The sequence below is a fragment of the Perognathus longimembris genome, chromosome 2, assembly GCF_023159225.1.
Source record: "Perognathus longimembris pacificus isolate PPM17 chromosome 2, ASM2315922v1, whole genome shotgun sequence".
In the NCBI taxonomy this organism is placed as follows: Eukaryota; Metazoa; Chordata; class Mammalia; order Rodentia; family Heteromyidae; genus Perognathus; species Perognathus longimembris.
In genome coordinates, this window is record NC_063162.1 from 135,966,044 (window position 1) to 136,110,222 (window position 144,179).

The 144,179-nt window shown below is 44.7% G+C and overlaps 1 protein-coding gene, 1 non-coding gene and 1 pseudogene across 12 annotated transcripts; all 3 read left to right on the forward strand.

The window, feature by feature from the left end:
• The first annotated feature begins 383 nt into the window (after nt 1-383).
• Nucleotides 384-109,960, forward strand: Nrf1 (nuclear respiratory factor 1). 11 transcript variants are annotated; one of them, XM_048340215.1, is made up of 13 exons: nt 386-569; nt 34,078-34,234; nt 34,824-35,058; nt 41,014-41,128; nt 44,227-44,353; nt 48,055-48,195; nt 60,464-60,622; nt 61,793-61,990; nt 63,149-63,250; nt 65,948-66,105; nt 79,168-79,292; nt 93,954-94,013; nt 108,089-109,960. In XM_048340215.1, the coding sequence occupies exons 3-13, from the start codon at nt 34,836-34,838 to the stop codon at nt 108,250-108,252; spliced, it is 1,572 nt and encodes a 523-aa protein (XP_048196172.1). In that variant the 5' UTR covers nt 386-569; nt 34,078-34,234; nt 34,824-34,835; the 3' UTR covers nt 108,253-109,960. The 11 variants fall into 11 exon arrangements, 10 of the variants coding, with proteins under 10 accessions (XP_048196167.1, XP_048196172.1, XP_048196163.1 ...); XR_007210109.1 differs by lacking the exon at nt 93,954-94,013 and adding an exon at nt 101,703-103,260 and having other exon boundaries at nt 387-569; nt 108,089-108,158; XM_048340211.1 differs by lacking the exon at nt 108,089-109,960 and adding an exon at nt 94,934-95,268 and having other exon boundaries at nt 388-569; nt 93,954-94,009.
• On the forward strand, nt 72,491-73,014 carry LOC125347127 (annotated as a pseudogene).
• Nucleotides 94,959-95,065, forward strand: LOC125347407. Its single transcript, XR_007210194.1, has one exon. It is a non-coding gene; the product is annotated as a U6 spliceosomal RNA (small nuclear RNA).
• Nucleotides 109,961-144,179: the final 34,219 nt, after the last annotated feature.

Here is a 144,179-nt window from a genome sequence, read left to right on the forward strand (position 1 = left end):
TCAGTATCATAGGGCTGTGAAACGTGGAGGCAAGGGACGCCGCGAAGGTCGGCGAGGCTGTGACGGGCCGGGCGGCGCCGAGGCACCGGCGGGGAGCCCCTCTTGGCTCTCCGGGGCACACTCGGGAGGTCCCCATTCCCCGGCTGGCGGGCCCAAGACGGCACACTTTTTACCGGATCAGCAACCATTTTGGGCCGCGGACGCCTCTTCTCGGCGGCGTCTACGGGTGGCTAATGTAGCTCCTTTCGTAGTTCTGATTCGAGTCGAGGCGGGTGAAGCCGTAGAACTCGGGAAGGCGGCCGGGGGGGGGGGCTTACGGGGGTCCCGCCGAAAACCCCCCGCCTCAGCCAGCGGAGCCGAAACGACCACGGCATCATGGCGGCCGTCGGGCGGGGAGGCCGAGCCGTGCGTCGCGTGCGTGCCTCCTACCCCTCCCCCCCCTCCTCGGCGGCGGCGGCGGCGGCAGAGGCGGCAGCGCTCGCCATTGCCGCTGGTGGCAGGAGGCTGCGAGGAGCCGGCGCGGTCGCAGTCTCCACGGCGCAGGCCCACGGTAGCGCAGCCGCTCTGAGGTGAGTGCCCTACCGCGCAATCTCCAGCTATTTCAGCCCCGGCGCAGCCGCAACACGCCGCCCGCCCGCCGGCCGGCCGGCCCGCCCCGCAGCCGGCACCCTGCCGCCCCCGGCTCCGGGCCTGGGCCCCTGCTGGATTCGGCCCGCCTGGGGCTGGGGGCCCCGGCCCGGCCCAGTCAAACCGCCACCCCGAGGATGAGCAGGCCGCACTAGGCCCCAGGCGTCCCGACGGGCCCGAGAGGGAGGCGCTGCCCTCCCGAGAGCCCCAGGGTTCCGGCTTCTCCTGCCGCCTTTGGCTCTCGGGGCCGCGGCCTCCTCCCGCCGTGGAACCCCGGACCCGGCCTTCCCGCGGGCTTCAGAGCGGGCGGCCCAGGAGAGCGCGCCGGGCCCGGGAGTGGGAGGTGGGCGGGCAGCGCGGGACCAGAGCGGCGGCTGGGCGCTCGCCCCCTTGGCCCTTCCCGGGTCTGGTCGGCGGGCGGGCGGGCGGGCGGGCGGGAGGCGCGCTGGGGTCGGGCGGGGCGCGGGAGCCGCTGTCTTCCTGAGGGAGTGAAGGCTGCCGGTTCGGGCGACCTTCGAAGCTTCCCTCCTGCCGGGGTGGCGTGGGCTTGTTACCCAGGTAGACTGGGGGACGCTGAAATATGGCGCGTTGCCCACCTTGCAAGTTGTTAGGCGGCGACCCGGGCGGCAGTTGGAGGAGGACGGCGCTGAGTCCTTTTGTACGCAGAAATAAGGAGCGACATTGTGTTTTCTTCAGCAGCGGAGATGTGCCCGCCGAGGGGGCCTGGGTTCTTCCCGTGCCTGGGGTGGCGGTCCCCCCGGGTAGGCAGTGCGGGGTGACGCGCCCCTCCGACGGACCCGAACCTTTTCTACGGGAAAGACTGGGGGTCTGAGGGGGGGTGTCTGGTGAATGTCCGCGGCCTTTCGGGGGAGGGGGCGGGGTGACGGGACTGAAAGCTTTGCGGTCGCGTGTGATGCACTTTACTGTGCAGTGATGTGCACTGCCTCTCACCTGTTGTGTGGTGGTAACTGGTCCCAAAGTTTGTACGGTGCGTCTGACTGTAATCCACCAGGACTCGAAGTTGCTTGAAAAAAATGTTTTTAGGATCTTTATTGATATATGCTTCAACCAGCTGGAGGAGCTGTTGCCTGTTTTCCAACCTTTTCTTCACACCATTAAATTTAAAATTCTATGTATTGTTTACTTTAGAGCTAGTGTCAGTTGTGCTGAATTGTTTATGCTTTCCGCGCAAACTTCACTTATTCTCTTATAAGGGCTTAAGAAAGGTCATAAGGAAGAAGGTCGCAGGGGAGCCTGTCAGCTTGGACAGGTGCTGGGTAAGAGACTAGGGACAGCTTTTGGGCCAGAGCATCTTCTAGTCTGACAGTGGTCCTTTCCCCATTCCACTGCAGTCCTGTCTCTTAAGAATTTTTTTTTTCCCCTCTAATTGAACTGGAATAGTAAGTTACTGGATTGTTTCTCCACTCAAGGGAAGGGAGGCTCATGGAGATGAAGGGTGTGTGTGTGTGTGTGTGTGTGTGTGTGTGTGTGTGTGTGTGTGTGTGTGTTTTAATTGAATAGTATTCTGATTCGGTAGAATTTGAGAGTTCTTGACAAGTTACCCTATAAGGCAGTAAAAACGTGGCCATTTGTACCTTCATCTAGGTGTAATTTCCTTATGAGTGCAAAAAGAAACATAGTTATCACATATAGTGTATTTGCTCTTGAGTCTTGAATTGTGTGCATATTTTTTCCTGTGTCTAGGGCTTGTCCTCTCACCTCTTTATGTCTTTCCTTTCCTTTCCTTTCCTTTTCTTTCTTTCTTTTTTTTTTTCTTTCTGTGTGCTAGGAATGGAACCTAGGACCTTGTGTATGCAGACTATCCACCACTGAACTCAGGAGCTACTTTTCTTTTGATGGGAATTAGACTGTTGCTTTAAATGGCTTTGGACCCAAACAAAAACAAAGCTATCTGATTAAGAATAACTGTTTACTTAATCTTTTGGCTCACCTTATTTGAAGTCTTTTGTTTTTATCACAATCTCAGAACCAGCTTAGAGGAGGGAAATTTACTTTTTGCTTAGTAGTGAGTGGCTCATATTAGCAAAAAAACCCAAAACTTACCTCAAGTCAGTTTTCATGCAAATAGTTTTATTATGTTTTAAGGAAATTTTAATTTCTGGAGTTAGAAGGAGCTGTAACTGTAGGAGATAATGCAGGCAGGCCATTGTTTAGATATAGAAGGAGTTAAGAGAGAAAGGATTTCAGTTTTTTTCTATCTTCATGTTTATTCTGGAGTACTCAAAATAGTAGGGTTTTGTTTTATTAAAGCATAAGCATCCACTGGTAATTAGGGAACTGAAGGTGAACTTCCAGTGATTTAATAATAAATGATATACCTCAGTTGGCATTGCCTCTTTTTTGTAAATCCATCCACACTTCTAGCTTGTACGTTTTAGATGAAATAAGGATAATGGGTGATCATCTTAAGAGATATTTCTTGTTGTCTAGAATTAAATTCTTATACCTTATTTATAAGTGCTTCAGTAGATGTTGCAGAATGATAGTGATGATGAACAGTACTTACTGAAAATGAAAAATTTTTTCTTGAGTTTTTGAAAGGCCTGATTTTTTTTTGGTGGGGAGCGGTAGGGACTAGTATGAACTCTCAGTCTTAAATACACTCTCCAGGAAGTTGTATGTATGTCAGTTTCTGTTAGATGTCTTTAGACATGTCCAGCTCTTTAATAAAGCCAAAGCTGGCTTATTCATTCACTCAGAGTTGGAGAGTGAGAGGGAACTCTGTGAACTGTTGAGTTTTATAAATGTCTACTCTAACCTGGAAAGTTTAAGATGCAATCTTGCTAGGCTTGCCATCATTCTAGAACATGTTTATGTGTGGCTATGTGAGAAGCTACAGATAAATCACGTAGGGAAAACCAGTGTTACAAATAAGGACCGATCTTCTCTAAAAAGCATTTCACAAAGGGTTTTATGCTAAAGGATATTTTCTTTAATGTTTTCATATTGAGAGATAAAGCTAGTATTTTTTTCAACTCAAGCTTAACTATATATATCTTCCATTAGTGCTTAGTAAAACATGAAAAAGAAACCTATGAAGTTTCTTGTTTATTTGTTTTGTTTTTGTTGCCAATTCTGGGGCGTGGACTCAGGGTCTGAGCACTGTCCCTGGCTTCTTTTTGTTCAAGGCTAGCACTCTACCTCTTGAGCCACAGCGCCACTTCCGGCTTTTTTCTATGTATGTGTGTTGAGGAGTTGAACCCAGGGCTTCATGTGTACAAGGCGAGCACTTTTTCCACTAGGCCATAGTCCCAGCCCCCTATGAAGTTTCTTTAGAAATATATTGTCAAATCCAAAGTTTTTTGAATCTGTGGATAAATGTTAAATTTTGTTAATGTGTTGTGTATCATATTGTTCCTATTTAACCATGGTGAATTTGTGTTTTTTTTTTTTTTTGCCAGTCCTGGGCCTTGGACTCAGGGCCTGAGCACTGTCCCTGGCTTCTTTTTGCTCAAGGCTAGCACTCTGCCACTTGAGTCACAGCGCCACTTCTGGCCATTTTCTGTATATGTGGTGCTGGGGAATCGAACCCAGGGCTTCATGTATACGAGGCAAGCGCTCTTGCCACTAGGCTATATCCCCAGCCCGAATTTGTTTTTTAAGTTAGTACTTTCAGCCATAAGTTTTTGTTTTTGTTTTTCTTCCTTCAGTACTGGGGTTTGAACTCACAGCTTCTTGCTTGCTAGGCAGGTGCTCTTTTGACATCTCCAGCCCACTCATCAGCATTTTAAGATGAACAGACTGAAGAGAAATAGTAAAAGCAAGTAAAATCAATTTCAAATGTTTTTAGATTACAACATGGAGCTTTTGAAAATTTAATCCTAGAGCAACAAGAATGCTCTATTTGAAATTACAACATAATGTAGACAAATTTGGAAAATGAGTTTTTGGCAGATCAATAAAAATACATTATGTATTATATACCTTAGTGGGGAAATATATATAGGTAGATATTATTTATCAATGTATTTTTTTCTGAAGTGCAAAATTTAGAATTAGACATATGTTTTCAATCTCAGTGCTATTTAGTTATGGAAACATCACAGAGGCTTCATCATGTGGTTTTTATGCCTGAAATGTCAAAAAATATGAGCATTTATATGATACCAAGTTATAAACTTTGAACTGAAGAGCCAGACTTGTAGATTTTTTGGAGATGTCTAAGTATATTAAAAAAAAAAAGAAAACCAGTTGCAGTTGTAGCAAGTGTATCCCATTCATTATCCCTTGAGACAAATCTATTGTATCACTAATGGTATACTTTTTGAAGATAACTAAGCAGAAATGATCTTCTTTATCTCAGACTGGTAGTTTTGTTTGTCTGGTCAAAAAATGGTCATGGCACTCTATACCTGCTACCAAATGATCTTGAGGAAACCCAGAAATTACCATCCTAGTAAGGGAGGCTGTGTGTGTGTGTATTTAAATTTTATTATCAAGGTGATGTACAGAGGGGTTACAGTTACATATGTAAGGTAGTACATTTCGTCAAACTTGTTACCTCCTTATTTTTCTCCCACCTTCCTTTCCAGTCTCCCCCCCCCCACCAGTTGTACAGTTAATTTTCAACATATCATATCTTCTTGTAAGACTGTGTATATTGAAGGAGGTTGGTGGGAGAAGAAATGATGAGATCATAGGGGCAGAAAAATATTGGTATGATCACTGGGAAGTAATTTGTTTTTGTTTTCAGAGGAGCTATGAGAACTACTCTGAGTGGTCACTTTGGTGATTTAGATGTGTTTATGGTAATTGTATATATAGTTTTTTGTTTTTGTTGTTGTTTTTGTTTTTTTTTTCCAGTCCTGGGTTTGGACTCAGGGCCTGAACACCATCTCTGGCTTCTTTTTGCTCAAGGCTAGCACTCTGCCACTTGAGCCACAGCGCCACTTCTGGCCATTTTCTATATGTGTGGTGTTGGGGAATCAAACCCAGGGCTTCATGTATACTAGGCAAGCACTCTTGCCACTAGGCCATATTCCCAGCCCCATGGTAATTGTATAGTATTTAAGCTTGCTGATATTTTTTGTTACAAATGTGCAAAGTTTCCTGATAATTTAAATGGATATTAAGTTCTCTTTCAGTGGTACCTGTTAGATAAACCGTGTTGGTCCTTTTTCCCCCCTCTGGAATCTTTGTGAAGAATTAGTTTTGTATATGTACATGTTAAGATCATTAAAAAAAAAAACCCACTGTGTTTTACTGTTGGCAAGGCAGTCTTTGCTTTTTAGAACTTAAGAGTCTGTGTTGCTGCGGCTGTTGAATGCTAATGCGGTTGGGCTGGCAGCTAAACCTACAAAGAACCAGGGGAAGTGAGGAAATGTTCCCATGAAACATTGCTTAAAGCTATTTAAGAAGTGGGCTAGAAATGGGGAGCTAGGAAGCAGAGTTCCTTTGAGAAATAACATCCTTAAGTGTATTTTCTCTTTGGAGCCTGCTATTCATCGATTAGATATTGATTAAAGATATAAGATATTCTAGTATGTGTCAGGTACTAGTGTCACAGAGGCCTTGTCTGAAGGGGAGAAATATAGATGGGTCCAACTAACTGAATACTGCTTGTTGAAAGCAAAATAACATTGTATGGAACTAAGGAGGGAGGGAAAAATTTCTTCTGAGCAGGGATATGATGAAGTTGTGTGATTAGGGAAAACTTCATGAAGGAGAGATTTGAGGACCCTAATGAGTTAGTGCATGTTTTACTGGTGGGGAAAAACAGAGTAAAGGAAGATCAAAACTAGTGCAATTTGAAAAATAGCAAGTAAAATTTACTTGGAGAATAGTAGAAATTAAAGATCATAAAATTTGTAATCCATGTGCACAAGTATTAACTTTATTCTGTGGGCATTTGGAGGCCATACAGATTTGAGTTGGAAATCTACTTTGGTTTTTATTTATTATTATTATTTTGGTTTTAACTTGGGCTAGGTAGGTGCTTTACCACTTGAGCCATGTCCCTATTGTTTTTACCCTCCCCCCCCCCTTTTTTTTTGGCCAGTCCTGGGGCTTGGACTCAGGGCCTGAGCACTGTCCCTGGCTTCTTTTTGCTCAAGGCTAGCCACTTGAGCCACAGCGCCACTTCTGGCGGTTTTCTGTATATGTGGTTCTGGGGAATTGAATCCAGGGCTTCATGTATACGAGTCAAGCACTCTTGCCACTAGGCCATATCCTCAGCTATTACCCTTACTCCTTTACCCCCTTTCTCCCTCTGTCCTTTTTTCTCTTTCTCCCTCCATCTCATTCCTTGGTATTTGGTATGGGGGTTTGAGCTCAAGGCTTGCATCAACTAGTCAGACATTATACTACTGAGCAAAAACTCCTTCATTTACTATACTCTGGTTTTGAAATAGATCATATAAGAAAATTGAATTGGAGACCTTTGAGACTATTGAATTGTGATGTCAAAGGAGATGAACTCTTATGTGTGTCAGTCGTGGAGCTTGAACTGTGGGCTTAGGCGCTGTCCCTGAGCTCTTCAGCTCAAGGCTAGTACTCTACCACTTGAGCCACAGCGCCACTTCCAGAGAGTGTGTGTATGTGTAGATTATTGGAGATAAGAGTCTCACTGACTTTCCTGCCCAGGCTGGCTTCAAACTGATATCCTCAGATCTTAGCCTCCTGAGTAGCTAGGATTACAGGCGTGAGCCGCAGGTGCCCAACAAGGAGATAAATTCGTGGTTTGTTTTTTTGCTAGTCCTGGGGCTTGGGATTCAGGGCCTGAGCACTGTCCCTGGCTTCTTTTTGCTCAGGGCTAGCACTCTACCACTTGAGCCACAGCGTCACCTCTGGCCTTTTCTATATATGTGGTGCTGAGGAATCAAACCCAGGGCCTCATGTATGCGAGGCAAGCACTCTACCACTAGGCCATATTCCCAGCCCCCTAAATTCCTGAGATTACTTTCTTGGGGGCCAGTACTGGGGCTTGAACTCAGGGCCTAGGCACTGTCCCTGAGCTGCTTTTGCTCAAAGCTAGTGCTTTACCACTTAAATCACAGTGACACTTCGGCTTTTTCAGTTTATGTGATACTGAGGAATGGAACCCAGGGCTTCATGAATGCCAGGCAAGCACTCTACTACTAAGCCACATTCCCAGCCCCTTGAGAATATTTTTACTTTACAATAGTCAGATTTGAGTGACAATTGAGTACAGGTTGTTGACGATTATAATGTGGTAAATAGATGATACATCTAAGAGGGAATGCATAGGAAGAATAGAATTTGAGGAAGATAACAGGCTATAGTATAATGATCTAGGAATAGATTGGAGATCAAGGGGATATGGGATTAAGAGATTTACATTTTTCAGCACTGTCACAGGCTCATGCCTGTAATTCTAGCTACTTAAGAGGCTAAGAACTGAGGATGGAAGTTCCAACCAAGTCAGCTTGGACCGAAAATTCCCTGAGACTCTTATTAGCCTCAAAAAGCTGGAAGTGGAACTGTGGCTCCAGTGGTAAAATGCTAGCCTTGAGCACAAAAGCTCAGGGACGGTGCCCAGGTCCTGAGTTCAGGCCCCATCCCTCCCACCCCAAAAATGTCATAAAAACTGCGAAAATAACTAGGCACTGGTAGCTCATATGTCTAATCCTAGCTACTCCAGGAGGTTGGGACCTGGAGGACTGAGGTTTGAAGCCATCCCATCTCCAACCAGGAAAAAGCTGGACTAGAAGTGTGGCCAGTCCTGGGGCTTGGACTCAGGGCCTGAGCACTGTCCCTGGCTTCTTTTTGCTCAAGGCTAGCACTCTGTCACTTGAGCCACAGCACCACTTCTGGCCATTTTCTGTATATGTGGTGCTGGGGAATCGAACCCAGGGCCTCATGTATACAAGGCAAGCACTCTTGCCACTAGGCCATATCTCCAGCCCTAGTTCAGACATTTCTAGAGCATTGCTGTATACTCAGGACCTATAAACCCAGTTCAGTTGGTGACTCAAGATTAGAGCTAAGTCTAATTCTTCTCTTTCCTTCATGAGGAAGCATACACTTCAAGTGACAGGGCTGCATAAAAATTAATTGTTGGGCTTCTTTCATTTCCTTTTTTCTTAATTTTAATTTTTGTTGGTTATGGGCTTGAACCCAGGACCTGAGTTCAGCGTTGTCCCTGAGCCTCTTTGTGCTCCAGGCTAGTGCTCTACCAATTGAGCTACACTTCCACTTCTGGTTTTTTGAATGGTTAATTGGAGATAAGAGTATCATTGGGACTTTTTTGCCCTGGCCAGCTTCAAGCCTCGATCTGAGGATCTCAGCCTCCTGAGTAGCTAGGAAGGGTTACTTACGGGCATGAGCCCCTAGCACCCAGTGTCTTTAATTTCTTTTAAACTAAGGGTCTTAAAATTTAAGACTCAGATAATTCACTGTCCAATCTCTTAAAATACAAATTCCTAAAAGAATTTTCAAGTTTTATGATAGTCATGTTACATGTAAGAGTTTTTAACCCAGGATTTATAGTCTTTGGTTCAGAGATACATTTTGACTCTGTGACCTTGAATCTCTTGAAATTGTAAGAAAATTTTGTATGAATGCCTATGTGAGTTCATGGGGAAGAGTGTCAAATACCACTCTAAAGATTCTCAAGGACCTCTTGACACAGAAAAGTCAAGGGCTTTTTCAGAAATGTTAATGATTAAATCAAGTGTTGGTTGTGTTAGTTGGCTGAAGTCAGTTATCTTGAGTGGGTATCTCAGGTGAGGAATTTGGGGATTTCTTAGAGATAGAAGTAGGAGCTTCAGAGGAAGATAGATGCTCAAATAACAACTTGGGAATTTGCCAAGTTTTAGGATTATTTGTTTTCTTAATACTCCCAGAATCATACTAGGATGTGACTATTGATACAATAATACAATACAGAGACAGTAGATTTGGGGAAAGGATCACATAACTCTATAATGGTCTCCCCAGTATGGGTGTGTACCTATGTACAAATGTGAATGTGTGTATATACTTATATACACAAATGTACACACATATATACATATAATTTTGAGGGGGCAGTACGGGATTCAAACTCAGAGCTTTGTGCTTTCCTGAAAGGCAGACAATCTACCTCTTGAGCCATAGTCCCAACTCAGATCACTATTTTCTTAAAAGTAAAATAGGCTTTGAAAGAAACAAATTGGCTTATAGGTTGTGCTCATTTTAAGAATTCACTTTTAACTGGGCACTGGTGGCTCATGCCTATAATCCTAGCTGCTTAGATTGAGATCTGGAGATCACAATTCGAATCCAGCCTGGGCAATAAAGTCTGAGACTCTTATTTCCAATTAACCATCCAAAAAGCTGGAAGTGGAACAGTGAAAAAGGTAAGGGATACTGCCCAGCTCAGAATTCAAGCCCCAGTATCAGGGGAAAGAAAGTTGGGAGTTATATATATAGTTTAGAAGACTTAATTCTAAAGGGTACAAATGGTTCAGTCTACTTATGAGGGACAAATCATGATGAAACCGAAGGGTAATTTAATCCTTCTATTAAAACGATTTTTGTAACTGGGTGCTGGTTTCTTAGGTCAGTAATCCTAGCTACTCAGGAGTCTTAAGATCTGAATATTAGTTCAGAGCTAGCCCAGAAAGCTAACAGGAAAATGCATGAGACTTACCTCTAATTAACCATTAAAAGGCCAGAAGTGGAGCTGTGGCTCAAGTGGTAGAGCACTGGCTTTGAGCCAAAAAACTCAGGGTCAGCACCCATGCCTCAAGTTCGAGGACCAGCATAAAAGCCAAAACAATAACAAAGGTAAAACACTACTATTTTTGTACCTTTTAGCTAACCCATGTTTATCCCTTTGTTGCTACTACCTATGGCCACCTCTGTTAACCATATTACGTTTTATTTAATCTTGTTTTGTAGGTCTTTCTGAAACAGGATAAGTTTACACTTAGTAGAGGGTTTTTTTTATTTTTTTTTAATTGGAGCAGGGAGTACTGGGGCTTGAACTCAAGGCCTTGAACTCTTTAAAAAAATTTTTTAAGTGATCCTGGGGCGTGAACTCAGGACCTAGGCACTGTTTCTGAGCTCATTTGCTCAAAGCTTGATTGCCTACAACCTGACTTTTTGTTGGTTAATTGGAACTCTTCCTCTTCCCTCCTCCCCTTCAGTTCTGTTCTGTCCTTCAATTCAGTTCTGTCACTGAACTTTTTTCCTCAAAGCTAGTCCTTTACCATTTGAACCACAGCCCTACTTATAGCTTTTTTATTGTTTTAAAGTTAATTGGAGGTAAGAGTCTCACAGACTTTCTTGTCCAGGCTGGCTTTGAACCTAGATCCTCAGATCTCAAGAGTCTTCAGTAGCTAGAATTACAGGCATGAGCCATTGGAACCTAGTTCATCCTCCAAAGTTTAAAGATAATTTAATGTTAACACATTGCTAAGGTTCACATTTTTGAAGTCATAAGTAAAATTTAGACATTCAAACATATTACTCAGAAATATTCCATACTATAATGTACTTGATTCCCCAAATACTTTATTCTTTGAAATTTTTGACATTTTTATTTGACATTTTTATTAGCCTGTCCCTAATTTATTTTTGATTTTTTTTAAATTTTTATTTTTTGCCAGTCCTGTGGTTTGAACTCAGGGCCTGGGCACTGTCCATGAACTTCTTTTGCTCAAGACTATCACTCTACCACTTGAGCCACAGTGCCATTTCCGGCCTCTTCTGTTTATTTATGTGGTTCTGAGGAATTGAACCCAGGGCTTCATGCATGCTAGGCAAGCACTCTACCACTAAGCCACATTTCCAGCTCCTTGTCCCTAATTGTGTGTGTTGTATTTGTGTGTGTCTTGAGGATGATAGGACCCAAATTGTTACATGCTAGGCAAGTACCCTGCCTGAGTTACATCCCTAGCCTACCCACTTTTGATTGCCATGCTCTAAATGAAATCGCTAGTGCCAGTTGGCATTGCTTGTAAAGGTACTGTTGTACAAAGAATGATACAAATAAACATATACAAGAACAAAGAATAAATACATATATAGTTTGTAATTGCTTTTGTTATGGATTATCTCTTTAAAATTGACACATTGTATACAGTAGGCTACAGTGTAATATTTTGGTATACAATGTGCACTGTTCAAATAATTAGCATATCCATAAAACATTTATAATTTGTTCATGTAAGCATTAAAAACCCTCTCATAGTTATTTGGGTACCCTACTATGCTATGGAAAATAGTTTAATCCTCTTATTGACCTCTTTTTTTTTTTTTTTTTTTTTTTTTTTTTTTGGCCAGTCCTGGGCCTTGGACTCAGGGCCTGAGCACTGTCCCTGGCTTCTTCCTGCTCAAGGCTAGCACTCTGCCACTTGAGCCACAGCGCCGCTTCTGGCCGTTTTCTGTATATGTGGTGCTGGGGAATCGAACCTAGGGCCTCGTGTATCCGAGGCAGGCACTCTTGCCACTAGGCTATATCCCCAGCCCCTTATTGACCTCTTTTTTGTACCCATTGCCAACCTTGCTCTACCCCTTTTTTGCGACTACCTTTCCCAGCCTCTGGTAACCACTGTTCTGCTATACTTCTAAGAGATAAAATATTTTGGCTTCTACATAAGAGAAAATATTTTATTTAACATAATGTTCTCCAGATTATCCATGTTGCTGCAAAATAGATTATATTTGTTAAATATACATAGAAGGTTCAAAAGAACTCGTACCTTTTGTCTTTCATTTGGGAACTATTTCTTTCTTGTTTCTCTTTCGCTCTTCTCTGTCTCTCTCCTTTGTCTTTTGCTAAAAAAAAATTCTGAAATAAAAGTTTCAGTAACACATTCTCTAGATAAAAATAGTCCCTAGAGCTGGAGTTGTACCTCAAATGGTACTCAAGTGATAGCGGGCTCAAGAACAGGGAGTAGGGGTCATTCTCAGCATAGCACAAATAAACAACTAAGTAGGCTCCAAATTGAATCAGGGGGACAATGGTGCTTAGATCTGTCATCCTAGCTATTTGGGAAGCTGAGATCTGAGGATTTCGGTTTGAAAACAGCTAGGGCATGAAAGCCTGTGAGATTGTTATCTATAGTTAACTACCAAAAAGCCAGAACTGGAGTTAGGGCTCTAGCTCCAGCCTTGAGCACAAAAGCTCTAGGACAGTGCCGAGGCTCTGAGTTCAAGCTCCAGGATTGGCACAAAACAACAACAAAAAAGAATCAGCCAATGTTTGCTAAGGAGGAACATGAGTAATCTTACCTTAATATTTAATAAAAATTTAACCTGCCAGTGCTGGTGGTTCTTGCCTATATAATCCTAGCTACTCCTCTGGAGGCTGCGGTCTGAGGAGGAAAGTCTGTGAGGCTCTCATCTCCTATTATCACCAGCAAACTGGAAATGGCGCTGTGGCTCAAAGTGGTAGAACGCTAGTCTTGAGCTAAAGACCTAAGGTACAGTGCCCTGGCTGTGAGTTCAAGCCCCAATGACCAACGAAAAAAAAAGATTGCGCCCCCCGCCCAACCCAAAAAAGTATTACTGGTCCTTTATCTTGAGACCTGAGTTGTTACTGCAAATTAATTATCAGTAACAGCAATAATATAATACCACATGTTAAAATGCCTTTAAAAATCTTTAAAGAGTTTGAAAGACTTTAAATATATAAACTAAAATTTATTTTGAAAAAGTGTGTAGTCTTAATTCATCCTCAATGAAATATAGGGGTAGGAAGGAGTGTGGAACTTTGTTTTTGTTTTTGTTTTTGTTCCAGTCCTGGGGCTTGAACTCAGCCTGTATACTGTCCTTGAGCTTTTATACTCAAGTCTAGAGATCTACCAGTTGTACCTCAGTTCCCTTTTCAGCTTTTTGGAGGTTAATTGGAGATAAGAGTCTCATAGACTTTCCTGCGAGGCTGCCCTTTGAACCTGTGATCCTCAGATCTAAGTCTCCTGAATAGCTAGTATTATAGATATGAGCCACCAATTCCTGGTTTGGAACTCTTTAATTCTCAAAGTTAAGCTTCCTTAAAGTCTTATTAGATAAGCCTTGAGATGATGACTTGTTACATGGGAATAAGAACACCAGTTCAAAATGAACTTGGCCAGGCAAAGTTTACTTCTGAAGGAGGATGTACCATCAGCCAAAAATTTGGCAAGCAAGCACACAGAGCAGGCAGGCTGATCCTTTTTATCCTTAACCCAGCAGGCCCTGCCCCTCTGCTCAGATTGGCTGAGTTCAAGTTCATAGTCTGCAAAAATAAGTAATCAACACAATTACAACTAAAATGTAATCAACAAGAACCAAGCCACCTGGCCAAAGCAGGGACTTTTCAGAAAAACAGTTCTCACAAGATTGACAGAAAGGAAGCAACCCACTTTGATAGAAAAAAACCGCTTTTCTCAGTTTTTACACAGTGAAGTCTCTTAGCAGGTAGTAAGGTAGCCCAGTTCTCCTAGCTATTCATTTAACTTTTTTTCTTTTTAATTTGTTTTGTAGCCTAGGGGAGTTTGTATAAAATAGGAAGTCAGTGTAGGGTAACTAGCTCCTTACTTCCTTCAGTTTGTACCTAATGTTTTTTTTAAATCTAAGTATGTCATACATCACTAAATGAGAGACAATCTGAGAATGAGTTTTGTTTGGGCCACATAGGAATATACTTACATAAATCTTGACATAGTCTACTCATTGAGGCTATATGGTATGGTTACTGTACATACAAACCTGTGTAACATTACTGTATGAATTACTGTAAGCTGCTATATCAGTGAATAATGGCTTGCGAGTATATGTATACGTATATATATTTTAGTTGGTCATGAGGCTTGAAGTCTGGGCCTGGTGTGCTGTCTCTGAGCGTTTGTGCTCAAGGGTAGTGCTTTGCCACTTTTCTGGTGGTTAATTGGTAAAGAGTCTCACAGACTTTCCTTCCTGCCTGGGCTGGCTTCGAACTGGGATCCTCAGATCTCAGCCTCCTGAGTAGCTTGGATTACAAGCATGAATCACTGGGGCTCAGCTATACAAAATTTTAATGGTACATCTGTGGAAAGACTTTGCCATGAATGGAGCTTGCTCTAGAAGTTGTTTTGGGAGCATCATTTTTTTTTTTTTTTTTGGCCAGTCCTGGGCCTTGGACTCAGGGCCTGAGCACTGTCCCTGGCTTCTTCCTGCTCAAGGCTTGCACTCTGCCACTTGAGCCACAGCGCCGCTTCTGGCCGTTTTCTGTATATGTGGTGCTGGGGAATCGAACCCAGGGCCTCGTGTATCCGAGGCAGGCACTCTTGCCACTAGGCCATATCCCCAGCCCTGGGAGCATCATTTTAAGCTTAGTTAATGTGATAGCCTGGGACATTGCTAAACCCATGTAGACTACCTTATAAAGACAACATACACTTCAGCTACATGTAATTTTGAAAATAATTCTTCAACAAATTAATCATACCTTTCTGTAAGTTTTTAAACTTTTTTGTTTGTTGTTTTGTTTTTGCCAGTCCTGGGGCTTGGGACTCAGGGCCTGAGCACTGTCCCTGGCTTCTTTTTGCTCAAGGCTAGCACTCTGCCACTTGAGCCACAGCGCCATTTCCAGCTTTTTCTATATATGTGGTGCTGGGGAATCGAACCCAGGGCTTCATGTATATGAGGCGAACACTTTACCACTAGGTCATATTCCCAGCCCAAGTTTTTAAACTTATAGACTCTTAAAATTTTGTTTTGAGGGGCTGGGAATATGGCCTAGTGGCAAGAGTGCTTGCCTCACATACATGAAGCCATGGGTTCAATTCCCAAGCACCACATATATAGAAAACGGCCAGAAGTGGTGCTGTGGCTCAAGTGGTAGAGTGCTAGCCTTGAGCAAAGAAGCCAGGACAGTGCTCAGGCCCTGAGTTCAAGGCCCAGGACTGGCCAAAAAAGCACTTTTTTTTCTTGGTTTGAGGGGCCAGGGTACTTGTGACTCCCAACTGTAACCCTAGCTACTCAGGAGACTGAGATTCATCTTTAAGCCAGGCAGGGCAAGAAAGTCCATGAGACTTATTTCCAGTTAACCACTAAGAAGCCTGAAGTAGAGAAATGGCTCAAGTGAGTAGAGCATCGACCTTGAGCAAAAGCCAAGCATATGCCACAGGCCCTGAGTTCAATTCAAGCCCAGTTCTCTCTCTCTCTCTCTCTCTCTCTCTCTTTCTCTCTTTCTCTCTCTGACACACACACATACACACACCTAAAACTTTTTGAGTACTTACATGATAGCACAGTGGAAATTTCCACATCTGACCTTGTGATCAATCATAGTCAAAACAGCTATGCTGGGCACCACTGGCTCTTAGCTACTTGGGAGGCTGAGATCTAAGGATCATGGCTGGAAACCAGCTGGGCAGGAAGGACTATGAGACTCATCTCCAATTAATCACCCAAAAGCCAGAAATGGAGCTGTGGCTCAAGTAGTAGAGCACTAGCCTTGAGCAGGAAAGCTCAGGGGTGGCGCCCAGGCCCAGAGTTCCAACCCAGAACTGGCCAAAAACAAAAAGCGAAACCCCCCAAAACCAGGCACCCAGATTCTTCAGGAGCAGAAAGAGTACTACCAAGGAGGGAGTAGTGGAAAGCCCACCAACAACCTGGCCTCCACTGGATAAAGTTGACTCACCTGCCCAGTCCCCATTATGCCTTTATACTTGTATGTATTCAGCATGCTAGAGGTACAAACTGTGTATATATGGAGTACTTTAAGAATATGCATTACATGTATTTATACTTACATGTAAACTATCATATAATCTGTAGCACTATACAATTAGAAAACATTTAATTTGGAAAAGCTCCTGACCAGTTGAAAAATTCCTGTTAACCACCTTTGCTATTTCTTTTTCTTTTTTCTGGTGGGTTGTGGAGCTTAAACTCTGGGCCTTGGCACTGTCCCTGAGCTCTTCAGCTGAAGGCTAGAGCTCTCCCACTTGAGACACGTCGCCACTTGTGGTTTTCTGATGGTTAATTGGAGATTAATTGGAGTCTCACGGACTTTCCTGCTCGGGATGGCTTTGAACCTCGATCCTCCCGTCTCAACCTCCTGAGTAGCTGGGATTACAGGCATGAGCTACTGGTGCCTGACAGGTGAATGCTTTTAAAAAGCACATTACTTGCCAGATGTGAAGGGAGACTAATACATCAGGATTATGAGGCTAGCTTGGGCTATATAATGAGATCTGGACTTAAAAAAATTTGTATCACTCAGGTAATGTAAAGAAATGCTTGTTTGTCCTGTGGTAAGAATGCTGTCCTTACAAGCAAGTAAAGTTGACAGAGTTGGTAGTTCTTATATAAATAACGCCAGCTGTTTGTACTTTGCTTGTTGTCTGCTTTCTATTTTGTTTCTCTCTCTCTTGGTTATTCTTATATACTTCTTACTGATTTGGGTTGGGTGTACAAATTTAAAAGGCAAGACGTTGATCTAAAGTCCCTTCACAAGGTCTCTTGGCCATGTTACTACTACTACTGAGACTGCAACATTGGGTACAGTGTTGTTGGATGATTTGTTTCACTCTGTATATAAGCCTCAGAGATAGAAATAGTGGAATACTCAATGAAACATGCCTTATAACTTGTTAATAATAGGAAAATGACAACATTTTAAGACTATGATAGTACAAGAGTTTATCTTTTCCTACATTTCTCTTGGTTACACTTTTCAAAAAGGATCAAGTTTTTATTTAAGGCTAGTTTTGTACTATTTTGTACTTCAGTGTGTATACATTTGTGTATACCTCTAATTCCAGCAGCATTATGTATTAACAGATTATATTTTCCTAGTAGGTGAAGGGCAAGGATTGTATAAAGTCCTAATCTGGTTTAAGTACCAGATGTTCTGAACTAGTCTTTCAGTTATATACCTGTATAACCCATGGTCCATAGTATCCTGGGGCACAGTAGGTGGGTTTTGTTGTTGTTGTTTTTGGCTAGTCCTAGGGCTTGAACTCTGGGCCTGGGCACTGTTTTTGAGCTTCTTTTGCTCAAGGCTAGCACTCTACCACTTGAACCCCACCACTTCCCACCTTTTCTGTTTATATGGTACTGAGGAATGGAACCCAGGGCTTAATGCATGCTAGGCAACACTGCCACTAAGCCACATTCCCAGCTGGGTGGTTGGTTTTTGTTGTTTGTTATTTTGCTTTCTTTGTGCAGGCTACTTGGAGCCAGGACAAATACAAGATTCAAATCACCAGTGCCCCCTAGAGGTTGTCTAAGGCTTTCCATGAATACATCTAGCCATAGCTCTCTTCACACTTAACAGGATGATCTTCTTGCCAGGATCCTGCTCTACTTACCTGTGTGTGTGCGCTCTCTCTCTCTCTCTTTCTCTTTCTCATCAGTCGTGGGCTTTGAAGCCTGGGCGCTCTTCTTGAGCTTTTCAGTTTGAGGATAGAGCTCTACCACTTGAGCCATGCCACTTCCAGTTTTCTGGTTGTTAATTGGAGATAGGAGTCTCAGGGACTTTCCTGCCTAGGCTGGCTTTGAACCATGATCCTCAGATCTCAGCCTCAGCCTCCTGAGTAGCTAGGAGTACAGGTGTGACCCACTGGCACCTGGCTTGCTTCTCTCTCTCTCTCTCTCTCTCTCTCTCTCTCTCTCTCTCTCTCTCTCTCTCTCTCTCTCTCTCTCTCTCTCTCAATGTTGGTTATGGGGCTTGAACTCAGGGCCTATGTGCTGTCCCTGAGTTCTTTTGCTCAAAGCTAGTGCTCCACTTCTGGTTTTTGAGTGGTTAGTTGGAGATAAAAAGTCATCTCATGGGGACTTTTCTGCCCAGGCTGGTTTCAAATGTGATCCTAAGATCTTAGCCTACTGAGTAGCTAGGATTACCTCACTGTTGGTTCACTCACTTTTTTTCAATAGTATACTCTTGAGGGGTATGTGATAGATGTTATTTTTTCTGATTGCTTCTGCTTCCTTTCCTTTACTACACATCATTCCTGCAGTAAGTGTCAAGCCACAGATGTACACAACCCTTTTCTTTTAGGCAATAGCTCTAATTTAATGTCCCCTTTAATAGCTGAAATTATTTTCTTAAGAATTAAATCTTGGCAGCCAGAATTAGACGTGACACTTTTATTCCAGCATGTTACTGCTGGTGAAATAGACAGTTGACTTGTTTTGACCCAAGTGAGCTTAGTTTTGAGAGACTAGGAAGGTGGGTGACGAGCAGCTTTTGGTGGCTTGACAGGCAGCTGCAGGATGCTCATTGTGGCCAGGACCAAGTGGCTGTGGGAAAGTGTATATGGCAAATTACATTTGATGGCCTCTTTTCCCTTCTGTTTTTGAGAATTTTATCAGAGATTACATTAAGAAAATGGTAATTGAAAAGAATATTTTATAGGATTTTTTTAATAGAAAAAATTTCTTGGTGGGGGGAAGGTAGGAGAAAATGAGGGAGGAGGTAACAAGTTTGATAAGAAATGTACTTACTGTCTTATGTATGAAACTATAACCCCTCTGTACATCACTTTAACAATAAATTAATTAATTAAAACAATTCTCTCCCTTGTTCAGTGAACTGTACTTTTAGAAAACAAGTGTTTATTCTAAATGGATGCAACATTAGTAATCATGGAAAAATTGTCTTTTTTTTATTAACAGGAAACATTGTATACATGCTAACCCATCAGAAACCTGTACCTTTTTAAGTTTAGGGATACCTATTATAGGTTAAACAGATTTTTAAGGTGAAGTCATTTTAGTTTTAAATGTAATCACTTTCTAATTTTATTTCTTTCAGTCTTTTACTTTGTACTCCTAGATAAGGATTTTTCTAACTGGCTTATTTTAGTGAATTACAAAGTAAGCATGGAGATTTGGATTTTTGATAGACTCAGTTCAAACGGATCTGTGATACTTTTTAAAATTTATTTTTTGCCAGGCCTGGGGCTTGAACTCAGGGCCTGAGCACTGTCCCTGGCTCAAGGTTAGCACTCTACCATTTGAGCCCCATGCCACTTCTGTTTTTTTCTATATATGTGGTACTGAGGAATCGAACCCAGGGCTGCATGTATATGAGGCAAGCACTCTACCACTAAGCCATATTTCCAGCCCCTTGTGATACTTTTTGAAGTGTTTATGTGCAGGGGCCATTTTAATTTTATGTCATTTAGAAAGGCATTTTTTGTTACTATTTTTATATAACAAAGTATTTTGTTAATATTGTCTTAAGATACATTTCATATATGTATGTTGTCTAGGTAATTTAGTAAATTCTAATCTCTTTATTCAGTAAATCATTTTGTGGGATTATTTTGAGCCTTGAGCAGTTCTGAGTGTTGAGGATAAAGGACTAAGTAAAACAAAATCTTTGCTCTCTTGCTTTATTCCTGTTAGAAAGAACATAAATAAATGAACAGATATACAGGGTATCATGAGTGCCACAGGGTAATAGATGTCAGCTAAGATTGTTTTTACACTTAAGATTAAGTACTTAGGTTGCAAGTAGAAACGTGGGCTGAATGTATTAATGGACTTTTGATTGACTACTGTTGTTTAGTGTGTAATTTGAATGATTTTTTTATGTTCATTGTCTGCTTTCATACTACTTGGATTTATAACTTTAGTGGTTTCATTTATTACTATATAAAGTAATACTACATTTTTACATGTACATTTTTACATCTAGGCATTTTTACTTTGTGTGTGTTGATATTGTGGTTTGAACTTGGTGTTACATGATAGACAAGCACGCTACCACTTGAGCCACACATTTTTCACTTAAGTAGAATAGCATTATAACCAAGATTGGGCCATATGAAATTGCTGACACTTTTTTTAGATCTACAAAACAATTTAATATTGTTTATTCTAATACTGTGTTTTACCAGCTTATAAAAAAATAAAATAAAGGGGCTAGGGAATATGGCCTAGTGGCAAGAGTGCTTGCCTCGTATACATGAGGCCCTGGGTTCAATTCCCCAGCACCACATATACAGAAAATGGCCAGAAGTGGTGCTGTGGCTCAAGTGACAGAGTGCTAGCCTTGAGCAAAAAGAAGCCAGGGACAGTGCTCAGGCCCTGAGTCCAAGCCCCAGGACTGGCCAAAATAAATAAATAAAATAAAATAAGGGCTGGGTACCAGTGGCTCATGCTTGTAATCCTAGTCACTCAGGACATTGAGATCTGAGAATTGAGGTTCAAAGTCAGTCTCGGTAGGAAAGTCTCTAAGACTCATGTAATTACCTACCTACCCCAAAAGCTGGAAGTGTTAGAGCACTAGATGAGTGGATCCAAAAAATACCTATTACACAATGGAATTTTACACAGCCATTAAAAAGAATGATGTGGCATTTGCAGGGAAATGGATGGATCTTGAACAAAACAAGTGTGGTAAGCCAAGCTCAGAGACATAAACAGTGCATGTTTTCTCATATGCAGAAGCTAAGCTAGATCTAAAATACACAGGACTCTAGGCATCCACACAGAGAGACCAAAGGAAGATACTCTTAGGAGAGGCACACAAAGGTGCAATGCCTATGTGCATTTGATCGTGTAAAATATTTATGGAAATGGGGGCTGGGAATATGGCCTAGTGGCAAGAGTGCTTGCCTCCTACACATGAAGCTCTCAGTTCAATTCCCCAGCACCACATACATGGAAAACGGCCAGAAGGGGGGCTGTGGCTCAGGTGGCAGAGTGCTAGCCTTGAGCGGGAAGAAGCCAGGGAAGGTGCTCAGGCCCTGAGTCCAAGGCCCAGGACTGGCCAAAAAAAAAAAAAATTTATGGAAATGAACTGTAGGAAATAGAAACAAGATAATTTTTTCTTTGTTGCTGTTTTTTGTTTATTTGTTTTTGCCAGTTCTGGGGCTTGAACTCAGGACCTGGGCACTGTATCTGAGCTTCATTTGCTCAAGGCTGGCACTCTACCACTTGAGCCATAGTGCCATTTCCGGCTTTTTGTTTATGTGGTACTGAGGAATTGAACCCAGGGCTTCGTGCATGGTAGGCAAGCACTCTACCACTAAGCCACATTCCCAGCCCCTTTGTTGCTGGTTTTGTTTTCTTTTTGTCTTGTTCATTTATCTGTCTTTGGGAGGGCAACGGGGAGCACAGAACTGGAAGGAAAAATGGTAAACCAATGCAACAGTGGTATCTACTAGACATTATATTGAAAATGAACTATACAACTTGTGGTTGGGGATGGAGAGAAAAACGGGGAGAGTGAAGGAAGAAGTGACATCCAAAAAGAAATATACTGTACGCTACCTGACTTACATAACTGTAACCCTTCTACATTACCTATGCAATAACAATAAAAAAAATTAAAAATGAGGGCTGGGAATCTGGTTTAGTGGTAGAGTGCTTGCCTGTGTGCATGAAGCCCTACATTTGATTCCTCAGGACCACATACACAGAAAAGCTGGAAGTGGAGCTGTGGCTCAAGTGGTAGAATGCTAGCCTTGAGCAAAAGAAGCTCAGGGACAGTGCTCAGGCCCTGAGTTCAAGCCCCAGGACTGGCAAAAAAAATTTAAAATGAACAGCAAACAAAGAAACAACAACAACAACCAAAACAAAACAACAACCAAAAACCCCCCCCCCAAAACTCAGGGACAATGCCCAGGCCCTGAGTTCAAGCCTCAGGACAGGCACTAGAAGAAATAAAATATAAACATGGTTAGGTGCTAGATTACATGTCTATAACCTTAGTTACTCAGGAGCCTGAGATCTGAGTGAGGATCACAGTTCGAAGTCAGCCCTGGCAAAAAGTCTATGAGACTCTTCTCTCCGATTAACCACCAAAAAGCTGGACGTGGAATTGTAGCTCAAGTGGTAGAGCACTAGCCTTGAGCACAAAAGCTCAAGGGACAGTGCCTAGGTCCTGAGTTCAAGCCCTAGAACTGGCAATAAATAACAAATAAAATATGAAAATTTCTTTTTTTTTTTGACCAGTCCTGGGCCTTGGACTCAGGGCCTAAGCACTGTCCCTGGCTTCTTCCCGCTCAAGGCTAGCACTCTGCCACTTGAGCCACAGCGCTGCTTCTGGCCGTTTTCTGTATATGTGGTGCTGGTGAATCGAACCTAGGGCCTCGGGTATACCGAGGCAGGCACTCTTGCCACTAGGCTATATCCCCAGCCCTGAAAATTTCTTATTAAGTGTGAAGCACCATGTCTGTTGCCAAGATGTGAATTCTATTCCTGCCATTCCATTTGCCCTCGATCAATTACTTAACCTCTTGCATGTCAGTAAGAATGCCTCATAGAGTTGCCAAGATTATGTGATTGTATGTAGAAAAGTGCCTAGTACATAGTATGGATAGTAAGGGCTCAGTAAATGTTAGCTGTGAATGCTTTGAAAGACACGCATGATCATTGTTTAACATGAAATGAACATTCATTTTATTAAGCAACAATAAATCTCATTTTAACTAATTAAAAAAAAAGGAAACATTCATTTGAGCTTCCCCAAGTTTACATGACTCTTAAATTCTAGCACTTTTTTCTGCTTAAACTACAGCTATCTCTTAAAAGAAGGGAAAGAGGAAGGAGAGGACAATTTTTATAGTATTTTACACAGTAAGTACATTGTGTGTGTGTGTGCGCGCGCGTCCAACACTAGGGCTTGAACTCAGATCTTTGTGCTCTCACTTGGCTTTTTTTTGTCACCGCTGGCACTGTACCACTTGAGTCACACCTCCACTTCTGACTTTTTGCTGGCCATTTGGTTTGTTTGGTTTTGTTTTTTTGCCAGTTCTGGGGCTTGAACTCAGGGCCTGAGCACTGTCCCTGGCTTCTTTTTGCTCAAGGCTAGCACTCTGCCACTTGAGCCACAGCGCTACTTCTGGCTTTTTTTCTATATATGTGGTGCTGAGGAATTAAACCCAGGGCCTCATGTATAGGAGATGAGCACTTTACCACTAGGCCATATTCCCAGCTCTTGCTGGCCATTTGGAAAGAAGAGTTTCCCAGATTTTTCAGCCCAGGCAGACTGAACCAAATTCTCAGATCTCCTTGAAGAGCCTAGGTTGTTCTGGCAAGGGTCTGTCTTCAAAATAAAAATCTTGCCAAATATGGTGGCTATATGTGAAATCCTAACATGCAGGAGGATCGCCTCCACTTGTGGCTTTTTGCTGGTTAGTTGGAGAAACAATCCAAGTTGTCTGACAGCTTGGTCTCAAACTGCTATTTCCAGATCTCAGCCTCCGGAGAGTATAAGTCCCACTAGCATCCAGCTATAGAGAATGTTGTGTAAACATTTTTAAATGATGTAAAAAACGTTAATAACACGGAGAATTTTACATTATATTGAATGAAAAAAATAAACGGGAAGCACTGGCTTTGGTTTAAAACAACAAAACTAGACAAGAAGCCAGGAGGGATATGATTAAAAGTATATGCACCAAGTTGTTAACTTAGTAACAGCTTCTCTGGTGGTTTTCAAGTTTCAAGTAGAAGTTTTGAGTTTCTTTTTTGCCCCTCTTGGGGCAGAAACTTGGAACCAGGGCATCCTGAGCATTTTTGCTCAAGGCTAGTGCTCTACCCCTAGAGCCACAGCTCCACTAACGTTTTATTCATTGGTTAATTGTAGATAGAGTCTCAATGACTTTGCTTACCAGGATGGCTTTGAACCTTCTGAGTAGCTAGGATTATAGGTATGAGCTACTGGCACCCAGTTGAGGTTTTTCCTTCCTTCCTTCCTTCCTTCCTTCCTTCCTTCCTTCCTTCCTTCCTTCCTTCCTTCCTTCCTTCCTTCCTTCCTTCCCTCCTTCCCTCCCTTCCTCCCTCCCTCCCTCCCTCCCTCCCTCCCTCCCTCCCTCCCTCCCTCCCTCCCTCCCTCCCTTTTCTGTTGGTTATGGGGCTTGAACTCTGGGCCTGGGCACTATCCCTGAGCTCTTTAGCTCAAGGCTAGTGCTCTACCACTTGAGCCACAGCACCACTTCCTCTTTTCTTTTTTTATACTTACATTTTCTCAGTTACTCAAAATGAATATGTTCTACTTCTCTAAGAATACATTTTTGTAACTAAAGATGAGATTACTAGTCATAGTTGTTATTTTTTAAATCCTCATGCTAATATAAAGCACCTGGTAAGGATGAAAAAAATGAGTTGCAAAGATTTCCTAGATCTGTGACATTGATATTTACATTTTCTTAATTTTGCACAGAAGTAAGTCCTTTGGTTCTGTTATCTCAGAAAAACAAAATTATGTAGGGTGTGATAATGGATAGCTATATTATTAACACTTGGGAGGCTAAGGCAAGAGGATCAAGAGTTTGAGGCCACTGAGCTGCATATTCTAAGTTTGAGCCCATCCTGGACTATATAGCAAGAATTTCTATTTCAGAAAACCAAAAGAAAGGAAAAAACATGCATCAAACCCCCTCAGAAGTTAAGACACATCTTTCACTGAAAATTGGTTGTGTAGTGACAGATCCAGCAGAAATGAGGCCTGCCACAGAAACAGCCAGGCAACAATGCTGTGTTTCACAGTATGCAGGAGCTGAATAAAGTGTCCTTTGTGCTAGCCAAAGACTGAGGGGCGGGACTTGTGGCAATTTATGTTATTTCTTCTTAATGGAAATTGAGGCAGCCTCTAATCCTGCTATCAAATGACAACTACTTATTTGATTTTTGGTAATTTAGGAGCAGGTGTGGACAGATGATTAGTCTGCCAAAAAAAAAAAAAAAAAAAAAAAGGCCAGGCCAGCTGCATTTTGACCCAACCATCAAGTGGTTGTGCAACAAACTAACCATGTTCTAAAACAAGTATAGCTTTAGCAACTCACCTTCCTTTAATTGATATTTGTAGAGTCTCATAAGCACCTAAATGTGTATTTTCTAAAACTTTTTATTATCATCACTAATATTTATCAGGCACTAATATTTACCAAGACATTGGTGGTAAACCTTAATGTGGTACTCAGCGTGGATCAAGTACCTTCCTCTTTCACAGGTGGGTCAGCCTAAGCCTTATTTTTTATCAGATTAAGTTGAAGCAACAGCTGTTCAGAGACAACTGAGTGTTGTTCCTTTAGTCCCATACTCCCCATATATTTGCCATCTGGGTGTTCATTGTTGCCCTTTTGCCATGCTATGTGCTTTCATAAACCATTGCCTCTGCTGGCAATGTCTTTTATTCTGGATCCTCAAGAGTTTTTGTTTTGTTTTGGTCAGTTGTAGGGCTTGAACTTAGGGCCTGGGCACTGTCCCTGAGCTTTTTTCACTCTACTACCACTTTGAGCCACAGCACCACTTACAGTTTTCTGGTAGTTAGAGATAAGAGTCTCATGGACTTTCCTGACCAGGTTGGCTTTGAACCTCATATCTCAGTTAAGATTAGCTAGATCTGTAGCTATAGGCATGAGCCACCAGCACCCAGCTGAGGAGTGTTTGTTTTTGTTTTTGTTTTAAAAGATGGCAAAGCCTACTGATTTATTAATTCAGCATTTCAACATGCAGGATTATTTTTTTAAAGGTCTTGCAACCCAGTGGCTTAAGAATTTTGTAGGGAGTTGAGTAGGTAGGGTGTCCAAAGAATAAACGAGAGCTTTACTTTTGATTCTGTACATCTGTGGGTGGGGAGAGACACTCATAGCCTTTTTTCTGTCTCTGAAATATTGAATTAATGTAACAGACAATTTGGCCTGATGTTTTAATAGGAACATTTCTTATAAATCATTTAAACAGTGATATATAATGATCTATGATTAGAAGGAAGTTATTTGAAAACTTAAAGACAATGTTTACCACAAACCACATTAAATCAAATCGAAGCCACAAGAGTTGACATTTTAAAATATTTGATGAGGTAGTGTCCACTATTATTTTGTGATGCTCCAAATGGAAACCTGGGCATCTTGTTGCTTGCATTACATTTTTCCTTTGGTTTTGGCACCCTCTAGTGTTTGAATTTTGATTAGTAATACCACCATGAAATGGTCTGTTTTGATTGGAGTAAGAAAAATAACCAAATGTTTTAGAAAGCTATGTTGTCATCCTTAGGAAATATGTCTAGCTTTTACCATCCTTGAAAGTATTTATTACTCAATAAAAGATCAAGAACCATGCACTGGTGGCTCACACCTATAAATTTTACCTACTCTAGGAGGCTGAGATCTGAGGATCACACAGGCAGAAAAATCTGTGAGATTTTTGCTTCAATGAACTACTCAGAAGGAACTGATGTTGTGGCTCAAGTGGTAGAACATTGGCCCTAAGCAAAACAAGGTCAAGGACAGCACCATGTCCTGAGTTAAAGCCCCAGCACCAGCATCATTAAACATATAAACAAACAAACAAAAAAGATCAAGAACTCTCTGACAGAAAGGTCTTTGTATGGCCAAACTTCTAGTGTGATATGTAAACATTTCTTCCAGTATATTTTAAAAAAAGGCCACTTATGTAACTTTTGACACTTCTGTGTTGCACATGTCCTTATATGTGAAATTATATGACAGTTCACACTTTTCACTAGATACTGTGCCCAATTTTAAGCCTGTAAAGAAAACATAGGAGGGCTGGGAATATGGCCTAGTGGTAAAGTGCTCTTACCTCGTACATATGAAGCTCTGGGTTCGATTCCTCAGCACCACATACATAGAAAAAGCCAGAAGTGGCACTGTGGCTCAAGTGGCAGAGTACTAGCCTTGAGCAAAAAGAAGCCAGGGACAGTGCTCAGGCCCTGAATTCAAGCCCCACGACTGGCAAAAAACAAAACAAAGCATAGGAATTTCAGCTTACTTAAATTTCTTCTGCTGGAATAAACATTCTTCACAAAAAATGGCTAGATGAATCTATTTCACAAATAGCAACTCATTTTGTTTTCACAATAATTCTATGAAATTGATCTGTTATGCTCTCCTCCACTGACATATAACCAAATTAAGGCAGAGATACCAAATGAAAATTGTGTGAAATGGCAACAGCTGTTGGAGAAGGTATTCAAACCCAGTACTGTGCACTCTGCCTACTGTAGCAATGAGGATATGTGTTGAAGCAGATATGAGAAGAATGTACAGGAGACTGTTTGGTTTGTTTGTTTGTTTGTTTTTTGGCCAGTCCTGGGGTTTGGACTCAGTCAGGGCCTGAGCACTGTCCCTGGCTTCTTTTTGCTCAAGGCTAGCACTCTGCCCCTTGAGCCACAGCGCCACTTCTGGCCGTTTTCTGTATATGTGGTGCTGGGGAATTGAACCCAGGGCCTCATGTATAGGAGGCAAGCACTCTTGCCACTAGGCCATATCCCCAGCCCGGTTTGTTTGTTTTTTTGCCAGTCCTGGCGCTTGAACTCAGGGCCTGAGCACTGTCCCTGGCTTCTTTTTGCTCAAGGCTAGCACTCCACCACTTGAGCCACAGTGCCCCTTCTGGCTTTTTCTATACATATGTGGTGCTGAGGAATCAAACTCAGGGCTTCATGTATCCGAGGCAAGCACTCTACCACTAGGCCATATTCCCAACCTTGTACAGGAGACTGTACACATTACTTTTTTTTTCTTTCTGGTTGGTTGTGGGGCTTGAACTCAGAGCCTGGGCACTGTCCCTGAGATCGGTTGCTCACCACTTTGAGCCACAGCTCTACTTCTGGCTTTTCAGTGGTTAATTGGAGATGAGAGTCTTTTAAAGACTTTCCTGCTCTAATTGGCTTCCAACCTTGATCTTCTGATCTCAGCCTCAAGAGTAGCCAGGATTACAGGTGTAACCCACTGGCACCTGTTGGTAACACTTTTATTTTTTATTTATTTTTTTTTTGGCCAGTCCTGGGCCTTGGACTCAGGGCCTGAGCACTGTCCCTGGCTTCTTCCCGCTCAAGGCCAGCACTCTGCCACTTGAGCCACAGAGCCGCTTCTGGCCGTTTTCTGTATATGTGGTGCTGGGGAATCGAACCTAGGGCCTCGTGTATCCGAGGCAGGCACTCTTGCCACTAGGCTATATCCCCAGCCCTTGGTAACACTTTTATTAAGTAAATACTAAGGTAAGATTAGTCATGTCAAAAAACATGCTGCAAACAAGATCTTTGCTTAGAAAGCATGATGGCAGAGTAGAAAAATAAAGCAAGTAACTATGTGAATGAAACTGAGGTTAACTAAGGATTTAGCTCATCATCTACAAGGAGTTCTGGAATCAATCCTTTATAAATAAAGGTAACTATATAGAAAAGAGGCCTTGAAAATGAGATAACTAGCAAAATCTTACATGGAACTTAAACAGTAACTGTCTCAGTTTAGCATTAGTAATTTAAATGAGCAACCCATTACTCCAAGAATTTTTTTTTTTTTTTTTTTTTGCCAGTCCTGGGGCTTGGACTCAGGGCCTGAGCACTGTCCCTGGCTTCTTTTTGCTCAAGGCTAGCACTCTGCCACTTGAGCCACAGCGCCACTTCTGGCCATTTTCTGTATATGTGGTGCTTGGGAATTGAACCCAGGGCCTCATGTATATGAGCCAGGCACTCTTGCCACTAGGCCATATCCCCAGCCCCCTCCAAGAATTTATTAAGGAGAAAATTATGACTGATTATCATAGACCTTGTGGACCTAAGCCTTGCTTTTATTTAATTTTTAATTTTTTTATTTTTATTTTTGCCAGCCCTGGGGCTTGAGCTCAGGTCCTGGGCCCTGTCCCTGGGTTTCTTTTGCTCAAGGCTAGCACTCTACCACTTGAGCCACAGCTCCACTTCTGGCCTTTTCTGTTTATGTGGTGCTGAGGAATCAAATCCAGGGCTTCATGCATGCTAGGCAAGCACTCTACCTCTAAGCCACATTCCCAGACCCTTAGCCTTGCTTTTAGAGAGTCCACACTATTGTTTTGATAAAACTATCCATCCAGTTATCCCAAAGTCATCATGAAGTTGTAAATGACAGCCCACCCTATACAGTACATAAAAACATCATTATGAACCAGATTCTTGGAACTTTATTATTAAGGACTATTTGCAAATGCTACCAACGTTAGCATAAAAAAAATGTAACTGCAGCCATACAATTCTGTATCAAAGGCTTCAAATTACAAAGTTAGTTTTGCCAGGCTCCAATGGCTCATGTCTGCCTGTAATCCTAGGTACTCATGAGGCTGAGCTCTGAGGATCAAGATTTGAAGCCAACCTGGGCAGGAAAGTCCCTGAGACTCTTATCTCCAATATACTACCAAAAAGCTGGAAGTGGTGGAATGCTAACCTTGAGCAAAAAAGCTCAGGGTCAGTGCCCAGATCCTGAGTTCAAGCCACAGGATCAGTGAGGAGGGGGATGAAACAGGGACAAGGTGGTGGGTGGGGGTGGGGGGGAGGAAGGAAAAGAAAGGAAAGGAAGAAAGAAGTTAGTCTTATTCAAGACAAGGCCACTTCAAAATTTGAATTTATAAACTTAGACTTCTTTGTTTTTTGCATAAGAAAGGGGCTTATTTTCTAATAACAGTTTGCCTTAGTGCATAGTTTTAATTTCTAAATGATTAATTTGGAGAGCTGTTTTGTATGGTTTTGTTTAAGTTCATTGTCTTAAAAGTCATACTATCATACACAGTGAGAACAAAGGAGGATACTCTTAGGAAATACAAAGACAAAATGCCTACTCATCTATCTGCTCATATAAATAATATTTATCGAAAGGAACTCCAGGAGGGCTGGGAATATGGCCTAGTGGTAAAGTGCTGGGCTTGTACACATGAAGCCCTGGGTTCGATTCCTCAGTGTCACAACAGAAAAAGCGGGAAGTGGCACCGTGGCTCAGATGGTGGAGTGCTAGACTTGAGCAAAAAGAAGCCAGGGACAGTGCTCAAGTCCTGAGTTCAAGCCCCAGGACTGGCAAAAAACAAAAGTGTCATAGGTTTGTAAAGCCCTAGGTTCCACTCTCAGCACAGCAAAATTAATAATTATAGTAAAAGGGAAATGGAGTCTAATGATTTACACTCATATGTATGTGTCACTCAGCTCCTTTAGACAACATGCTTAATTTATGATTTTTGTTTTGTCTTGTTTTGTTTTTTGCCAGTCCGGGGGCTTGGACTCAGGGCCTGAGCACTGTCCCTGGTTTCTTTTTGCTCAACTAGCACTCTGTCACTTGAGCCACAGCGCCACTTCTGGCCTTTTTGTATATATGTGGTGCTGAAGAATCGAACCAGGGCTTCATTTATACGAAGCAAACACTAGGCCATATTCCCAGCCCTTAATTTATGATTTTTTGAAAGCAACATTTACAAGTATCTGTCCCACTTGGTTCTGAAAAGCCTGCAACACCTCGGCTTTGTTTTTGAGTATGTAGAATACAAATAGAGAAGCTGGAAGAATGGGCTGGGGGAGGGAGGTAGGAAGAGAAGAGGCACTGGGGAGGGGAGTGACAAGCCTGTGAGCAGACAGCCCTATTGATTTATGCTGTGAACTGCATTCTAGAGCAAAGAATTGAAATCCATTATGTCAAGCACAAAGCATACAAATCCCTTTGAAAAGCAGTTAGATGACATCTAATCCCAAATCATTTAAAAACAATTTTGAAGTACCCAGAATTCTAAAATGCCCTAAGCAATTTGTCTCTTAGACTAGAACAGTAAAATGAATGGAAAAATAGCACTTTATTGGTATCTTCCACTCATATTGTGTTTAATTGTGTGACTGCTAAATTGCATTTTAAGTAAGTACAAATCTGGGGGCTAGGGTATGTTCTTATGGTGAAACTCACATTAAACATAGGATATGGAAGAAACCTAAGAGCAGCTTACTGGGTAGCTCCTTTTAAATTTGCTTTTCTCGGGGCTGGGGATATGGCCTAGTGGCAAGAGTGCTTGCCTTGTATACATGAGGCCCTGGGTTCAATTCCCCAGCACCACATATACAGAAAATGGCCAGAAGTGGCGCTAGCCTTGAGCAAAAAGAAGCCAGGGACAGTGCTCAGGCCCTGAGTCCAAGCCCCAGGACTAGCCAGGAAAAAAAAATTTTTTTTTGCTTTTCTCCAAAATATCCTATAATTTCAGACTCACCAAAAAGCTGCAAGAATAGTACCGAAAGTTCTCTTATATTCTTTACCCAGCTGGCTTTGAACCATGATCCTCAGATCTCAGCCTCTGGTATAGCTAGGATTTCAGGCATGAGCCACAGGTTTTGCTGTTTTTCAATATTCTACCAGCTATTCTGGGTCTCTTGCCTCTCCATTTTCTTGATATCTACAAAATAACTTGTTGAGATTTTGATTGAGATAATGTTGAATGTAGAGAAGAAATGACAAGTCAATGGTATCGAGTCAGTAAACGTGGAATATTGGTTTCTCAAAGTATTCAGTCTGATTTCTTTCACCAGTTTTTGTATTTTCTTCAGATTTTGTACGGGACATGGAATAAGCTCAAGATTTATTACTGTACAGAATGGTGACTTTAATTAATGGCAATACAGTGTATTGTTAGAAAATGCTAAGAGAGTACAATGTTTTTATCCCCCAAATAATTATGTGCAGTAAGGCATACTTATGATTAGATTGAAGCATTCTACAATATATATGTATGTATTTCAAAACATCATGTTGTATACGATACATAAATAAAATGTTATCTGTCAACTTAAATAAATTTGAAAAAATAAATAATTTCTGTCTTTCATTTTTTTTTTTTTTTGGGTCAGGGATATGTTCAGAGACTCCTAATGGATGCCCCAAATGGGATAGTATCAAACCGTAAACCAAGTACTCGTCACTGTGTTTAGTGGCCGTAACTTATATGTTCTGAGGCGCAATATCCAAACAAGCATGAATTTATTTTTCTTTCTTCACAACTTCATGCATAACGATTACTTTTACCTTACATATTTTTCACTTTAAAAAATACATTCAAGCCATGTGCCAGGGCTTATACCTGCAATCCTAGAAGACTGAGATCTGAGGGTTGCCATTTGAAGCCAGCCCAGGAAGGAAAGTTTGTGACTTATCTCCAGTTAACCACCAAAAAACTGGAAGTGGAGCTGTGGCTCAAATGGTAGTATTGGCTTTAAGCACAAAAGCTCAAGGACATGGTCTAAGCCCTGAGTTTAAGACCCAGGATCAGCATTCTTGCTCTCGCTCGTTCACTTGCTCTCTCGCTCTTGCTCTCTTTGTATAAGTGCATACACATTCTTATCTATACACACACACACACACACACACAACATACTTTAATCATATCCCCCCATTTACCCTCTTTTGTCTTTTTGTATAGATGTTGTATACATTTTGTTACATTCATAGCTTAGTATTTCACTTTTAGGGGTTGCTAGTGTAAGTGCTATTATGTTTTAATTTTAAATTCTATTTGTTTATTGCTAGTGCATAACATTGGCTACTTGCTTATTTAATTTAAATCAGTCTTTTTTTTTTTTTTTTGCCAGTCCTGGGCCTTGGACTCAGGGCCTGATCACTGTCCCTGGCTTCTTTTTGCTCAAGGCTAGCACTCTGCCACTTGAGCCCCAGCGCAACTTCTGGCCGTTTTCTGTATATATGGTGCTGGGGAATCGAACCCAGGGCTTCATGTATGTGAGGCAAGCACTCTTGCCACTAGGCCATATTCCCAGCCCTAGGTTAGTCTTTAATCTTCTGTCTCCTGAGATGTTATTTCATATATTAGTTACAAATTGTATTTGTTACTTTTTTGTTTGTGTTTGCAGGTCTTAGGGCTTGAACCCTGAGCTTTTGTACTCAAGGCCATCATTTTACCATGTTGAGCCACAGTTTTATTTCTAGCTTTTATGTAGTTAACTGGAGATAAGAGTCTCAGGCTTCACTGTCTGGGCTGGCTTTGAACCATGATCCTCAGATCTTTGCCTAAGTAGCTAGGATTATAGGTATGAGCCACTGGTGCCCAGCTAGTATGTGTTATGCGTGTGTGTGTGTGTGTGTGTGTGTGTGTGTGTGTGTGTGTGTGTGTGTGTATGATTTTCAGATCTCTAGGCATTTTTTTTCCCCAGTCCCGAGGCTTGTACTCAGGGCCTGGTTACTCTCCCTGGCTTCTTTTTGCTCAAGGCTAGCACTCTATTTCTTGAGCCTCTGTGCCACTTCTGGCTTTTTCTGTTTATGTGGTACTGAGGAGTCGAGCCCAGGGCTTAAAGCCCTGCTAGGCAATCACTCTACCACTAAGCCACATTCCCAGCCTTCCAGGCATTTCTTAATCTACACCCATAGGTGTGATTTTGAAATCTCTAGTTATTTCTTAATCCAATCAAGTTGAACCTCTGGCTTCTATATATTCACATCATATGCTATAATCTTGTTACATTTGCCATTGGCTCTGAGAGTTTTTGTTGATTTAGGTTTTCTATATAAACAATCATGCCATCTGTTAATAAAGAGGGTTCTGTGTCTTCTTTTCCAATCAAGGTTTTGTTTGCTTATTTAATCTTACTTTCTTAGCTACAATTTCCAGTAGTTGAACCATGCGGTGAGAGGAGAAATCCTTGTGTTTTCCCTTGTGATTTTAATGGGAAAATTTCTAGCCCTAGTTTCTCACCAGTAAGTATATTAGTTATAGGTTTGGGCTTTATTTTATTTATTTAGTTTTTTGGATCAAGTTAAGGAAGTTCCCTTTATTCATAATTTCCTTTTTTTTTTTCTTTTTAAGGTAGAGTAATATGTGGTACATAGGTACCACACTTCATTCCCCATTCACCCATTGATGGACACTTGGGTAGCTTCCACCTTTTGGCTATTATGAATAGTGCTGCTATGAACATGGGTGTACACGAATCTCTTTGAGATCCTGCTTTCAATTCTTCTGGGTAAGTACCAATAGTGGAATTGCTGGATTTTATAATAGTTGTATTTAAAATTCTTTAGGAACCTACAGACTAAATTTTATATACAGGATATTTACTACACTGGTGTTTATAACCACAAAAATATGGAAGTCTCTTTTCTTCATCAGTAGGTGATTGGTTATATAAGTTATACAATTAAATATCCTGAAGCTATTTAAAAAGTATATGTAGATCTATGTGTTTTAACTACTTATTTACAAATTACTGGTTCACTGTAGACCTTACAAGAAGCACAGTTATGTAAGCAGAAAACAAAATTGAATAATTATATTATTTTATTGTTATGCATTATTTAATGTTTGTGACTGTCTTTCTCTGTATATTTGTACATACATACACAGTGAATTTCCATCAAAATGATATCACATGAGGAAAATATTCCACCATTTTTCTGCCATACTTGAATTATGCTTCCTATTTCCTGTGCTTTGGTGTGATGATGTAAGGACTAAAGTCAGAGATTTTTCAAAGTTCCTACGTACGTCCTCGAAGAAAATATCTCTTCGTTTAAACATTGTGTTACATTATACACTGAATCCTTTTTTTCTGGCAGAAGATCTTCATGGAGGAACACGGAGTGACCCAGACTGAACACATGGCTACCATAGAAGCCCATGCCGTGGCCCAGCAAGTCCAGCAGGTCCACGTGGCCACTTACACCGAACACAGTATGCTGAGTGCTGATGAAGACTCTCCCTCCTCCCCGGAGGATACTTCTTATGATGACTCAGATATACTCAACTCTACAGCAGCTGATGAGGTAACGGCCCATCTGGCTGCTGCAGGTAATGTTTGGACTGGAAGCTCTCTCTCTCTTTTTTTTTTTTTTAAACTTGAGATACTATTCCTGTCTGAAAGAGCCTAGAATTTAAGGACTTTTTAATTTTTTTCTTTTTTTCCTCTCCCCCTGCCCCTCTAGTCATAGGGATCAAAACAAGAGCCAGGAATGTACTCTAGGCAAGTGTTATACTACTGAGCTACATCCCTAGTACCTCATCACAATTCTTTTTTAAGACTTCTGTTTCAGCTTGAACCTAAATTACTCTGAGCTTGAGTTTTATGGTCCTTTACTATTAGGGGTATGACTTTGGTTTTGTTTTCTTGTCCAAGATGACAGTCTTGGCTAGTTTTCATTTTTAGACAAGGTCTCACTTACATAGTCTAGTCTGGCTTCAAATTCATGATCCTCCTTCAGCCTTCTGAGTTCTGGGATTACAGACATGTACTCCCAATACTTGGCTTCTTTTGGCTTTTAACTGAAGTATTTGTTCCATTTACATAAAATGTAAGAAGTGTTTTATATAGATTAGATTAAAAAAGATTTGTTACGGGCTGGGGATATAGCCTAGTGGCAAGAGTGCCTGCCTCGGATACACGAGGCCCTAGGTTCGATTCCCCAGCACCACATATACAGAAAAAACGGCCAGAAGCGGCGCTGTGGCTCAAGTGGCAGAGTGCTAGCCTTGAGCGGGAAGAAGCCAGGGATAGTGCTCAGGCCCTGAGTTCAAAGCCCAGGACTGGCCAGGAAAAAAAAAAAAAAAAAAGATTTGTTACTGCTGCTGTGTTATGCTGGGTTCAAACTCAGTACTTCCTAGATGCTAGGCAAGTGTTACTTTCCAGCCCTAAAATTCCCAGTGTTTATTACTATTATTATTATTATTATTATTATTTTTGCCAGTCCTGGGCCTTGGACTCAGGGTCTGAGCACTGTCCCTGGCTTCTTTTTGCTCAAGGCTAACACTTGCCACTTGAGCCACAGTGCCACTTCTGGCTGTTTTCTTTTTTCTTTTTTTTTTTTTTTTTGCCAGTCCTGGGCCTTGGACTCAGGGCCTGAGCACTGTCCCTGGCTTCTTCCCGCTCAAGGCTAGCACTCTGCCACTTGAGCCACAGCGCCGCTTCTGGCCGTTTATTCTGTATATGTGGTGCTGGGGAATCGAACCTAGGGCCTCGTGTATCCGAGGCAGGCACTCTTGCCACTAGGCTATATCCCCAGCCCCTGGCTGTTTTCTATATATGTAGTGCTGAGGAATCGAACCTAGGGTTTCATGTATATGAGGCAAGGACTCTTGCCACTAGGCCATGTTCCTGGTCTCATTCTTTTTTTTTTTTTGTCCAGTCCTGGGACTTGAACTCAGAGCCTGAGCACTGTCCCTCGCTTTTTGATCAAGGTTAGCACTCTACCACTTGAGCCAGAGTGCCACTTCTGGCCTTTTCGATATATATGGTGCTGAGGAATCGAACCCAGGGCATCATGTATACAAGGCAGGCATTCTACCACTAGGCCATATTCCCAGCCCCTTATAATTATTTCTTGTTCTGGTTAAAAAATACTTTCTTTAGATCTCTTTAGTAAACATTACAGTTTTACAGTTCATACGGTAACTCAACATTTGAAGTGTTTTTAGTGCCATTTCTTGTTTATGTTGACCCATTATTTTCACATACTGTTAACTATATGAGTACATGTTGGATGATGTCTTTGGAAAATTATTTTTAGAAATCATAATTTCTTCCAGGCACTGGTGGTTCACTCCTTTAATCTTAGCTATTTAGCTATTGAGGATTGCAATGCAAAGCCAGCCTGGGCTGAAAAGTCTATGAGACTCCCATCGCCAGTTAACCACCAGAAAACTAGAAGGATGGAGCTGTAGCTCAAAAGTGGTAGAGAGCTAGCATTGTGCAGAAAAGCTCAAGGATTGTGTGTAAATCCTGAGTTACAAAAGGAAGAAAGGAAGTTAGTTGTCATTTCCTCTAGAGATGAATTTTGTTTTTGCCATGTGTCAGAGACCCTTAGCAATACTGGATCACCTTAAACAAATGTTAAGGTTTTGAGATTTTTCTGAGATCCTACATTCCAGAAAGCTGAATTGTATTTCTTAAAATAATTTTGTGTATTTAGCATGACTGTGAGTTTTACACACGTATATACCATGGCAGTGAGAAGTCTTCATATGAACCATGAGTCTACCTTTGCTTTATTTTTTTTTTACCTTTGCTTTAAAAGAGAAAATTTAATAACGTATGTTGTGTTTAAGGAAGGGGAGAGGGTTAGTAGCAAAATATAGATGAAATGTTTACAGTATATGTTTTGTGAAATACTTATACTTCCCAGAAGAGGGCATCCTAACCTAAGAATCCAAGTGAACTTTCCTATGAAGTTGACCTGAAGCAGTGCTTTTGAGACATGGTGTTGCTATATTGGTGTTAAGACAGGAAAGGTGACTGCAGTTATAGCAAAGGAGTAGAATTCTTTTTTTTTTTTTTTTTTTTTTTTTTGGCCAGTCCTGGGGCTTGGACTCAGGGCCTGAGCACTGTCCCTGGCTTCTTTTTGCTCAAGCCTAGCACTCTGCCACTTGAGCCACAGTGCCACTTCTGGCCATTTTCTGTATATGTGGTGCTGGGGAATCGAACCCAGGGCCTCATATATATGAGGCAGGCACTCTTGCCACTAGGCCATATCCCCAGCCCAGGAGTGGAATTCTTACATGCCAGCATGTATAGGGGAAGCTCTGGGTTGGATTCCCAGTACTCCTCCTCCCTCCCCCAAAGAAACAAAACGATCAGAGCGTGGTACAATGGCACATGCTTATAATCCTAGTTATTAAGGAAACTGAGACAGGAGGATGGATCACTTCACCTCAGGAGTTCACACCAGTCTGAGTAACATAATGAGATAAAGAAAAAAATTTTTTTCTGTTTTGTTTTGGTTTTTGTCAGTGTCGGGGCTTGAACTCAGTGCCTGAGCACTGTTCCTGGTTTCCTTTTGTTCAAGGCTAGCACTCTACCACTTGAGCCACAGCACCACTTCTGGCCTTTTCTATATATGTGGTGCTGAGGAATCGAACCCAGGGCTTAATGTATATGAGGCAAGCACTTTACCACTAGGCCATACTCCCAGCTCCAAGAAAAGAAAAATTTAATCATGAAAGTACTTCTATGGGGCTGGGGATATGGCCTAGTGGCAAGAGTGCTTGCCTCGTATACATGAGGCCCTGGGTTCGATTCCCCAGCACCACATATACAGAAAATGGCCAGAAGTGGCGCTGTGGCTCAAGTGGCAGAGTGCTAGCCTTGAGCAAGAAGAAGCCAGGGACAGTGCTCAGGCCCTGAGTCCAAGCCCCAGGACTGGCCAAAAAAAACAAAACAAAACAAAACAAAAAAAAGAAAGTACTTCTAGTCCTTTCATTGGCTGATGTAGAAACCGACATCTAGCTAATAAAAATGGCTTGTCATTTCATCATTTAACAATTATTGAGGAATTATACTGTATGTATTACTAGGTATATAGTATTGAATTTGAATAAGCTTGTCCTGAAGGAGTTTTTTGTTCCATGGTGGAGAAGGCTACAAATAGTAAAGTAAAATAAACTTTTAGATATAAATAAACAAATAGTAAAGTAAAATAAAACTGTAAAATCTAGGCACTGGTGGCTGATGCCTGTAATCCAATCCTAGCTATTCAAGAGGCTAAGATCTGAGGATCAAGGTTCAAAGCCAGCCTGGGTAAGAAAGTCCAGGAGAGTGCTATTAACGAGCAAAAAGCCAGAAATGGAGCTATTGCTCAAGTAGTAGAGCTGTTGCTTAGAGCGAAAAGCTAAGGGAAAGTGCCCAGGTTTAGAATTCAAGCTCTAATACTGGCACAAAAACAAACAAACAAATAAATAGCTTGGGTGTATATTGAGGAAACTAATGGAGAGAGGAAGTAACATATTGCAACTTTAGATTGAGTGGTCTGGTAAGGCTTCTCTTAGAAGGTGAGTTGTGCTGTTGGGTCTCAGCACAAGACGGTGCATTTCAGACTGAGGAAGTGAGAAAAGTGAGGACTTGCAGATGGGAAAGTGGCTTGTGCATGTAATCCTAGTTACCTAGGAGGCTGAGATTGGGAAGACCAGAGAAGAAAGTTTATGGGATTTCATCTCAGCCAATACGAATCTAGGTGAAGCTGGTCCTGGCAGAAAGTGAGACACTATTTGAAAAACAAGGAAAGCAAAAAGGACTGGGAACGTGCCTTAACTGGTAGAGCACCTACTTAGCAAGAGTGAGGCTTTGAGTTCAAACCCTAGTACCACCTCCAGGAAAAGAAGGAAAAACTGCCATATGTAACAACATAGATCGACCTTGAGGACATTTTGTTACTTGAAATAAGCCAGTCACAGATGGACAAATTTACTAAATGATTATACTAAAATAAAAGATATAAATACGCAAACATATAGCCGCAGAAAGTAGAATAGTGGCTGTCAGGGCTGAGGGCAAGGGAAGGAAAAGGGAGATGCTATTCAGCCGATAGTTTCAGGGCTGGGGTTGTAGCAAAGTGCAGAACACTTGCCTGGCTTGCACCAAGCTCTGAACTTGAGTTTTCAGCAAGAGAGAGAGAGAGAGAAGAGGAAGAAAGAAAAAAAGGGAGAGAGGGAGGGAGACAAAAATAATGCGACATTAATGCATTAGTTTCCTAGCTCTTTGTAATGGAAAGCAAGTAGTCGTCTAGATTTTGCTTGCTTTGGGTATTTAGGCAGGCTTGTTTAAGTCAGACTAGTGAGTGATATTACCAAGAATCATGTACCAATCAATATTCATATGTATTTATAGGAGGATTATTGTAATCAGTCACTTAAAGCATACATCTAGGCACAAATGTGAGCAGTTGATTACATTTTTTATTTTTAAGGGTTCACTAAAAATGAAAAGAAATTCCCTTTTAAAAAGGGGGAAGGGGGTGTCATCTTTGTTTTGTTGAAATTCCAGATATCAGAGACTTGAGTAGTCCTTAACATTACCCTTCAACTACCCCCCCTTTTTTTAAAAAAAAAAAAAAAAAGACCGTATGTATTAGTTGCAGGGCAAGCTAGATCAACTTTTATTAGCATTTTCTTAGAGTAGGACATTTAAAAAAAATTTTTTTTTTGCCAGGATTCTTTCATCAACTTGACCTTGTAGTAAGCACCTGTATTTTTGGCACCATTCCCAGGTATACAAGAGGAGTTTTCCAAATAAATCCTTATCCTTCCAGATACTGCTCTTATATATGTGTTTATTTTGAAATTCCAAGTGTGAGTGTTTCTGTCCAAATTCCTTAAGCAGTGTGTGGAGTAATGGGCATGAGTAATAGGAATGGAGATGAAATTTTAAGTCTGTAACTGGTTTGGGTTTTGGCAAACCTCTCAATGCTGAGATTATTCCTAGCATCTCTAGTAATACTGCTTTAATAGATTAGGCATGCTGGCAAAACAAAACAATAGCACCATACAAAATTCAAGCTAGTATGTGGTTGGGAGGTACAAATGGTTTGCTTTATAAAAAGATTCATTTTAGTTGGGCACTGGTGGCTTATGCCTATAATCCTAGCTACTCATAAGACTGTAATCTTAGGATCATGGTTCAAAGCCAGCCCAGGCAGGAGAGTCCATGAGACTCTTATCTCCAACTACCCACCAGAAAACTGGGAGTAGAGCACAAAGTAGTAGAGTGCTAGCTTTGAGTGAAAAAGCTCAGGGACAGTACCGGGGCCCTGAGTTCAAGCCCCACAAGCAACAACAACAAAGATTCATTCTAAGTTTTACTGGTAAACCACTGTATGTGTGATTAATATGAAAAAATAGTGAAGTATACTAATAATATCAGAAACATTAAAGAACAGCATATTATTAGGCAAGAAATTCTAGCTTTTTATCCTATAATTGTGTTCTGACTTCTACAGTTACAGGCTCCTGCCTAATCTCAGCACATACTTATTATTTCAGGTCCTGTGGGAATGGCTGCTGCTGCTGCTGTGGCAACCGGGAAGAAAAGGAAACGGCCTCATGTGTTTGAGTCTAATCCATCTATCCGGAAGAGGCAGCAAACACGTTTGCTTCGGTGAGGGTGCAGCTCCTCAAAAACTTCCATGTAGATGGCAGTTACAACATACATTACTAGATTCCTCCACACACTGGGTTAGAGTCCTTGATGATAGATTTAGTTGGACTTGAAAGTATTCCCAACACTAAATAGACGAAAATCTAGACATATGATCTAATCAATGTGATATATATTACATTATTAATTCATTCTGAAAAAAAATTGTGTGCTTTTTATGTGCCAGGCAACATTCTAGGCATTGGGAATGTAACAGTAAACAGCAAGTTCTAACAGAGGAGGAAGATAAACCCATATATTCTGGTAGATGATAGTGAGTGTGGAAAAGATATACAGTGAAATGAACAAAATACTGAAGCCAGGAGGTGGGAGCATAGTAATTTCTCTCCTCTAGGGATGACTTGAAGGAAACGGAAGAATAACCATGTGGATGTCTAAGGGAAGAGCACTTGTGGCTGAGGACTATGAAGAGCCAAGGCTCTGAAAGTGAGACTCTGAGGTGGGACTTGGTAGCTTGTTTGAGGGGCAGGATGAGAGGATATGGTCAGAGTAGCCAAGAGCCCCAATTAAGAGGTCTTATCTTTTTTTATTATTGTTTCAAGCAAAATGGGAAGTCAGTGAAGGCTTTGACCAAAGCACTGATACCATCTCTGTGTTTAAATAATCATACAGGCTATTAAATTGAGTAGGCCAGTAGATACAGACAGTGATCAAGAAGTCATTGAACTAATTCTAGGGTTGTAAAACCAGTGTGGCAAATAGGTGCCAAGTGCTCAAGCCTATAATCCTGTAGCTACTTAGGAGGCTGAGATCTGTGGATTGTGGTTTGAAGGTAGCCCAGGCAGGAAAGTCCATGAGACTCTGACTTCCAGCCAAACCAAAAAGCCAGAAGTCCTCTCTGGCTCAAGTGATAGAGCACTTGCCTTGAGCAAAGAAACTTAAGAGACAGCACCCAGGCCCTGAGTTCAAGCCCCAGGACTGGCATAAAAACAGCAACAAAAACAAAAACAACAACAAAAACAATGTGGCTGCAGCAGAGGAAGTAGGAAGTGTCAGGTTTTGGGTATATTTAGAAGACAACTGCATACAATTCCTTGATAGATTGGATATGTAGATAGAGGGATAAAAGGAATGAAGAACAGCCTCTAGATGTTTTGGGTCTGATCACTAAAGGCTAGAGATCATTGGAAGAGGAGCAAGGAAGAATGAGGGTAGAGCAGGAATTGGTTTGAGATATTTTAAAAGCTTACAACAGTAGCTGGGCACCAGTGGCTCACACCTATAATCTTAATTGCTCGGGAAGCTGAGATTTTAGGATTGAGGTTCAGAGAAGCCAGCGTGAGCAGAAAAGTCCAGAAGATTCTATCTCTAACCAGCAAAAAAGTTGGACTGGAGGTGTGGCTCAAGTGGTAGAGCACCAGCCATGAGTGAAGAAGCTAAGCTTTTTTTTTTTTTTTTTGGCCAGTCCTAGGTGGTGAACTCAGGGCCTGAGCACTTGTCCCTGGCTTCTTTTTTGCTCAAGGCTAGCACTCTGCCACTTGAGCCACAGCGCCACTTCTGGCCATTTTCTGCATATGTGGTGCTAAGGAATCGAACCCAGGGCCTCATGTATACGAGGCAAGCACTCTTGCCACTAGGCCATATTCCCAGCCCACAGAAGCTAAGCTTTATAGAGAAGCCCTGAGTTCAAGCTCTGGTACTGCCCTTCTCTCCCCCCCGCCCCCCACCGAAAAAAACACCCCAAAATTATTATTTTTTTTAACAATATCTCTTACCCATTAAGCAGCATTATAGAGAGATGATGAATATAAAACCATTTTTTCGAGCAATGTTGCCTAGTTTGTTACGTGGCCTTTTGCTTGCTACTATCTCGAAAGGGTAAGCTGTGCTCCCAGAAGAATTATCAAATGTGGAACTTGAGGATAATTTCCCATGACTCCAGGGGAAAAGAGCAATGAAAAATTAGGCACAGTAAGATATTAACAATAATATCTAATCAAAAAAGAACAATCATAATAATATACTCTATATAGTTATTTTAAAAATTATGGCTGAGTGCCACTGGAATACACCTGTAATCCTAGCTGCTCAGGAGGCTGAGAGGTGAGGATCACTGTTAGATGTCAGCTTGGGCAGGAAAGTCTGAGATTCTTGTTTTTTTTTTTTTTTGGTTTTGTTTTTTTTGTTTTTGGCCAGTCCTGGGCCTTGGACTCAGGGCCTGAGCACTGTCCCTGGCTTCTTCCCGCTCAAGGCTAGCACTCTGCCACTTGAGCCACAGCGCCGCTTCTGGCCGTTTTCTGTATATGTGGTGCTGGGGAATCGAACCTAGGGCCTCGTGTATCCGAGGCAGGCACTCTTGCCACTAGGCTATATCCCCAGCCCCAAGTCTGAGATTCTTATCTCCAGCTAACCAGCAGAAAGTTGAAAGTAGAACTGTGGCTCAAGTGATAGAATGTCAGCCTTGAAAAGAGAAAGTTAAGGGATAGTACCCAGGCTCTTGAGTTCAGGCACTAACACAGGTACCCCCCTTCCACTCCCCTCCCCCCCAAATAACAACAAATTAAGAATCACTTATTCTGGAATTTTCCATGTTGGAACTAACTCATGTTAGTAAGATTGGGAAGAATGATATTTTCTGCGTTCAAAATCAGCATAAACCCCCAGTAGACCCTTACATAGATGAGCTAGTCACTGGTCATTAAGAGAAAGGCATATACATACTTCTGCTGAAGATTTCATGCCACTTATTCCCTTTTTTCACATTTGGGTAAAAGAATACATACCTGATTAGAATCATCTTAAGTTTAAAAAAAATCAGTTTTCTGTCAGTGTAATTTCTATCTTTTTGGGGGGCTAGTCCTGGGGCTTGAACTCAGGGCCTGAGCACTGTCCCTGGCTTCTTTTTGCTCAAGGCTAGCACTCTACCTCTTGCGCCACAGTGCCACTGCGCCACTTTGGGCCTTTTCTGTTTATGTGGTGCTAAGGAATCCAACCCAGGGCTTCATGCATGTTAGGCAAGCACTCTACTGCTAAGCCACAGTCCCAGTCCAATTTCCAACTTTTGTAACTATTTTTATTCACTTTTCATTCTGATTCAGGAAGCTTCGAGCCACATTAGATGAATATACTACTCGAGTGGGACAGCAAGCGATTGTCCTCTGTATATCGCCCTCCAAACCCAATCCTGTCTTCAAAGTGTTTGGTGCAGCGCCATTGGAGAATGTGGTAAGTCTACGGCTGTGTTCTCACATTCCTTTTGTTGTGTGGGTTATTGCCTTTTGACCCTTATTCCAGTACAATTGTTGGCACTTCTACAGGGCTCTCTTGCAGAGGTAGAAGTCAAGACTTACTTTTTAAACCAATTCATGAAGCAAAATAAAGAAGGGGGATACTATTTGCTATTATCTGCAACAAAGAATTTTACCTCACCAGATGCAGTGGGAAATAGAGAGCATTTAAGAAACCAATGTAATATATGAAGTCAGACCTCAAATCAGAAAACACAGAGCCATATCCATACATACACAATCAAACAGACTGACATATGCTATACACAGGAATGGGTTTCTGCGGTGTAAATGCCTTTGACCAAATTTGTTTTGTAAAAAAGTAAAAGTGTTACATTCTTCATTTACTTACTTACTCAACATATAACTATTTTACATTGCTAGACACATACCATATAAATCCTTCAGAGTTTCAGGATTTAAATCCAGGTATAGAGACCTACAAGAGTCCTAGAAACCTCACCTGAGCCCATAAGGAAAAGAGATTGGCTCTGGGGTTGGAGAGAGAAGATTAAGCCAGTAGGATTTCGTGGGCCACAGCCAGAGCTTGAATCTAAGCCAGGTGTGCTGTAGAATCGAAAGTCTGTGGGCAGCTCTGCTGTCAGCTTTCAGTTCTATACCCCAGATGATAATGAATTTTTAGTTTCACTGGAGCTTGCTGCACTTTGTTGTGTCATGGTTTACCTGTATATCCCAGGCTGGCCCCAAATTTACAGTCTTCCTCCTATCTCAGTCACCTTAGTGCTAAAATTGTTCATTCTTAGTAAGAACCTATATCTAAGGATTTAACTTGATACATTAAAGTTCAAAGAGCCACCGCAGGAGGCTTATACCTGTAATCCTAGTGACTCAGGAGGCTGAGATCTGAGGATCATGGTTTGAAGCCAGCCCAGGTACTAAAGTCCATAAGACTCTTATCTTCAATTAACCACCAGAAAACTGGAAGTGGTGCTATGGCTCAAAGTGGTAGAGACTTAGTCTTAAGTGAAAGAGCTCAGGGACAGCCCCCAAGCCCTGAGTTCAAGCCTATTTTCGACAAAACAGAAAGCTCAAAGACCCAGCTCAAAGAAGCATAGAAAACAAAAAATGTAATTCCTTTGGCAACAACAGCTATTTATGCTACAAAAAAATATACTGGCAATAGTTTTTTTGCGTGTGTTTTTGTTTTTTGCCAGTCCTGGGGCTTGAACTTAGGGTCTGGGCACTGTCCCTGAGCTTCTTTTGCTCAAGGTTAATCCTCTACCACTTGAGCCACAGCACCACTTCTGGCCTTTTCTGTTTATGTAGTACTGGGGAATCGAACACAGGGCTTCATGCATGGTAGGCAAGCACTCTACCACTAAGCCACATTCCCAGCCCAGCAATGGAGTTTGAAACTTGTATTAGGAACCAGGATATCCTACCCACTTGGGAGGTGGACATTAGAAGAATTGAAGTTTGAGACTGTAAAGTTCACAAGACTCATCTTAATCAGTAGCAGTTGATTGTGGTTCATACTTGTTCCAACAGCTATGTAAGAAGTGTAACTAGGAAGACTGAGGTCCAAGCCAGTTTAGGCATAGAAACACTATCCCCAAAATAACTAAAGCCAAAAAGGGCTACGGGTGTCGTTCCAAGTGGTAGGGCACCTGCCTAGTGGAATCTTTGAATTCAAGCCCCTATACCACCAAAGAAGAAAAGGAACGAGAGAGAGGAAAATGTTTGGGGGGGGGGGGGTGGAATATAAGAATCCTTTTTTTTTTTTTTTCTTGCTAGTCCTAAGGCTTGAACTCAGGGCACTGTTCCAGAGCTTTTTTGCTCAAAGTTACCGCTTACCGCTCTCCCACTTAAGTCACAGTTCCACTTCCAGCTTTTGGTAGTTAATTGGAGATAAGAGACAGACTTTCCTGCCTGGGATTGTTTTGTATGATGATCCTCAGATCTCAGCCTCCTGAGTAACTAGGATTACAGGCATGAGCCACTGATGCCCAGCTGAGAATCTTTGCTTTTAATCTTTTTTTTTTTTTGCCAGTCCTGGGCCTTGAACTCAGGGCCTGAGCACTGTCCCTAGCTTCCTTTTGCTCAGACTAGCACTCTGCCACTTGAGCCACAGCACCACTTCTGGCTGTTTTCTATATATGTGGTGCTGGGGAATTGAACCCAGGGTTTCATGTATACAAGTTAAGCACTCTTGTCACTAGGCCATATTCCCAGCCCTGCTTTTTAATCTTTACAAGGTACCAGTAAGAGAGTCTGATCTGCTGCTACTTGTCTACTTAGAAAAGCCCAGGACCCAAATATTGTTGGAACTAGGGCGGACTTATTTTCTCTTCTGTTTTGTTGTAAGGTAAGCCCTTGAGGGCTGGGAATGTCACTTAGTGTGAGTGCTTGCCTAGCATGCACGAAGTCCTGGGTTTGATTCCTCAGTACCACATAAACAGAAAAAGCTGGAAGTGGCTCTGTGACTCAAGTGATAGAGCACTAACTAGCCTTGAGTGCAGAGAGGTTCAGGGACAGTGTTCAGGCCCTGAGTTCAAGCCCCAGCACTGGCCAAAAAAAGAAAAGACTTTGAGCCCTAATGCAAGTTAATTTGAGCCCCAAATTCAAGTTAGTTTCCTACTTACCCTGGAGGTGTCCTTGCCCCTTCCCTTGGTGTATTCCTATAAGTGAATGAACCCATGAATAATGGTCATAGTGTCCTCATGCATGTGCATCTATGTTGCTGCTGCTGAGAGACCTTTCACAGACTTGTGGAATGGAGCCAAGGAACAACACTGGTTCTGATTTGGGCTAGTGCTACAGATGCATCAAGGCTTTGATATTCACTTCTGTAACCAGGGAGGACTTGACCTATAGGGCTTTCTCTGGCTCTGATCTTACTCCGTACTCTTTGCACTCAGCTCTAGTATGTGCCTCTTTTTTCTGTCTGATTCTTTTTTTTTTTTTTTTTTTTTTTTGGCCAGTCCTGGGGCTTGGACTCAGGGCCTGAGCACTGTCCCTGGCTTCTTTTTGCTCAAGTCTAGCACTCTGCCACTTGAGCTACAGCAACACTTCTGGCTGTTTTCTGTATATATGTGGTGCTGAGGAATTGAACCCAGGGCCTCATGTATACGAGGCAAACACTCTTGCAACTAGTTCTGTCTCATTCTTTTCAGTACAGCCTCTTGTGCACTTGAATCTCTTGTTTGTGTGGCATTTGGCTTTGTAGCAAGTAGTAGTTTTGAATAGGTTACTTAGAACTTTAGATACATAAGTCCCTGAGGATCTTGAAAATGATTTTGACAATCAACTGCAAGTTAGGTGTGGCCTGGGAAATGCAGAGTAATGATTGCCATTCCTGTTAGATGTATAACAGCTGCTTCACCTGTGTTGACTGTTAAAATATTTTAACTGAAAAAGCAGTATTCTCATAAAACTTTTTCCACTGACTTTGTTTCTTCTATTGTTACATGTGATTTCATCATCTTTTCATTTAACTCCATTCAGTGTTACGTCTGTCTTTGGGGCCAGAGGTATTTTTACCTGCCAATTGTAGGAGTATTGTTCTTTGGCCCCATAGTAGTTCAGGAAGGCTGGCCCCACCCACCCTGTTGTTGCTTGGCACCACTCTTCTTCCTGGTTGTTAAGCGTCTTGTTTACTTCTGTCTTAATTCCCTGCAGGTGCGAAAGTACAAGAGCATGATCCTGGAAGACCTGGAGTCTGCTCTGGCAGAACACGCCCCTGCGCCACAGGAGGTTAACTCAGAGCTGCCACCTCTCACCATCGATGGGATTCCAGTCTCTGTGGACAAAATGACCCAGGTAAGAGGCGGGAAGTGAGGAGGAGATGCAAAGAGGCTTGCATAGGTGTGGGTTGGCCTCTGCTTTTCCTAGCTTTGTCCTTGGAGATCCAACCAGAGAGTGAGATGCAGACTGGTATGTGCTGCTCAGTTAGTAGCAGCCTTGAAGCTGGGGAAGTGCCTGAGGGTGCTTCTGACTAAGGACAGGCTTGCACTCCTCCTATTGGCACTTCCCTTTCACTGGGAAACTTTTTGCGTGAGTTTGATTTGAATCAAGTAGAACAAGTTATTGAGCTGTTTTATGTAAATTCCAATACCTAAACAAACATTATCAGGCAAAGATTCCCCTCCTTGGAAAGTAAAACAAAATTGAGTGACAACTCCTGCTGCTGAAATAGTTTTAAGAAGGGACAAGAGTGATAATGAGAGTGATAGAGGGAGTAAGGTTGATGGAATATGCATCAGTGAAATCCCACTTGTACAACTAATGTATACTAATAAAATATTTTGTGGGGGAGGGTACTGGGGCTTGAGCTTAGGACTATGAACTCTCATTTAGCTTTTTCACTCACCTCAAGGCTTGCATTCTACAGCTTGAGCCAGACTTCCACTTTCAGCTTTTTACTGGTTAGTTGAAGGTAAGACTCTTAGGTTTGTCTGCCTTGGATAACTTTGAATGGTGATCCTTAGGTCTCACCTCTTAAGTAGCTAGGATTATAAGCATGAGCCACCACCACCCAGCTAATCAAACATTCTTTTAAAAATAAGCAATAAAGGATACTCCCTGAGTCATTCATTTTGTCTCTGTCTGAGAAGGGTTATCAAAGTGTATTTAGCTTGATACCTAGGTAATTCTACTGATACTGTTCTTTTGTGATTTTTTTAAAGAATCTCAATGGCATGATCAAGATCACTTTATAAGGTGTATTTCCCACATTTCTCTTTTTTAATGTACTTACTTATAGCTTCCTAAGTCTTAATTGTTAATCTTCTTTCCTTATTTAGTCTTCTGATAGCATTTAGGTTGACTACTTTCTTCTTTAAATATTTTCTTGTCCTGTTCCCTGAGATCCCACAAAGGATATCCTCCTACCTTAGTGTCCCTTCTGCTGGTTCTTCCTCTGCTTATCTGATCACTATTGATGTGTCCCAGGGCCTGGGCCTTAGTCCTCTATCTTTAGTGTTTCTCCAAGTGATCTCATCCTAGTCAGTCTTATTTTATAAAAGCAAAACAAAACAAAAAACAGAGAAATGCTGATGGCTCATGCCTATAATTTTAGCTACTTGTCTTGGGAGGCTGAGATTGAGAGGATCATGGTTTGAGGCCAAGATGAGCATATGAGACCCCGTCTGAACTAATAGCTAATGCCACAGTGTCTGTCATCCAAGTTGAGTAGAAGACTGAGACCAAGATAATCGCAGTTTCTGACCAACCCAGGAGAGAAGTCTTATAGAATCTACCTTAGAAAAGAAGCAGAGTATAGTGATGCATACTCATCATTCCAGCTATGCCACCTGTCTTACCCAGCAAACCACTGTCTAAAGATTAGGAGTCTACACTGATGTGACTTAGTGTATTGGTCCAGCTCACAAAATATAAAAGCTGTGGATAAGAACCTCCATTTTGGGGCTGGGAATGTGGCTTAGCAGTAGAATGCTTGCCTAGCATGCATGAAGTCCTGGGTTCAATTCCTCAGCACTACATACACAGAAAAGGCCAGAAATGGCACTATGGCTCAAGAGATAGAGTGCTAGCCTTGAGCAAAAAGAAGCCAGGAACAGTCCCCAGGCCCCGAGTCCCAAGCCCCAGGACTGGCAAAAAAAACAACAAACCCCCCCCCAGATCCTCCATTTTATGCCAGACACTGGTGGCTCACATGTGTAATCCTAGCTAAGCTACTCAGAAGTCTGAGATCTGAGGATTATGGTTCAAAACCAGCTGAGGCAAGAAAGTCCACGAGACTCTTTGTCTCTAATCACCAGAAAACTGGGAGTGGTGCAGTAGCTCAAAGTGGTAGAGTACTAGCCTTGAGCAAAAGATTTCAGGGACAGCACTTAGGCCCTGAGTTCAAGACTCATGGCTAACAACAACAACAAAAAAGAACCTCCATTTTGCTGATGCCAATGGCTCATGCCTGTAATACTAGCCACTCAGGGTAGCTGAGATCTGAGGATCACACACAGTTCAAAGCCAGCCTGGGCTGGGCAGAAAAGTCCATGAACTCTTACCTCTGATTAACCACCAAAAAGCCAGAAGTAGAGCTGTGGCTCAAGTGGTAGAGTGCTAGCCTTGAGCAAAAAATGCTCTAAGTTATCCAGGCTAGTCTTGAATGCCTGGGCTCAAGTAATCCTGCACCAACCCCTTTCAGAAAATTTTAAAATTCAATTAGGAAAACTTCTAGGATATTACAAGCCTAGAAATTGGCTTCATCAATGCTTCTTAATTATTATGCATAGGAATCATGTTCAACATTTCTTGTGCAACTTCTGGTTAGTAGTCTGAAGTGGGACCTGAGATTCTGCCTTTAAAATAATCTCTCAAGTGCTGGTTCCTAGGCTATTTACTTTGAGTCAAGGAATTGCTTTGTTTGTTAAAGAATCTTTAAACAGTAATTACAATTTTGCTAATAAGAAAGTCACTTCTACTCTTCATGATGGTTGAATCCTTTAGGATTCTCTGAACACTCTTCAATAAAGTCTTTGGAGGAAGCTGGGTGCTAGTGGCTTATGCCTGTAATCCTAGCTACTTAGGAGGCTGAGATCTGAGTTGCAGTTCAGAGCCAGCCCTGGCAAGAAAGTCTGTGAGACTCCTTACCTCCACTAAACTACCAAAAAGCTAGATGTGGAGCTGTGGCTCAAGCAGTAGAATACTATAACCTTGAGCATAAAGAAGCTCAGGTACAATGACGAGGCTAACTCCAAGCCCCAGGATCAACACATACACACAATCTTTTTAGGATCTCTAATAAATTCAGGCAAAGATAGTATTATAGAAAAATTAATCCCTGTAAAGACTAGTTGTACTGGTTCAAATCCATTCTCCTTTCCCTTCTCCCTTCCCTCTGATCTCTGGACTTACTGTCCTTCTCTTACTCTCACTGGGACAATTTCTGTTGCTTTACTATTCCCAGGAGTGATGATGCAACAGGGCAGTAATTCTTTACCAGTTTCAGAGAAAATTCAGCACAACAATTGCTTGGTTAGAAAGAAGTTATTCAGAAGACTTGCCCTGTATAACTTAGAAAACAGTCAGTCAGTTTAGGGTTTTGAGGGTTTTATTTTGTTTTTGGTGATAACTGGGATTTGAACTTATGAACTCACACTTGCTTAAGCTGGCATGATACTGTTGAGCCATGCCTCCAACCTTGAGGGTTTTATCCTGTTTAAAAAAGCCTAGTAAGTCTAGTCTTTTCTATCATAAAGTAGAAACAAGTTATATGCTAGGTAAAATAAGGTAGACCTACCAGGAAGATAAGTGTGTGATCCATATATATGAGGTGTTTTAAGTGGGTAAAATCATAGAGACAGGAAATAGAGAAGTTATCAAGAGTTGGGGAATAGAAATCAAGTGCTAATGTTTTAATGGATATGGTGTTTCTGTTCAAGATGATAATGAAAACAATTCTGGCAATAATAGCTGCTGATAGTTATATAACATTGTGAGTACATTTAATGTTACTGAACTGTGCATATTAGTTTGGTTTGTTTTTTTTTGCCAGTCCTGGAGCTTGGACTCAGGGCCTGAGCACTGTCGCTGGCTTCTTTTTGCTCAGGACTAGCACTCTACCACTTGAGCCACAGCGCTACTTCCGGCTTTTTCTATATATGCGGTGCTGAGGAATCGAACCCAGGGCTTCATGTATATGAGGCAAGCACTTTTACCACTAGGCCATATTCCCAGCCCAAACTGTGCATATTAGAATAGTAAATTTATGTGAATTTTACCACATCGAATATATATGTATGTATATACATACACACACACACACACACACACATACACATTTTTTTTTCCCTTTGTCAACTGTGGGGCTTGAAATCAGGGCCTTGGTGCTATCCCTGAGCTCTACTCAAGGCTAGCATTCTGCCACTTTGAGTCATAGCTTTACTTCCAGTTTTTTGGTGGTTACTTGGAGATAAGGAATCTCATGGGTTTTCCTGCCTAGGCTGGCTTTTGAACCGTGATCCTCAAATCTCATCCTCTTGAGTAACTAGGATTACAGGTATGAGCCACTGGCACCTGGCAGTTTTTAAGAAGGGCTGGATTAAGAGTATTTGAATATAGTTGTCAATATTGACTGCAGAAGTAGAAAAACTTAGGGAATTTAAAATCCTACTGCCTGGACGAATTATATCAGAATCTTTGGTAATAGGATCCAGACAGCTGTAGAGTTTTGTTTAATCCACTATTACTATAACAGTTCCAAACTATGCAAAGTAGGCTTTTCTTACTACCTGAGACTGTTTTAAAAAAATATGTATGTATATGAATAAAAAAGTATGTAAATGTATTTAAAACACAGGTAGGCAAGGTAAAAATCAATAAGAAATATATACATAACACATAAAAATAAAAAGTGTTTTAAAATATAACTTAAAAAAAATAAGGCCTTGCTGCATACCCCAGTCTGTTTTTGAACTCATGATTCTATTGCCTCAGTCTCCCCAGTGCTGGGATTATAGGCATGGGCCATTATGCCTGACAAACAACTTTTTTTTTTTTTGCCAGTCCTGGGGCTTGAACTCAGGGCCTGAGCACTGTCCCTGGCTTCTTTTTGCTCAAGGATAGCACTCTACCACTTAAGCCACAGCGCCATATCTGACCTTTTCTATTTATGTGGTTCTGAGGAATCGAACCTAGGGCTTCATGCATGCTGGGCAAGCACTCTACCGCTAAGCCACATTCCCAGCCCCAAACAGTGTATTTTAAGCAAAGAATAAGGGTTTATTCAGGAATACTAAGAGAAGATTATAATCATATAGATTCCATATATAGGATAGAACTAAAGTAGGAAGTATTTGCAGTTTGTATCGTAAAGAATTAATATCCAGAACATGCTATTCACATTTATAAGAAAAAGATTAAAAAAATAAAGCATTGGGGCCGGGGATATGGCCTAGTGGCAAGAGAGCTTGCCTCGTATACATGAGGCCCTGGGTTCGATTCCCCAGCACCACATATACAGAAAATGGCCAGAAGTGGCGCTGTGGCTCAAGTGGCAGAGTGCTAGCCTTGAGCAAAAGGAAGCCAGGGACAGTGCTCAGGCCCTGAGTCCAAGGCCCAGGACTGGCCAAAAATAAATAAATAAATAAAATAAAGCATTATAAACAGTTCACAGAAAGAAAAAAATAACCATTACACATATAAAAGGATTCTCAGCTCATTAATAATGAAAATTAAATTATGAAGCCATTTCCCATACATCAGATGTGGGAGTATGAGAAAGTAAGCATTGTCTTGCACTCTACTGGTAGTGGGATTGGTATCTATTACAATGTTCAGTGCATTTGTCCTTTAAATAGCAACCTTTTTGAATTTATTGTAAAGAAATATACATGTACCCAAAGATGCACATACAAGTGTTAGTTGTAAGTGCAAAAGATTCTGTAAACAACTAAAATAGTTATTAATAGGGAAATGATTGATAAAGTGATAAACCTATACCACAACACCAAACAACTATTGAAAAATGATTATTGGAGTTGTACAACCATAAAAAGGTCTTTATGAGGGAATGTTAAGCAGAAAAAGCAAGTTGTAAAATATGTACAAGTGTTTTTTGTTATTCACATAAAACTTCAAAGAGATCTAGCATGTAGAATTTGACCTACAAGGAAGTGTGATTTACATTTTTAATAAAAGAATATAGCCAGAAACTGATTAATATGAGGCTTATACAAAGACGAGGTTGGACTTTAAGGGTAACATTTTGATAGGTGCCAGGGGTATGAGGTAAAACAGAGATGTTTGGCTTGAGAGAAAACTCTGAAGAAATCTCTGAATATCTCCATTGACTTCACTCATTCCAACATTATTTAGTCTTCCTAAACTGACTCTTCCAATGTTTTCTACAGAAATAATATGTTTAGAGAACAGCTGTTTGAGGAAGACAGTGTTTCTGTTCACAATTCTAGGGAGAAGTGCTTCTATTTTTTTTTTTTTTTTTTTTTTGCCAGTCCTGGGGCTTGAACTTAGGGCTTAGGTACTGTCCCTGAACTTCTTTTTGCTCAAGACTAGCAACTCTACCACTTGAGCCACAGCACCACTTCTGGCTTTTTCTATATATACTGAGGATTCAAACCCAGGGCTTCATGCATGCTAGGCAAGCACTCTTACCACTAAGCCATATTCCCAGCCCTCTTTTTTTCTCCCTATTACTGGGATTTGAACTCATGGCCTCATACCTGCTCTGGTTCCTTGTTTGCTTGCCTGGCACTAAGTTCCACCTTCAGTCTAAGAGGTAGTTCTAATAAGGATAACTACCTTTATTATCTCCATGAACAGACAGCTCTGATCAACAGTGCAAATAAATCTAGATTGTGGGCAAGGAAGTCATTTGGTTTATTTACAGTGATCCCTAACCTGTCACAGAAGTTACATTCCAAAGACTCCCACAATAGGTGAAAATATACAAAGTAGCAGCATTAGATAGTTCCTCCCTGGCTATTTCACAGTTCACTTATTGCTACTTCATGGATTTTCATTTATTGTGGGGGTTTCTGAAACATAACTCCTGCAGTAGGTGAGGGATCACTATTTACTTTTTTTTTTTTATACCTAGGATACAAATAATAAGTAAAGCGTGATATAGGGAGGGACAACTGTACTCTCTGATATCCTTTAAATACTCATGTGGATATAATTGGGCCTTTCAACTTAAAAGTTCATAATTTTAAATTAAAATAACATCATATGCTGAAAATGACTGAATTACTACCTTCCTGTTTACCTATAAGGTATAGAAAGCTTGGGAGTTAAAGCCAGCCTGTATTACCTACTGGAGAACCCTGCCCCCACCCCCAAAAAGCAAGTCCCATTTACTTGAAAAGTAGAAACGAGAAGAATAGTGGTTGGAGGCCACTTCAAGAAAAAGTTGGCAAGCCCCCATCTTAGTCAGTAAGCCAGGAGAGGTGACATACCTGTGGCTCCAGCTTTAAAGGAGACTCTAAGTAGGAGGACTACACTTACCAGCATGCTCGACCTCAAAAGACTATTATAGTAAGAAAATTAATTGTCCAGGACAAAAAGAGTTAAATAATTCCTTTCCAGAAGTCACCACTGCGTCCTCATTACCAGTTAGATTAATTACTGGTCTTAGAGTTTTGGAAACCAAAAGCTACTCAATGTGTTTCTTAAGGGAGGTTTGTCTGTAATCCACAGGGAGACAATCAACAGGATCAGCAAAGGTAAAGCCAAAGCTTTCAGGCTGTCCTTTAATTGGGTTGAATAAGCTTTCCTGGTTGCTCTCATTCTGACTCTGCTCAGGGCTCTACATGGACCTAAAGTAACCCAGCTTGGTCAATAGACTCATTCCAAACCAGCAGAGTGGAAAATATAACTCCTTTCAGGGTACAGTCAGAAAGAAAAGAGTATCAGATTCAAGGCAGTGCCAATCAAAAGTAAAAATTATGTGGAAATCATAGACAGTTTTATAGTATAAGGTTTAAAAAAAAAACTCTAAGAAGCCTAATCCAGGGATTCGAGGTATATGTAGCTGAGTAGTAGAGCACTTGTTTATCATATTTGAAGCCCTGTGTTTGATCCCTAGCACCAAAATAGACCAACTGACAGACACCAGGCATGGTGGCTCATATCTGTATTCCTAGCTACTTGGGAAGCAGAAAGTAGGAGGATTGTGGCTCAAGGACAGCCTAGGAAAAAGTTCATAAGACCCCATTTTAATCAACAAGTTCACAAGACCCTATCTCAAACAAGCATGGTGACAAGCTATAATCCTAGCTATGCAAAAAGCAAGCATTACTTTGCCATACAAAGGATTGAACCCGGAGCCTCGAACATTCCAAGCAAGTGCTCTATCACTGAGCTACATTGCAAGCCTACTTGTACATTTTTTAATGCTCAAGGATCCAGCAGAACAAGTCACAAAAACTTACTGTGCATTCAGAGTGTGTAGTGAGAGCTCACTTCCTCAACACAAGAAATTGGCCTAAGTAATCAATTCCATTTCTCCTTGGTTCTTGAAGTTTTTTGTTTCTCATTCTCAGCCAAGACCCATATGAACCCATTTGTCTGCCTCTGCTTTTTTCTCTTTTACTCATCTTGAAAAACAGCCTAAATGTATAGATTTCAGTGTCTTCAGTGTTCATAATCCATTTCAGAAAGCTGGCTATTTCTTCGAACCAGATAGATTCCTTCATTTCCTTGACATAAAAATAAGATCCCGTATCCTTGAAAATCTTTTTTTTTTTTAATTTTTGGCAAATTGTCATATTTGGCCTCAGAGAGAAATATAATAGCAAATTTTGAATTGGTGCTGTGGTCTGATAAGAGTCGCAATGGTTCTGCATCTTTATTTGTTTTGCATTTAGAGTAGTTATATTTGATTTAGTTGGTTAGGACAGTGGTTGGTTAAAACATCTTTTTGTGAAAAAGTTTCTTTTCTTATGGTAAAATCAGCATTATTAGTTACCAAGTAGCTATCAGTGATTTATCTCTGTGGGAGATAAGTGATCCCTACGAAACCTCATAGAACTTAAGTACAAAATGTTAGGACATAAGTTTTGGATGCTGTAAGAGTTGCTAAGAGAAGATAGCTGATAATTGAAGTGATAATAAACAGCCACTAATTCAGTGTGTGTGCGCGCGCACACACACACATCTGCCATCATTAATCTTCTTAAATTAACCCTGGATATTTACTATTAGCATTAATGTTTTGCAGAGGAAAAAAAATTAAGATTTAGAGAGTTAACTTAAGAGCCAGTTCTGTTTGTGTTGACAGAGATGACTGAAGAAAAGTAGTATATATTTCACAGAGTATAGGACTCACACGGTATGAAAGTGGGTAGTAAGCTGGTTCATGCCTGTGATCCCAGCACTAGGGAAGCTAGGGCAGAAGGTTCACAAATAAAAAGGCCAGCCAAGGCTCCATAGTGAGACCCCCGTCTCCAAAGAATAAGTGAATGAATTCCCTCCCCCCCCCCAAAAAAAAAATAGTGATATCAGAAAAGTAACATGGAAGGAGTAGTTTAGGAAGGGAACAAATCAAAAGTTAGCCAGGCATGGGTGGCTCACACTTGTAGTCCTAGCTACTCAGGAAGCTAAGATCCGAGGATCACAGTTCAAATTCAGCCTGGGCAGGAAAGTCCATGAGACTCTTATCACCAATAAACCACCAGAAAACTGGAAGTGGCACTGTGGTTCAAAGCGGTAGAGCTCTAGCCTTGAGCAAAAAGAGTTCAGGGAGAGCATCCAGGCCCAGAGTTCAAGCCCTGAAACCGACATTGGAAAAAAAAATGGAGAAGCAAGAACTCACGAGACTGTACAGAGAGAGACTTGCCTACAGGACTAGGGCTGCTGTGGGCAATGAATAGGAACTGATTGTAGCATGAGATTACATTGTGGTGGGTCTAGAGCTGGGTAGAAGGATATAGTTTAGGGGTTAAAGGGCATTTGCCTTTTTTTTTTTTAATTTGTTTTGTTTTTGTTGCCAGTCCTGGGGTGTGGACTCAGGGCCTGAGCACTGTCCCTGCTTCTTTTTGCTCAAGGTTAGCACTCTACCTCTTGAGCCACAGCGCCACTTCCAGCCTTTTTCTATATATGTGGTGCTGTGGAATTGAACCTAGGGCTTCATGTATACAAGGCAAGCACTTTACCACTAGGCCATATTCCCAGCCCCTGGCTTTTTTTATTTTTGTAATTGAATCTATGTAGCATTAAGGAAAAACTGTCTGGCAAGGATATGTAGGATAAGTGACAGATAGGAGAACTATATGTTTATATTTATAATATATATTAATATAGCTTATAATTTTGATAGTTTATATCAATTATATATTTGTATATGTGCATTTTACATATTTATATATAAAATTTTAATATAATTTTATTAATTTAGAGACAACTTCTCAGTTTACTTTCTCCAGACTCCTTAAGGATGGATGGAAAGTTTTATCTTTTCTAGAGATGATTAGTGACATTAAAATAAAGGGAACTTTAAAGAGTCTATGGTATCATACAGTTTGTTCATTTGAGAAAGCTGTTTTTTTTAATATGAAGTTACAAAATGTGTGAGAATTAAGTGCTTTTCTGCTCTGTATATATGAGGCCATAAAAGACATATACTCTTAAAAACCAGGGAAAGTGACTTTGAGATGCACTTTCTTAAAATAGCTTCTTAAAATGACCTCATGAGCTAGCTGATAGCATGGCTTTGCAAATGGATACATTTCTGTTCAGTCTGCTGCTTGATGCCACAGAGCCAAATATATACAAAGTGTGTTATATCATATCCTGTAGTCAGGTCAGGAGACTGTCTGGGAGTGAGGGGGCAGCTTATGAAGAGAAGTGAAGTGGCAGGGGGAGCACAGGAATTAACAGTGTAAATACAGTGAAACAGACCCATCTTTAGAAGGTAAACATTACTGATCTGGGTTCACAATTTCCCACTATGTAATCATTTGTATTACCTTCTGGTATTATAAAAATGTGCATTTATTATAAGACTATCTGACAGATAAGCTCTACAGTAAAACATTGCTGTAATTATTTTCTCTCATAATATGTATCTTCCTCCTCTGCTTACATAAGTATCCTCCCTCTTTCCCTCTTCCTTTCCTTCTATCTCTCCTTCCTTCCCCCTTCTCATAAACAAGTCCTTGAGCCTTAGTCCTTGCTTAGAATGCCCTTCCTCTTTTTTTTTTTTTTTTTTTTGACAATTATGGGGTTTGAACTTTGGGCTTTACACTTGCTAGGTAGACTCTACCACTTGAGCCATGCCTCCCAACTCTCCTATCTTTTGTGCTACAGAGGCAATGAAGAATGCTGCTCCCTTCAGTAGTGTTGTAGGTCCTTGACTGTATTGCAGACAACCAAGTTAAAAGGAGAGCAGGAGGTCTAGAAAGTTCAAAGATTATAACGTGGGGCTGGGGATATAGCCTAGTGGCAAGAGTGCCTGCCTCGGATACACGAGGCCCTAGGTTCGATTCCCCAGCACCACATATGCAGAAAACGGCCAGAAGCGGCGCTGTGGCTCAAGTGGCAGAGTGCTAGCCTTGAGCGGGAAGAAGCCAGGGACAGTGCTCAGGCCCTGAGTCCAAGGCCCAGGACTGGCCCCCCCCCCCAAAAAAAAAAAAAAAAAAAGATTATAACGTGGTGAGCTGCTTTTCTTGCCTTAAATTATAAATGCTAAAGAATATTCACAAAGTAAACTAACTTTTTCCTCAGCATATAGACTGTGGTTCCCATGCCAAGAAATAAAGAAGTATGGCAGTGGACTCTGATTTAAAACCTGCTTGTTAATGGTTTTGACTTGTAAAATAAATCTAAGTGTACTATATTTATAACCACAGAGGAGCTAGACACAGTGGTACACACACCTGTAATCCCAGCACTCAGGGCTGAAGCAGGAAGATCACAATTTCTTGGACTACATAGCAAGTTTCATGCCAGTCTAGGCTATATATAAAGACTCTGTCTCTAAAATAATTCATACAAATTTTACGGCAGTCTATATATGAGACTCGCCAACAGCAGAATGGCTTTCTAGGAACTTGCTAGAACAGTTTTAGAGTAATTTTCTTGCCTTTGTAAGTGGAAAGGAGTTTTGTTGTTTATAGTACTTTTTTATTTGTTTCTTTGGGGTTTTTTTTTTTGTATGCACAGTCATTTCATCTACAATAGTGAAGATTTCTCATGCTTCTCACCTGTTATTCTTCTCTTACCTAATTGTATTTGAGTATCACCTCTAGAACAATGTTGAAAGCATCTTGCATTGATCCTTTAAATGCTTGAAAACGGCAGAAGAGCAATAAGCTCTAGTGCCAAAAGCATCTCAGGAGGAAGAAATCAAACTTTGGGGCAGATGTTCTTGCTATTTTTAAGGAAAAAGTTCACAAAATGCAGCTTTAGGTGCTCTTACATGTATATTTTTCAATCATCCAGGCCAGCTCTATTAACCTGTGGAAAACAATGGTTCACAGCAATCACATTTAGGATTTTCTAGGACCCTTCAGGAAGGCTCTCCGTCTCATAATCTTTGTGTTTGGGAGGAAGCATACACATCTTTAGGTAACTTTCATAAGTACTGATGATTGGTCTTCTCTTCCAGGCTCAGCTTCGGGCGTTTATCCCAGAGATGCTCAAGTACTCCACAGGTCGGGGGAAACCAGGCTGGGGGAAAGAAAGCTGCAAGCCCATTTGGTGGCCTGAAGACATTCCATGGGCGAATGTCCGGAGTGATGTCCGCACAGAAGAGCAGAAGCAGAGGGTGAGGGTTTTCTTGGCCTGAGTTGCCTATCACTTTTTTGTTACATATCATTACTTCAGTTTATATCATTTCTTAGTACTTAACTGTTTAAAAATATGTAATAAATTGCATTCCTTGAAATAAGTTTTGATTTTATACTTTTTCTTCATAATTGCCTTTTCGAGCACTGTTCATTTTTTTGAGGTGCTTGGAGAAACTAGAGAAACTTGAAATGAAAATATTAATCAAGGGCTGGGAATATGGCCTAGTGGCAAGAGTGCTTGCCTCGTATACATAAAGCCCTGGGTTCAATTCCTCAGCACCACATATACAGATAATGGCCAGAAGTGGCGCTGTGACTCAAGTGGTACAGTGCTAGCCTTGAGCAAAAAGAAGCCAGGGACAGTATTCAGGCCTTGAGTTCAAGCCCCAGGACTGGCAAAAAACAAACTAAACAAATATATTAATCAATTGAAGACTTAGAAATGTCACTATTGAAAAATATAAATATGGAATTAGAAATCCTCCAAGTGAATCTGCTATAACAAAACTTGGAGAAGCAGGATTAAACTAGATAATGTCCCTTTTTCTACATATTTCATTTTTTAAATTCTGCTTGGGAGTTTAGTGATAAATCTTAATATAAGGGGCTGGGAATATGGCCTAGTGGCAAGAGTGCTTGCCTCGTATACATGAGGCCCTGGGTTCGATTCCTCAGCACCACATATACAGAAAATGGCCAGAAGTGGTGCTGTGGCTCAAGTGGCAGAGTGCTAGCCTTGAGCAATAAAGAAGCCAGGGACAGTGCTCAGGCCCTGAGTTCACAGCCTAGGACTGGCCAAAAAAAAAAAAAAAAAATCTTTGTACATCTAAATCTTAATATAATACTTCTGGCCATAGTAATCATCATCATCATCATCATTATTATGTGATTGTACAAAGGGGTTACAATAGTAATCATTTTTTAAATGAGAAATTTAAGGGTAATCTGAGAACCTCAGAATGGAATAGGGTCCAAAACCTAAATGCTGAACCCAGTTTAGATCAGGCTCAAAATTATTTGGGGGAAAATAATCCTGTGAGCATTACTCTGTATGAGGTCTAATCAATAAACAGGTTACTATTCAATAGTGAGACTAAATATCAACTTTTCTTGTGGCTTAACGTGCTTTTCTGATCGTTTGGTCACAGGTTTCATGGACACAGGCACTACGGACCATAGTTAAAAACTGTTACAGACAACATGGGCGGGAAGATCTTTTGTATGCTTTTGAAGATCAGCAAACACAAACACAGGCCACCACCACACACAGTATAGCCCATCTCGTACCGTCACAGACTGTGGTTCAGACCTTCAGCAACCCGGACGGCACTGTCTCGCTTATCCAGGTGAGTAAGCTTGACAGTTACAGGGAGATGGGTCAGTGAGCATCTCATCTGAGACTAGAATAGGCTTTATTGTGCCGACTCTTATCTGAACTTCATATGCTCCCCTGGATCTCCCCATCTAAAGCTGACAACTTCAAACTATTTTTTTAACTTTTTATTTTATGGTGCAGTGTTTGTTTATTTAATGATCAAACCTAGAGCCTCGTGCATCTAGACCTAGCTAGGCAAGTGTTCTGCTACTCAGCCACATCCCTGGCCTTTGAACAGTATTCAGTTACCTATTTATTTTTTTTTTGTAATTCAGAGCTATATGTGCCTTCCTGGACATTTCCAAATAAAGCACCTAAAAATTGCTTTCATTATCAGTGGCCAGGAAATATTCTTTCTAAATTATCTCTTCTAAGATGAAACACAGTTTATTGATATAAAGGGAACTTCTAAAGTTCAAGTTAGAATAGTTGGATAATGAGTACATTTCTTTGAAAGATAGCAAGCAAGATTTTCCATTGTGTACTCCTTTCTACCTTCTTCCCTCCCTCTCTCCCTCCCTCCCAGATGCAGTCTCAGTATGTGGCCTCAAACTCTCAACTCATTACCTGACTTACATAACTGTAGCCCCTGTATATCACCTTTACAATAAAATATAAAAATAAATAACTAAAGAGGTGGAAATTGGTTGACACTGGACGCTGATAATAAAACACAGTAGCTCTTCTAATATTGATTTATTTGGTTGAAATAAAATTCTAGAACTCAGGCTAATCTGATAAGTTTGTTTGTTTGCCGGTCCTGAGGCTTGAACTCAGGGCCTGGGTGCTGTCCGTGAGCTTCTTTGTGCTCAAGGCTAGCACTCTATCACTTGAGCCACAGCACCACTTCCAGCTTTTTTGAGTAGTTTTATTGGAGATAAGAGTCTCACGGGACTTTTCTGCCTGGGCTGGCTTTGAACTTCTGTCCTTAGATCTCAGCCTCCTGAGTAGCTAGGATTACAGGTATGAGCCATGGCCCCAGCTTTGCCAAGTTTTAAAACTCATTTCACATCACAAAGCATATGAATCATTATCTACACTGAACTTACAATGAGCTCTTCCTTGTAAGCCGAGATGAGGCAGAAGGCCTGTCTACTTCTAACTTACCACTTCTCGTGTTTTTTGGTAGGTTGGTACAGGGGCAACAGTAGCCACATTGGCTGATGCTTCAGAACTGCCAACCACAGTCACTGTTGCCCAAGTGAATTATTCTGCTGTGGCTGATGGAGAGGTAAGAAAAGATTCTGCCTGCATCTACTTAAGTATCTGAGTGGACAGGTGAGGGCGAAGTAAGGATACAGAAGAAATACCCTCCACATCTTTAACATTATGTTATTGGGGCCCTTTTAATATATACCATGACAGTTAGAGAAAGTAGCTTGGGCTACATATGTTAATTGTAACAATTAGAAACAATAGAGTACTACAACCTAAACTCAACAGTTAGGAACTTACAATTTTACATTTCCAATGCAGCATTTTTCAATCAGGGGTTGGTTATCCCTTAATACTTTTATGAGAAAGACCTTTTAGAAGTCTGGTATACAATAATCTGAGTAGTTAAAAGAAACAGAAAAATCCTCTTGCCTTAAGCAGTTTAAAGTTAAAAAAAGAGTAAGTAAAATTTATAGACATTTAGAATTGAATAAGGAAAGAGTTTTTAAAATGGAGTAAACTATGTTAACTTAAAATATGCAACTTTATTTTGATGATAATTTCAAGACTACAAATTGCTTGAAAATTAATTTTGCTCTATGATAGGATTACTAGTGATGTTAACTGCATTGGGTGTCAGAAAAATCACAATAAGGTGGTATCTGATAATACTGGAAGAACCAAAAAAACTACCACCACCGTACAGACATTAAAAGCATGAATATTAAATAGAACTATCAACATAATAGTTTTGAATGTCATATGGCACATTTTAATGCATATCAATTTTGCTGAAATATGAATAGGCTCAAAAAACAAGTAAGAAAATGTCAATAAAGAGTATGTTTTGGGGGCTGGGAATATGGCTTAGCAGTAGAGTGCTTGCCTTGCATTCATGAAGTCCTGGGTTCAATTCCTCAGCACCACATAAAACAGAAACAGCCAGAAGTGGCACTGTGGCTCAAGTGGTAGAGAGCTAGCCTTGAGCACAAAGAAGCCAGGGACAATGCCCAGGTCCTGAACTCAGGCCCCAGGACTGACCCCCCCCCCGCACCCCCCCAAAAAAGAGTATGTTTTGCTGGGTACCAGTGGCTCACCCCTGTAAGCTTAGCTGCTCCAGAGGCTGAGATCTAAGGGTTGTAGTTTGAAGCCACTCTGAGCAGGAAAGTCCCTGAGTCTCTCATCTCCAGTTAATCAGGAAAAAGCCAGAAGTGAAACTGTAACTCAAGTTTTAAGAGTGCTAGGCTTGAGCAAAAAACCTCAGAGACAGTTTAAGGAATAGCACCTGAGCTCAACAAAGCAAAGGATGGGTCATGGAAGTTACATTCCTACCAAGGGCAGCAGTACATTCCGTGCATTGAAGTATGAAAATGTGGGATGGCCACAGTGACTCAGTATAGCTAAAGGTATGCGGAGCCAAGATTTGAGGGGCCTCTCATAGTGGATCTCTCTAACAAACAAATGTCTAGAAGCCAACAGGGTATCATCTGAATATCTTCACTTCTTGGGACTTGGGACATGATGATATCCAGGTATACTGACTTCTAACAAATAAGAAAAGAGAGCAACAAACACAACCAAAGCACAGATTCCAGGAGATAGATTTAGAGACAATAATGCAAAAGTGAATTTATCACCTGCCATACTTCTGATTTAAAAATCTTGCTTAGCCAGGCACCGGTGGCTCACATCTGTAATCCTAGCTGAGATCTGAGGATCATGGTTCGAAGTCAGGCTGTGAGACCACTTATCTCCAATAAACTACCAAAAAAGCCAGAAGTATAGCTGTGGCTCAAGTGGTAGAGCACTAACCTTGAGCAAAAGAAGCTCAGGGACAGTGCTTAGGGCCTGAGTTCAAACCCCAAGACAAGCACTAAAAAAAAATCTCTTCCTCCATTTCCTCCTTTTTCTCCTCTGCCATTTACTCTTATCCCCATTGATCTTATGCCTATCATTTAACTTCCTTAAAGTGCACTGCAGTCAGGTAAGATGACTCAAAGTTGAGAGTTTGAGGCCACATAGTAAGACCCCATCTCAAAGGAAGAAAGAGAAGGAGGGAGGAGGAAGGAAGGAAGGAAGGAAGGGAGGAAGGGAGGAAGGAAGGATAGAAATACAGTATACAGTGGAAAGTCTTGCTGTCTTCCAAAGTATTTTATGTTTTTGTTTTTGTTTTGTTGTCTGGAACACAGTCTCGCTATGTAGCCTCTGCTGGCCTCTACCCTCCTGTTTTAGCCTCCTGAATGCTGAAATTACAAGTGTATACCACCTCACTTAGTCTGAAAAGTATTTTCAGTGGTTTCTTTTGTGTATCCTTCCTGAATTTATGCAAATGAAAACAAATATATGTATATATTTGAATTTGAATATATATTTGTATATGGAATATATATTTGAATACATGTATATTCTAAGACCCCCCACTCTTTTTATACAAAGAATACCATATTGAAAACTATCTCTGCATTGTATGTAACATTGATTGGTGCAGGTGGCTCACATCTGTAATACTAGCTACCCAGGAGGCTGAGATCTGAGATGAGATCTGAGGATCTCAGTTCAAAGTCAGCCTGGGCAGAAAAACCTGTGAGAGTTTTATCTCCAGTTAACCACCAGAAAACTGGAAGTGGTGCTGTGGCTCAAAGTGGTAGAGAGCTAAAAAAAAGCTCAAGGACAGCACCCAGGCCCTGAGTTCAAGCTCCATGACCAACAAAAAATAAAAAAATAAAAGTCCTGTTGTGCTTCGATTTTAACTGGCTTGTCCTTTCTATCTCAGGTGGAACAAAATTGGGCCACATTACAAGGAGGTGAGATGACTATCCAGACGACGCAAGCATCAGAGGCCACTCAGGCCGTGGCATCATTGGCAGAGGCTGCAGTGGCAGCTTCTCAGGAGATGCAGCAGGGAGCTACTGTCACCATGGCACTCAACAGGTGGAGGCAAGGGTGGGGAAATCAGTGAGCACTGCAGGTCTGTCCCTAGGCAGAAATGCTATTCCTTAGCCAAAAGTTGGAACTAATGCCATCAGCCTATAGGATAGTATAGGTTGGTTTCATTTAAAAAAATTTTTTTTATAGTTATGGGAATCAAACCCCCCAGTATCTTATATCGAAGGGTGCTGTAGAATGGGATAGTACAGTAAGAAATGGTTTGCAAAACTCAATTGTAGGTTTCCTGCTTGGTTCTATGGCTTACTGATAGGAAAGACCATCTTTGTGAAATTCCTCTTTTTTTTTTTTAAACATGGACTTGGGGCCTGAGTGCTGTCCCTGGCTTCTTTTTACTCAAGGCTAGCACTCTACCCCTTGAGCCACAGCACCACTTCTGGCCTTTTCTGTATGTGTGGTGCTGAGGAATCAAACCAAGGGCTTCATATATGCTAGGCAAGCACTCTACGACTAGGCCACATTCCCAGCCCCTCCTCTTTTTTTTTTTTCCCCATTTAGACAGTTTTCTTTAATTAACGATGAAGACACTACAGTTCTAAGTACCAGACAGAATCAGGAAAATGAAAATCAAAAACAAGCATAACACCATAAGAAAACTTGGAAAAGTGAAACACTTCTAAATAAAAAACACCAACCTGGCCTGGTACCCATTACGTATATACATAATATATATGTTATACACATATATACAGTAAATGTTTTGGTAGCAATACAGACCATGCATTGGTCTTTTGTACACAGATGAAGTAGCACCATGGGAAGCACCACTATCTTAAGATGATAAACCAAACTGCACACACAATAAATGAAAAAAAATATATGTAGATCATTTGGCCCACCCTGTAGCAAAGAGGTGTAAGGAAAATACTTTGTAAGAAAAATTGTTCTGGGAGCTACATTCTTAGGCCAATGACAAAGTTCTCAAATGGAGAGGGGGAAAAGAAACAGCATTAAAAATACCTTCACAAATACAGACACATTTTCCTGTGTAGTGAAATTATCCTATGGTATGGTATATTGTTTTCCACTGGAGAAATGAGCAGAAGTAAAGAGAGATTTGAGTACTCAGTGAGAGGCAAAAAGACGATCACACCGATCTTTTGGTGTATAGGTTATAAATGCCAAGTCATCAACAAGCTAGGAAAGGAAGACAGCTCTCCATCTAAGTCATACATTTCTAATTACATTGGCTAATGATAAGCTCTTTATTAATGATATACTCCTATGAGTAGGGCCAAACACTTCTAGCATCATTCAACCTCCTCTCAGCATGCAGTTTGATGCTATAATTATAAGCAGTGAGAGATAAATATCTGCAGGTCCACACAATCTGCAGCCACACTTAGGAGACACTGACTTAAAGAACTATGGAAAGACCTTGACGATCTTGCCAGCCCCTCCTCTTTTATTTATTTATTTATTTATTTATTTATTTATTTATTTATTTATTTATTTATCAATCAATCACCAGTCCTGGGCCTTGGACTCAGGGCCTGAGCACTGTCCCTGGCTTCCTTTTTGCTCAAGGCTAGCATCTGCCACTTGAGCCACAGTGCCACTTCTGGCCGTTTTCTGTATATGTGGTGCTGGGGAATCGAACCCAGGGCCTCATGTATAGGAGGCAAGCTCTCTCGCCACTAGGCCATATCCCCAGCCCCCTCCTCTTTATTTTTGACAATTTTATTCTCAACAGACCTAGACATGTTAATTAATTGTTAAGAGTGGGCTTTAAAATAAGCCAGACTACCTGTGTTTAAAACAGTTGTGTCACTTGCTAGCTGGTTGACCTTGGCAATTTAAACTGTCAGTGTAATGAAGGATATCACTGTAACTGCCTTGTGAGGCAGTAGCTAAGTTACTACAGGTGAAATCCTTGGGTCAGTGTTGGACATGTAAGAAGGATTGCTGTTATGTGCAGTAGAACTATTAGTCTCCCATAGTGAGTAAACTCAGTAAAATCATAGATAGAGGAGTATTCCAGTACATATTTTCTGCTCTGAAAGAAACCATGCTCTCATTAGAGAGACTGAGGTCAGTAAAATATCTAGCAAATGATATTAGATTGTACAATAAATCCACCTTAGTGACTTTATTGCACATAATTATGATCAAGTGCCATAAATAATCATCAGAAGAAATTTCAGACTCAAAAATTCGTGATTATCAAACCTAAATTATGCAATTAATTGATACAGAGAAGTTCTCAGTTCCATGTTAGTAGCAATTGTAGTTTAAGCATTGTGTGATCCACTATGTGTTTCTTGCCCTTAATTCTTATGTAATAATGTCCAAAAAAATTTCTTTTTGTTTAATTAATAATTACAAAAAAAATGTCCAAAAAAGCAAATGGTGCCCAAAAAGTAGAGTAAAATTTATGGTAATCCTCTAAGCTAAAAAGGATACATAATGTGCTTATTTGAAGTGCTGAGGTGAACATTTGAGATTTATTGAAGGGTAATACATCTTCAGCAGAAGTTGGATAGCATTATGGGAAAATGGACCAAGCATCTGTAGTAAAATGCTGATTCTGCATCCCAATCGTTCACTGTTTTTCTTCAGCAGGGTCTCTTTAGAACCCTGTTCCCACAGGGTTTGTTCCCATTGAATTGTTTAATATAAATTGTGAATATTTTAAAATTCAAAGGAGGGAGTCCCCTTCCCCAAAGTATAAAAATCTGCTGAAGTTTAGATCAGGGGGAGGGGGGGATAGATAGAGGGGCTTGGTGAGTTTCTGTGCAAATAGTATCCTAGATTAGGCTCTACTCAGTGCTGGTTGAGAAAGGGCTTCTAGGTTCACAGGTTCTGGTTTGAATCCAACACCAGCACTTATTATTAGTTGCCATTGAGGAAATCACCTGAGGATTGGTTTCTTCCTCATTATTAGAAGAATAGTACTCATAATGCAGACTCAGTGAAGTGGTCTATGTGAACCACTTCTCAAACTGGGCTTTGGTGGCTCATGCCTGTAATCTTAGCTACTCAAGAGGCTGAGATCTTCAGATCTCAGTTCAGAGCCAGCCTGGGCAGAAAAGTCTGTGAGACTCTTACTGCCAATTAACAACCAGAAAACCAGAAGTGGGGCTGTGGCTCAAAGTGGTAGAGCACTAGCCTTGAGAAAAAAATGCTTGCTCAGGGACAGAACCCAGGCCCTGAGTTCAAGCCCTACATCTGATTAAAAAAAAACAAAAACAAACCCTCTAAGAGTCTCCAGTTCATACTTACTACTTAAGGAATTGTAGCTATTGCCACTTATATTTCAAGGAGTTGAGGTTGTAGCTGTATGGTAGAGCACTTGTCTAAAATGTGTGAGGTCCTGGATTCGATCTCCCATATTAAAAAAAAAAAAAAGAAATTACACTTCAAGATTTGTCTATTCAGAATTGACAATAGTGAGAAGTGATGTTAAGATCAGGAAGAGGTAGTCCATGTATACCTTGTTAAAACCTTGGAAACTAAAAAGAAATAAGAATGAAGAAAATGGCCAATAGACAGGACCTTAGTGTATGATAAGAAAGAGAAGACTGAAACATACACACACCATTTGTCCCCTCAGAGTTACTAAGTGAGTCTTTGAGTGACCTGAGATGGAAACTTTTCAAAAATTTCCTTATATAGTGGCTCAGTCTCACATCTTTCTTTAAGAGAGCATACTCATACAAACTTCCTGAAATCCACAATCATAGGGAAAGCCTCCTCCTTTCAGTCTAGTAATCCTTCACTGTGATTTTATGCCTAACAAGCCATCAGTAAAGACCATCAAAATGTGAACCCTCATACAGTAGACACCCTGGATATTCCAGTGAAGTGTGAATGTCCCAGGAACCCTGTACATAGTGGAAACTCTGAGGCACATTCTGGCTCCCTTTGCTATGAGGACTTGTTTCTAAAGGCAGCAAGGGTAATGGTGTCCCTTGAGAGCTTGTTAACAAACTCGAATGCAGCTGAGGTAGCTGTAGTGTTTACTCCAAAGGAAAGAGAATGTGGTTCGCTATGGCATGGAGGAGTAAAGAGATGTTGAAATCTGTTTGCAATCAGTCAGACCAATGCCCCAATGAGCCCTAAGGAAGATGATGTGTTGCAGCTTCTTACAGCTATAGTTATAGCTTGCTATAGTCTAATACCTTTGTCGGGAGGGGTGGATTTAAGACAGCCCCTTGGTGATTGCTTCTCTGTAGAGGAGATGCAATGGAATTCTCTGTTCCCTGTCCTGGCAGCCTCTCCATTCCACAGAATTTGTTTTTGGAAGTCATCATTGAAAGATACACATAGAAATCTGTCCTTTGTTCTTGTGTTAACAAAGAGATTTCATAATCTGCTCCTTTAGCCTATCTCTGTTTCAGGTGCAGATGGAACAAACATGGTTCTCTAATAACCACCTGCACTACTGCTGCACTGTAAACAGCAGATGTGGGCACAGGGAAGAAAAGAGCCCAGCTGTAGGGAATGGCAGGTGGGGGACAAAGCAGACACAAGGCCTCCTCCATCCATTAGAGAGGAAGGGGATCGGGATGGATGCAGGACACACCTGTTTTTCAACCATGCGGTTAAAAGAGTTTTGTGCAGCAAGTCAGAACATGGACCTGGAGTTCCACAGTTTTAACCCATCTTGCCTTCATAAAAATTCAATGAAGCTATTTTCTTTTTTTAAAATATAATTTTATTGCTATTATTAAGGTGCTGCTCAGAGGGGTTACTATCTCTTGTTAGGTAATATTAAGAACAGAAAACCATAGCTTCAGGACAAAAAAATCCCAAGCAAAACCAAATGGCCATTCAGCTTTGACAACCAAACAGAAAAGAAAATGATTCCATCATTTATTTGTTGCATACAGTGAAGAGTTGAAGTTCCACTATTCTGGTTAGGCTATTCTAGACTTACAGTTGCCCCTAAACAGGTCTTCCCGCCCAGCATGTCCTGCATACATAGATATACATGATACCAGTAGGTAGAGTAAGCCTACATTTATCCTAGTCAGAGCTTGCTTTACACTGTGATGTCAACACTGAGAGAATTTCTTGTCTCTACTGTGTGCAGGGCTGTGACAGCAATGTGTGCAAACAGATGCTTCAATCATCTCTCCTCCTCAAAGAGTCTGGAATTTCCCCTTATTTCATTAGAGACCTTGCTTTAAAAAGACTAAACCATATTTTTAAATAAAATTTCACACTGCTGGGCACTGGTGGCTCATGCATTTTTCTCTTTTTCTTTTTAACTGACACTTGAATATTATACATATTTATGAGTACCATGTCATATTTCATTAAACGTTTGTTTTTAAGATAAAAAAAATAGAGGCTGGGAATGTGGCTTAGTGGTAGAGTGCTTGCCTTGCATACATGAAGCCCTGGGTTTGATTCCTTAGCACCACATATACAGTAAAAGCCAGAAGTGGTGCTGTGGCTCAAGTAATAGAGTCCTAGCCTTGAGCAGAAAGAAGCCAGGGACCAGTGCTCAGGCCCTGAGTTCAAGCCCCGGGACTGGCAAAAAAAAAGATGAAAAATATGATTGACTTAAAATTAGAGACATTATTAATATAAAATATGGCTTCAACTTATGTACTGGTATTAGTCCAGTAAAATGAGATATAATATAGATCAGAAATCCTCTCTGAAAACATTGGGCAGTCTGTGTCATTTAAAGATTAAAAGTTTATAGGAACCTTTTGTCACTGATTTGGAAATGGCTTTTCTCTAAAAGTTGTAATGATGGCTTAGGAATATTTTAATCCCTATTCCCTTTTTTAAAGTAACGGTAGTCTTTTTCTAACAGTTTGATTTGGTTGTTTCCTGTGAAATCTAGTGCAGATGGTTAGAATCATTTTGGAAATCATAGGTCCACCACCAACAAGGAGTTGTCATTGCTTTTATGCCCCATGTAACAACCTACCCATCTTGTTAATTTGCTCTTGATTGCATGGAATAATCAGCCTGTCCATCTGTAACCCCCACTGGACACCTCATCCCTTGGTATCCCAGACTGTTTTAGGTTGTTGCTGGTACGTAGCTTTTCTTCTTTTTTAGAAGGAAATTAAATATTTACAGCTTTAGATAAACTAAAATGGACAAGATTGGGGGCAGGTACAGCATATCAGGGTCCAAGGAGCTGCCTTATTCTCCATTGCCCGGGAAACTCACACATAGCATGTGTTAAGGGTGTATACTTTATCACTTTTTATAAAGTCTCTTGTTAAAAATCCATGATAACTGAATACCCTGTAATCCCAGCTACTTAGGAATCAGAGATCAAAAAGACTGAGATTCAAAACCAGCCTGGGGAAGAAACTAGCATGAACCTCATTTTAATGAATAAGATGGGTGTAGTGACATGGGCCTATAATCCCAGCTATATAGGAGGACAAAGGTTCAGGCCACCTTTTGGCCGGAACCGCCATCTTTCAGTAATTTGCCAAAATGATGAACACAAAGGGAAAGAGGAGAGGTACCCAATACATGTTCTCTAGGCCCTTCAGGAAACATGGAGTTGTTCCTTTGGCCACATACATGAGAATCTACAAGAAGGGTGATATTGTAGACATCAAGGGAATAGGTACTGTTCAAAAAGGAATGCCCCACAAATGTTACCATGGCAAAACTGGAAGGGTCTACAATGTTACCCAGCATTCTGTTGGCATTGTTGTGAACAAGCAAGTTAAGGGTAAGAGCCTTGCCGAGAGGATTAACATGTGTATTGAACATATTAAGCACTCTAAGAGCTGAGATAGCTTCCTGAAACCACTGGAAAGGAAAATGACCAGAAAAAGAAGGAAGCCAAAGAGCTTGGGTTCAACTGAAGCGTCAGCCTGCTCCACCCAGAGAAGCACACTTTGTGAGAACCAATGGAAAGGAGCCTGAACTATTGGAACCTATTCCCTATGAATTCATGGCCTAAGAGATGTTAAAAAAAAAAAAAAAAGACCTCTGAACTATTAAAAAAAAAAAAGGTTCAGGCCAACCCTGGGCAAAAGGGAAGACCCTATCTAAAACATAACCTAAAAGCAAAAAGGGTTAGAGGCATGACCCAAATGGCAGTCTGGGCTCTGAGTTCTAATCCTAGTACCACTAAAAAAAGTAAAAATAGATACAAAGCTGGGTACCAGTGGCTCATGACTGTAATCTTAGCTACTCAGGAGGCTGAAATCTGAGGATCACAGTTCAAAGCTAGCTTGGGCAGGAAATTCCCTGAGGCTCTTATCTCCACCTAACTGCCACAAAAGCCGGAAGTGGAGCTGTGGCTCAAGTGATAGAACACTAGCCTTGAGCAAAGAAGTTCAGGGACAGCATCCAGGCCTTAGTTCAAGTCCCAAGACTGGCACTATTAAAAAAAAAAAAAAAAAGATAAAATAATCCATAATAGCTGGATTCTATAAAATTGGAATTGGGTCTGTAATATTATTTGCTGGTACCAGTTTCTTAGAAAAACATTTAAAATTAGACCTAGGCCTTTATTATGTTGTCTCTAGTAAGTACATATGAGGCACTTTATATAGTTAAGCCTATGGTGAAATGTGTGAGGACCAGGGCTGGGAATATGGCCTAGTGGTAAGAGGGCTTGCCTCGCATACATGAAGCCCTGGGTTCAATTTCTCAGCACCATATGTATAGAAAATGGCCAGAAGTGGCACCGTGGCTCAAATGGCAGAGTGCTAGCCTTGAGCAAAAAGACCAGGGACAGTGCTCAGGCCCTGAGTTGAAGGCCCAGGACTGGCAAAAAAAAAAAAAAAAAAAAAATGTGTGAGGACCAGCCTTAGTAGTAATTTCAGATTAGGGATGTCTTTGGACTCTGACTTCTCTTTTTAAAGACAGATAGGATAGACTAGTACACTGTCAGTGTTAGGTTTTATAGTACCATGACTGCATCATCAGGGAAAATGATCTTAGCTTGTATCCATGTTGCATGCACAATCTATGATTATGCTTTTTGCTCTACCTAAGTTGTCACAAAATTTTTATGAAGAAAGCAAATAGGCTTAAAATATATTGTCATGGCTTTAAACTGAGTCATAAAGCTGGCCACTGGTGGCTTATGCCTGTAAACCTTGCTACTCAGGAGCCTGAGATCTTAGGACTAAAGTTCAAAGCCAGCCCAGGCAGGAAATTCCATGAGACTCTTATCTCCAATTAACCACCAAAAACCAGGAAGTAGAGCTGTGACTCAAGTGGTGGACTGCTAGCCTTGAGTAAAAATGCTCAGTGACAATGAATTAAAGTTTGTTTCTCTCTTCCAGCTAGAAGCAGTTGCTGTAACTAACCAAATTTTACAGAAGGGAAAAGGATTGTAATTTTGCTTTTATCATTTTGAATAGATACCAACAATATTTTTATGACAAAATAACAATGTTAAGTGAAAAATACAGGCTATAGAAACTATGTGTGGCTAGGGATGTATAGATGTGTAGCTTAAGGATAGAGAGCTTGCTTAGAATATCCAAGGCACTACTAGATTTGATCCCGTGGCATAGAGTATATCAACAGAGTAAAACAAAATGGGAGAACATATTTGCTGATTAAAGCCAGGTGCTGGTGGCTTATGCCTGTAAGTCTAATGACTTAGGAGACGGAGGTCTGAGAATTATTCTAAAGCTAGCCCCAGAAGGAAAGTCCATGAGACTCTATCTCCAATTTCCTAATCACCAAAAAGCCGCAGGTAGAACTGTAGTTCAAGTGGTAGAGCACCAGTTTTGAGTGAAAAAGCTCAAGTGTACGTAGGCCCTAAATTCAAGCCCACTTACAGATGCACATGAACGCTTGCACACATAAGCACACCTCACACACACATTGCAAACTAATCTGATAAGAAGTTGATATAGAAAGTGTAGAGAGGGGCTGGGGATATGGCCTAGTGGCAAGAGTGCCTGCCTCGGATACACGAGGCCCTAGGTTCGATTCCCCAGCACCACATATACAGAAAACGGCCAGAAGTGGCGCTGTGGCTCAAGTGGCAGAGTGCTAGCCTTGAGCGGGAAGAAGCCAGGGACAGTGCTCAGGCCCTGAGTCCAAGGCCCAGGAATGGCCAAAAAAAAAAAAAAAAAAAAAAGTGTAGAGAGAGTTCCTGAAATTGAGCAACAGAAAAATCAACTAAAAAAATGGACAGAGGACATAGAAACTTCTGCAAACAAAGATACTGGCAGCCAATAAGCATATGATAAAAATAAACAATATTGCTAGCCCAGTGGCACTCCTATAATTCTAGTTACTAGGGAGCCTGAGATCTCAAGATGGCAGTTTGAAATCAGCCCAGGCAGAAAAGTTTACAAGACTCTTATCTCCAAAATTACCAGGGGGGAAAAAAAAAAGCTGAAAGTGTGGCTCAAGTGATAGATCTCTAGCCATAAGTGAAAAAGTTGAATGAGAGCATGAGGCTCTTAAATTCAAGCCCTGGAACCAACAATAACAATACAGAGGACTGGGAATGTGGCTTAGTGGTAGAGTGCTTGCCTAGCATCATGCATGAAGCCCTGGGTTCGATTCTTCAGCACTGCATATATAGAAAAAGCCAGAAGTGGTGCTGTGGCTCAAGTGGTAGGTAAAGTGCTAGCCTTGAGCAAAAGAAGCTAGGGACAGTGCTCAAGCCCTGAGTTCAAGCCCCAGGATTGGCAAAAACAACAACAACAATATAGAATTGCTGTATGAATTAGCAGTTTCATGCTGACTAAATACTCCAAAGAGTTAAAAGCAAAATCTCAAAGAAATATTGTGTGATCGTGTTTATAGCAGCATTAACTGAAATAGCACAGTAACTGACCTTGGATGCTACCCAATTGACCATCAACAGAATATGTGGCTGAATAAGCAAAACACAGTATATATTAAAAAAATGAAACATTAAGCTGTAAAAAGGAAGAAAATTCTGACATGCTACAATATGAATGAATCTTGATAATTGACTAAGTGAAATAAGTCAGTAATAAAAACATGCTATATGATTCCACTTAGGTGAGGTAAAATAGTAAAATTCATGGAGACAGAAGCTACAAGGACAGTTGCGAGGTGCAGGGGTGGATGAGGGGACTAGGGATTTCTGTTTAATAGATGCTGTTGCATTTTGCAAGATGAAAAGTATTAGGTAGGTGGTGATAATAGTTACACATTAAGAATGTATTTGAAGCTGGGCACTGATGGTTCATGCTTATAATCCTAGCTGCTCAAGAGGCTGAGATCTGAGGATTGCATTTCAGAGTTAGCTCAGGCAGGCAAGTGTGAGATTTATCTCTACTAAACTGCCAAAAACTCCAGAGGTAGAACTGTGGTCCAAGTGGTAGAACACTGGCCTTGAGCAAGAGAAGCTCAGGGACAGAGCCCAGAACCCTGAGTTCAAGCCCCAAAAAAGTATTTAATAAGCTGAGTGTGGTGGTACATGTTTATAATCCTAGAACTCAGGAGACAGAGGCAGAGGCAGGAAGATCATGAATTTGAAACCAGCCTGCGCTACATAGTGAGACCCTGGGAATGTGGCCTAGTGGTAAAGTGCTTGGCTAGCATGCATAAAGCCCTGGGTTCAATTCCTCAGTGCTACATAGACAGAAAAGGCCAGAAGTAGCACTGTGGCTCAAGTGGTAGAGTGCTAGCCTTGAGCAAAAGAAGTTCGGGGGCAGTGCCTGGCCCTGGGTTCAAGCCCCCAGGACTGGCAAAAAAAAAGAAAAAAAAAGATTTTAAAAACTATGAAGCCTGGGTCTAGTAGTAGACTCTCTGTCTAGTGTGCAAAAGCCCCACCCCTCAGGTTCAATCCTCAGCATGACAACAACAAAACTATATATACTGTTTGATTCTATTTGGTTAGTGCTTAACAGACGTCATCTCTTTGAGACTTTAATTTCCCAAGTTTCCTACATGTGTTGCTTTTATTATCAGGAAAAAGAAAACCTTTTAAACAGACTTTTAAAAAAATAATAAAGCTAGGGGCTGGGAATATGGCCTAGTGGTAGAATGCTTGCCTCATATACATGAAGCCCTGGGTTTGATTCCTCAGCACCACGTATACAGAAAACGGCCAGAAGTGGCGCTGTGGCTCAAGTGGCAGACTGCTAGCCTTGAGCAAAAAGAAGCAAGCCAGGGAGAGTGCTCAGGCCCTAGGTCCAAACCCCAGGACTGGCAAAAATAGAAAATAAAAATAAAGTTAGGAAAGTTAATCTGGGGTGGGGGGATTTTTTTTAATTTAATGGACTTTTCTATCCATTCACTTTCATTTACTACTTCTTAGTGACAAAGAAGTCTTCCCTGGCAATTACTGATCTGTTGCTTTATAGATCTGCTGCATTTCTTAGTTGAAAGAGACTTTATTCAGTTTGGTGCACATTACTTTGTCTAGTCATGACATGTTTACCGCAGCCAACCCCTGCCTCCTCACCCATTCTCATTTAGAGCCTATGATTTACAGATGACTGCCTCAGAGGCAGAAAAGCTGATTCAACTAGTTTATTTGGGAATTAAACACAAGATCTTGACCACTTCTGCCAACCTAAGTGGTACTACCGTGTGTGTGTGTGTGTGTGTGTGTGCGTGTGCGTGTGTGTGTGTGTGTGTGTGTGTGTGTGTGTGTGTGTACACACATATACCAGTCCCTGGGCTTGAACTCAAGGCCTGGCCATTCTCCTTGAGCTTTTTGGTTCAGAGCTAGCACCCTACCACTTGAGTCACAACTCCACTTCTATCTTTTGTGGGTTATTTTTAGTAGTTAATTGGTCTCAAAGACTTTCCTGACCCAACTAGCTTGGAACCCTTACTCCTCAGATCTCAGCCTCCTGAGTAGCTAGGATTACAGGTGTGAGCCACTGACACCCATTGGTGCTGCATTCTCCACAGCATGCCTACTTCTGCTCTGAACTCAGGAATGGAACCTGATATCTTCCTGCCAGCGATACTGAATTGATCCATTATTATGGTTTTCAGACGTTTTTCTTTTCTTCCTTACTGGTAGTGTGTGCATCATAGAAGCAAGAAAAACAAGTGTCTATGCACATAGTGTAGCAGGGCCAGGCACTGGTGGCTCATGCCTATAATCTTAGCTACTTAGGAAACAGATCTCAGGCTCATGGTTCAAAACCAGCCCATTCAGAAAAAGCCAGGAGTGGCGCTGTGGCTCAAGAGGTAGGACAGTGCTGAAGCCCTGGGTCCCAAGCCCAGGACTAGCAAAAAACAAAACAAACACACAAAAAGAAAACCAACAAAACCAGCCAATAAAGTCTGTGAAGACTCTTATCTCCAAATAATCACAAAAAAAAAAAAAGCAAAAAGTGGATCTGTGGCTCAAGTTCTAGCCTTCAGCAAAATAGCTCAGGTAACCAGCACTCAGGCACTAGGTTCAAGCCCCATGGCTGACCAAAAAAATAAAATAACAGTAAGGAAAAGAAAGAGGGGAGAAAAAAAGCAGATTAGGTTAATATTTTTATATTCTACATAGCATAGAATATTTGTAGATATTTGTATCTATTTCTAGAGGCAAGATGTTTAGAATTTCAATGATAATTTAAGTGCTAAATTTTCAGTTTTCAGGGATATCTGCATATATACTGAAGCAAAAAGAAGGTTTGGACTTTGTAGTTACTAGTCAGACATTACTTTGTATTTAAAAAGCATGACTGTAATCTAAATTATTTAATACTGATAATAGGTTCCTTACTCTTCATATTATTATCCATCCTTGTCTTAAACGGAGGATCTCAGATGGTATGTTACTATAAAGAGAAAAGATGAAAAGAAAACCTTGTGATTGACAACTGAAATGGCATTTGCATTGTCATATAGATCAGAGCTTCCACTGTGGTTTGCAAACATGCAATTGAGATAAGGAGAGACATACTGGATATCATTACCTAGGCTTAAAGAAAATTTCTGATTAGCTTTATAAATATGTAAGGCCTGGATCTCTCTTTCTATATTATTTAAAACTTATTCCTGGCTTTATTCATTAGCACTGGTATCACATACTTAATTCTCATAGCCATGAAGCCAATGGTAAAGCGAGCCAAGGACAGATGGTTTGTCTTGTGGCAGGTGCCATACCTTTATTCATCTTGCATACCCTCCTCTCTCTTGTCCCTGTATGCACAGCGAAGCTGCTGCCCATGCTGTCGCCACGCTGGCTGAGGCCACCTTACAAGGCGGGGGACAGATCGTCCTGTCTGGGGAAACCGCAGCAGCCGTCGGAGCACTTACTGGAGTCCAAGATGCTAATGGTAAGAGATCATAAATATTTTATTGAATTTATTCCCTGTTTCCACTTAAACCTTCCTGACACGGCTGGCAACAAACCCTTCAGAAAGAGTTGAGGTTGGTTTGAGTTTCTCTTCCATGATAGTCATCTGATGCGTAGGAAAATTTTAGGAGCTTCTGATTCCTTTCAGTGTCAGGAGATGTGAGGTTTCTTGACGGAAAAATTCCGTAATAATGGCTACCTAATTGGACTACTGATATAAAAAACAGCTATTTTCTGTGACAAAACTTGCAGAGAGGCACTTGAAATTTTCCTATGGGGCCTATTTTTCCTCTCTTCTCCTTTGAGGTAGGGTAGATTGTTCACTGCAACAGAGGTTCCTCTGTGGGGTTGTGAAGTATGCTGGCTCCCTCTAGAAAGGTGCCACCATTTTGCCTGGCCCCAGTTTGGGCAGTAGGCTGCGATGAAGGTGCTCTTCTGGTCTGTCCCAAGGTTTCTGCTTCCTGTTAGGTGTAACCTCACCAAAGCCATCTCAATTTAGCCAGTTACATGCTACCACCCTGCCCTTTCCCAGCTCTTTGACTTCCTGGATATTGGGGAATATCCCAGAGAAACAAAGGAGATGAAGTTCATACACATGTGGTGCCCAAACTTACAGCCATCCCAGCTCTTTGAATTCACAGGCTCTAGGGGTCAGTGGCCAAGACTTGGCTGCCTGGGGAAGTGCCTCTGAAATCTAGGTCAGAGGGGAGGACCAGCCCTGATCTTTGAGACTCTGTAATTGTGCTACTGAGTTTGAAGTATCTATGTATAATAGTGAAACGGATTTGGGAAAAATTGTTGCCTAAAAATCCTGGAAAGAGGCAGATAGGTAGATAACATACTTGTATTTAGAAAGAAAGCTCCTTAATGGCAATAAGTGTTGGAAAAAAGTAGCAGCACTTTTTTTTTTAATGGCCATTCCCTAAGAACCAAATACCCTGCTTGTTGGCATTGTATCTTTCTGTGTCCACCTTTGCACATGGGAGGAGGGAAGAATAATGTAGGAAATACAGAACCATTATGGCTTCAGAGAATCTCCTGAAGGAACTCCCACTTTCACCCTCCCATCCCCCAAAATCCAGAACTACAACAGACTGCTTTTTCTGAATGGCTGGTACTTTCTTGAACTAACCTAAATAGAGATAGGGCTGATTTAGCAGGAATGCTGTTGGATAAGAAAACATCTTACAGCCATGTGTGTTAGGTTATAGGTTAAAATGGACCACAGATGGAGAAAGCCTTACCCCTATTTGCTTACCCCTAAGGAAAGAATATTATCCCTATTTGCTCACCTTTTCTCTTCCTCAACTGAGTCCTAATCTACTCTAAATGAAAGGTAGGCAATCTAGTCTTGTTGCATTCTGCTCAAGTGCTCTTGGGGTATTCAGTAGGTTTTGTTACAGATTCTAATAGACTTGACCTGTCTGGGAGAGAAGTGACTTTTATAATCCAGGTTCCTCCCCAACCTCACCTGTTTGGACAGATAAATTTACAGGCAAATCTTAGGATATTCTTGACCTGTGTAATCATGCAATAAAATAGACCACACCTACTACTATTGATTACTGATAGCAACCCCTCTGCAAGTAATCTTCATGTTTTTGCCTGCATTTGTGATAAGAGAAAATTCAAATCTACAGTCTAAATGCCCTTGGTTCCAGCTAAGCCTGTGTGTGTAGTCTCAGCTACTAAGGAGGCTGAGAATTACTCAAGCTGATGACCAATCTGGACAAAATAGCCAGATGCTTTCTCAACAATAAAACAAACAACAACAAAATATAGTTCCCCCAAAACAAGCCATCCTATTTGTGTCTGCTGATGGTTGCTGAACTCAAGTCTGGAGAGTTGGACTTACCCCTTTCTCATTGTAGCTTCTCTGTATCAAATCAGGTACAAATCAAAATAGCTTTATGCCTATCCCAGCAAATCTTACACAAAGACCAATCATTTTATCTGCCCTTGGGAATCCAGAGATGAGTCTAATAATGGAACAATCCAAAATAATTCTGATATTTCTTCTGTGTTTTGACCTTTCATCCAAGTGCTATAGGGCTTACTCTTGGACTAGAATCACACTTTCCCACATTTAACCAGCCTATATAGTTTCTGGATAGACTGTTAAGGGGATTATGACCCATTGCTCAGCTTTGTCACTTCAGAAATGACATACTTACAGTATCTGCCAATAAGTCACTTTTTTTTTTTTTTTTTTGCCAGTCTTGGGGCTTGAACTCAGGGTCTGGGCACTGTCCCTGAGCTTTTTCCTCAAGGCTAGAATTCTACCACTTGAGTCACAGAGCCACGTCCAGCTTTTTCTGTTCACGTGGTACTGAGGAATCAAACCCAGGGCTTTAGGCATGCTAGGGAAGCACTCTACCACTAAGCCATATTCCCAGACTAGTTTTTTTTAATGGAACACTTCACAGGTTTGCATAACATCCTTGAATAAAAATTGCTCATCCTCTTTGACTTTCTCTTTTTTTGTATATGTTTGCTGAAGCCAGCACAAGTTTACCTGTTGTTGTTTTTTTTCTTGCCTTTTTAAATCAGAATGAGTTTATTACCAGGAAGAATAAGATGGCAGAGCATGATCCTAATCATAGGTATAGAACTAACTTTATCCTTACGAGATAAAAGTGAATCACAGAATCCAGAATATGGTTACATAATTCAGCTAGCAGATTGACTTTTCTGGGATCATTTTTAATATGGTTCAGGCCTGAAACAGTTTGTGGAAGAGCTATTAGAGATCGAAGACAAGTATAGGTTGAGTTTGATGGAATATGGTAGCAAAGTGGGTAGTAGCTGGGATATCAAGGGCATAAAGTAGTATCTTGTAGGGTAGTATTAAAGATAATTATATGTGGCAAAGATTTAAATTCTGGGCCACCAAAAAAGATCTGACAAAGACAAGGCATTCTGTACCTGAGACTGCAGATATCCCTTTTTTCTGATCATTAACCCTATCCCAATACTAAAGGAACTGCTCAAGCACTAAAATTACTGTACTTCATTTTATGTTCTGTATTTTTTTCAGTAGTGGAAAATGAATCTTCGGTCTGTTAAAATTGAGTCACATGATTCGGTTTGGTCTCATTTGGTTATTTAAATTGAAGCAAATTTTTAATTTCCATAGGTACCTTTTCATTGAAAAGGAGGTAGAATTGCCAGTGGCTGGGAAAGACAACCAAATAATTTCCTAAGATACCTTGATAAGAAGTCATGAAGTGGGCACCAGTGGCTCAAGTCTGTAATCCTAGCTACTCAAGAGGCCTCATGAGACCTGGAGGATGCAAATTGGAAGCCAGCCCAAGCAAAATGCCAGGCATGAGGCCCTGAGTTCAAGCCCCAGTACCAGCACGTACACACACACACATATGCACACGTACATACTCACACGTCAGGCACTTTAACCCATTCATTTCCCTGTACTTTACCAATCTGTCTCTGTGGCTCCCAAGTCTCCTTTGCTCCCAGAACTCTGACTTTTAGTTTCTAGGGCCAGTAAATATGGGCACTTCTGGAATAAAGAGGGTTAATGTTTTTTTTTAATCTTCCTCTGTATTCTGTAACAAAAATAATGAAAGGTAAGATTTATAGTTGCACTTGGCTACCTCAGCCTTTGCTCTTACATTTGAGATCTTGCATGTACATACAGCTTTGTTTGCTTCTTAAAAACAAGAGAGGGCAGAACAGGATAGTAACTGAGGTTCATAAGTAATCAAACCTCTTGCCAGAGCTCCTGAGAAAGCCTCAATGTTTTTCTAAACTAGCTGGTGCTTTTTCTGATGATTCCATAGGACAAAGAAGGGACAAAGACTGCATTTGCTCTGGACTTCTATGTCCTGATTATAAAAATCCTGGGCTTTTTGTCCTGATGGCAGAAATCCGTAACTCTACCAATAGAATGTTCATGTTTATTTTAACCTTGCCTTTTTTTCCTATTCATAAAAAATGTTTTTAACCTAAATACAGTTGTTTCATCAGCGCTTTTTTGAAATTCATTTTCAACTGTCACAACCATTTTCATGTCATTAAGTCATTTTTTTAAGATTATTTTAAATGCTTGATAATATTTTATCATATTGTCCATAATTGGTCAATCTGTTGTCGATAATTTAGATTACTAAGAATTTTACAATAAAAAGTTTCTGCTTGTCTTTATACAAAGTCTTGCCCCATCTTTGATTATTTGGTCTCCTCTGTGCTTGCTTTCAGCTCCCACAGTGCTGCTGGAGGGCTGCCCTTTACTCCTCACCAGCACAACTGCAGTATTTTTGCTTATTTTAGAGTAGGCAATAAGCTGTATCTTACTTAATTTGCATCTTTTATATTAGTAGAAAATGTTTCACTTTCATGTTTTTATCTACCCTTATATTTTTCTTGCCTTTTTGTTGTTGTTGTTGTTGGGAGTTTATGTTACTCTTTGTTTTGTTTTGAGAATAGGCTCTTAATCTGTAGCCCAGGTTGACCTCAAAGTCTTGATCCTCCTGCTTCTCCCTTTCCAGTGCTGGGTACATGAGTGTGCCACCATACCTAGCCCTTTTATCATTCTGTTACTAATCTGGAAAAGCCCCACCTATGTTAAAAACATAGCCTTTATTTTACATGTTGCAAATCATTTCTCAGAGTTTATTGTGTCTTCTATTACTTTTGTATTTCCCTAATGATTTGTCTTCTTTTTATTTTCATGGGGTTTCTTGTTGTTTTCAGTTTATTTTATTTTGAGAGAGTCCCAAACTCGTGGTGTTCCTGCTTCTACCTCCCAATCGCTGGGGTTATAGGCATGAACCACCATACTAGGCTACTATTGTGGTTTTTGTTTTTGTTGTTTGTTTTGTTAGTCATGAAGCTTGAAATCAGGGCCTAGGCTCTGTCCCTGAGTTCTTTTGCTCAAGGCTAGCACTCTACCACTTTGAGCCACAGTGCCACTTCTGGTTTTCTGGTGGTTAGTTGGAGATAAATTCTCACAGACTTTCCTGCCCAGGCTGGCTTTGAACTGTGACCCTCAGATCTTAGCCTCCTGAGTAACTAGGAATACAGATGTGAGCCAGTGGTATCTGACCTACTTTTATATTTAATAAATCTTTTCTATGCTTAAAATATCTGAAATTTATTTTAGTACATAATATTAGGTAACAAGATCTGAGTATGTCTTTTTATTTATTTATGTATATGTATATGAATATATGTATGGGCAGTGCCTGGGATTGAATTTAGGGCCTGGTGCTTGCTAGACAGGTGCTTTACCATTTGATTTATGCCTCCAACTTTTTTTTTTTTGCCTTAGTTATTTTCAATGTAGGGTCTTGCTTTATGCTGGGGCTGGCTGACCTGAACTGCAACTCTCTTACTTGTGCTTCCCCCATAGCTGGAATAATGTAAGCACCACCATATCCAGCTTCCCTTTTTCTGTTTCCCCAGTTCTTTGTGCCATAATATTTTCTCATTGTGGCATACTTACTAGTAGTTACTAAAAGCCCCCCCCCTTTTGTTAACTTGGAGAGAGAAAAAAAGTAATTTAAAATTCCAAAAAAAATTTTTTTGAAGAGTTAGCTTTACATTTATTTTGAAGTTCGTTTCTACTCTTCATTCCCATACCTTTTAACAGTATTACCCGCTGTCCTGGTCAAGACCTGGGGTCTTAACCTTCTGTCCTCATGCTCTGAATGAAGGGAAATAGATGGAAAGGCTGTTTAAAAATTAAAGCTGATGACAATGCATTAACACTACACTTACAGAAAAAGCAGCATTGGCATTTGTCTGCAAGGCAGCAGGGCTCACTTTGCTCAGGCCTGACTCTGGCAACAGGCTTCTGCTGAGGCTCTTCTTTAAGACTTTCAACATTAAAATGCCCACACAGGCTTGCTGAACTGCAAAAGGAACGCACATGTTAATTTCCTGTCTTTTCCTCCTATAAACATGTCTTCACATCCTCCTGTCTGTTTTGCATTGCACTTCTTAAAACTTTTAAAAATAGAATTGGGAATATGGCCTAGTGGTAGAGTGATTGCCTTGTATACAGGAAGCCCTGGGTTCAATTCCTCAGCACCACATAAACTGAAAAAGCCAGAAGTGGCACTGTGGCTCAACTGGTAAAGTGATACCTTGAGCAAAAGAAGTTCAGGGACAGTGCTCAGGCCCGGAGTTCAAGCCCCACGACTGGGGAAAAAACCAACAGTATTTTAGCCAGATGTCAGTGGCTCATGCCTGTAATCCTAGCTAAATAACCAGCAAAGCAGCTAGGCTGGAGGTGTAGCTAAGATGGTAGAGTGTCAGGCATGTAAGCCTAAGTCAAGCATGCATAAGGTTCTGAGTTCAAGCCCTGATACTGGCACATAGATTCTTGATATTTGGGGCTGAAGGCATGGCTTAAGCACAGGCTGAGTTCAAACCCTAATAATGGAAGGAAGGAGAGAGAGATAGAGAAGAAAAGAGAAATACTTATTTTAGAAATGAATCTTTTGAGCCTGGTGTAGGGGTAACACCTGTGATCCCAGCATTTGAGAGGCCACTGTAAGAGGATTGTGAATTCAGCGTCAACTTGAGCTATATAACAAGTTGGAGGCCACCCTGAACTATATAGTGGGACCCTGTCTGAAACACATGCACACACACTTAATCTTTTAAGACTAGGGATGTTAGAGCACTTGCCAAGCATATGGGAGACCTTGATTTCAGTACCCAACATTGTAACACACGCACGCACACACACATACAGAGAAAAATCTTTTAGATAGAGGAGTAATTTTGAGGATGGGTCAGGACAAATATGAGGTTCAACGAAGGACAGAAATACCCTGGCACAGGTGGCTCACAGCTGTAATACTAACTCCTCAGGAGGCTGAGATCTGAAGGTGGCTTTTCAAAGAGCCAGCCCAAGCAAGAAAGTTCCTGAGACTCCAATTAATCACCGAAAAGCCAGAAGTAGATCTGTGGCTCAAGGGGTAGAGAGCTAGCCTTGAGTGAAAATACTAAAGACAATACCCAGGCCCTGAGTTCAAGCCTCAGTACACACACACACACACACACACACACACACGCGCGCGCGCGCGCATGCAGAATTCTTAAGTAGTGACCTCACAGGAAAGATTGGAACATGTAGTCCATTCCTGTGAAGCCTTCCAAGCGAGACAGGATGGCTCCTAGTCCTGTCTATTAACAACTGAGCCCATCTGGGATCCAAATCTTTGATCAGATATGAACTAGATTAGAGTCCCTCAACAAAAGCAGGTTAACAATTCTGTTATAAAAAGTGGTACAGGGAGCTGGGGAAATCCTTCAGTGGTAGAACATGTCCCCAGCAGCACTGAGGGAAAACTGTAGTGAGGGTCATTTAGTTCTGTGGGATCTGGTATGGGATGGGGAAGGCCTGGAGGAGCTGGACACTCTAATTCTGTACTGATAATAAGCCTCTGTGGTCATAGGCAAGCATATTAACCTCACTAATGAACCTTAGCTATAAAATTAGGATGATAGTTCTGTACTGAAATAAGGTGATGAGCATTGAACAAGATGATTTTGTCAAGGGCTTCTCATAGTACCGGGTACATAGACACATTGTAAACAGGAAATTCTCATTAGTGTTCAGTTTCAATTTCTTCCCCATCATTCTTCATAGTAGATCAAGTTATACAGAGTTCACAGTACTTGCGTAGTTCAAACCCCAGTAATGCTAAGACCTTTTTTAGGTGCTGGTATCTCACATCAATGATCCTAGCTACTCAAGAGACTGAGATCTAGAGGATTGAGGTCTGAAGCCACCCTAGAAAAATCTATCTCTAAAATAACCAGAAAAGGCCAGATTGGCAGAATGACTCCAAAGTGGTAGAGCACAGCTGAGCAAGCAAGTGTGAAACTGATTTTGTGCGAGCCAAAAAGAAAAAGTCAATGGAGAGCTAAGTATTAATTAAGAAATATATAAAGGTTACTGGCTTGTCCTATTTGCCACTAAATTACTTTTTGTGTTGATATTTTAATTAAAATTTAGATAAATATATCAAATTGAGTATACTTTCAGTCACCGTAAAATGTAACAGCCCTAAAAGTGCATTTGCATTCTGTATGAACTATTATACCTTTGGTCCAAAAGTGGTCAAGTTGTTTTCTCCAAGCTTTAAGCATAGAGTCCTGAGCAACTGTTTTCTGTATGCTATGACGGTTCCCAAAGAACAGCAGGTATACTAGCTGTAGGCTTTTAGGCCACTCTCCTGTTCCTGATGACATGAAAGGAAATGACACACTAAGATGGTCTCACTCAGTCCAAGCATGAACGTGACCTATTCTGCAAGAAAAAGCAAGAAGATTTAAGATTCCTTTGTAATTCAGGTACTTCTTGTTTGGAATCATGGATCCTTTTCAAATGGAAGCAGAAGAGGGCATGCTGACTTACCTAAAGAGTTGCCTCTTATAAGAAGTAAGATGTAAGCCAGGTGCTAGTGGCTCACACCTGTAGACCTAGCTCCTCAGAAGGCTGAGATCTGAGGATCACAGTTCAAAGCCAGACTGGGCAGGAAAGTCCCATGAGACTTTTTTTTTTTTTCTAATATTTATTAACTGTCATGTGATTTTTGTTAAATAAAAAGGATCAAAATAATGTATCAGATAAGATATAATTCAAATTAATAATAAAATATTATTTTACAAACAAATATAATTTACAAATCCCATGAGACTTTTATCTTCAATTAAATAAAAAAAAAAAAAAAAGGCCAGAAGTGGAGCTATGGCTCAAGTGTTAGAGCACTAGCCTTGAGCAAATAAGCTCAGGGACAGCACCCAGGCCCTGAGTTCAAGCCCCAGGACACATGTGCACATGCACATGCACACATGTTATATGTACAGAAGTTGGAGCTACTCAAGCTGAGCTCTGAATTGGCTGCTGCCGGGGGAACTCAGCTTCGTAGTGCAGCAGCCTGGGAACATTGACAATGCTTGGTGACCTCTATGGCTCAGGAAACAGGCTTTCTTTGTACACAGGACTTTTTTTCCCATTTGAGACAACTTTTCTCTTAAAATGAATCATTTTCATTCTAGCAACACATTGGTAGATGTCTTACTAGTGGAAAAAAAAAACACGCTATTTCTATTTTTCTCTGTCTCTGCCTGACTAAGCACTGAGGATAAGTATTGAGGAGCATTCTCTTTTTCCTTTCTTTCTCTGCAAATTTATTTTTTTAACTTACTGCCACCTCTGTCTTTCCCCTTGCAAATGACCTCACACTGTCTTCATCTTTCTACCTTTCCCAGTAATGGATGGAACATACATCACATGACCTGATTTACAGAAGTAGCCAGAGCTGTGGTTGACCAGGTTCTGTTAGCAAATTAATGGGGAAACTGGCAACCCAGCCCTCATGTCCAGTGCTCTTTTTACTGCCTAGTGTGGCTCTCTTCTTTCCCCTTCACTGCCTCTTGCCACCTGGGAAGTAAAGAAGATATAAAACAAGTGGAAATTATGGTCTTCATTGTTTTTCTAGATAGACTAGTACTTGGTATGGTGACTACTTTTCAGGGTTACTTTTGTAAACAGTGGCCTTTTTTTTTACCGGCTTTAGAAGTTGAAAAGTCATGATATATCTTAAAAATGAATACAAAATATCAAATCCTAAAGAGCTATAAAAACACACGGTCAAAATCTGGTATAAACCAGATGTTGTGGTCACACCTATAAACTTAGCTACTCGCAAGACTGAGATTGAGAGAATCACAATTCAAGACTAGATGAGGCAAAAAAAAGTTTGTAAGACCCCTTCACAATCAGTATCTGGGCATGCCTGTCGGCTTTGTGGGAGATCAGGAGAATCATGGTTCTAGGTGAGAACTCCTCAGTGAAAGAAGCTGGGCATGGTGTTGCACCCTTATTATCCAGCTATGGTGGAAAGCATAAAAATAGGGGGATTGTGGTTTAGGATCAGACCTGGGCAAAGAGCAAGACCCTATTTCAGAAAGAACCAGTGTGGCCCGGCATTGATGGCTCCCACCTGTAATCCTAGCTACTCAGGAGGCTGAGATCTTTGAATTGGGGAGCAAAGTGGGCTGGACAGGAAAGTCTCTTAAGACTTGTATCTCTGGTTAACCATCAAAAAGCTTAGAAGTAGAGCTGTTGCTTAAGTGGTAGATTACTAACCTTGAGCCAAAAGCTCAAGGGACAGGTCCCAGGCCCTGTTCAAGCCTCAGGACTGGTATAATAAGTAAACAAATAACTGTGAAAAGGGCTAGAAGTGTGATTCAGTAGCAGAGTGCCTGCCAAGCAAGACTGGGGTTCTGGGTTCAAACCTCAGTACCACATTAAAAAAAAAAGTATGCACACACCTGTGGTTCCATCTACTTGGAAAGCTGAGTTGGAAGTGTTGCTTGAACCTACAAAATTGTATAAATAGATGGCAACTGTCTGTAGCCATTAGCTACATGTGGCTATTTGAATTCAAATGTAAGTAAATTAAAATTAAACAAAATGTAAAATCATTCAGTTACATTAATCATATACGATCTGAGGTGTTATTTCATTATAATGTAGTCATATTTATTAAATAGGCACATGTGCCTAGTGGTTTCTATAGTGGATTGCTCAGAGATATTTCCATCATTGCAGAAAGTTCTTTTGGATAATGTTGACTAAAGTCTATAGCAAAAATACTGTTATCTACTTCCAGCAAGTTGTACCCCCTTCACACACAAGGGGGGCAGGCAACTACTTCATGAGCCTTGTCTTCTAGTGACCTTCTCAGCTCATAGACAGCATGGCTTTGCATTACAAAAAAAAAGAAGAAGCCACTCATGTGACTACAGTAATCCGCAGCCAGTGAACAGCAGGGCAGGAGGCTTGCAAGAAGAACTGGCCTATTTTTATACACTGCAGAGCCCTGAGCTAGAAAACCTGAGACAGGAGGCAGTGGCGACACCTAGACCCACTTCCTAGTGTATTTATTCATGGTACAGGCCATGCATTTTTCCACTCCACACAAGTGCAAGTTTCTTTTTATAATTAAAGGTGTCTGTAGCCAGGTGCTCTAATGGATTTACAGTAGCCACCAAAAGATTCAATTATCCAAAGTCTGGTGGGTCACAAAGCTGAAAGGAGCCTTTGCTCTCTTGGATGAATTTCAGATTTCACAGTGAAACACAGCTTCAGCAGCTGTGTTATGGGCTCAAATCTGGAATACCCAAAGAGTTGTCCAGTTCTCTACCGTCTCATGACACTGGAGGAAGGAAGGGGAAACTCCATGGTAACTTGTCATTGCTGAAGCTTGTCCTTCCTTCCTCTCTTAACGACTTCTTGAAGTCTAAAGTGTCTTCCAGAAGAACTCTCAGAATTGGCAGTTTTCCTGCCTTCCCCACCAAGTCTCTTCCATCTAGCAAGGGGTCATGGTAGCCATAACTAGAAGGTAAAGATGATTTGGGGCTACTCTGTTTAGGGCCTGGGGCAGCCTAAGCATGCCATAACTGCTGTCTACCATCTCTACTGTTATTTGTTGGTTCTTACCATTATCATTATTAAAAACTCTAGCCTGGTGGGTAGCTCACACCTGTAACACTAGCTATTCAGCTGGGCCTTATTTAGGGGAGGAATTAGTGACCATCATACTGTGTATCTCTACTTGAGGAAGCCTGTGAGGGACATGAAATCATGTTCTCCAGGCATACTGAATTCAGGCCTTTTATGTCACTCCTCAGACATAGCACCATAGCTAGAGGGGTTCTACTGGCAGGGTTCTTCAGTTATTGTCTACTGTCCTGCAGTGTGGGTTTAGCCCAGCTTTCTCCCTACAGAGACAGGTTATACTCCCTGTCTTTATATATTAGTGAGGCCTTATTTGTCATTATTTGTATATCTGAAATTGTTAATCTAGGCTCTGCTGTTGAAAACTTAAAGTCTGTAGAACTACAGTTAGGCCACTGGGCCTTAATGTCGCTTCTGAGTATCTATCTGAGACACAAGTTTTAGGAGCTATCTTTGTAGAAGGCTTGATGCCTCCATTTGGCTTTTCTAAAGCCAGAAAGAAGTTACCACATGTTGTCAGGCTTGACATACCTTCGTTTGCTCTTGTGATATGACAGCTGTTCTCAGCTTAGGGAGACATTCTGTGAAATAGGCACCAACGTGAACCAGGCACATTCTAGGCAGAAGAAGACTGAAGTCAAGACTCCTGAGCAGAGATTTCCAGAAGGTCTCTTCCGACTGACAGGTGGACACCATTGACCATGATCCCTCCACCCCAGTGTTCTCAAAGCCAAAGTGCCTTCCCCTTAGGCCTTTCAATCTATCTGTGTCTCTTATCTGGGATAATTCAATCACCTTGTAACCAACGTAGAACTTCAGTGGCTGACACTGAAGGCAATATTCTGCAAAGGGATTTTTTTTTCCCCCATACCAAATCCAAAGTCATATTAGGCAAGTTTACTTGGCACTATTTCTATTTAGTAGATGGAAGAAAAGGTAGGTTTTAAAGGAGCTTGTTAAAGGTGCAATAGTAACTATTCACACAAGAACCAGAACATCCTAACAAGACAAATTCTTACAGAATGAAGATTTTAAAGTTCTTGTGTAAAGGGGACTTTCCGCTTTTTATTTATGCTTCTATTAGGATTTTGAAGGAATGTCAGCACACTGTTATTAACTCTAATAGCTTGCACATCGCAGCCTGGATGGTTTGGGGCTCTGAGGCTCTCAGGTTACCCATGTAAATACAGGGATTCACTTCCCTGTGCTCAGCTCTACCATTTGCTTAAGAAAGAGCAAATGTGCACAATCCAGCAGCAGCCTGGCAGAAGCAGGATATCAAATGAAGGGGAGGTTATGGTTGGAGTCAGTGAAGTAAATGCCTGAGTGGCACCTGCTTCATTCAGCAGATCTGCTTTCCTGGGGCCTCCCACTGCACATCTGCTCCTGACAAAGCCTCTTTTCTCCTCCCGTTGGTCAGACGCAGAGCAAAGGCCCAGCAAGGAGTCATGTTGGTTTTCTTCTGTCAGCACAATTGCCTGTGACATTATAATTACATCAAATCTTCATTACTAGAAGGGCCCCAATTTAGAGATTTTTCAGAGCCTAAATGGAGTTTTTGAGGTGAAATTGATTTAAAGAAAAAAAAAAACTTTGCTGTTTTAAGCCAGCATTTCAGTCTGAGAATCATTGAAGGGGGCCTAAATATGGAAACTGAGACACTGTTTGGAGCAAAACTACAAAGGCCTTGCTATCAGATTGGCTCAGTAAAGAGGTATCCAGCAATCTTTCTGACTTTGCACAGCCCTACCTCTCTGTACCTCTCAAAGCACTATAGTATACTTCTATACTGATTCTCCTTAAATACTAATTAATTTTCTTACATACGGCCTAGAGAGCTAAAGATCATTGAAATAAGTTAATAGAGTAGAGCAGGAAAGGAAAAAACCTGTGATATAAATAAAGCAAATGCCTAGGAAATATTACAGGCAACTACAAAGCATCTGGTTTCATATTGAGTTTCCACCAAACAAAGGCAGCCTGTAACAGTGTTAAACTGTGTGTACACATGCACGCACATTGCACATTTATGATGTGGAGTTAGCACCATGGGAGCTCTAGAAAGTTTTTTGAGCTATAGTCTAGTCACTTAAACTTAAATTAATTGAAATCACATAAAACAAAAGGGGTTGTTTCTCAGTCACACTAGCTACATTTTATGAACTGTACAGCCACCATGCTAGCCACAAACACAGTTGACATGTCCATTGTCGCAGGGAAGTGACTCCACAGCACTGATTGAATCTCTCCAAGTGTGGTGGCTACTTCAGGAAGACTTGGGAGTTTCTATTTCAATATTGATTTTTAAAAAATTGCCTGAATACTTCTGGAACAGCTTCCAGCCATGTTGCCTCGATTGTATTCTTTATCGTTTCGTATTCACATTTTTCTCCCAAGAATCTCATGTCCTGTCCCTATTCATGCCCCTTTCAAAAAACTAGTAAATGATAACAAGTTAGGAAAACATTTAATTTTAGGAAAGTCTGTTTTCAGTTAGCCTTCTTGTCTTTCTCTGCATTACTACTGAAATAGACTAGAGAGTTCTTTTCTCATTAAACAACCTCTGGCCAACAAGAGGTGGTATGAACTGGGGGCAAAGAGAGAATGTATGAATCATGTAATTGTAATGTTGCTTAGGCTTATAATAACCCTAAGAGACAGGAATAGCCTGTGGGTTTTATAAATGCAGATACAATCAACTCTTAGTTGTCACATACAGATTATCCCTCATGCAGATTACTTGTGACACATTTTTAATCCTTGGGCAGTTCCTCTGAGCAAGCTAGCATAAGCCTAGACCATCTCCTCCAGCTGCTAGGTACTTAGGAAATACAAATTAGTTTTCATATTAGCTTAAGAAAGACATAATTAGGAAGGTAAATCTGCTACAAGAAAATCTGCTACAAGAAAATTGTAAGTGCCAGTTTAGGATAGGGTTAAAGAGGAACTAATAAAAAAAAAATAATTGAGCCTTAGTAGACAGCAAGATGGCATGTGTAGTGAAGGGTTTGTGAAATGTTCTGTGGTGGACATCAGAGATGCTGTGTGCCCCGGGATATGTGGGGAGCTGCAGAACCGCAGCAGGTTCTAGTGACCCATCTTGCCCAGTGCTTCTTAACAGTTCTGTGTTCTTGTCAGGCCTCTTTATGGCAGACTGTGGAGGTTGCAAGTGGATCCTGGCAAGAAGTTTGCAGGTGGGTTCATCTGTGGGGAGAGAAGGAAGCAGCTGAGGGTGGAGTTACTCCGAGGCTGCCTTTCCAGGCTCTGCTTCCTGCATGTATGGTGTGATTCCCTCGGATGCAGCCCCCATCATCTGCCACCTACTAGCTTTCATGACCATTGAGAATTGGTTATTTTTAGTTTTATTATTTCCTTTTTATTGATTAGCTGAGATTCTTTTATAAGGAACTTATCCCAGTAACTATTTGCCTATGTCAAGTACAGTTCAGATAAAAAAAAGAGAGAGAGAGAGAGAGACTAAATACTTGTTCAAGATGAAGTTTACAGAGCTCAGCCAGCACCAGGACTCCAAGATGGCATCAGTCAAACCAGTGAAGGAGAAAAATCTCATGGATGCACCACTAGGGGAGCTGCTAAGCTGGACATTGATGTGGGCTTTTCCCCCTTAAGGTACCGTTGGAGCATTTCAAAAAGAATATTACTGGTATTGCAGCAAGCACATCAGCGTGAAGAAAGCAAACATCGCTGGGTTAGCACGGTGCTGGCAGCTTACCTGCTTTTCAGCTACTTCCTTTCTTACAAGAAACTCAGACACAAGCAGTCATTCAGATATCACCGAAGAAGGGCCCATCCATGAGCCCCTGCATTGTGCACTCCTGAGCATGACATTGTTACCCTGGCTTCTGGGTCTCAGGCACTGCCAAATCCTTTCAGACCCTGAGAATTAATGCCCAAGAAAATGGACTGGTTTGGGGGGTGATGGGGAATGAAGACTCACCAAGCTAGATTTTTTTTTTCTGTATGCCTATCAAACCCCATAACTATCTGCTTATTTCCCCTTTACAGTCTGCCTTCTTCAGGTATCTCACTTGCCTATAGCAATATAATCCTACTCTTCATATGTTCTTAGAAAGGTTTGAGAGTGTCTGTCTTTTCAGAAATGCTGCTGTACAAGATTATGCAGTACAAGCTTCAGCAACACATGTACTAAAACTGAAATGATATAGAGAAGACACACATGACCCCCGAGCAAGGATGACATGCAAATTTATGGAACATTCCATATTTTTTAAAAATATGTAATTTTGAGAGCAATTATGCAAAGTAAGAAGTTGAAAAATCAAGAGTGTATCTTTGGAAGCTTCCTTCCCAATCTTGTCTGTGCATTCAGATAAAGGAACAAGGTTGGCAAGCACAGGCAAGTTCCTGGTACCATTCTTGCTCCTTTTGTGCCTATTTGATACTTCCCATAATAAAGTGTTTGAAAATAATAGTATCAGAAATCTCTGTCCTTGAGTCTGGGTAACTCCTGTGTGGACCTGCTGCTATTCATTCCTGCACCTCACTTCTGCAGACCTTCCAACAGCTCTGTGGCTTGTGAGCTTTTTCATCGTCTCCACTTAATTCCTGCTTGAAAGCAATGGTTCTCTTGTCATCTTAACTGTCTGTGCGTGCTCATTGTTCTATGGGCTGTAGAAACCTCCAGTGTCATTCTGGGAATTTACTGGACACCCCCAAGCCTTCTCTGTGCACTTGGATCAAGTGTCCTTCAGAGTCCATGGGATTCCACAGGCTTTAATGGCAGTGCCTATCCCCCGCTGCTTTCTGTGGAAGCCTTCCTGGCCAGGGCATCTAGCTCAGCCCCACACTGAGAACTCAGTCTCCAGTGGTTCTGAATCCTGAAGCACAACTCTTGATTTCATAATGTTCCTGCGCATCTCCAATAATTCAGGAAGACACTATGAAGTTCTATCCCCAAAATATGTTTGTTTGGTTTTTTTTTTTTTTTTTTTTTTTTGGCCAGTCCTGGGCCTTGAATTCAGGGCCTGAGCACTGTCCCTGGCTTCTTTTTGCTCAAGGCTAGCACTATGCCACTTGAGCCACAGTGCCACTTCTGGCTGTTTTCTGTATATGTGGTGCTGGGGAATCGAACCCAGGGCCTCATGTATACAAGGCAAGCACTCTTGCCACTAGGCCATATCCCCAGCCCCCCCAAATATGTTTTGAGATACATTTACAAAAGTAAAAATGCCCTACCAGCTCAAGAAGCTGAGACTTGAGGATTACAGTTCAAAGCCAACCTGGTCAAGAAAGTCTATGAGACTCTTTATTTCCATTACTGCCAGGAAGAAAAAAAAAAAAAAAGCTAGAAGTGGCTCAAGTGGTAGAATGCTAAACTTGAGGGAAAAAAAAAAAATCTTCAACTCCATGACTGGCATGAAAAAACAAAATGCATTCTATTTTAACATTTGGCGCATGCCTGTAATCCTCTCAGGAGACTGAGATCTGAGGATCGTGGTTCAGAGTTAGCCCAGCCCAGGCAGAAAAGTCTATGAGACTCTTATCTCCAATAAGCTACTCAGAAAAAGCAAAGAGGCTCAGGGACAAGCCCCAGACTGGCAAAAAACAAAAAACATTTGGCTTGAGGAGTTTCATGATGGTCTGCAAAAATCAGACCAAGGACAAGAGAGGCCCTGCCCCAACCAGACAGGTACTGCCATGAACATTATCACAGGATGTGACTTTTCTAAGTAATGCTTCAAGATTGTCTAGCAAGAAGGGAAGGTTTCCCTTGGTATCATGACTCAGAAGTACAAGAAGAGAAATGCTTTATCTTTCCTTCCTTTTGTCATACTATCTTAAAAATTACCTGGACTGTCTTCTAGCTTGAAATTGACTTCTCATGACCTATCATCTCTTTTTTTGCTCTACATATGTCTTCTCATCTGAATCTTATTTAGATTGCCACCTGCCTACTGGGCTAACTTTCCTACCTGACTTCCTCTTATCTTTTTCCACTCTGTAGTAGAAGGTATGCCTTGTTGTTCTTGCTTTCCTTAGACATCAGCTACTGATGTAAATACTTTTCCAGGCTTACAAGTGGGAAATTTAATTTTTTTTTTTATTGAGTGGTTGTAAACTGGGGCTTCAGTTCTAGAAGTCAGGTTATGTGAACAATGCATCTTAATAATGTCATCCTTTTAAATCAGAGTGACAAAAATTTTTTAACCTTTTTTTTTTTTTAAATGAGGGGGCTGGGAATATGGCCTAATGGTAAGAGTGCTTTCCTCATATACATGAAGCCCTGGGTTCTATTCCTCAGCACCACATATATAGAAAAAAGCCGGAAGTGGTGCTGTGGCTCAAGTGGCAAAGTGCTAGCCTTGAGCAAAAAGAAGCCAGGACAGTGCTCAGGCCCTGAGTCCCAGGACTGACAACAAAAACAAAGCAAAACAAAATGAACTGAATGCTGGTGGCTCACACCTATAATCCTAGCGACTTAGGAGGCTGATATCTAAGGATTGTGTTTCAAAGCCAGCCTAAGAAGCAAAGTCTGAAATTGTTATCTCCAGTTAACTTCCAAAAAGCCAGGAACAGAGCTGTGGCTCAAGTGGTGGGAACAGTGCTCAGGCTCTGAGTTCAAGCCCCAAGACTGGCACTAAAAAAAGATTTTTGCCAGGCACCAGTGGCTCACACCTGTAATCCTTAGCTACTCAGGAGGCTGAGATCTGAGGATCGAGGTTAAAAACCAGCCTGGGCAGGAAAGCCCTTAAGACTTGTATCTCTAATTAACCACCAAAAAACCAGAAGTGGCACTGTGGCTCAAGTGGTAGAGCGCCAGCTTTGAGCTGAAGAGCTCAGTGACAGCACCCAGGCCCAGAGTTCAAACCCTACAACCAACAGAGGGGGGAGGAAGGAGGTTGTTCTTTAAAGGACTTCCCTCCTGCCTAATACCCTTAGAAAAACTTCTAAGTGCCTATGATGACTATTTAAAACCTCACAAGTAAAGTATAAGGTACTGATGCCACATACCTGTAATCCTAGCTACTTGGAAGACTAAGATGAGAAGATTGCAGTTCCAGGTCAGCCGGGGCAGAAAAGTCTACGAGAGTTGATCTCAACTGAAGAGGCAAGGCATGGCCTGTCACTGTAGAAACAGAATTTTAAAAAATAGGATTGTAGTGTAAGTGTGCACACAACAGGAAGCTAGACCTTATCTCAAAAATAGCCAACTAAAAAGGGCTGGGGGCATGATTTGGTGTTAGAACACATGCCTAGCAAATGTAAAACACTGAGTTTATACCCCAGTACTACCCACTACTACCCTAAATAAAAGTTTTATGAGTTATATAATATAATCTGTGCATTTATTTCTTCCTTTTTTATTTTATTTATTTATTTATTTATTTTTTGCCAGTCCTGGGGCTTGGACTCAGGGCCTGAGCACTGTCCCTGGCTTCTTTTTGCTCAAGGCTAGCACTCTGCCACTTGAGCCACAGCGCCACTTCTGGCCATTTTCTGTATATGTGGTGCTGGGGAATCGAATCCAGGGCCTCATATATATGAGGCAGGCACTCTTGCCACTAGGCCATATCCCCAGCCCCTTATTTCTTCCTTATTATCCTTTTCAGGATTATAAGGTTCCCCAACAAAGCTGGACTTTTCCTAACATACATAGTTGGCTCTTATCTCAATAAACTACAGAAGGCATTACACCATTGCTTTGTGTTACAAGAGTTATTTCTTAAAGCACCAAGTGTTATGTTTTTTGTTTAGCTCTCTTATTTTCCTCTCACAACCATCAATATTTTTCTCCCAACTAAAGATATCTCCATGGCCAACGTGGAAGGCCTTTGGGGTAAAAGATTTAGTTACAGCAAACAACAATTCCCAAAGGTTTCCCTGGCTTGGGAGGCAAATGAAAAGCCCATTCTTCCCCCAGCCGTCTACACTGCCCTATCTTGTCGTGAGGTGGGGGAGGACAGGCCTTGGTGCCAGTTGACCAACCTGCAGCCCTGGGTTCTGCTTAGCTCATGCCTGTCGGGCTACTTTGTGTAGGAGTTTAGATACTTGGCACAGTGATGACATCATATATCACACTATCTTTGATCATATACACATTTTTTAGTAGTATTAGAGATTGAACTCGGAACTTTGCATGTGTTAGATAAGCACTTTAACACAGAACTAAGCCCTTAACCTCTTAGTCATATTTTTAACATGCTTAATATTGACCAGTGTTTCAGCCTGGTTTGTTTAGCCCATCCTTAGGCTTGAACTCAGGGCCTGAGCACTGTCCCTGGCTTCTTTAAGGGTAGCACTCTACCACTTGAGCCACAGTGCCACTTGTGGCTTTCTCTGTATATGTGGTACTGAGGAATCAAACCCAGGGTTTCATGTATACTAGGCAAGCACTCTACCACTAGGTCATATTCCTAGCCCCTGGATTGATTATTTATGGGTGCACTGGACAAGCAACTGCTTTGTCTCCTGTGTTGGTTGTGGGCACTTAGGTGTTCCAGAGGGGGCACTGTGGGCCAGCCCTTCTGCCTTCTTCCATGGCTTTTTATCTCCAGTCTTTATGTCTTTGGAGGCCTTTGGCAAATAATATGGCTCCTGTATGAGTTCACTGCCGCAAGATATGTGCTGCCTCTGCTTCCATTCTGTCTCCTTCGAGCATTAGCAGCTAACATTTGCTGTAGACCTCCTCTGTGTCCAGCACTGTACCTGGCTTTACCTGTGTGAATTCAACAAGCCTTGAAGCAGTTTTACAAGTTGTCAGAATGGCAACATCAAGATTCATAGTAGGTCTTTCTGACTAGGAATATTTAATGGAAATAAAATGGCCTCTTTCATCCTACCACAAACAGTTCCTAAAGTGCCACACAACACTTTAACAATGTTTCATTGCTGGGTGCCAGGGGCTTGCACCTGTAATCCTAGCTATCAGGAGGCTGTGATCTGAGGATTACAGTTTGAAGCCAGTCCAGGCAGTAAATTCCATCAGAATTTTTATCTCCAATTAAGCACCAAAAGGGTCTGGAAGTGGTAGAGCACTAGCCTTGAGCAAAAAAGGCCAGGGACAGCACCTGGACCCTGAGTTCAAGGCCCAGGAGCAACACACACACACACACACACACACACACACACACACACACACACACCCTGTAGAAAGCAGAGTTTTTTCTAGAGTATAGTAAAAGACTTGAAGGCTCTTCAGTCCACAGAGATCAAGGCTACAGGGAGTCCAGTTTCCAAAAACCATGAGAAATATTGAGCGATTATAAGTCATTCTGTTATTGAGTGCCTATGTCTGCTTGCTACTCAATGATGTGGTCATGCCAAGAGTTTAAGTAAATTAGAGAAAAGCAAAAGCCTCTTGGAAGCAGGGCAGTACAGACGTGGTGGGCTCGTCTGTCTGCTGTTTGCCCATGAAAAACTGCAGGAATTATCAGAAAGGTAGAATCGAGACCCACGGGGAATAATGTAGGCAGAATGATCTGCCTGATCAGGTAGTGTTTAGGGCACATTGAGGGGCCATTGTAGCTGTGATGGAATGATAATCTGGTGTGCTGGTGTGAAAGGCTCAGGTATATTCACTCAACTAAGCATTTCACGGTTCAGCTAGCTAGACATAGTGGTACATGTCTGTAAATCCAAGCACTTGGAAAACTGAAACAAAAGCCTCAAGAACTCAAAATCACCTTGGGCTGCCCTGTGAGATTCTATCTCAAAAACAAAAAGGAGCCAGGTGCCGGTGGTTTACAGCTATAATCGTAGCTATTCTTGAGGCTGAGATCTGAGGATCGCAGTTCAAACCCAGCCCAGGTAGGAAAGTCTGTGAGACTAATCTCCAGGGCTGGGGATATGGCCTAGTGGCAAGAGCACTTGCCTCGTATACATGAAGCGCGCCCAGGCCCAGAGTTCAAGCCTCATGACTGACCCCACCCCCACCCCCCCAAAAAAGGAAAGAAGGAGAGGAGAAGGCTGTGGGCGTACATAGCTCAGGAGGTAGAGTAGCTGCCTAGCAAATGCAAGGTCCTCAGTTCAAACCCCAGTACTGCCAAAAAAAAGAAAATTAAGCCAAGCACTGGTGGCTCACACCTGTAATCATAGCTACTCAGGAGGCTGAGATTTGAGGGTAGCAATTTGGAGCCAGCCCAGGCAGAAAAATCCATGAGACTCTTACCTCCAATTAACCACTAGAAAACCAAAGATGGAGCTGTGGCTCAAAGTGGTGAAGTGCTAACCTTGAGCAAAAAAGTTCAAGGACAGCATGCAAGACCTGAGTTCAAGCTCCAGGCCTGACGAAACAATTTTTTTAATTTAAAAATACCTAGCTTCTAAGAAGGTAAAGATCAGTAGAACTGTATTTCAAGGCCAGCCCTCACAAAAAGCTGGTAAGACCCCATTTCAACCAATAAGCTGGGTGTGTTGGAATGCATCTGTAATCCCAACTGTGGAAGCTTGTAGGTAGGAAAGTCTTGGTCAGACACTTAAAAAATAAAGAGCCACGGGGCTGGGAATGTGGCTTAGCGGTAGAATGCTTGCCTGGTATGCATGAAGCCCTGGGTTCGATTCCTCAGCACCACGTACACAGAAAAAGCCGGAAGTGGTGCTGTGGCTCAAGTGGTAGAGTGCTAGTCTTGAGCAAAAAGAAGCCAGGGACAGTGCTCGGGCTCGGGCCCTGAGTCCCAAGCCCCAAGACTGGCAAAAAATAAAGAGCCCAAAAGGGTGGGGCATGGCTCAAGTGGCATAGTGCTTGCCTGACAGGTGGAAGGCCCTGAGATCAAACCCCAGTACTAGAAAAAAGGAGAGTGCTGAGGAGAGACTGAAGTGTCTGAAAGTGAGCATGACGAAGTGCCTTGGCACGGATCATTAGGGCTGGCTTTGCAGCACTCCAACTAGAATACTTTCTCACTGCAGGCCCAGATGAAGTGCATGCATGGGACGTCAGGAAAGCGGTGAAGGCTCCTCAGGCTGCAGGAAAGATTCACACAGATTTTGGAAAGGGATTCATTATGGCTGAAGTAATGAAAGACGAAGATCTTAAAGAGGAGAGTTCTGAAATTGCAGTCAAGACTGCTGGGAAGTACAGACAAGAAGGCAGAGCTTACATTGTTGAAGACGGAGATATTATCTTCTTCAAATTCAATTCACCTTCACAACTGAAAAAGAAATAAACTGTAGCAATTAGCTGCCAAAAGGCATATGTTTGGGTTTTTTTTTTTAATTAAATTTTCTGGTAAACTTGAAGGGACAGACTTGGGAAAGGAACCTTGTACAAATTATTTTTGTTTGTCTTAAAGTTATAAAATACTGTGTCCCTCCCATGAACTACCAGTTACTCAATATGAATAGTTTTTCACTGGACTAAGCCCCAACTCCAGGTTGTAAAAGCCTCGCTATTCCATTCATCTCCACCATGTATACCAAGCCCAACACATCACGGTGAGGTCTGCGGTACCTCCCTCAGGAGCTGTAACTAATGCATGTTTGCCAATACCCCCAATTTGACCAGAAATCTTAACTGCCTGTTAAAGTATATCTTCTCAGCTGGACATGGTGGCATGTACCTGTAGTCCTATTTACTCAGGAGGTTAAGCAGGAAGATCACTTAACCCCAGAGTTTGGGGTCAGCCTAAACAATATAGCAAAACTCCTATAGAGGATTAAACTACCTTTCTTGTTTGTATTGTTTGGTGTTTTTTTGTAATACTGATGTCTGAATTTGCTCTTGCACTTGCTGTGCAAAACACTGTGCCACTTCAGCCTTCTCTCTGGTCTTTTTTTTGGTGGTGGGGGAGGGAACAACGACAACTAGGTCTTTGGCCCAGTCTGTCTCAGACCATGAGGCTCCTTCCTATACCTTCCACAAAGTTGGGATTACAGGAGCTTGCCATCACTGCCCATCTGATTTATTGAGCTGGAGTTTTGCTAACTTTTTTCCCAAGCTTGCCTTGAACCTCAATCTTCACCTCCTGGGTAGCTTGGATTAAAGGCATAAGCCACCATACTCTGCAAGGATGTTGAACTTGGAAAAGACAAAACATTTTGCAAGAAATGGTTACCCTAATGAACTAACTGTCCTGCTGTCAGGTTAATACTCCTCAGTGAGCATTGGACTTTCAAAGAGAGGATGTTTTACACACACACACACACACACACACACACACACACACACAGAATGGGGCAAACATCCTCTGGTGCAGTCTGAGAATCTGAGTTCAGAGCATGTCCTCATATCCATCACTTTGTATAGAAGACCCCTCTGCAGGGACTGAAGCAGGGTAATCATGAAGCAAAATGCATCCAGGCAAGAGATGATAGGTTTGACCATGGAGGGAGCCTCAGAAGTGAGGTTCGGTTATACACTTGAAAGGAAAGTTGACAGGATTTGCTGATGAATTCAATGTGACGTTAAGAATGACTTCAGAGTTTGGGGCCTGAGCAACCGGGAAGGCTGTAATTGCCATGTATCGAGGTAAGGAGGAAAGGGAAGACTGGGAGGAGCATGTTTAATCGTTTGGGTTCAAGAATGATACCCAACAAGTTTAAAGAAAAGAAATCAAAACACAGCCAGGTCAGGTGTCATTTGCGGGGAAATGGTATCGGAGCCAGCAGTTTCTCTGGGACTGGTGGTTTTGACATAAAGATCCTGGTGCTGGGGCCTTTCACTTTTTTCCTGCATACCCCACCAGGAAGTGTGAAGAGAGGAAGCAGTCTCCTCTCCCTGCCACTGGCTTGAGGGTTAGGTCCTCAGGGGCATGCAGGGGTGTGAAAGACCCCCAAATCTAAGGCCACAACACAGTTTCACCATAAACTCAACCTATATTTTGGAAATTTTGTCTGTTTGGATCTGGGGGCTTGGGGGCATTTTTTGTTTTAGATGGAGACTTGTTATGTTGCCCAGGCTGGTCTTGAACTCGGGTTCAAATGAACTTGCTGCCTCAACCTCTCATATACTAAATCTATAGGCATACATCAACCTGTGTGGCTATGTTTTCAGGAAGAGTTATGTGGTGTTTGGTATTTTCTGACAGAGACTCGATATGTAGCCCAAGTTGGCCTCAAATTCATCACCCTCTTGCCTTAGCCTCCCCAGTGCTGGGGTTACAGGCATGTACCTTGCCTAGCAATTGTATTGTTGTTACTGTTTTAATAAACTTTCTATGTTTATTTTTTGAGTTTAAAGAAAAGGATGGATTGCATTTACTGAACTGAATGTTGTGCTACTAATGTCTTGAAGACATTGTTCAAGACTGTGCCTTTCTTCTCCGGGGTGCTGTGAGCTCTCAGGAGTGCCACACTCAGGCCAAAGAGTGTGAGCACCAAGACTGTGTCAAGTCTCCCAGCAGAGGAAAACAGAACTCTAAACCCTTAAAGCAGAATGTGAAGGGCTTCCTGTGCCAATTGCAGTGACCCAAAATACAAGCTCGGATTAACATGTGCCTCTAGATTAGGGCTAATCAGGGCAAGCTGAGCAGATGCAGGGACAATCCCAGCCTGATTACTGTACCTCAGCATTTAATCATGTCTTCAAAGGGCAGCCACCCGACTCCTTGTGTACTGGGCTCCCCCCCCCCCCTTCCCTTGCAATGGATATAAAGACTGCTGGGTCAGAGACATTGAGGTGACTTAATCTAATCGTGTGTGTGTGTGTGTGTGTGTGTGTGTGTGTGTGTGTGAAAGAGTATGCACAAGACCACCTAAAATCCCCACAATGAAATGTTAATGCATTTAAGATGGTACTAGATTGAAACTACATGTAGAAAATAGTAGTATTAGTTATACAATATTCCCTGTCTGGAGTTTCTCCCTCTGAAAAACATTTAATAGTGTAGTCACTGTCACCAGTTATTCACTCTCAGCTTTTCTTTTGTGGGAGACATTGTGATACCTACTTATAAAGGCCTAATTTTCTCCTTCCCTGGCTGATGCGGAATCCAGAAGGTGGAATTTGTGGGTCTAAGTTGTAGTCTTACATTTACATTTTACCCTCTTCTGAGCTGGGAGCTTCCATCGCAGCTTAGCCTCATTTCTCTAAAACTCTCGCACCTTTTGAATGTACCCAGTCCAACACAAGACAAGCACACAGTGCTAGGAGGAAGACATTCCTTGAAAGTGGGCTGTGCAAAGTGTGGGGCCACAGGGACAGAGACCCAAACCAGAGAAGGCAAAATCTAAAGCTGACTCAGAAATCAGCAGTCATTTGAGACATCTGCCACAGTGCAGGCAGCCACAGAGGTGCACACTGGTGAACGTTAGTTCCATCTAGGGCACAAACCTGCAACCCCAACACGAAGGCACCTGAGACTCAAGCAGGAGGATCGTGAGTTTGAGGCTAGTGTGGGCTACCTCTTGAGACCCTGGTTGATGATTGGGAATTAATGGAACAACAAATCTGTATGCCATGTTTGGAGATCTCTGATTATAGCAGTGACAGCTGCTATGTTTTGTTTTGTGTGTTTTTGGGTTTTTTGCCAGTCTGAACTCAGGGCCTGAGCACTGTTCCTGAGCTTCTTTTTGCTCAAGGCTAGCACTCTGCCACTTGAGCCACAGCACCACTTCTGGCTTTTTCTGTTTATATGGCATTGAGGAGTCGAACCCAGAGCTTCATGCATGCTAGGCGAGTACTCTACCACTAAGCCAATTCCCAGCCCACTATGTATTTTTGTATTTGAGCCTTTCTCCGTCTTATTCTTGGGCAAATCTTCCATGATACTAGACACTTTTAGTAACACTGGGCATGGGTCCATGTCATAGGAAACCCAAACACCTCATAGCCTATGATCCTAACAAGTAGGAGGCCATGGTAGGAAGATTAAGCAGGAACACCATACAGGTTCTGTTGGGGGTGGGGGGGCAGCAAGGATTGGTGGTGGATGGGGGAGAGTAAACGGAGAGAGGGTGAATGAACATGGTTGAAGCACTTTATGTGCAAACATGGAGATAGAACAATGGAACCTGTTAAAATTATTTTAAGAGGATGAAGAGTAATAATAAGGGTGTGAGGCAATAGGGTACACTGTATGCATGCATGAAAATGTCACAAACTCCCATTGTATGACTAGGGTATGCTAATAAAAATATATTGGTATCCCAACTTAGGACAGGAAGGAAGACTTGGCTTGGTGGTTCAAGTCTTACCTCACAAGCTCATAGACGGGAACTCAATCTCCAGTACCGTCAAAAAGAAAGAAAAAAAAAATTAAAGACCTCTCAAAAAAATTAAGTCCCATTTCATGTTGCATTGGCAAACATCCGCATTGTAAAATAAGACCTCCTTTCACATTCCACCCGGAAGCCAGGGTGGGCTTCTAAATCATAATGGCAGATGGGGGTTTGAACCCGGGGCTCTAGGCTTGCTAGGCAGGGACCTTTCCGCTGAGCCACACCCGTAACCTGCTCCGGCTTGCCTGTTTTTCGGGCTAGGTCTGGTGATGTTGCCGAGGGCCACCTGGGGCTGCGATCCTCCGCCCAGAGGGAATGGGGCGGATGGTTACCGCGGCGGGGGGCAGGCTGAGGTGCTTGCTACCTCGAGATCCTGGGCATTCCCAGGGCGGGCAATGTGGGCCCTGGGCCCCGGGACAGATAGCATGATACCTTCTAATCACTGGTCTTCAAGTGAGGTTTTAAATTGGTGCCCTTCCCCAAACAAGAACTAAAAAGGGCTCTTATAAAAGTTGGTAGCCCAGGGATTTTTTTTTCTTTTCTTTTCCTTTTTTTTTTTTTTTTTTTGGTCACACCTATCCTTATTATTTAAAAAAACATCTAGCATTTTAAGTTGACTGATAGTTTTTGGACAACTTGTTATCTATGTTCATGTTATGACCACACAAAGAAATATTTGTCGCTAAACATGTTATTACATTTCCCTTTATTTGTTTGTTTGTTTTGTTTGCCAGTCCTGGGGTGTGGACTCAGGGCCTGAGCACTGTCCCTGGCTTCTTTTTGCTCAAGGCTAGCACTCTGCCACTTGAGCCACCGCGCCACTTCCAGCTTTTTCTATGTACGTGGTACTGAGGAATCAAACCCAGGGCTTCATGTACCCCAGGCGAGCACTGTACCACCAGGCCATATTCGCAGCCCACATTTCTTTCCTTTTTGTATAACTTTTATTTTCCCTTCAAGTGGATGGCATCTACTTTTGAACCATAATCACCACTTCCATCTAAGTCTGGAAAATCTTCTGCACGTCCTCCACGCCTTCCCTCTGCTCCGTCATTTTCTCCCCCTCCCATGCATGCCCCATTTCTCGGGACCTCCTCGATTTGGTGGCACACCGCACCCCTTCCAAGTTGCCCTGAGTGGGCTTGCATCTGGACCCTTCTACCCACAGATGTATCTACTCGGCCTCCATACGTCATCCACACAGGCGATGACAGGGGCGAGGCGCAGAACTGTAAGCTGACAGTGTCTTCCCCCGATGCGTCTAGGTTTCTGTGGGTTCCAACACTGCACTTGTAACAAGTTCTTTGTATATGACTTGCTAATTCTAGAATCTTTCAAGATCCTTCCTGTATTTCTACTGTTAATTTACTAATGTGCTTAATGTTTGGGTCTTTTTCATCTCTTGTGCAAGCAGATGTCAACCGGGCCTTTTGGGCTGAAAATCATGTCTTATTTGTTTCTTTGTTTTTCCAGTTCTGGAAAATTTCTTCTGGTTCTGACCCGTAGGCCTTAGGGGTATGTCAGGAGAACAGGTCAATTTCTCAAGATTGTGACTGAATCTCAGCTGTCCTATCATGAAGGTCTGGGCATTGGGGTTGGGGTTTCTACTGGTCCAGCCAATTCAATAGAATCTTCCCACCAAATCCTATTTTCAGTCTCTTCCTTTTTGCAGGAGCCAGATCTCCTTATTCCCTGTCATTCTGATCAGAACAAAGAAAAAGTCAACATGGAGTCTTTATTATTTATTCCTTCCTTCCTTCATTTTCCCAATCTGTGTGGCAAGCTTGACTCTAAAGGGAAAGGACAGATAGAGCAGAGACCAGAAGAGTGGGGAGGAAACAGAGCTTTTCTTTAGAGTTGAGAAACTGGAGCACAAGTGGAGTTGAAGTTGGCAGGCAGTCACGGAACCTCAGAGCGCGAGGGCCTGGTCACAGAGGAAGACAGCCACAGAAGGGCTGGCATAGCGGCGCCAGCCTAGGCATGGGGCATTTACACTTGATGGGTTTGTGCATCTCCCAGAGGAAACGCTCATGCCAGGCAGTGACACCCGGCACACTGGAACTGGGTGCTCATAGCCAGCCTGCACCCAGGTGCCTGAGCAGGAACCTCACCGACACTCTTGCCTTTTGTCTCTTTAGGCTTGGTCCAGATCCCTGTGAGCATGTACCAGACTGTGGTAACCAGCCTCGCCCAGGGCAACGGCCCGGTGCAGGTGGCCATGGCTCCAGTGACCACCAGGATATCGGACAGCGCGGTCACCATGGACGGCCAGGCGGTGGAAGTGGTGACATTGGAACAGTGACATGCAGCCGTATCATGGCATCATTTTCTAGTCTACTTCAACATTTTTTACACATTGCAGAGGTGCAATCAAATGGAATTAAGTCTCTCGACTTCGGAAGAAAAGTTTTGTTAACTTTTTTTTTTAAAGGAAGAAAGGCAGCAGATTTTGAAATTGAATTTTTTAAGGCACCACTCATGATTTCCTGGGATTGGTGGAGTAAGAGACTGCACTGTCAATTTCACTGTCCCAAAAAAAGCCAAATTGTGGCAGGACTTCTTTCTGCGGAAATGTGTCTATAATGTGTGTGTGTGTGTGTGTGTATGTGTGTGTGAATATATATGTATATGTGTACATATGAACATACACATTTACATATATAAAGTATATATATACATATATATATATTGAAACCCGCATGGAATTGCCTGTATGGATCGAGGTGAGCTGTGGAAAGAATAATTCACCCAGTTTAGTGGGTGATAGGGTACGTGGGCAGACACAGCCACCTGCTTTTTGTTCATACCAGGGTCATGCGTTGAGCTACTGACAAACTCAGGCAGAGGTGACCATGCCCTTCACCAAAGCTGCCTCCCAGTGGCCGCCCAGGACTCCCTGCTGAACTCACCTGAGGAAGGAGGTTCAAGGACACGGCGGGATCCAGAAAGCGCTGGCGGATGGCACTCCTCCTCAGGCCGGTCCAGGTGCTGAATTTGCCATGGGCAGGCGAATGTCGTGCGGGGGGGGGCCCAGGCTGGGACAAGAAGGTGTCCTCAGCCTCCTGTCGCCTCTTTCAGGAAGTCCTTCTTGAGCTCATGACTAAGAGTTGCTTTGGCTTTAAGGTCAATCCTGAATTGGTTGTGTATATGAACTGGAGCAGAAGTATTAAGGGTCTGAGGGGTGCGTGTTGAGCGTGCTTGTGGGTGTGGGGGGAGGGGAGGATGGGAAGAGGTGAGAGGAGCAGAAGGAAAAGGAAGGAGGGAGAGAAAAACTATACAACAGGGGGCACCAGTGGAAGCCATTTTCTCCAACTGTCTGTAGCTATAACTTAAGAGGGCATTGTGATGAAAGGGGTCCCCTTGCCGGGGAAGGGGCGGCATCCTGGTTCAGCCCCAACTTCAGGTCGCTGTAGTCTGTACCCCTTATGTTCTTCATAACTGTTCAATCCCCTGCTTTCCTGGTTGCAAGCCCTGAGCCTCCAGTAGCTAAATTCACCTGTCTTTTTGACAGGCCAAATCTCTGCTCCTTCAGTTACTAGGGGTAACTGTTCCTCCTAAGGCCCCCCCCCCATGTGTGTGACAGTGTATTTAATGTGGTTGTTTTCTTTTTTTTAATGCGACATTAAAAGATTCTTCATGTCTTGCTCAGCCTTTGAGGAAAGTTTCAGATTCTTGTATTTGCTTGTTTTATATAAAACTACCCAATGTTCTTTGTATGTTCTTTTCTGTACTTAATGGGAGGGAGGGTAGGGAAATTTACATATAAACAGTCCTAGTTCTATAATTTGTTATTTTTTTAATTATTATTTTTTATCATCATTGTAAAGCTGTCCAGGGGCTTTCAAGTCCATGTTCCTTTGTGATGAAATAACTTCCCAATAGTTTGAGAAATGGCCAAGAAGAAGGAAAAAAAAAAAAAGCAAAGTCAAACCCCAGTAGCAGAGCATGGATTCTGTGTTGTTTTCCATTCTGTCAATACTGCCTCATTGAATAAATAGTTTCAAATGTGACCACGGGAAGTGAAGTGTTCCTCTCTGCGGGAGCCCTTGGCCTCTGGGCCTCTTGGGCCTCTTTCTGGATGTCTTCTGCACTTTTAGAAAGAGCAGCCTTTGAAGGGTACCTGCGGGTGCTGTGGAACTCTACAGGGCAGGAGGAGGCTGCAGAGGCAGATCAGGGCCTCCTAGGAGGGCCTCCAGTCCCAGCCCAGCTCCACCCCACACACTGTTCCCCAGGGCAGGAGAGTCTGGGGAAAAGTCCTCTTTGCAGAGTCCTAAAGATGGCTTGAAAGGCTCTGTTCTAGAGTTTTGTTTTTCTGTTTTGGTACTGAGGCTTGAACTCAGAGCCTGGGCCTTGTCCCTAGTTGTTTTGTGCAAGGTTAGTGTTCTACCACTTGAACACAGCTCCACTTCCTGGTGTTCTTTTTTCAGGGGTTAAATTATATCCACATTTAAAAGAATCCAGGTCGGTGGTGCTGCCTCTGTCTTGGGAGAGTCTCCCACCCTGAGTGCTTTCAGCACTGAAGTGTCAAGAAACTCCAAGCCATGAATTCTCTCCTCAGGGCCTCACTCCTTGGTTTCTGGTCTTAGTCGCTGCCGCCTCTCCAGTTGTGCTTCCTGTCACGCCCCCAGCCCAAACTCCTCCCTAATCCACTCTATACCTCCTTGCCTGTGTGTGCTGAGACCTCATTCTCCCCCACCATTTCGTTATGTTGGGTGTCTTGGTTGGTTTCTTAGTGATAAAATAATTGAATGGAGGGGAGGGAGAGAGAAGAAGATTTTTGTTTGTTTTTCTTGCCACTCCTGGGGTTTGAACTCAGGGCCTGAGCACTGTCCCTGAGCTTCTTTTGCTCAAGGCTAGCACTCTACCACTTGAGCCACAGCACCACTTCTGGCTTTTTCTGTTTATGTAGTGTTGAGGAATCAAACCCAGGGCTTCATACATGCTAGGCAAGCCCTCTACCACTAAGCCACATTCTTAGCCCCCAAGCTCTAGTACTTATTGGCAAAAAAAAGGGGGGAGGGGCTCAAGTGGTAGAGCACTAGCCTTGAGCTGAAGAGCTCAGGGACATCACCCAGGCCCAGAGTTCAAGCCCCACGATGGACCCTGAGACTCTTATCTCCAATTAACCACCCAGAAAACTCAAAGTGGTAGTGTGCTAGCCTTGAGCATATGAGCTCAGGGACAACACCCAGACCCTGAATTCAAGCCCCATGACTGACCAAAAAGAAAAAGCTGAAAGGAGCTATAGCTCTAGTGGTAGAGGACTAGCCTTGAGCAAAAAGCTTAGATATAGTGCTCAGGTGCTTAGGTGCTTAGTTCAAGCCCCAGTACTCTCACAAAAACGAAAAGGAAACCTGAAAAAAAAAATATATAACAATCTTATACCTGCCTATTTATCTTAGGCCATAAGAAAAGTTTATCATTGGGCTAGGAATATGGCCTAGTAGTAGAGTGCTTGCCTCGTATACATGAAGCCCTGGGTTCGATTCCTTAGCACCACATATATAGAAAAAGCAAGGTGCTGTGCCTCAAGTGGTAAGAGTGCTAGCTTTGAGCAAAAAGAAGCCAGGGACAGTGCTCAGGCCCTGAGTTCAAGCCCCAGGACTGGCAAAAAAAAAAAAAAAAAGTTTATCATGTTTCCAGGCACAGGTGCTGGGCTAGCCTGCCCAAGTACATATCTTGATCCTGCCTCTTATTAGCAGAATAAATTTGGCCAGGTTAAATTTAAATTAACCTCTTCGCATGTCACTGTTGGGGTGTTAGTACTTTGTAAAATCAGTTAATACTGCGTGTAAGTATAATACACGCTGTCAGGGCTCTTCCCCATTGCTACTCTAGGAATCCTCTAATTGTCGACAAGCCCCAGTTCTCATGAACAAGAGCTAGAAGGAAGCCTGTGGATGGGCTCAGGGCCCAGGCCAGGCCTGACCTGCCTCCCCAAGTTCTCAGAGGACCATGATTTGTCCTCTAGGGGATTTTACCCCACTCCCACTTTGCAAATACTCCAGGCCAACAGTACAAAATGTCTGCTAATAGCTCAGCAGTGTTCAGGATGGTGAGACACAGAGTGGGCCAGAGACTCCATTAGGGCTACTATAGACTGGGAGTGGATAGCAGGTAGACAGAGCCCCACCCCTAAGTCCTGACTTCCTGTATCCTGCTTCCTCCTTCTCTGGTACACCCACCATCTTAGCCTTCTCCAAAAGCTGCACTCCTGCAATAATTACCAGAGGCCAGGTGGATATACCAATGGTGACCTTAATCTGGGCAACAGCTATACTGAGGCCTGGACAGCTGACCTAGCTGGCCTATAGCCTGCTCAGATACAGGTCAGTGGGAGGCTGGGTTCTGCATTGTCTCCAATGTGAGACTTAGAGCCAATTCTTTGGTGGGCTTCTTGTTTGTATGATCTTAATCTCTGGGGAATGATAAGCTACTTAACACAAGCACCCTTACAGTGAAACAGAGATAATAGAGCTCATTCACTATAGCACTCTGTCCAGGGAGTCCTTCTCCATCCTGGCTACAGTGACGTATTTTAATGTCTCTGTTTCTTTGTATCTCATGGTTAAGCGCCATACTTTTTCTGACACATCCTAGGCATTTGTGATGTTAAACAAGACAGACTCTCAGGACTGATCTGATCCCCATCCCAGTTTTTCATTACCTGCAGAGCATGTAAAGAATTTTTTAAATTTATTAATGAAATCAGGAGATTTTTATCTTTAAAAATCTGGATGCCAGAGGGCTGGGAATATGGCCTAGTGGTAGAGTGCTTGCCTCATATACATGAAGCCCTGGGTTTGATTCCTCAGCACCACATATATAGAAAAATCTAGGAGTGGCTCTGTGGCTCAAGTGGCAGAGTGCTAGCCTTGAGCAAAAAGAAGCCAGGGACAGTGCTCAGGCCCTGAGTCCAAGCCCCAGGACTGGCAAAATCAAAATCAAAATCTGGATCCCAGGTTTTCCAGAAAATTCTGAAGCTAGGATAATGGAACCCATCTTTAGTGAGACAACTTGCTCTTTACAGAGATCCTCCCATTCTGCCTCTCCTTCCCCACTGGAGTTGTGAGCTTCACTCACAGGTTGGGCTGACCTGCTCCCTGAGGGCCACGGAATTGGCATCTCCCATCTGTGTCTCAAACAGTAATGGAGGGCTTAATTGGAAAGTAGTTGTCCACACAAGTCCTTGGTGAAGGCAGACCTCACCAGGTGATCAGCCCGGGGTGTGCAGCAGCTCTCGCCTCCAGAGGACCATCCAGACCAGGGTGTCTAGACCACCCTGCCATTCCCTCCGTGACTGCAGTCACTCCTTTCTCTGGCCCGCCCTCTCTTGTGGAATTGTGTGGTGGTGGTAGCGGCGATGGGAGGTGGTCGTGGTGGGTGGTGGTCGTGGTGGGTGGTGGTCGTGGTGGGTGGTGGTCGTGGTGGGTGGTGGAGGTATGCCTTGTGTGAAGGGAGCCCTTGGCTTTTTTTTTTTTTTTTTTTTGGTCAGTCATGGGGCTTGAACTTGGGGCCCGGTTCTGTCTCTGAGCTCTTTTTCCTCAAGGCTAGCTCTCTACCACTTTGAGCCACAGTGCAGCTTTCCATTTTGTTTGTTTGTTTGTGAGTACGTAGTTAACGAGATTAACACAGGGACTTTTCTGCCTGTGCTGGCTTTGAACCATAATCCTCAGATCTTGGCCTCCTGAGTAGTTAGGATTACAGGCGTGAGTCACTGGAGCCCAGCCCCTTGGCTTTCTTCAACCACTGTCAAGTATTAAAGACAAAACTCTTGCCAGAGTGCCTGCCTCGGATACACGAGGCCCTAGGTTCGATTCCCCAGCACCACATATACAGAAAACGGCCAGAAGCTGCGCTGTGGCTCAAGTGGCAGAGTGCTAGCCTTGAGCGGGAAGAAGCCAGGGACAGTGCTCAGGCCCTGAGTCCAAGGCCCAGGACTGGCAAAAAAAAAAAAAAAAAAAACTCTTGCCAGATGCCAGTGGCTCACAACTATAATCTTAGCTATTCAGGAGGCTGAGATCTGAGGATCAAGGTTCAAAACCCACCAGGGCTGGAGAAAGACACTTACCTCCAATTAATCACCAATGAAAGAGAGACAGAGAGTAAGCTAGAAGTGGAAAAGTGGAGGCGTGGCTAAAGTAGAAAACTCCAGTGCTTTTTTTTTTTTTTTTTGCCAGTTCTGGGGCTTGAACTCAGGGCCTGAGCACTGTCCCTGGCTTCTTTTTGCTCAAGGCTAGCACTCTACCACTTGAGCCACAGTGCCACTTCTGGTTTTCTGGTGGTTAAGAGTCTCATGGACTTTTCTGCCTTGGCTGGCTTCAAACTATTGACCCTCAGATCTCAGCCATTTGAGTAACATGGATTGCAGGCGTGAGCCACCAGTGCCCACTCTAGTCTTGTTTTTGTTGTTGTTATTGTTTTTGCCAGTCCTGGCACTTGAACTCAGGGCCTGACCACTGTCTCTGAGCTGAGCTCTTTAATTCAAGGCTAGTGATCTACCACTTTGAGCCACAGCTCTACTTCAGATTTTTAGGTTAACAGGAGATAAGAGACTCATCCTTTTCTGGCTGGGCTGGGTTTGAACCATGATCCTCAGATCTCAGCCTCCTGGGCAACTTATAGCTGTGAGCCACCAGCACCCAGCAAGGAATCTAGTTTTTAAAGTAAACCCTAGGTATGTCTTGAGCTCAACCCAGGCCAGCCCCTTCTACGGTCGGCCTGATGTGAGTCAGTTCTAGGACTGGACCACAATCCTTGCACAGAGCTTTCCATACCTGGAGCAGACTCACAGCGGAGAGATTTTCCAGTGCTTCCTTAAGAAGATACTGCTGGTGACTCACACCTGTAATGCTAACTGCTCAGACAGCTGAGATCTGACTGCAGTTCGAAGCCAGCGTGGGCAGTCAAGTCCTGTGAGGCTCATCTCCAGTTGTCACAGTGGTGTCCACAGGGTCAGCGCTACTAGGATCCAAAGCTCCCGTGGGGACAGCTCTCAGGAGGGTTCAATGCCAAGAGGAATAAAGGTGCGTGTTGCTCTCCACATCCCACTTAGACCCCCTCATGTGTGAAGATTTGAATGGGTAGATTACGGGGTCATTAGGGTAGCAGCGTGCCGCCCAACCTCCACCCCCTCCTCCAGTACTGATATACTTGACAACCCTTGTCTGCTTAATAGTGTACCATTCAGGTCGTTTGTATATTTACAAAGTTATACAACCATCACCATTATCTAGTTTTAGAGCTCTTTTATTAGCCCTAAAAGAGGCAGTCTTTTTTAAAAATACTTTTTCACAAAAATAACTTGAAGCAGGCTACATGAGAGATGCACACAATGAAGTTTACATAAAATTACCAAGAGTATGTCAAAGCCCAAAGGAAGTGCCAGGGCTGCCAACTAGGGAGCAGCATGGTGGAGTGACCAGGGTTCCTTTCACTCCTCCAGAGGCTGAGTGGCCGGTCCCTAGAATGATCAGAAGGCACTGATACCCCAAATCCAAAGCACTCAAAAACAAAATGGCTACACCAAGAACGTATGATGCTTTCCCCATTTGCTGGGATGGTGTCCAGAGCACAACTTGATTCTCCCTGGCACTGGAACCCTTCAATCTCAACAGAATCACCAACCCAGGAACATCCCACCTTGGGGAGCCTGCCTGCTCAGCCCATCTTGGGTGACGGCAGGGATGTGATCTTAGGAAAGACTTAATGATTTCTGCCCTCTCTCCTGTCTCCCTGTGTGCCTACAATCCTCCATCTCCAATCACAGAGGATCTGGACCAGAAAGAAGGGAATGATCACATCCATGAAGCAGAGACTACCTGCCCCATAGTTGGGGATCCGGTGTAGTTGAACTTAGGTTCGAGAGTGAAGCTTCTGAGTGGATGGACTTAATAATGGGGTGTATTTACAGTGAAGGAAGGAATTCTTGAAAAATGTCCTTAAGGAGATGGGAGGAGTCAACAGAAGTTGGTTAAAGGTGATGACTATTCAAACCTTTAGTTCCATAAATGGAAGAAGGCATGTCAGAAGTGTAGGTCAGTCATTGGAAACAAGGGGCTCAATTTCCACACAACTTTGAGACACAAATCCGGTCTCATAAAAGGGAAACCACTGCCAGGTGCCAGCAGCTCACGCCTGTAATCATAACCACTCAGGAGGCTGAGATCTGACGCTCACAGTTGGAAGCCAGCTCAGGAAGGAAAGTCTGTGAGACTCATATTTCAAAAAAGCCAGTAGCAGAGCTGTGGCTCAAGTGGTAGAGTGCTAGCTTTGAGTAAAAAGCTCAGGAGCCAGGCGCTGGTGGCTCAGGCCTGTAATCCTAGCTACCCAGGGGGCTGAGATCTGAGAATTGCAGTGCAAACCCCCGAGGCAGAAAAGTATCTCCATGAGAAGTATCTCCAGTTACCCACCAGACAATCTGAAGTAGAGCTTTGACCCAGAGTGGTAGAGCACTAAACTTGAGCATAAAAGCTCAGGAGGGCTGGAAATACTGCCTCGTGGCAAGAGTGCTTGCCTCATATACATGAAGCCCTGGGTTCGATTCCCTAGCACCACATAGATAGAACAGGCCAGAAGTGGCGCTGTGGCTCAAGTGGTGGAGTGCTAGCCTTGAGCAAAAAGAAGCCAGGGACAGTGCTCAGGCCCTGAGTTCAAGCCCCAGGACTGGAAAAATAAATAAATAAAAGCTCAGGAACAGCACGCAAGCTCTAAATTCAAGCCCTATGACTGACACACACATAAAAAGCAGCTCAGGGACAGTGTGCAGGCCCTGAGTTCAAGCCTCAGGGTGGGTACCCCCCCAAAAAAACAAACAAAAACAAAAAACAAAGGCCAACGTCCTCACAACCTCCACTGAAAATTGTCCTTCCACGTGTTCTTACCCATCCCACCCGGCCCCCACACCACCTTCAGAAGAGTAGGATGCTGAAGGCTGGCTTTCCGGTGGCAGGCAACACCCCCCCACACCCCGCTCTAGGGAAAACAGGTGGGAGGTAGTCCAGAAGCATACGCTGGCAGAGCTGGGCAGGAGCCCTGACTGGGAAGAGGAAGCCTTTGTTGCCCTTCACCGCCAAGGCGCCCACCCCTAGGCCCACTGTCTGCCTCCTCTGTCAACCTCTCATCTCAGCAGGGGGCACAGGATGGATCCAGAGCAGACAGGACCTCCGTTCCCGGGAGGGCCGGGTCACATATGGGCCACTCCGGTAGCAGACAGAGCTCCAAGAACTCATAGCCAGGATTTGCCCAGTTCCTGCTGCAGGCCGGCTCGAAGCATCTGCAGTAGGACGAAAGACACATCCACAAAATGGAAACAAGTTGTTTTTGTAAAAACTTTTTTATTACCATAAAGTTGAAAGTACAGAGGGGTTTTAGTTATTTAATCATATAAGGAGTACATTTCTTTTTTGGACAATGTCACCCCCATCCCTCTTTTTTTTTTTTTTTCAAGAAACAGCACACAGAAAGGAAGGGACAGAGGGTGAACAAATTCAGTTGTGGTGCTCACTGGACACTATGTCAAAAAGGAACTATATAACTTGTGGATGCGCATAGGAGAGAAAAACTGGAAAAGAGGAAAGGTTACATTGTCTGAAAAGAAATGTACTCTTTACTTGCCTTATGTAACTGTAACCCCTGACTTGTAACTGTGCATCACTGTTATAAGAAGAAGAAAACAAAAATTTTAAAAGCAACAACAAAAGATACATCCTCTATAAATACCAGGCTCTTTGTGTGCAATTTTCTCATCATATACTTAAAGCTGTGTGTGACCTGAATTATGTCAAACCGGTAATTCTTTGTTCTCCCTTCACTGTGAAGAACTGGCTTAAGGGCTGGGAATGTGGCCTAATGGTAAAGTGCTCGCCTCGTATACATGAAGCCCTGGGTTCGATTCCTCAACACCACATATATAGAAAAAGCCGGAAGTGGCGCTGTGGCTCAAGTGGTAGAGTGCTAGCCTTGAGCAAAAGAAGCCAGGGACAGTGCTCAGGCCCTGAGTTCAAGCCCTCAGACTGGGAAGAAGAAAAAAAAAAGACCAACAAGAACTAGCCTATAGTGGTAAGAGTGTTTGCCTCTTATACATGAAGCCCTGGGTTCGATTCCTCAGCACCATATGTATACAAAAAGGCCAGAAGTGGCGCTGTGGCTCAAGTGGTAGAGTGCTAGCCTTGAGCAAAAAGAAGCCAGGGAGAATGCTCAGGCCCTGAGTTCAGTCCCCAGGACTGGCCAAAAAAAAAAAAAAAAAAAAAAAGAACTGGCCTAAACTGGCCCAATGGCAAAGGTGATCCCCCATTACGGAACACCCCACACTTTGGAGAACTCCCTTCCCAGCCATCAAGTCCCACCCGCAGACAAGGGCGGCAGGCAGGGCAGGAGGGGCTCTCAGTGGCCTAAGCTTCTGCTCACTGTCTAGAAGCACCAAGAACGATGAAGCTCGAATACTGGAAGCAGCTTTCATCTTCCCATCCTCAGCTTGCTTTGACCAGATCTCCCATTTCAACCTCTGCAGAAGGCTCAGTCACGTCTAGTAACGGAATGGACTAGATTTCCCGAATGACTTTCCCCACAAAACCCAAAGGCTAGGTGGAAAGGTAGGTGCCCCCTGTTCCCCCTGCAGCACCACCCCTTTTCTGGGGGTGGAATCCAGGGTTTTACCCATGCCCACAAGCTCTGCCACTCAACCCCATGCCCAGCCCCCAAAAGGTACATTTTTAAACATCTCTTTAAGTGTATAAATAATCCACAGAAAGGCTCTAGGTACTCAGGTCTAGTCTAGTGCATCTTGGAGAGCAGACCTCTGGAGAAGGTGCTAGAATCTGACCAGGGATGGACTGCTTAGTCCCCACGGTCTGTGAGCTGAGCCTCCTCCAGTACTGTCCAAGTACTATGTCTCAGCCAAAGTCACCCAATATTCCCTTGAGTTTCAGCCCATCTGTCTCTTCTGTTCTTGCCCTTGTACAATTGATTTTCTTCTAAACATAGGATGGTTGACTTATTCTTCTCAAATGTCAACCTGCTATTTGTAAACTACCATTTGGCTGGCCTTGAACTCCAGAACTTCCTGCCTCTGTCTCCTGAGAGCCATGATTATGGGCGCGCACCCATTGTGGGTGCTCCATCAGCCTGGTTCAGGCCCAGCGTTCTAGCAGCACTTGGAGCCAGATAGTTTTTGTTGCATTGTAAGATGTTGAGCAGCATCCTTGGCTCCCGCCCAAAAGCTGTCATTGGCACCTCCCCTCTAGTTAAGACAATAACCCTTAGACATTGCTCAGTGTCTCTAGAAGGGGGCAAAATGGCCTCCCATTGAAATCCTGTGCTGTCTTAGCATAAGCTCTGCTACCCTAGTGCCAAGTGACTAATGTGGGACCCAGACCTACTACAGCACCAAGCTCCAGATAGTCCACTCCCAGAAGGTCTATGTCCACACCTTCATCTCTCGTGTGGCTGTAGCTTGTTCCTTCATTCCTCCCTCCTCTCTCCTCAAAGCCTACTGGACCCACCCACTTTTGGAGCTATTTCTTTGCCAATGCCAGCACATGCTCTTCTCCCCTTCACCCTCACTGCTGTTGAGGGCCACTCCTTGCCTGGCCCATCTCCTCAGCCCAGCTAGAGGCAAGAGAAAGGCCTGCCTTTATTGGATGCTCAGAAGGTGCCCCCAGCTGCCAGCTCTGGGAGATTATGGAGTCCTGACTCCTTAGCTATCAGGCTGGAGCCAGCTGCCAGCCTTGGCCCTGGCTAGAATCTCCCTTTGGAAGGTCAGAGCCAGGTATGCCTTCCTGACCTCCTAAGACCATGGCAACCTGGCATGAGAGCCTCTTGTAAGGTGGGTATGTGGACTCCGGCAGTGACTGGGATCCTGGAGAGGTCTAAGATTCAAGGGAGGATGAACACGCAGGTCTGAGATTCAAGGCATGCATGTAGGAATGGGACCATTTGCCCCAGAGCTCCTTCAAGTTGGGGGGCAGGAAGCAGTAGATCCACTTTATCAGCAAGGGAAGGTGAAATATGCCAGACAACAGCCTGGAGGAAGAGCTTGTGGTAGATGGGAACATGAGGTTGGGGGCCAAAGCACCCCCCATATAGTCCTCTCCTAATGAGCAAGAAGAGAAAAAGGTACAGGGTGTCAGAGTGCAAGGCACAACTGGGTCATGTCAGCTCTTAGCACAGTAAGGCGCTTGGGCTTAGCCCAGAGGGAGGGGCAGGTGGAGGAGGGCCCTGGAGAGATTAGCCAGGACAGTCAGCAGCGCAGGCCAGGGAGCTCAGCTGAGAGTTGGCAATTGTGATGGTCCCTGGATTCTCCCCACACACCCTCTAGGGCCACCCTACTCTGGTTCTGTGTCCAGACCCCAACAACAGTTCCTGCAGGGATGAAAGGAACCACTAAGAATTAACTCTGCCTATGATCACACTCCTGTTCTTCCTTCCCTTAGTCCAGGTACTCGCATCCTGGTCCTCTCTGATCACTGATGACCTGACTGGAGTTTGCAGTGATTGAGTAAAGTCATGAAGATACAGCACTTAGCCACGTGCCAGGGGCTCCTACCTGCAATCCTAGCTCCTCAGGAGGCTGAGATCTGAGGATTGCGGCTCAAAGCCGGGCCAGGCAGAAAAGTCCGTGAGACTCTTATCTCCAATAAACTACTCAGAAAAGGCCAGAAGTGGCACTTTGGATCAAGGGGTAGAATGCCAGCCTTGAGCACAAAAGAGGCTCAGGGACGGCACCTAGGCCCTGAGTTCAAACCCCAGGACTGGAGAAAACAAACAAGCTAAAACAAAAAAACCAAAAAACAAAACCTAAAAAACAAAACAACCCAGCACATAGCAAGAGCTCCAACAAAGTAGTTTTTTGTTTTCTTTTGTTTTTTTTTTTTACCAAGACTCACTCTATCCAAAGCTACGCACTGCTCCCATTTCTTCTTCAGTTCCAACCTGGTAAGATTCTACTGCCATCCCTGCCGGTCCCCTTCACGCTACAAACCAGCCAACCTGGAGCCCCAGCAGCTAAACCACAAGCGATGGCTGGAGGGGGGCACAGGCCAGCTTTTGACTATAAATTACATGCTAATTGCAGCTGTTCACCTGTTCACCAGATTGCTTCCCACTTAGCAGAGGCATTGGCAGTGATTATGCACACCATTAACTACCCTTCCATCAGGTCTGCCGGGGTTTATGGCTACACTAAAGGGCGTGACCCACTCTGCCTCCTCAAGCCCCGCAATCCCCACTCACCTCCAGGAGTGTCAGGCCCCACTGCCTTCTCTATGGCCTCTGCCCGCCTCCTCCCACTCCCCCACCTCTTGGATTAACCCTTGGTCTCCCACCATGCACCCAGCGTCTCATTTGATCCTTTCTTTCTCATTAACTACAAGAATAATCTGGCCAAAGATAGATCTGGTCAGACTGCGGGGGCTCCGACAGCACAAGGCCTGCTTTTCAGCCAGTGTGTGTGTGTGTGTGTGTGTGTGTGTGTGTGTGTGTGTGTGTGTGTGTGTGTGTGTGTGTAACTGGGACTTGAACTCAGGACTCTGTGCTGTGTCATAACCAAAGGTGCTATGCTTTCTCCAATAGCCCCCTTTCCTGTTCCTCAGTCTTCATCCCCCCCAAGCCCTCACTGCTCCCCAAGCACAAGCTTGCCCTAGACAGGCACATCCCTCTTCCCTCACGCTGCTGTGCAGGGCCATCTTATTTACCCAACACCTTCAGCTGTTAGCTGCATCACCATATACACAGCACAACTCAGGCCACGCTCATTCTGCTCTTCCTTTCTCATTCTTCTCTTCCTTTCTCATTCTGCTCTTCCTTACTCAGTCCCGTCTCTTCCAGGGAAGTTGCACAGAGGCAGTGAAGGTGTTAGCCACACAGCAGCCCTAGCAACGGCACTGCCCATACTCTGAGGACCGGGGAGGGAAAAGAGCAGCAGCTGGAGTTGGAGTGATGGGACCAGTCCAGAGAACAGCTGGTCAGGCCTGGGGAGAGTGGGAGAAAAGCTTTTCTATTTGTGTTGGCTGAAGCACACGCGTGCACATCCCCACACCCACAGCCTCCAGTTCTGCTGCCTTGACTATCTATCTGTAGGCTCAGGAAATGTTGGGACCCCAGGACCCAAGGCTTCCCCAACAGGTCAGTCCACCGATACATCACTGGGAGCTGGGATACATAACCTCTGAGCTGAGCCCCAGGGACCTCTGAGCTTCCCCGACAGAGCCACCACCTTGAACACAACGCTGTGGGACTTTGTCAGGTCTGAGGTATCAGTAGCCAATCCATGAAGCACCTAGGTAGAGTGGTCTAGCCCACAGGCCACCAACATCGCAGGGTACCAGCCTTGCATCCACACACGTGAACAACGCGTGCCCCCATCACTCCTGAGCCTTCTTCCCGTGTGCCCCTCATTGGCCTTGGCAAGACCAGCAGATGTCTATGGGTGCATGGTGTGCTTGCTCTCTCTGTCCTCACCCTCCTAACCGTGGCCCTAAGGGGAACCCACTCTCATAAGGGATAGAAAAGCCTCGGAGCCCACCTCAGGGATTAGGCCAGGACAGCCTCCCAGCTGACTGGGGGGGCCTGTGACCTCAGGGGGGGCGCGGGGAAACAGCAAGTCACTTCCAGCTGCGCCACCCCTCTGCCACTGCCCACTGGTGTAGGGACTACAGCCCTTCCTCCTTCGTGGCGAGCAGCAGGCCCCACATGGCAGACTCTCCCTGAGAGGCTGAGCCTTCACACCATAGTTGGCAAGTCTAGAACCACCGGATCCCATTACCTCACCAGTGTGAGTTCTACCATTGCCAAAAATGGGGGGAGGCCAGCAGGAGCTGGAACCTGGAGCTGGCGTGGCCGCGGCTGAAAAAGAGAACGTTAGCAACTGCCGCCGTGGGCATGGGGTGCATGCCGCCTAGGGTCGTCTGCTCTTTCAGCTGCCCTGGTGTGGACACCGTGTCTCCACAGCCCTCACCTGCTGGCCCAGCCTCGTCCCTCCCTTCCCTACCTCTGTGCCTTAAAGCATGCAGGTAACAATGGCCAACTACGGAGACACCTGAGGCGCAGAGACAGGAACCCAGGCTGTGGCCCCGGCCCTCAAAGGGGACTTATACACAGGCACCCCAGGGGAGGACGTGTCTGTGGGATACACGTTTCCTGATCACTAGGGAGAAAATCAGCTGTGGGAGCTGTGTTTTGCTACCTACCAAGTATCCCACGTCACCACCACCCCACTGAATCCAGGGAGACCCATCCCCCAGGGTGAGGAGCCCTCCGGCTGCCCCACAGCCGAGGAGGATTTCGGTACACTTCTTTCCTGTCTCATCTGAGACAAACCATTCCCGGGTCTGTGGTCTCCCCTGGGGAGGCGGTAGAGGAAGACCTGGAGCAGAGCCTTCCCCAGGGAAGGGTACGGGCAGCCCCCAGGGACCAGCCATGCAGCGATAGGCCAAGCTAAGCCCAGCCGCATACCCCATCCACACAGGGTTCTCCCAAGTGCAGAGCCCCAGGCCCTCACTCCAGAGCCCCCAAAGCATACCCCTAGAGGGTTGGCATTGACCTGACTCCTTTGAGAAACACCTCCGCAGTCCTCTTACCCCACAACTGCAGGACATGTAGGCACCTCCAAATCATTAGATGGGAAGCAATGCCACCATTCCTTCCCTTTGGGGCAGAACACAGCAGAGGGAAAGATGCCTTGGGGAATAATATGGGAGCCAGCAGTGGCTCACACCTGTAAGGCTGGCTACTTAGGAGGCCGAGATCTGAGGATTGTGGTTTGAAGCCAGCCTGAGCAGGAAAGTCTGTGAGACTCTTACATCCAATAAACTACTTTTTTTAAAAAAAGAAAATGGAGCTGTGGCATCAAACGGTCGAGCAAAGGAAGCTCAGGGCACTAGGGCGGGCACATACAAAAATGGAGGCACAAACCAATCCTGACTGCTCAGGACTTGGGTGTAGGGGGGCTGCTCTACAGAGAAAGAAACATTCGGAGGAAAGGCCACCTCAAGCATTGACTGAGCGAGCAAGCCTGTTTGCTCAGCCGCGTTCTTGCAACTTTCATCTCAGAATATCCCCACTAGGACTTTAGGACACTACTTTCCTCCCCCCATCCCAAAGGAATGGGAGGGTGTTGCCCCCATCACCACCAGGGCTGGGACATCCAGGGCCACATCCCACCTCGGACCAGTGGGAGCGAGCAGCCCTTCCCCCTGGCGATCAACAGAGCCCAGAGCCAGATCGGATTGCATTTCCACGAGCCTGAGGCCCTGAGGCCTGTAGTGCTGGGGCCGGACCAAGATAATGGCCCGGATTGAATAAGCAAATGGGTGGTGGAGGAGGGGCAGGAGTCTGGAAAATCCACTCCCTAGGGGCCCTGGGGAGCCGCCAGCTCCAAAGTCAGGCTGCAGGAATAGGGACCTGCAGGAGGAGCTGCAGGGGAAAGCTGCTAGGACACCTGGGAGTGGTTGCTCCTGAAAAACAGGGCAAAGTGCTTCTCAGATAAACCTCCCCAACAAGCCCTGGTGCCCGCGGGGCAGGGAGATCCTACAGCCGTGGCTAGGGAGATCTGCAAGCAGTGCCCAGCCAGCAGGGTAGGGTGAGGAAGCTAGAGAGCCTGCTCCCCACCCCGTCTAACCACTCACCTCGTAGAGGACAGCAGTCATTACCACAGTGAACCCTTACCCACACCTGGCCCAGAGTGGGCTAAAAAGAACCTCTTCCGGAATGCAGGCCCTGGGACTGCAGAACATGGCGGCTGACAAGGGGCACAGAACTGGCCGTACCAGTACCTACTCATCAAGGTTTAGGTGCCCAGGGCTGGTGTGAGGAACAGAGGCAAAGCCACAGGAAGAACAGGAGCTCAGAGTCTAAGGGCTGCGGCTGCTGCTTCCTAGAGTCAGTCATTCCCTGCTAGGCAGAAGGAACAGAAATGCGGTCATTACTTGAGATGCCATATTGACATCCAGGAACCCACCCTCCATACAATAGTGGCTCTAGGCCAGTCACAGCCTGGGTAGGGGCTGGTACAGACATGAGCTCAGGAGGGGAGGATCTGGGGAGTCAGAGGGAGAACCCTGCTGCCGTGGCACCCCACCACTACATAACTGCCCCCTTCACTGAAAGAAGCATGTGCTGTGCATGTGTGTATTCTCTCTCTCTCTCTCTCACATACACACACATAGACACACCCATATATAGACACAGGTGCTCTGAAGAATGTGGGTACAAAGGCACCAACACTATACCCTAGAGATTTTTGAGGCTCCCCTCTCTATTTGGTAGCAGTAGAAATAAATAACAGGACCCACCCAAGGCAGGACCTCGTACACCCAGGCAGGCAGCATTAATGGCCCAGCCATGTTCTTGCAGGGCAGCCAACTGGATCTGTGGTCCTCCAACTGCCAACTTCAATCACACACCTCATCCTGCTCAGCCCCCTCTCATCACCTGACCAAGTCACCAGTCCTAGCCCAGGATTCCCCAGGGAGGAGCATACCCATTAGAGGCAGGCACCATGACTTCAGGTATGAGAAGTCCCATCTGGTCAGTGTCCCAGATCAGCGGGCTTCACAAAGAGACAGCCTGGCTGGCCGGTCCTTCCTAGCTTTGCTGCACCAGGTCTAGGCCTCAGCTTCAGGTTCTGCCCTGTGAGGTATCCTTGAGGCCACAGGCAAGTCAGCAGGGCCACAGCTGAGATTGTGTTCTGCACTGGGGAGTATGGGAACGTTCAGAGCATAAGACCCAGCCTCCAGGCCAAATCCACACAAATTTTCCCGTGCTGCCTTTAGTGCCGCACTGCCCTGCTGTCACTGCACTCTGCAGAGGCTCTTCCCAGAGCCTGCCTCCCTGAATGCGCACACCCCATCCATCACAGGCTGGGGTGGGAAGCTGGAAGATTACGCATGGGATACAAGACAGCACGGGTTCAGTTAAGACACAGCCTGGATCCAGGGATGCAGGAAACCACCAGTGGGTGGATATGAAGAGAACGCTGACTGGTCCCTGCCCCAGAACCTTGGGGCACCTTTGATCTCAAGCTCCACTGCAATGCCCTCCCCTCTTCAGACCCGCCCTGGGACGAACCAGGCCCCAACGGGCTCCAAGGATAGCGGCCCCACAGCAGAAGGTTGGGTCCCATGCTGCCAGCCAAGGTCTCACCCCAAGGGTGTGCTAAGGAGATGGGGGGCTGAGGGGTGCCTTTCTGACCCATGGCATCACTGAGGCCTGCCCTACAGATGGTGACCCCACCCCCACCCCGAGGGGCTCCATCTGGTGGCCCAGCTCAGATTGCCCAACTCCTGCTCTACTCTGGCCCCAGGCAGTGTAAGGCGATCTGGCTGCCCACTGGGCTGGGCTGGGCCTTAGCCCAGCACTTAGCCAGATGGGCCAGGGAGGAGGCAAATAGGTTGGGCCCCGGCGCAGGGAGGCAGGGGGAGGCGAATGGTGCTGCAGCAGTCCGCTTTTCCCATATTGGCACTGCACATGATTGCTCAGAGCGGAGACACAAGCAAAAATGTGCTAGTGCCAAAATTGGCCAAGCAGATGGTACAGAAGCAAGCCCTCTGTGGGGACACAGTGGACGAGGTCTCTGCATCCCTGTGCCCCTAAAGAACAGTGCCATCCAGGCGCTCTGGGGAGGCAGAAGCACACCAAGGCACTCGCGGATCTGTCTCTGCTCTGTTTATGGCCCTTCGGTAATTCACTGACCGAGACTGTTCACAGTGAATTCTACCAGTGCCATACACAGAACAGGAGTCACACTCTCTGGCCTGCTAACAGGTGGGGCGACCAACTGCCCCCAACTCAACCCCTTGTTTCCAGAAGGTCTAGCCTCAGGCCTCTGAGTCTAGCTACCCACTTTGGGCTGCAGGCTATCAACTGCCCCACCTACCCACCTTCACCAACAATGGCTCAGCAGCCCTCCTTGCGATCTTCTTTGCCAGCTTACGTGCCTCTGCAGCCCAAGATGACCTTCAAGGAGCCAAGGACAGTATGGAGAAGTGCTGCGATCCTAGATGGAGTCGGAGGCTATAGTAAGGTACTTCCTGGCTCAACCTGAAGGCCAGGACTCCTCTACCATCACCTAAGCCGGATCGGGACCATCCATCTTCTCGCCGCTCAGTTCAGCCCCAAGTAGCAAGCAGCTGCCAGATCCTCCCCTCCACCCATCAAGCCAAGCCCCACCTAGCCCCAAAGGGGCAGCACCCAGAATACCCAAGATGCATCTCCTGGCCTCTGAGCCCAGGCACCAATACTACAGCTCCAAGACAATTGGCTCTCCATTAATCCTGTCCCCAGCACCTATGGCACAAGTAGACTCCCCTCTACACACACACACACACACACACACACACACACACACACCCCTGGGGTGGAGGTGGGGGCAAGCCAAACCGGATTGTGAAGTGCAGGGGCCTGGCATCACTGTGGTCAGCCCAGGGCCAAGATCAAGGCAAAAGTCCTTTACAGCCAAGGAGGCAGCTTGGAGGGAGCTGGAGGCACACTGCCCTTGGAAGAGCCTCTGGAAGTGGCTTCTGGCCAGGGACTACAGAGGGAGGGCAGGGATCAGAGGGAGGGCGGGGAAGGTTGCATCAGTGGTTGTCAGAGTGGCTGCCTCAAGAGAACTTACTGTGGAGGCTCCTGCCTCTGGTGCCAGGAGCTCTGGGGAAGGAAGAAGGAGGGAGGGTAGATCTCTGGGGACCTGGGGGCCCAGAGCATAAGGGCTCGAGACTCTGAAGAGCAGCCACTATGGTCTCAGCCTGCCCTAGGCCAGCCTGGGGCCCTGGGCGCAAAGTGTCTAGAAAAACACTCTGGTAAAGGTCAGGGGGCAGCCCCCGAACTACCTACATCTCCCGGCGAATAATAAGCTAGTGATCTCTCAAAGCCTCCTTGGCTGCTCTGGAGTCAATGCGCCACACACCCTCCTAGGATGGCTTTCTGACACATGCCCACAGCTGGACTCAGGCCCTCCAGCCCATCCACCTACCCAGGCACCAAACTAACTGGACAGGATGGTGGCTGGGGAAGTCACTTCCTGGCCTTCAGTCTGTTTCCCCCAAAACAATTCTCTGAAAGAGAGCAAGTAGCAAAGCGTGTGGGGCGCTAGAAGAGGTGGGTAGTAGGTGTCAAGCTTGCCCCCCTTGCTCATGCCTGTAATTGTAGCAGCTCAGGAGGCTGAGAACTGAGGATCGTGGTTAGAAGCTAGCCTGTGCAGGAAAGTCCATGAGACTCTCATCTCCAATTAACCACCAGAAAATCAGAAGTGGAGCTGTGGCTCCAAGTGGTAGAGTGCTAGCCTTAAAGGGGGGGGAAGGGGGCGGAATCAGGGACAGCTCCCCTGCCTTGGGTACTGACACACATATGCAGGGAGGGGAACCACCAGGGAGCCCCTTGAAATGTAGAAACCCAACCACTTTGAGAACTCTTTCCAGAAGATTTGTGGAGCCCCTGGAGGGGGTCTTAATCCAAAATTCTTTTGGAGAGATAAAGGGAGCAAGGAAGTGAATGTAGAGGAAAAGAGAACAAGAGTTCCTTTGCAATCATGAAGCAGGTCTTGGTGGGAGAACAGAGGACTAGAATCAAGGAGTAAAATCCCCATAGGCAGAGGAGCCAGCCCTGTATCATGTCTGCTCTTTCCGACATGGCTTCTCTGTGGATACCCTTGGTCTCTGGTTTCCTCCTTTGTAAATGACCGGGGAGAGAGAGCAAGAACAGCTTACAAAGCCAAATCCCCTTCCAGCCTTTAGTTCTAATCAGCTGGGCAAGGCCCCTCCCCAGCACAGCGGGGCTCCTCCTAACCCAAATGCAGCAGAAGACAGTGTCGCAGTGGCCTGGCTCCCACACTCCCCTGCACAACCCTCGCTGACCTGGCCCGGCAGCATTTGGTTAGGGCAGACCTGAGTCACAGGGAAGTAGGCTCCCAGTTCTCCTGAAATGGGTGGTTTAAAAAAAGGGGGGGAGGGGGGGGGAGTTGAAAACCAAAGCTGCAGAAGCAGCACTGGAAATTTCAGAAGGGGAGAAAGAGACTTCCTTTGTGCCAATCCTCAGAACAGCCTCTTCTGCCCTCCTTGACCTTGAGATCAAAAGCAAAGAAATTCACTTCTAGCAGTGGTTAGACGAGATCAGTGCTGATGTACAAAGGAGACCTGACCTGCAGGATAGCAGAGGGCTATCACACCCTGGGAGACCCCTACGTTTCATATATAATTGAAGGTTCCGGCTGGCGCTGGCTGGCCGGCCCTGGCTGCTTCCATTTATCCGGGGTATCAGCCCCACCCTCCTGACCTCTATTTGGACCTTATGACATTTCCAGGAGTCACCTATTCCTTAGGGTTTCTTCTCCCTCTGGGCGTTTGAACCCACACCGAAAGGATACCTCCTCAGCCCAGCTAGTGGTTTCCCAGAGGAGAGTGAAGCTGGCCCTTGAGGCTTCAGGACACTAATCCGAACACAGCCCTGCACCTGACTCCCGCGGCCTGCTCCCACCTCTACACAACGAATCTGGAGCCGTCGCCGCTCCGAGGGCCCTCCACCTGTAACCCACCCAGGGAGATCCTCTCCATCGAAAGCCTGGAGACCCAAGGACTAGGGTTAGCCTGGCCCTCGGACATGCTTAGGGCGTGGCCGGCAATGCCAGTCTCTGCAAGAGGTCCCCCGCCCCCACCGCTTCGGCTGCTTTCAGTACGGTTCAGGACCACAGCGCGCACACCCCAATAACCAGGGTATGTGCGGCGGAGCACGGCGGCTCAGGAGCCCCGGCACTCACGCGCCCGGTGGAGGAAAGGAATAAACGAAATTCTCACCCGTGAGACAGGCACACTGGACTGTGTCCTTCTTTAAATAAGGCCACACCAGAGGCTCCTCTCCATCCTCCCCCACGACCGCTTTCGAAAGCCCAGGAGCCCGGCAAGTGAAGACTGCAAACTCCTCGGGCCCCAGCTCACACCAAACCAGGAGCCTCGAGGGCAAGGCGCCGGATCAGAAGGAAGGTCGAGGCTGAAGGGTGGGCTGTGTGCGCGGTTGAGAATATCAGAGCAGGTGACCTCGAAGGCTCGACCTCGGACCTGAGACCAGCCGACTCGATGTCTAACAGGATTACGACCGGACTGGCGGAGGGGGGCGCGCATTTGGCTGAACTGAGTGATCAGTGATCGGGGGGGGGGGGGGGCGCGGTGATCACGGCCGTAGCGTGGGCACACTCCTCTGACTCGCAGGAGGGAAATGGGGATTTTAGTCCGCAGGAGTTTAGCAAAAGCCCGGGGAAAGCTGGGAGGTTTTGTCTGCACCTAACCCGTAGGGGATGGGGTCCCAGGAGGAGATGGTTGAGACCGCCCGCTCTCTGCCCCCCTCTCCCAGCACCTTTCACCATCTGTACTGGAAAATATTTTTACGTACCGCGTGGGAACAGCCAGGGCTGGAAGAAAAGGAAAATGGCTCAGCCTGGAAGGTTCCGCCAGCATCGCAGGATCTCCGTCCCCCCCGACGGCACCCTCACCGCCCACACCCTTAGGATGCGCTGGGCAGTTGGTGCGCCCTCCGGCCGCCCCCCCCCCGCGTCCGCTCGATCGTTCTGGGGCCCCCCAAGTGCTAGTAGCCACGGAACCCGGGAGGACGCCAGAGGGGCGTGCCAGCGGCTGGCTCCGAGCGCTCCGGGACGGGAGGCTGCGCAGTGGAGGCCAGCGGGAGATGGGAGACCAGCTTTCCCCAGGGACTGGGCGGGGCCGGCCCCGGGCCACGGAAGCCGCAACCAACTGGCAAAGGAGCCTCCAAGAGGACGCTGAAGAGCTGATCAGCTCCCGGGGCCGGGACGACCCCCTCCCCGCCCCCCCCCCCGTAGTGCACATTGTCGCCCGCCCCCCCCCACCCAACCTTGCACTCTCCCCCCCCCCAACCAGGCCCGCAAGGGCGGGACGCGCGCGCGACCCCAGCCGAATTCCCCAGGGAGGCGGCGCTCGGGCCTGCGCCCTCACGCACCGGGCCGAACAATCCACGAACTGGCGGCCGCCCTCCCGCCCAGGAACAGCACTTAGAGGCAGGACACGTGCCACCCCAGGCCCTGAGTCCCCGGAACCCCCGGCGGAAAACTCCGGAGAGCTAGGGACCCGCCGTGCCGAGTGCCCTCCGAGGGGCCCAGCGCCTCCACCCGGAGCAGCCAGCCGGGAACCCGGGTTCCAGGACTGCTGGCCGCAGGGAACCCGCCCCCTCTTTCTCTTCCTGGCCCCACGGGGGCTCCGCCTGACCCCGCCCCGAACACTCACCTGCGCCGGCTCCGGGCTGGGCGCTCGGCCGCCCCCCCCCAGCTCCTTTCTCCCCGAGTCCACGCACGAGGAATAAGCAAAAGGGGCCCTCGTTTGGAGGGAGCCGAACGGACGGAATTTAGGGAGTGCCCAGATTGGGCCGGGGGCGGCGCCTCGAATCTCTACAGCCCAGGTTGGTGGGGTGGTGGCGGGGTGGGGGGGGGGGGAGGCGGGGAAGGCGGCGCCCAAGCGCGGAACCCAGCGGGGGAACAAAGAGGAGCCGGGATGGGGCCGCGCGCTTCCTGGGTGTCGGGTGACATCTGAAGGACCCGGCCCGGCCACCTGAGGAGGAGCCGCCTCCACGCGGCGGGCGGGGCAGACCTCGAGAGGCACCCGGGCCCCAGAGCCCGATAAACTGGGTACACCAGGTGCTCCGGGACGCCCCAAACCAAGGAAGCGGGAGGGCCCCGGCGCGGCCGAGGCGCGGGGGTTCGACGGAGTGAGGCGACGACTCCAGCGGGGTTTTACCGCCCCCCCCCCACCCCGCGCCCCGCCCGCCCCCCGCGCCGCGCCATTGGCTCAGGTGCCGGGAGGCGGGGGGTGGGATCGGAGGCGGGGCCCAGATGATTCACCTTGAAAGTGGCTCGGGTTGGTGCGCGGCGTAGGACACGCCCGACCCGGCTGCGGAGACGCTGGGAGCCCCGCCTGCTTGTCCCAACCGGGCCAGGTCTGGCCCCAGAGGGTCCCGCCACCCACCTTCCGTTCTCCCTTCCTTACCTTCGGGTTGGAGGGGGGGGGGGGGTACCGCTAGCCGAGATGCGCCCCGACGTCTTGCTTACCCCACCACCGTGCGAACCCAGAGCCAACCGAGTTGTGCGTAGCCTGGCAAGCTTGGTAATCCGACCCTGGAGCTGGAGGAGGGGAAGTGCACGTTGGGAGCCCCGGCGCGCTGCGGGGCCTCGGGAAGGAGCTGAGTGTCCCCGCAGGAAAGAGGCGCCCGCTGACCTATCTCGGTGGGCGCCTCTGGACCGGGGACGCATGGTTGGAGTGGAGGCATCTAACCTCCCGCTCAGTCCCCACCGGCTTTGCCCAGCCCTGAAGCCCCACAGGTGTTTGGCCACCGCCGTCGCCTGGAACAAAGGCTGCCTGTCCCGGAAGGGGGGGAGGGGAAGAGGAGCTGCCCCCAGACCAGTTCCCATCTCCCTTCCTTCCCTCCCCCACCCCACCCCACCCCCCCACAGCGCAGAGGCTCCCCTGGGAAGGGGCGGGGCCGGCCGGAGCTGGGGCGCAGGCCCGGATTAGATCCCTCTCAATCATCCCTGGCTCCGAGCAAACCGCGGGAGCATTCGGGGAGAGGCGGAGGGGTGGGGGGAGGGTGGGGAGGGGGTGAGGGACTCCCCAGCTGTCAGCGTGGAGGTGGCCTCTTCCTTCTTCCCCAGCATCCCGAACACTGGGGCGGGCCCCACCCCCGCGGCAGCTTTGGGCGCCCTTCCCGGTCCCCGCTGCGCTCGGCCGCCCCAGACGGCAACCACCGTTCAAAACCAGATTAAAATAAAACGTTAATCCGCCTTCCTCCCTTTTAGCTCCTAGTTCTTCCAATGGACAAGCAGGTCTGGCAGCCTAGAAGCCTCTAAAATAAAAATAAAACCGTGGAAGGAGGGGGGGGTGCTTAGCCGATGCCCCCGCCCTAAAGGTCCCCTGCACGGAGATCGAAAACCGTTAGCACCTGTCTGGGGCTCAACGTGGGGGGGGGGGGGGAGAGCGAGTGGGGGAGGGGGTCTGCAGTCACCCCGCCCTGCGGCTCCTGCTGAGCCGCGAGGGGCCGACCGTGACGGTGCACATACGAACCCTCACACACCCGACTCCGGGCCAAAGCGTGCTCCTGCGGGGGATGTTGCAGACAGATGGTTCCAGAAGCAAGACCCACCTCAGGCGGGATGGCCAGGCGAGTTTCTGGACCTCGAGGTCCCTCTCCCAGCCCAGCCAGGGATGGGACGAGCTGCGCCGGAACCCCGCGGAGGAGAGATAAAGAGCAAGGCTGGGCCCGGCCGGGCCCACGGGGAGGGGTGGGGGTGACTGCCTATTAACCCCTTCCCGGCCCACTCGCAGCCCCCCAACCCCGTCGCCCAGAGCCTCCGCGTCCACAGCCGCACCCTACCTGCTCCCCAAGATATTGAGTACCGTGTGCCCCGGGGCGCAGGCCACCCTGGTTGCGAGTGACCCCCAGGGCTTGCAGCGCCCCTTTATAGCGTGTGCCCCGCCCCCACGCCCCGCCCGGGCCCATTCACCTGCTGTCGAGAACCAGACACCGCATCGCCGCGGAAAGCTAGCCGCCGGGCTGCGGGGTCCCGCGGTCGGGACTGCAAGGGTGGGGGCGCGGTCGAGATGGATCCGGTTTCTACCTTTCTTAAATGCGCTGCTGAAAATCGAGATGGCCCAGGCCCCGAAGCCAGCGTCGCTTCCTCCCCCCCCCCACCGCCCCCCGCAGCTCCCCGCGCACCCCGAGGTCCCCAGCCTCACCCTGGGAGGGGCCGCGAAACCGCACCCGCAAGGGTCTCATACATATTTTAGGGAGCAGGCACGGCGGGTAACTGGAGCTGGGCTGGGACGATGAGGGGGCGGCCCCCAGGGGCCCGGGTACCCCGGATCCCTTACAGCTCCGGACTGGAGCCGGAGAAGATGTGGCTCCGGCCGACCCCGAGTCCTCCCGTTGCTGGCCTGTCAAGTGCACCCCACACCCGCAAGCGCCCCACCCTCCTCTGCCCGCCCGCCGAGGTCTGCCTGCCAGCTGCGGCATTCCACTCCTCCGAAGAGATCCCCTTCCCTCCTAGCCGCCAAGACCCAGCTCTGCCCGGGAGTCCTGAGCCAGGACGCGAATTCTGGGTTCCCTGGGCCCCGTCCAGGTTTACAACAAACACGCTGTCTTGTTTAACCCCCACCTGGAATATTCTGCGCTTTGCGCTCCAACCTCAGAGCCGGTCCTTCTCGTTACTGGTCCATCAGCCGGTCCCTCAGGCTGGTCCTTTAAGCCTCCCAACCCCAACCCCCTTACTCTCCCCGGTGATCGCCCTAGCTGTGCTGGGTGAAGAAGTCATCTCTGACCCTCTGACCGCTCCACGAGCATTTAGGGCTTGGGTGTCTTGGAGAAAGCCCCCACCCAGAGGTAGCTCTGCATTGGCCTTTGGGCAAGGTCCTGCTAAAGAATGGCTTGCATAAGTAACTAACGAATAACTAACGTTCTACGTCTTTAAAGACCGTTTGAAATAAGTCGTTTGCTTCCGGCACTATTTCTAGCGAGTCCCTCCTCTCTGGGCTTCTATTTCCCCCTCTCAGGGTCATAAAAAGATTGCACCTGTACCGTGCGTCCTGGGTGACCCGGAGACCCCTGTAAAACGTAGGCCTGTGTTCTCATCTTCAGGAAGCCAGCCAGTTCCTCCCTCTCCCCCAACCATCCCGCCGAGAAGTCATGGATCCCCTAGGGCTGCTCTGCTAGACCTTCCCGGCTGCTCTTCCGCGGGTTGTGAGAGGTAAGATGATGGCCTTTCCATCGTGGATGTATCCCAGCCCCCTCCGGGTTTTGCCCTAGAATCTAGATATGCGTGGGTCTCTTGCAGGAGTGTTACAACTCCAACAACCTCCGGACATTTTTGAACGTTATGCATCTGCATTTTTCTTCGATGGGCGCAGAGACACTTGCACGATTGTGTGCGCCCAGGGTTTAGGAGGTACTGCTCCAGCGCTAGGGCCCAAGCACAGCAGTGGGAAATGGAAAAGAAAAGAGGAACGGACCCACAAATGAAAGACGATCTTGTTTTAGGAAACCACCCAACTATAAACAAGAATGAGGAAAAAATCGGAGCGCCGGTGGCTCGTGCCTGTAATCTTAGCTACTCAGGAGGCTGAGATCTAAGGATCTAGGTATGAATGCAGACAGGGCAGGAAACGTCTGTGACACTCTTATGTCCAATTACCCACCCAAAAGCCGGAAGTGGCTCACGTGGTAGAGAGCCAGCCTTGAGTGAAGTATCTAAGAGTGCTAGCCTAGACCCTGAGTTCAAACCCCATTACACACACGCGCGCACACACACATCACAAGAATGAGGAATAGTGTGTGGTGGTTGACACCTGCAATCTACACGCTGCAAACCAGCGCCAAGATGACTGAGTTCTATGCCAGCCTGAGATATATGGCGAGACCCGATTATTTGTAATGGAAAATATTTATAATCGTTATTGCATCTCAAAAAAATAGTTTGGGCGACACAGAAAGGACCCACGAGCACCTGTTTGTAGAACTCGGGGTGCAATGCCGGGCTTTTATGCACCACAGAGACTGAGGACATTTTTTAAAGACCGCAAGCAAATGTTTCTTGTCATAGGCTTGTATTGAAATTTCAGTTTAAAAAAGTAAATGCAGGAATTGAGTTTAAAGGGAGAAAAGTGTTTGGAGATGAAGCCTGACGACGGAGGGGCGAGGTACCGAGAAGGGACTGGGGCGGCCCGAGGAAACCTGCGATCCCCGGGTCTCCTGGCGATCCCACAGCCCTCACCCAGAACTGGGGCGACCGGGGAGGGAATGGGAGACGCTCGAGGTTCCACCCTGGCGGATAATTGGATGTGGGCGCGGCGGACTCCAGGCCTCAGCGCCCCCTCGACCCAAGTCGGCAGAAAAGGCGTCTGGGCGGGGACTAGAAACCAAGTTCAGCCTCAGTTGCCTGTAAAACAATCCGAAAACAATGGCTGCTTGGTCTGGGGGTTTTGGTTTCTTCCTGGAGATGGGGAGGGTTCGCGATGGAAGGTGCCTGTCCAGGAGCCAGGCGCGCGCCTCGGTGTGGCTAGAGCTGGGGCGCGGGCCGGGGCGCCCTGGGGCTGGAAACCCGGCTTCCTGCCCCATCCCCTCCTGGCGAGGACCCGCGTCCGACGCCGCGAGCCGGGGAGCTCGCCCCGGTCTCCCAGCCCCCGGGCTCAGAAACCCTGAGCTTCTAACGCGATTGTGTCCGCGGTGCTGGGGGCGGGGTCCCCCGCGGCCCCCTGCAGATTATCCAGCGGTCGATGACTCCGAGCCATCGCCCGTGCCCGCGGTCCACAGAATTTACCCGAAACACTCCTTCTGCCCCCAGCCAGAGGATTTTTATTGTGTTGCCGTCTTGATTGCTTTGGAAGAATTCGAGTTTAAATATTTAGAGTTTAAATGATGAGAGTTTAAATTAGCGTTTAGAATAACCTGCATCTTTATTGATCCCTTAGCAAGTATGTGGCCGATCTTTCCCAAGCTTCTGATGCGAATGGGGCTCTGGCCCAGGTCAGAGGACCTGGGGAACTGTTGGGGGAAAAGAACGACAGATCCTGACTCCAAGGGACGGTGTGTCTAGTCTGGAACTTAGAATTGAGTCCGACACCTGAATTCTAGAGAGTGAAATTGTCTCTCCCCGCCCCTTTGGATAAACTGCGTGGAGATGAGGTGTCTGGAAGGTTCTGTGGAGAGGAGGATGCGTTCCACCGAGAGCCGTGGGGTCCGTCCATGCGCTCCCCTCGGGCCACGGTTTCCCCGCCCGCACCTCCTCTGTGCGCAGAGCCTGCGTCGCGCGCTTCCCCCCCTAGACGGCTCCTCGGTGCCCTGCAGCTAGGAAGCCCCCACTCCGGAGCTTTCAGCCCTGAGTCGAGGCGGTGTGGGTTCTGGGTGTCTCTCCGGCCTCTTCCACTCCCTGAGATCGAGGGGGGGTCAGGGCCGGATTCTCTGATGTCTCCTGGAGCTGTGCGCCCTGGGCCCGGGCGGACCCCGAGATGGGTCCCCGGGCCGCCTCGGGCCTTTCGACTCCCACGCGCAAAGAGGCTTCGGGGCCTGCAGGTTTTCCCGGGGACACACCTGAGGGGGGGGGGAATGCCTGGCAGGAGAGTAAGCCCGGGGGTTCTGGCCCGGGTGGACAGCCCCTGCGCCCCGCGGGGATGGGAGGCGCGCGCCGGGCTTGGCGGCGAGCCGCCGGGGTGTTTTGGAGTCCTGGGGAACCAGAACGACCAGCGGGGACCAAGAATTCCCGACGTGCTTTGATCGCGTCCTCGCGAGCCTCCAGTGGAGGCCGTGGGAACTTGGGGGCCCTCGGGAGCCTGAGCGGCTGATGGGCTGTGGCAGGTGGGGGACCCCCTTCGTCCCTGCCAGCACTGCCCTGGGGGACCGCAGCCTTGGCTCGGAGACAGTGATGGCAGGCTGCTTAGGAGCTCGGGATCAGGCCCCGAGCCTGTTCTCAGCCTCCAGGGGCCCCAGGAACAGAACCAGAGGAGTGGGGGGGGGGGGGGGGCGCAGCCTTCCAGCACAGCTGTTTGGAAGACGGTGTTTGGCAATCGGTGAGTGCATGCGTCTTCTGGGTGTGACACCAAGCAGTAACAAAGGGGGGCTGGGAGTCTCCCTGTAGCACAGTGATAGAAAACATGGGGGCCACAAGAGGGTGGGGGGTGGGGAGCACAGGCAGCAGGGAGCCAGGTCCTTGATCTGTTTCTCTCCATCCCAGCTTCTTCTTCTCTGGGTCACCTCTTCATCCCAGAATCCCAGAGGGCTTTGCCATTTCAGAAGGTGGTAAAAAGCTCTCAGCGGGCTTCCTCTCTCCATTCTCTTTTCCAACAGGCATGCCCCGCCCCCCACTCCCCCCCCCCCCCCCCCCGCGCAAGCCAACAGCCTTCTTCACTCTACAAAGGGAGAACTGGAAGGCAGTTCTGGGGGGTAGGTCTACTTCTCTCCCACTCAGAGATCTTTCCTGTCTTCCTTCATGCCTTTCTTTTCCTTTTCTGAGATACATCGAGGAAGTGTGTTGGGGCCATAGAAAGGGAGGCGGCGAAGCTGGCTGCACTTGGTGAAAAGGAAATGCAATATATTCCCCCAAATGGAACATTATTCAGCAATGTAAAAGAAGGACCACACAGACCAATCTAAAAAATAGGACGAGTAAACTAGGCACCTGTGTTAAGAACAAATGGGTTCTGTAGTTAGCTGCATTATTTGTCTGGGTTAAAAAAAAAAACTAGTAAAAAAGAAAAAACAGTCATGGGCTGGGAATGTGGCTTAGTGGTAGAGTGCTTGCCTAGCATGCATGAAGCCCTGGGTTCAATTCCTCAGCACCACATAAACAGAAAAAGCCAGAAGTGGCGCTGTGGCTCAAGAGGCAGAGTGCTAGCCTTGAGCAAGAAGAAGCCAGGGACAGTGCTCAGGCTCTGAGTCCAAGCCCCCAGGACTGGCCAAAAAACCAAAACCCAGTCACGAGATATGAATCTAAGTCCTTCTGAATCCAATTATTAAGCATCTCCTTCTCATAAGTGTATAGATCTCAACACAGAAAATACCACTTCATAGGACTTCTTGAAAGGAAAACCGAATAGTATGTAGATGAAAAGGGCTAGATGAGAGCAGTCTCTCCTAGTTACAGCCTGCCATTTGCAGGGCTTTGGGGTCACCAGGTGCATGCCCCCCTCCTCCCTCAGCCTCCCAACTTCATTGGGTTGTAAATATCTGCAATCCCTCACAAATCTGGGCACAGAAGCCCCACAGGTGACAGGAGAGGAGGCTAGCCAGGGCTGGTGTCCAGGTAGAGCTCCCGCAGTTCCCCCTCACTGGATATGGGAGATGTGCCCTTTCTTAGGCCCTCAGGCGGGTGTTGGGCCCCCTTCCATTCTCTGTTTTTGGAGTTGGGGAGTTTCTCCTCCGCGCCCCCCCCCCCACTCAAGCCCCATTTCCTTGTCACACACCTAGGCCAAAGCCCTAGGCCACTTGTCAGCTGATGGGGTCTCTTTAAAGAATTGATTTCCACAAGTCCCTGAAGTGTTTCCTCAGCAGTAAATCTCCTGCCACCCAGGCTCTCTTCCCCATGAATGATTTAGGGCCTTGAAGGGGTTGGGCTGGCTTCCTGTGCTGTGAAGGCCTGTGGGTGTGACATCACCAGCCCCTCCCCCCACCCCCAACGGTGATGGATAGTCTTCTCTGCCCTAATGGGGAGGAGAGTGCACAGGGCCGACCACCTGGGAGGGGATTGGCGGGGAAGTAAGTACCATCTGGCTCCGCAGGCTCTGGTTCGGGGGTCTCACTGATGGGCAAGCTAGCTAATTGCCCTCAGAGGTACTGAGAGAAGAGGCTTGAGTCTATCTCTCTGTCCCCAGTCCAGAGGGACCCAGGCTCATTTCAGGGCAGGATTTGATTTGTCTTTCCAATTCCTTAACTGCTACAGGGGAAAAAAAAGAATTATATTCTCCTTTGCTCTGGTCTCTCTTCTCTCTCTCTCTCTCTCTCTCTCTCTCTCTCTCTCTCTCTCTCTCTCTCTCAAATGCACTAACATGGGTGTGCATACACACACGCATCTATTTCTTTTCCAGAATCTTCACAGGAAGTTCATCGTTATGTCTCATCTAAATCTCTCCTGCTGCCCATGAAGTCCATTTTTCTCAGACTCCATCTGGAACAGACAGAGAACAGCTGGTCATTACCAGCCATATGTTAAGCTTCCGAGAACACATGTCCAATGATGGCGTGGTCTTGGCCCCTCCTGTCCTCAGAGCTTCCTCACTTCCCCACCGTCTTTCCTCTAAGCTTCTACACTCCACCAGCCTTGCAGGAAAACCACAGGGAGTTCGCCAGTAGCGGGCACAGTCACCCCCTTCTTCAGGAAGGGAAAGATGGAGAGGGCAGCCCCTCAAGGGGAGCTAGCCTCTGTGTTGACTTGCCATTCCTGCCTTGGAGCAGATGTCACGAGGAGGTTCTCGCTCCACTGTTTCCTGGCTTCCCCACTGGCCCGTCCTGCGGAGACAGCGCTGGGCGAAGGAATTTTCTCCAAGACTAAAGTGAGCAATCTACACATTCCCCAGGATGCCACCTATGTGTGCAGAGAAAGTGAGGCCAGAGTGGACAAGGTTGAGTTCTGGGTGGTTTTTTTTTTTTGGGGGGGGGCAGCCTTGTTGACATATAATTTACATTAAATAGAGTTAATAAAATTAAAAATATATAATTACATGAGCCTTGATAAATATATCCACTATAATCAAATATGGAACATTTTTATCACCCCATAATTTCTCTTGTGCCTCTTCTAGATCAGCTTCCTATTTCTCTTACCCCCGACTCTAGTGCCAGGCAACTGCCTTCTAACACTGTGGTTTTGATTTTCTAGAATTCCACTTATATGCAGTTATACATCATGTAGCCTTTTTGCCACTTAAGACAATGCTTTTGTGATTCACCCAAGCTGTTGTGAGTTCATGCCTTTTCATTGCTGAGTAGTGTTCCATCACATGGAAGTACCACAATCTCTGTATCCATTCTTCAGCTGACCAGTATTCTGATTATCTCCAGTTTGGGGCTATAATAAATAAAGTTGTTTTTTTAACATCATGTACAAATCTCTTTGTGCACATGTATCCATGAGACGGCACTGGTAAATGTTTAAAACACACTTCTTTGGAGTGAGGGATCTCTAGTTTTTAGCACTGGCTGGTTTCTAAGTATAACTTACTCCCACCCTTGCCAATCTGAGTCTACCCACTGATTCTCCTTTCCCTTGGCTAATGGGGGGGGGGGGGAGGGAAGAGAGAGAGAATTCCTGTTGCTCTGTATTTTCCTTGCCAGAACTTGGTAAGGCACTCTTGTGAATATTAGTGTCCTAGTGAATGTGTAGTGCTATATCACTGTGGTTTTAATTTGCATTTCCCTGAGGACTAGAGATGCCAGCATCTTCATGAAAGGGGGAACTTGAGGGGAGGGAGGAAGGACCTGCCTCTGGAGTGTTATGGAGACTTAGGTTTCCACATTCACTCAGAGGACACTGGGTGGTGGACCCGGGCTTCCTCGTTCTGATGAGGCTCTTAGCTGTTGAGAAAGAGCCTTTCCACATTCCATCTTGTCTGCCTATCAGAATAACGCAGGGCCAGGTAAGCAAACGCAGAGAGCTGTGTGATTCGTGCAGGCCACAGGCTGGCGAGGGGCAGAGCTGAGGCTGGAACCCAGTTCCTTGACGGCTTCCACCGTGTGTCCCTGGGAGGGCCCAGCTGTCCCCTACTCTCTTGCTGGGAACTAGAGGTCTCCCTGGACCCTAGACTTCTACCAGCATCGTGCAGGCCATGAGGCAGTACCCACGGGGGCGTGGGAGAGGAGCTGAGCCAAACTTACAGAACTAGTTCCTTTTGTGTGTGCTGGTACTAGAGCTCGAACTCAGGACCTAGGTGCTGTCCCCGAGCTTTTTCTGCTCAAGGCTGGCCCTCTACCACTTGGGCCACAGCTGTACATCTGGCTTTTTGCTGGTTAATTGTAGATAAGGCTCCTAGACTTTCCTGCCTGTGCTGGCTTTGAACTACAATCCTCAGATCTCAGCCTCATGCGTGAGTCACCAGCACCTGGCCAAGGGAGACTTCATACCCCTGAGGACATCAAAACCCAGGCCAGAGGTCTCAGGCCTCGCTCAGCGGCCATTGCAGGCCTGGGCTGGTGACAGGTGGGGGCCAGCAGGGGCGTGGGTGTCCGCTACTCCTGGGGCAGGAGCTGGTGGTGGGGGCGGGCGCCGGGCAGGGTGGTCTGCATTCATTTCCAAACTCCTGACCATTGCCAGATGGGTTTCACTTCACTTACTCCCTGCTCCCCAAGTGCTTTGAGGAGCCCACAGCAAACGGCCACGGGAAAAGAGCTGTTCCGTAAAAAGGAACAGCAATGCCCTCTCCCTCACTCCCCCGCCCCGCCCCCCCCCAAAGCTCCAATGCTCTGAGCCATTGGAGTGGTGGAGACTAAACATGTTTTTCCTCTCTTTCCTTCCTAGCCTGTCCAAGTCGGGGTGGGGGAGCACTTATGGGGGGACAAGCTGACTGCTGAAAGGCCACTCGAGGTGCTGTTCACTGAAGCTATCTGTGTCCAGGATAGAGTTACTTGTATCAGGTGTGCTGGGACTTTTAATCCATTTTGTAATTAAACGGCATCCCTTGGGGCCCCTGAGAGCAAGAGATGATCAAGGGTTTCCCCCCACTTCCCAGGTGGAGAAACTGAGGTACAGGGAGGCATAGAAATGATCCCTCCACTTTCACACACGTATGCTGAGCACTATGATGGCATCTAGTGGGGCTGGAGGCGGAGCCCGGGACCTCCCATGCGCTAGGCAAGAGCTCCGCCCTCAGCCGCACTGGGGCCTCTGATGATTCGCTGTAACAGCCAAGGCCTCAAGGCCCAGAGAGACAATTCTGGCCACTTCTGTGGTCACTGGCCATGACACACTTCTGCCCTTCAAGGGATAAGCATCTTCTGCATAGCAATGTTCCTTCTCCTTTGTCTCCTTGAGCTACAACAAAGCAAATGCACCCTGCGGCCCTACGAAGTGTTACCCACTGGTGACAGCGAGAACAACTACTGTGAGGATTCAGTCATCCAAGGGCCAGCCTGCATGCACGAAGGGAAGGACCGCCCCTCCCAACACCACAGCCCCTCCAACCCCAGACAGTGAGCCCTGCTCCACCTGGGGTCCACACAGAGGGGGGGAGGGGAGACGCTTGCCCTAAAGGGACCAGGGCTGTTCTTTCTCTCCCAGGAGAGGGGAAGGCAGCAGGATCAGCGCATCCGTGGCTGGGATGCCAGTTCCTGGCCACCTGTAGCAAGGTTGGCTGGGGCAACAAGGCCCCACACACCTGTCCCAGCCTGGGGCCCCAGGTGGGCAGCAGATGGCCTCTCAGTTCCTTTGCAACCTGGAAAGAGGGAAGGCCTGGTACCATTGGAATGACCTCTGCAGGCCTTCGGGTGAGCGTTATCTTGACCAAGTTACCTCACCTCCATTAGCCTCAGTTTCTGCATCTGCAGGATGGGGTTAAACCTCGCTCCCTCGTGGGAATGTTAGGCTCACATTCAGTCATCGGTGGAAGGATTTCAGCCCCAGCACAGAAACCTGAGGCCCTTAGGGCACATTTCCTTTCTCTCTAGAGGCCAGCAGCCTTCCAGATCTTATTATTAAGACAGTTCATGGAGGAGAGAGAGCCCAGGGAGAGGTCTGCCTGCCAGTCTCCAGGATCAGGAGACCCACCCCAACTACTGGAAGCATCTCATGTGGGGACCCAATTTGCACCTCATCGGGCCTGCACAGGTTGGGCTTGCACATCCCTGCCTCCTGGGTGCTGGGATTACAGGGACATGCCACCACACCCAGTTTACTTGGAGGTCTTAGGACAACAGGCTAAGCAGGTGTAATCCTAGCTACTCAGGAGGCTGAGATCTGAGATCGCAGTTGGAAATCAGCCCAAGGCAAGAAAGTCCATGATACTTCGCTACAAAAAGCCAGAAAGTAGAGATGTGTGGCTCAGGTAGTAGAGTGCTAGCCTTGACCCTGTGTTCAAGACCCAGGACACACACACACACACACACACACACACACACACACACACACACACACACAAACACGAAAAAAAAACAGCCAGACTCTGGTGGCTCATGCCTATAATCCTAGCTACTCGGAGGCTGATATCTGAGGATAATGGTTTGAAGCCAGCCCTGGCAGGAAAGTCCATGAGACTCTTATCTTCAACTAACCACCAGGAAATGAAGTAGCTCTGCGACTCAAAGTGGTAGAACACTAGACTTGAGCAAAAGAGTTCTGGGGCAATGCCCAGGCCCTGAGTTCAAGCCCCACAACTGACAGGAAAAAAAAAAAAACACAAAACAACAGGCTGGGAGCTGGGAAGGTGGCTTAGTGGTAGAGTGCTTGCCTAGCATGCATGAAGCCCTGAGTTTGATTCCTCAGTACCACATAAACAGAAAAAGCCAAAGTGGCACTGTCAAGTGGTAGTGTGCTAGACTTGAGCAAAAGACACTCAGGGACAGTGCCCAGGCCCTGAGTTCAAGCCTCCGGACTGGCAAAAAAGAAAGAAAAAAGAACAAAAGGAAAAACAAGCTGGCCCCAAGCTTGTTACGTGCAGTGTCACATCTTTAATCCTAGCTACTTAGGAGAGATGGGAAAGATCCTGATTTGAGCCCAGCCTGGGTGAAAAGGTCATGAGACTCCATCTTAACCTA

What these genes read in the sequence shown, in the direction of transcription:
- Nrf1 (XM_048340206.1), top strand. Translation starts at nt 34,836, where the DNA reads ATGGAGGAACACGGAGTGACCCAGACTGAACACATGGCTACCATAGAA. An exon ending in CTGCTGTGGCTGATGGAGAG is followed by an intron (nt 63,251 to 65,947) that starts GTAAGAAAAGAT and finishes TTTCTATCTCAG; the next exon opens with GTGGAACAAAATTGGGCCAC. An exon ending in GTCACCATGGCACTCAACAG is followed by an intron (nt 66,106 to 79,167) that starts GTGGAGGCAAGG and finishes CTGTATGCACAG; the next exon opens with CGAAGCTGCTGCCCATGCTG.